Source organism: Rhododendron vialii, chromosome 9a, assembly GCF_030253575.1.
Source record: "Rhododendron vialii isolate Sample 1 chromosome 9a, ASM3025357v1".
Lineage (NCBI taxonomy): Eukaryota > Viridiplantae > Streptophyta > Magnoliopsida > Ericales > Ericaceae > Rhododendron > Rhododendron vialii.
Window position 1 is genome coordinate 24,354,329 of NC_080565.1, and position 144,179 is coordinate 24,498,507.

The 144,179-nt window shown below is 38.3% G+C and overlaps 5 protein-coding genes, 3 long non-coding RNA genes and 1 pseudogene across 16 annotated transcripts; 3 read left to right on the top strand and 6 right to left on the bottom strand.

Moving 5' to 3' along the window:
* Positions 1 to 14,126: 14,126 nt before the first annotated feature.
* LOC131299729 (uncharacterized) lies at positions 14,127 to 14,561 on the bottom strand. Its single transcript, XM_058325309.1, has one exon. The coding sequence runs from the start codon at positions 14,559 to 14,561 to the stop codon at positions 14,127 to 14,129; it is 435 nt and encodes a 144-aa protein (XP_058181292.1).
* A 21-nt stretch (positions 14,562 to 14,582) lies between these two features.
* On the bottom strand, positions 14,583 to 15,434 carry LOC131301687 (uncharacterized). The gene is made up of 2 exons (XR_009191391.1): positions 15,051 to 15,434; positions 14,583 to 14,934 (listed from the first exon to the last, which is right to left on the bottom strand). It is a non-coding gene; the product is annotated as an uncharacterized LOC131301687 (long non-coding RNA).
* A 2,906-nt stretch (positions 15,435 to 18,340) lies between these two features.
* Positions 18,341 to 47,181, top strand: LOC131301688 (alpha,alpha-trehalose-phosphate synthase [UDP-forming] 6-like). 3 transcript variants are annotated; one of them, XM_058328070.1, is made up of 4 exons: positions 18,343 to 18,517; positions 18,904 to 20,978; positions 21,077 to 21,350; positions 22,110 to 22,600. In XM_058328070.1, the coding sequence occupies exons 2-4, from the start codon at positions 18,970 to 18,972 to the stop codon at positions 22,395 to 22,397; spliced, it is 2,571 nt and encodes an 856-aa protein (XP_058184053.1). In that variant the 5' UTR covers positions 18,343 to 18,517; positions 18,904 to 18,969; the 3' UTR covers positions 22,398 to 22,600. The 3 variants fall into 3 exon arrangements, 2 of the variants coding, with proteins under 2 accessions (XP_058184053.1, XP_058184052.1); XR_009191392.1 differs by lacking the exon at positions 22,110 to 22,600 and adding an exon at positions 45,905 to 47,181 and having other exon boundaries at positions 18,341 to 20,978; positions 21,077 to 21,431; XM_058328069.1 differs by having other exon boundaries at positions 18,343 to 20,978.
* Positions 22,790 to 48,561, bottom strand: LOC131301693 (uncharacterized). Its single transcript, XR_009191394.1, has 2 exons — positions 47,859 to 48,561; positions 22,790 to 24,031 (listed from the first exon to the last, which is right to left on the bottom strand). It is a non-coding gene; the product is annotated as an uncharacterized LOC131301693 (long non-coding RNA).
* Positions 33,332 to 39,480, bottom strand: LOC131301692 (uncharacterized). Its single transcript, XR_009191393.1, has 3 exons — positions 39,331 to 39,480; positions 38,524 to 38,627; positions 33,332 to 33,566 (listed from the first exon to the last, which is right to left on the bottom strand). It is a non-coding gene; the product is annotated as an uncharacterized LOC131301692 (long non-coding RNA).
* On the top strand, positions 39,819 to 44,690 carry LOC131301690 (uncharacterized). 2 transcript variants are annotated; one of them, XM_058328072.1, is made up of 4 exons: positions 39,819 to 40,972; positions 41,074 to 41,223; positions 42,695 to 42,880; positions 44,279 to 44,690. In XM_058328072.1, the coding sequence occupies exons 1-4, from the start codon at positions 39,887 to 39,889 to the stop codon at positions 44,357 to 44,359; spliced, it is 1,503 nt and encodes a 500-aa protein (XP_058184055.1). In that variant the 5' UTR covers positions 39,819 to 39,886; the 3' UTR covers positions 44,360 to 44,690. The 2 variants fall into 2 exon arrangements, with proteins under 2 accessions (XP_058184055.1, XP_058184054.1); XM_058328071.1 differs by lacking the exon at positions 44,279 to 44,690 and having other exon boundaries at positions 39,823 to 40,972; positions 42,695 to 44,239.
* LOC131301691 (alpha,alpha-trehalose-phosphate synthase [UDP-forming] 6-like) lies at positions 44,907 to 47,852 on the top strand (annotated as a pseudogene).
* A 1,866-nt stretch (positions 48,562 to 50,427) lies between the features above and the next one.
* On the bottom strand, positions 50,428 to 119,794 carry LOC131301680 (RNA-dependent RNA polymerase 1-like). Of its 4 annotated transcripts, XM_058328059.1 has the most exons (6): positions 65,112 to 65,242; positions 62,682 to 62,835; positions 58,552 to 59,086; positions 53,846 to 55,722; positions 52,708 to 52,858; positions 50,428 to 51,490 (listed from the first exon to the last, which is right to left on the bottom strand). In XM_058328059.1, exons 3-6 carry the CDS (start codon positions 59,065 to 59,067, stop codon positions 50,669 to 50,671), a joined length of 3,366 nt encoding a protein of 1,121 aa, XP_058184042.1. In that variant the 5' UTR covers positions 59,068 to 59,086; positions 62,682 to 62,835; positions 65,112 to 65,242; the 3' UTR covers positions 50,428 to 50,668. The 4 variants fall into 4 exon arrangements, with proteins under 4 accessions (XP_058184042.1, XP_058184044.1, XP_058184041.1 ...); XM_058328061.1 differs by lacking the exons at positions 62,682 to 62,835; positions 65,112 to 65,242 and adding an exon at positions 119,776 to 119,794; XM_058328058.1 differs by lacking the exon at positions 62,682 to 62,835 and having other exon boundaries at positions 65,112 to 65,252.
* On the bottom strand, positions 50,428 to 119,921 carry LOC131301679 (probable RNA-dependent RNA polymerase 1). Of its 3 annotated transcripts, XR_009191389.1 has the most exons (6): positions 119,776 to 119,921; positions 101,682 to 102,222; positions 97,639 to 99,518; positions 96,545 to 96,695; positions 92,299 to 93,209; positions 50,428 to 50,608 (listed from the first exon to the last, which is right to left on the bottom strand). XR_009191389.1 is itself a non-coding variant. In XM_058328057.1 (5 exons), the coding sequence occupies exons 2-5, from the start codon at positions 102,201 to 102,203 to the stop codon at positions 92,388 to 92,390; spliced, it is 3,375 nt and encodes a 1,124-aa protein (XP_058184040.1). In that variant the 5' UTR covers positions 102,204 to 102,222; positions 119,776 to 119,921; the 3' UTR covers positions 92,164 to 92,387. The 3 variants fall into 3 exon arrangements, 1 of the variants encoding a protein (XP_058184040.1); XR_009191390.1 differs by lacking the exons at positions 101,682 to 102,222; positions 119,776 to 119,921 and adding an exon at positions 99,627 to 100,050; XM_058328057.1 differs by lacking the exon at positions 50,428 to 50,608 and having other exon boundaries at positions 92,164 to 93,209.
* Positions 119,922 to 144,179: the final 24,258 nt, after the last annotated feature.

A 144,179-nucleotide genomic window follows, 5' to 3' on the forward strand; every position in this document is an offset into this window, starting at 1 on the left:
TTTTTTTTTATTCAAAAAACTTTGGCCTTCGATAGTTTGCGTCAATTTTTCCTGGATTATTGGTTCCACAATAGAAGAGAGAAATCCAAAAATTGGAAAATTATAATCAAAATTTTAAAAATGTTCATTAAAGATAAAAATAATTCAGAATAGACAGAAAAAATTTAAATTTTTGTACTTTGGTTCATATATATTTTTTCTGACCCACCTGTCGAGATGAAACAATAATCTAAAAAAATAACAAATTCAAGTTAAATTGAATGAAAAGAAACTAACCCAAAAAATTATTACGCCAAAACACCCTCTGTTGCAATTCAAAGACATCGACCAAGAGTACTCCAAACCTTGAATGGCCCGACGATCATGGGCCTGGGGCTGAATTACATCCCTAGAGAGGATTCGGCCTAAAGTAATTATTCTACAACTAATATTTTTTATGGTTAGTACATTTTTTGTCAATTATTATTTAAAATTATTCATTCATCTAGACAAGAGATATCCATAAACCATGAAAATTAAACAAAATTGCAATAAGCCCTGAAAATACGAACAAAAGTACAGCAGTAAAACTTCATTTCAAACTTTTTTCGTCTACAATGAATGTGTGATTAATCAAAAATATAATATGAAAACCAAAAATTTGGGGGGAAAAAAGGACGAACAAAGATTAACAGACAAAATTAACAAGAATCGAAGTATCGAACAAAAGCTTAAAAAAGACGATTAAAGATATACACTTGTGAAAATTAAGAGAAACATAGAATGGGGGTGTTTGAAAGACCCCTTTTTACCATTTACATTTTGCAGTTAACTTAAGGTTGATGCCCTTTTGTAATGGTTGGATTGAGATTACGAAATTCTTTTAATATGTGACAATAAAATTACATTCAATGATAGAGGGAAAAGCTCTAGGCCCTTTAAATTGGTTTCTCTGAGTTTGATATAAACTCGGCCATGCGCATTTGAAGTTTTTCTTCGCATGGAAAATTAGAAAAATAGTTAGGAGCGGATGCTCGAGCTCCAGATGCCTATTATATATAAACTGTCTATCTCTGTTGTATATGTATTTTCTAATAGGAGTATTATTTATATGTCGAGATCCGTGTAAATTAACCCGACGACGTCTTGACATACCTGGAAAAAACACATTGCATACTTCATCGGGCTGTTCGAATCCAATCCCCGTTAAAAGTCTCTCTCGCTCGGAGTCCACAAATACTTTCCTGTCATTCTCAAGATTTTAGGTTAATTTAAATACCACAAAAGATACTACATTAACTTAAGTAAAAGGCAGTTGGGATTTCCACCACCTCCCTCAAGGGTTCGAGCCCCGCGAGAGGCTGTTTGTGGTTCAAAGTTATGGATAGCCTTTGAACCTTTGTGGACTAACATACCAATATCCCGTTAACCTCCGTTGATATATACAAATTGGAAGGAAAAAAAAAACAGCACAAAAAATGGGCTGGCTCATGCGGATGGCACATTAGAGGGGTCCCCACAAGTGGATAACATTTGTGTTTTCTGAATAAACAATTACGGAGTAATTGATTGACTAATCTTGTGAAGCCTGCTCATTGTTATCCAAAAGTTCCTTAAGTAGAATAATAACATCTTTAATCATAAGCCATCACCCTCTCTACCAAATTATTTGAGATGTCATTCTCCATGTCTTATCTACAGTACTTCCCAGGGTAGAGGGGAATTGGAGATGGAGGGGACTTCAAAAAGATAATGTTTATCCTCATTGTTTTTTTTTTTTTTAAGGTATAAATAATAAAGTATAAATAATAAAATTGTCTCACTCTAACAGCTTAAGCTTGCTTTTAAATGAGTTGGTGGTTAACAATCTAATATGGTATCAGAGCAGACAATAGATCTTATGTTCAAATCTCACTGCCTACCTAATGTTAAAATATTTACACGTGTTTAGCCCGCTTATGAAGGAGAGTGTGATTACATGTGAGGAGGCGACCAATAAGGCCCGGTATTGAGGCTAGGACGGTATTGTAGAATTAGAGTACCGTTTTCTCACCAAACCGGTACGGCACAATATTTACAACCTTGGTTACTGCAACTTTTTGGATAGCGGAATAATACAAATAAGTTTGGTGTAAAATTAACAAACAGGAAAAAAAATTTGAATAAAGATAAAATCAAAAAGTTATAATCTACAACTTTTTGGATTATTGGAATAAGACTACGGGTGCCAACCCCATGAGTATCAATAGTGTATTAAAATGCATGTGAGATCCACTTTTGGGATCCCGCACAAATGATTCAAGTCGTTTATTAATTTTAAATATTTTTTTGGGTAGAATTTTAAAAAATCAACTTAATTAAATAACTGTAAATTCTTGATTAAATACTCTAACTTCTTTTTTTTTCAAAATTCAATCATGCATTATGAACAAAAAAAAATTGAAAGATTGAATTACATACTTACAATTATCTTATTGAGACGATTTTTTCAAAACGACTAAAAAATTATTTTCCAATTATATTACCTATGTAGATCTCGAAATGGCCCCGCATAATTGTTGGTAAACTATCATTACCTTAGGTATTTACACTTCATCTTCTTTTTCCACAACACATTTTTGTGGGATCTAGTACTAATTGTAATAACCGCACATTAATGTGTGATGGAGAGGTTTTCAGCACCGGTTGGCGATGTTTCAAGACCACTAAAGCCCTGTTCCAAAACATTTTCTTAAAAAATAGGTATTTATTTTACATTTTTTAACTCAAAAATAATGTAAATAAAAAATAATTTTACATTTTTTTTTGCACCGTATAAAGAGATCTCAATGAGATCTATCAAACAAGATTCATATTTATAGAAAAATTATTTGCATAAGCATGTTATTTTTGAACTTAAAATTGCCTTCTTAAAAAATAAGTATTTATTTTCCTTTCGGAAACAGGGCCTTAAATAACTCCTCTTTGAGATGAGCTAATAAAAGAATCTGGAAGACAAATTGAACATGAACCAAAAGAAAAAAGAAACTGGGTTGCAAACTGTAAAGTGAGCTCTGATATTCCTTGTTTAACCATCGAACTATGAAATCGAAAGACTGGAAAAGCTTTTCAAAAGTAACACTCTAAAATCCCAATTTATTTTATTTTATTTTATTTTCAAAAAAATCCCAATTTTCACCCTCGACGAAACCCAAAAGCAGGGGGGCGGGGGAGGGGGAAGATAAAGTAAAATTCGTTTTTTATCGCGATAAAAAGTTGGGGTTGATAAATCGAATTTTAAATAAAAAGTCAGAACCTTTATAACGCAGATTCATCTAAGAGCATCTCTAATTCATCCAAAATAGAGGATGGATGTAACACATTGAGGGGAGATTTTCTAATTTATTCTCTTTTTTCTTCATTTTTTGTAATTTTTGGGAGAATTTTTGAGGGACCCACCGTCCTTTTTAGAGTTTGGTCCTCTAAAAATAAATTTGGTCCTCTAAAAATTGAGGATCAAAAGTAAATTTGGAGTACAAAATGGGTCCCTCAAAAATTCTCCCAAAAATTACAAAAAGTGAAGAAAAAAGAGAATAAATTATAAAATCTTCCCTCAATGTGTCACATCCATCCTCTATTTTGAAAAAATAGAAGTGGATTAGAGATGCTCTAAGAGTTGACCTTTTGAAGTTAACGCACTACTGCCGGCCCCCATCCGTCATGGCTGGGTCCTACGGAGGATCAAATCAATGCACACCTCTCAAAACAAGGTCACATAACGTGTATGTGCGTGAAAAATCTATTGAAATACGTTTTAAATTATTAATGTCTTGTTTTCTTTATGATTGAAAAAGAATTTTTTTTAAAATTCCTTCTAAATTTTCTCTAGATTTTCTGTATTTTTAACATTTTTCTCTCTATCTCTCTCCGCTTATTATTCTTACTATTTTTCAAAAAAAAATTCAAATACCAATCCAAACATAGCAAAATTTGCAGTATTGTGGATTAAAAGAGCACGAGCATAGTGTAAAGAGAGAGAACGGGACACATGACATTTTGAAATTTGAAGGATTGGTTACATAACTAAGCTAAGAGGGTGTTTTCACCAACCAAAAAGTTGTGGATCCACAACTTTTTGGTTTTATCCTTATTCGAATTTTTTACGTGTTTGATTAATTTTTTAGCCAAGTTTTTTATGTATTATTAATTCGTTTCGACTAAAATAATCATAAAAGTAAAAAATTATGACTTTCATACAAGTATTTTTGGAATATTCAAGAAAAAATTCAAAAGTTGACTTTTTGAGTTTTTTCTTCAATATTTTTCAAAATACTTGTGTAAAAGTCAAATTTTTTTACTTTTTTAATTCTTCTCGACGAACCAAAAATTTGAATAAAGACAAAATTAAAAAATTGTGGTCCACAACTTGTTGAATATTGGTGGAAACACCCAATGGCGGCTCCAAAAATTCTCGGAAGGGTGCTCAAAAGTCCTACTACATCTTGAAATTATACATGTATAGAGTGTTCAAGAAGGCTAAAACTACACCAAAAAAAAAAAAAACCTAAAAAAATTTAAATGTATTCTACATAAAAAATTTTGGATTATTCGAGTGACCACCCTAACCGTAAGGTGAAGCCACCACTGGAAACACCCCCTAAGTTTTCCTTTTTGTCTAAACACACTAAACAGGTTAATGATTGCAAAAATAGAAATATTGAAATAGGGTATTCTCCTTAGATATAGTATAAACTAAATGTTCATTTAGCAGAAATAATTTATCTAAAATCCTGACGGCCGAATTTTTATTTTTTTTTATCCGCTGACGGCTGAAGTTATAAAAAACAAACTTTTTAGGAAAAATCCATGTCTCCACATAGTTTAAATATTACGCGCCATCATCTTCACATGAAGCCGCGCAACAGAGTAACATGCCCACCTTCATTCCTATCTCTTCCCCCCACTTCACACAGTGAAGGTCCGAAGGAGTTTGGAGAAAATCGGTTGTTAGTTTGTCGTTTTGTCTCTTTGTTTTTTTTTTTTTTTCATTTCTCGAACGGGGATGACGTTTCTTCTTTGGATCTGATAAGAAATCTAGCAACACGTGTACCAAAGGCAGCCCTCCACGTCGATCGTGCACTTTCTTTAGGGACTCGGGACCTGCTGTGCCAAGGGGTAACAGCGTACAGCAGCTGTAATTACCTGGATTTAAGAGTTTGAGAGCGTTCAGTTCCACATTAGTTAGGAGCTGAAATCTCATGTGGTATACTAACACCTATCTATAGCCGAAGAAGGAGATGATCATTCGGGTTGGGTCGTTACAGCAGCGCTCTGCCGTTTCAAGCACAAACTTCATTCTCCAATTCCATCCCTTAAGCCTCTGTTTGGCCGTTAGCTATATGTATTGATTTTTTTTTTGTAAAACACATTACGGGTCCTATAAAGATTTATAGTGCATATATCAACTTTTTTTTTTGGATAAACATATATCAACTTTTTTTTCCCGAACTACACGACATTATCTATTTTACTCAATACCAATTACAAAGATATGCATTTTTTGTCTGTTTAATTTTTTTTAGACTGTTTATATATTAAAAAACAAGTTTTTCTATTCTATGTTTTGCTTGTTTATTCATTTTTCATAAATCATTTTCTTTATGAAAAATGAGTTTCAAACAACAAAGAGTAACTTTTGTGCGTAGGACCCATTATTTTTGGTTAGTGAGACAACTCGAGTTTTGTTATTGGTTAAGAGATTGCTAAGTTTGTTTATTTCATCATACACCATTTTTTTTAGGCCAACATTGCTAACTTTGTAAATATGTTGCTATTGGTTAGAGCATCAGCAGTGAAATAAGCAAATGTGAATAATTAAAATATGTCACATCAGATTTTGATTATCCATTTAGAGGTTGCTAAAGTTAACAATGTCAAATCCCATATTAGTTATTTTTTGCCCATAATTAAAATCAATGGGCCCTCCAAACTTTTTTTCTTCATTTCACGCATATTTTTTGAAAAAACGATTTTTGAAGGAAAAAAGCTGTTTATGTTATAAACAGTTTTTCAAAAAACACACACTTTGTTCACTTAAAAACTATAAATACAATTTTGAGAAATTTTAAAAGAATTGTATTTACACAAATAATTTTGAAATTTTAAAAACTATAAATATAGTTTTTTTAAAACAGATTTTGTGTAAAAAAACAGTTTTCTATAAAAAGAGTTTTGAAATTTCCAAAACCGTTTTTTGAAAAACACACTTTATTTACTTATAGTTTTTAAAATTTTTTGAAAAAAAAAGTTTTTTGTAAAAAAAAAAAGTTTTTGAAAAAAAAATCTAAAAGTTACGGTTTTTTAAAATTACTTTTTGAAAACATTGTTGAGAGAGAGAATGTTTTTGTGTAATGTTGGTATACTTAATTGAGAGATAAAATTTAGTTATTGACAAAATATTGCTAGTTTTGATTATTGAAGAGTCAAAATTTGATGTGTTGTTAGATTTGGTTATTCTAATGTGAGCACTTTTTTTATCCAACATTGCTAATTTTAACGATTTTTTGTTTTGCTTATTCCACTGTGGATGCTCTTATACCATATCTAGTCATCTAAGAGCATCTCCACCACTTACTCAAATTTGAATAAAAATTACCCAGAAATCACTCTACTTCTTACTCAAACTCATATCAAATTTGAGTTTTACTCAAATTAATATCATCAAATTTGGTTTAAAAACCAAATCCTTATTCAAATTTTGAAGGTTATTTTTCCCCCCTCAAATTTACAAGTTGATAGGCAATGCAGGAGATGCTCTAGTCTCATGTGAGGAGCTGGATCAAATCATTGGGGTTTGGGGGGTTTGAATTTTCCATTTCTCTATTTGCTGTTCATTGGGGTTTGGATTTTGAGAGAAATGAGTGAAGAGAAATAGTTTGTGATAGCCTGGATAGGAGGGTATGCCACGCTCCCTAGAGAAGGCTCCGGTTCGAGTCTCCCTGTTGACAGGGATGGTGCTTATGCCATCTTGTACTTAGGCAGTATTGTGGTGACGGCCTGTTTTCACAGACAATAGTTAAGACTCGAACCAGACATTCAATTGACGGATAGGGAGCTCCTATAGTCACGCCCAATGGGGGTTGTTACACTGGTCATCTCCTCTTATCCTTTTGGTAATAAAAAATAAAATAAAAATTGAAAAAATAGATAAATGAAAAAAATTTATTGGGATCGTGCGCAAGGATTATTTAACCCATCCGAATCATTTTTCCCCCTCCTAGTTGGGGATTCCACTGGCGTTAATCGACATGCTTAGTGGGGCCCACTGTGATGAGGTGGTGGATAATGCCTCAATGTGACATACAGCTGTTTAACAGGAGGGGCCAACTGTTTTCGAGACGACTTCTCTGCTGTCTGGGGAAAAAAAATAAACTATGCTAAAGTTCGGCTTGTCATTGTCAATACCCTGCTTGCGTTTATTTTAATGATCGAAATCATTCATAACATAAAACCCATTAACTAAAAACAGTTATGTAAAAAATAAAGCATGTGTTTGGTTGGGAGTTTAGTTTAGATTAATTTTGGTAGTGGATGGAGAGAGAAATTGAGTAATGATTGAAGATAGGAGTAATGATTGGAGAGAGATAGAGAGAGATGAGAAAGTAATAATTGAAAAAATAAGGTAATGATTAGAGAAAGAAATAGAATAATGATTGAAAATAAAACTAAAACCAAAATTAAACGGTAAACCGAACAAAGCCAAATTCAATTGGATTTCGAATTAGGATACATTTACATAGAAACAAAATAAGTTAGGCACTAGATTACAACTTGAAAAGCCATTTTTCCAAGAGAAGAGAAGTTATTTGACTTTATATTAACTTAATTTTCTATGTGATTACTTTACTCAACAATATTTACAACGTGAACGAATTCGATTGTCAGAATAAATGCGAAAGGGGTCAGAACAAAACGAATTGCACGAGGTGCGGTCTCTCCCCAAACGTTAGAGAATTCGTTTCGTGTTCTCTACTGCTTGTTTCTCCATGGCATCAATGAGACGGCCGATATTTTTCCCAAAACACACGTTTCCTAACTTTATTTTTTTCCGATCGATATAATAGATCATTTTACATCATATTTGAAGTACATAGTACACACCTGGAACATAACATTAATTGTGAGAATCCACGAAATAACCAAACTCAACAACTCAATCAATATAAGAAATAAACTCATTATAGAGTAAAAACAAAAAAATAAAAGGAAAAACCCTAAGAACATCTCCAATCCATCTCTAAAAGTTCAAAATGGAGAATGGATGTGATATATTTGAGAGCGATTTTGTAATTTATTTCCACTTTTTGCACTTTATAAAAGAATCTAGAAGGGACCCATTATACGTTTTAGAGATTTTGTCTCCAAAATGGGAGTAGAGTCTCTATATTTGGAGATCCAAATATATAAAAAGTAGGATGAGTCTTTCCTAAATTATCTCATAAAGTGCAAAAAATGATAATAAATTACAAAAAAATTCACTGATATGTCACATCCATTCTCCATTTTGGATTTTTAGAAATGGGTTGGAGATGCTCGAAGGGAGATAGAGAGACTCGAACTCCTAGTCTCCTAGTGAGATGCAAGAGTCATGGCCAAGTGAGGTAGCCTCAGTTGGTTCCGATTGGCTCGTTTCATTCGCCAATTTATTTATTCGTTACGTCTATTTTAAAATTACTACTAGTGAGTTAAGATAATTTGATTGGGCAAGTGATGTTAAATTGTTTACTTAACGAATCAATTTGAGTGAATCAGACAAGTTTGTCTACTCTATGTTTTGCTTGTTTATTTATTGTGGACAAAAAAATAAGAATATAAAATGATGCGTTGAGTGCAAAATGCCAAATTACAAGAGCCCAACCGGAAAAAAAATAAAATACATAATACTTGGTAAAATTGTGGGCTCGATCACAAGAGTGTTTCCAAAGAGAGAAAAAAAAACAAAAAAACTTGTCAAAATTTAGCAGTACTGAATCTTCTACAATCTCAAAATTATAAAGTACGAGTTACAGATTGAATCTTTTAGGGAAATGATATTGACACTCTAAAAATTGATGTAGATACTCCAAAAACAAAAGAAAATGACTTTGGAATTACATTGATTTTGGAGTGCCTGCATCAATTTTTGGAGTGCCAATATCATTTCTCATCTTTTACTATCAAAAATTACTATATAGTACGATTTACAAATTGAATCTTCTACTATCAAATTACTATATAGTATGAGTTTACAGATTGTTGAGATCTGGCAGGGGCCAGGGAATATGAGCCAATTTTAGAATGACTATATCATCCAGAATTTTGAAAATCTCAACAACTGCACATGAGCAATTAATGTTGCTATGCATATGTTTTTTGTTATCCTCTTGCTATTATGCATATGTTGTTCACACCACAAATAACAACGTTTTTAAAATTCTCAAAAGGAACAATTTAACATAAAATGAAAGGGTGTTGTGTGAGAGAAGGTTGGTATTTAAAGCTATTTTATGATAGTAGGGCGGAGCACCCTACAAGATTTCCCATTCTAATATTATCCTCCGCGATACTCAAAACATGTGAGCTTGCAAAAGAAATTATAAACAAAAGTAGTAATAGGTACTCGATCTATTTTCTGCAGTTCTTTTTCTATATATATTACCCTCATTTTCTTCTTTACCCAGTATAAATTCAAAATAGTATACAAACATCCGCATATTGAACACAAAAAATTTATTATTAAAAATCCATTTAAAAAATCCTAGCCGGAGCCAAAGGTATCATTTGGAAAATGGTATAGTAATAACTTTTGGACAACTTAGCTACTATCAATTCCTTTTGGATTGATCCATACATAGCTTTGCTTTGCCTTTATTTAGGACCGCAACAAATAGTCAATGGAATTGGTCACCAAAAACTAGTTAAGGTACATGTAAACTGACCCGGACACGTGAGTTATAAAAAAATACTAATACTTTAGTGATCATGTCTACCACATTTTGAATATCATGTGAGTTGTTACTACTGTATTGGTAGAATGTGTCTCATATGTCATGTAGTGGATTACATTCTGCCAATGCAATGAGCTCACATGATATCCAAAATGTGATACTACATGGTCACCATAGGATTGCTAAGAAAATATTATAGTACTCCATCTGTCCCAATTTAATAGTTATTTTTAAGAGTTTTTGTCACTTTTAAATTAATTATATTTTATAATTAATAATATTTTATGTTATTTTAAAATATTATATTATTAAACTAATTGAGATTTATCAAATAAGATTTATATTAGATAGTATAAAATTAATTATTAATTTAAAGATATAATTAATTTTTTATTTGATTAGAATAAAACGATAGATTATTAAAGAGGTCCTCTTCTCGCATCCCACCTGACAACCCCCCGGCCCCACCACCACCACCATCACCTTTCCCCTTTGCCCCTCCTTTTTCGGTTTTTTTTTTTTTGTTTTCACTTTGACTAGTTTTTTTTTTGTTTTGTTTTGCTTTTAAAAGTAAATAATTACTGTTTTATTTTTTTTACTTTTACTAGTTTTTTTATACTCTTACAAGACTTTAATTACTGTTTTAGTTTTTTTTAACTTTTCCTAATTTTTTTTGTTTGCTTATAAAAGACTTTAATTACTGTTTTTTTTAAACCTTTACTAGTTATTTTTGTTTTACTTTTAGTAGTTTTTTGTTTTACTTTTAAAAGACTTCTCACTATAATTTTAATTAATAAATGAATAATTAAAACATAACTTATACTAACATAACTTGTACTAATGTTAATTAATCAAACCAAACATTACTTGTACTAATTTCATCGAAGAGTGAAAATACATGAAAATTCAATTTCTAATCAATGTTTCCATCAAATTCTGCTCCTGTCCCTCTTGGTCTTGTATCCATTATTTCTTTCCACAAACTAATTCGTGTTGCATAACGAGCAGTCCATCTTTTAGCTTGGTTTGATGCATTGTTCCACCATCATATTGGGAAGGGTGGTACAGGGTAATGAGGCTGTAAGAAAAGTTGTACAAAATGATTGTTCCCAACATGGGCAATAGCTATTTCAATGCGCTCTTGAACTGGAACTGGAGGGGATCTCAATAGGAAGTGAGTAAAACAACTTGAAGGAAGCCCACTATCAAATGTATGCATAACAAGGTTGTACGCTAAAGCGATGACAACTCCCATACTCATAGCGTCCATCCAATACTCATCTGGTGCCGAATCTTCAAAGTAATTTAAAGACCGTATTAGGTGGTCTGCCCAACCTATTTCTGGATATAGCGCATCGTATAGATCCTTATTTTGTTCAATCTCATTAATGAGATTTCTTCGAAGTTGAGCCCAACGATCTTCACCATACCCTATATGAGTGGCTATCGCCCTAAATCCACAATGACCGTCACCTCAGACGTCATTAATTTGAGAAATGTAATGCTGATAAGCTCGAGGTAAATTCTGAATGTAGTCGGTAGGGATGAATGGAACTGAAATTCAGCATGGTTCGCTTGAGTTTTGCGAACTCCCTCGCTCCTCCCATGTCTCCTAGATTTGACCCTAGATGATGAAGTCTATGCTTCTGTAAAGGAAGGAATGCGTCATCCACTTTACTCCTCTATACCAGTAGGTCGACCTCTATGAGCCATGTTATAAGCTGGGCCTCGAACTGTGCTCTGAGATGAATCCGTCATATAGATAATCCTATATATCATGTGCGCTCGCATAGATTGATCCATCCCACGTAATCTGTTTATAACTTCATATGTTCTGTCTGGTCGTTCTCCCTCGTCATTCACAATGGGCGCGCGCATGGACAACCTAGTCTGATGATCGTGGATACTCTGAATCGGAATTGGCATGGAGTACCAACGGTAATATGCAAGATCATGTCTACATGGCAATCTATGCGTAATTTTTATTGTAAAGTCACACAACCCGAACTGGAGGTAGGATGCATCTTCAGCGCATTGTAGTTGAACATTGATGAGCTCCATTGCCTCTAATGAAATGCGAGTTCTTACTTGTTGAAAAAGTTCGTCATGTATTTGCCAATGGCAGGAGATGTTGATAGATCTCTGAAATGACCTCCGAATGTCCCCGAACAAAATTTTCAACATCTTGTCTATTATCCCAAAAGCTTTTGTAAGGATGACACGATACCCCCCAAATATAGCTTCAGCCTCACATGTGCGGATTTTGCCCTGTAATATAATAATGAACTATATTTAAATACGAAAGTTACAGAAATATTCTTTAGAGTAGTAGAATAATGTACGTAATTGAAATAGTAAAGGTAACAAATGCATAAAGTGACTATACCTCTAACTTTAATTGCTTCCGAGATGCATACATGTATTAATCCATGCTGCCACAAACCTATCTCTGTACGGCATTAACCATGTATTGACAAGGACACAAGGTATTGTAAGAGTTGCGGGTGTTGTTTATAGTCATCGCACATGGCATTCCACTTCTGATTGAAAGACGCTTCGGTCGTAGAATTAATAAGCGAGTGACATGACTCGTTAAAGTCGTTAAACGACGGAGGACCCCTTGATAAGCACCCGACAATGACATTAAGGGTGCGCTAGTTGGCTAGTTTTAATTGTTTCTGCCGTTAATTTGGTTGTGTTAACTGCTTTTGCTTGCAAGGTTTTCCAGTTTCGTTTTGTAGGAATTTACCAAATAAGCAGGAGCTTTAATGCCTAAGGCATGTCAACAAGACGAAGGCAATCTGACGGCTCGCCAGGGCGAAGCACGGCCAAAGCAGAAGAGCAAAGTCAAGTGCTGGATTTAAGCTCTTCGGTATCGGTACCATTTAATACTTGGTATCGGTACCGACCACCCTTTAAAGCGATAGCCCCTAACGCCTTCGGTATTGATACCACTTATTTTTGCCTATCGGTACTGAGCATCTCAAGTTGTAGTAACTTCAGGCATCGAGCTAATGCCTTCGGTATTGGTACCAAGTGATTATTCCCATCGGTACCGAGGTGGTTTCAATGGAATCAACAAGGATCAAATAACTTGCTCGGCATTGATTGAGGTTAATGAAGTCTATCGGTACCGAGGATCTTAGAGGGTAATTTTGAAGCATCTCCTGAAGAATATGCGTGGCGGTACCGAGTAGAATATTTTTTGCTTACATCATTGTAGATTTAGATCTAGGTTTAGTTTTGTTCTTGAATGTTCTTCAATTTTCAGCTTTGAATCTTTATTTTCTGTCTTCTTTAGTTAGTTTTTGTTATTGTCGTCTTCATTAAAGTTGTAGTAAATCTTTCAATCTATCGTTTAATCCAATTTTCTTCTAGTGTTGTTAATTCAATTATGTCAAGTAGATTTTTGCTTACTCCTATCTCAATAGATATGTGTGAGTAGTTTTTCAAGGTTAGGTCATGAGGTGATTAGCACCTCATGGCTCAAGTAGAATTGCGTTTTTCACCATAAAGTTTAAACCTTTGGTTCGATCATCGATGTGGGGTTCGGGTTTATTTGTCAAATCGCTAAGGTGTTAATTTCCTTGATCATGTGTAGGTAGGAGCATCGCCTACCTACCACATATGATACTTGGAGCTTTGACGCACGAGGCATTTGCTAAATAAATTCTAGAGCTAGCTTGGTAATCGAACCATTCTATTTTTCGATTTGGGAACCTTAACTGTGTATCCTGAATCGTGTAATCGGGTGAGAAATGCAGTTTAATTTGAGTCGTGAGTGTTAGTAATTCCTAGACCTAACATATCTTTTATCTTAGTTTATTTGCTTTTCAATTTAGCCCCTTTTCATTTCCACTACACACGTAAAACCAAATTGGCTGTCTAAAAGCCGAAAGCCCTTACTTGCATCTACAAATCCAGCAAAGCCGTATTAATTATTCCCTTGGGTACGATCCCGGTCTTCCGGTTATCATGCTTCAACTAACGTATTAAGCCCTACGCTTGGGGCATTATTCCATATATCAAAGCAAACGAAGCACCCCTCTGCAGTGCTTTATTATGCACCGGTTGATGTGCCAAATGCAAAGGATGTGACGTGCCGAGGGGAAATATGCTTTAATGGCGCTTCTCCCGATCTGTAACAAACACCGATGGCAACAATGTCCCCCTTCCAAGCATCTATTTCTTTAAGGTACTCAAGGCCCATGTCAAGTTCTCTACCCTCTCATTTGTAAGATGTGCAAATATAAGAGAATAAGTGCACATTGTGGATGTGATACCCACAACTTTCAATAATGGTAATCGGTACTCGTTGGTCTTGTATGTGGCATCAATGACCAATATGGATGGAAAATTCACAGATAAGTCTAGGTTTTGAGGATGAACCCAAACAATATCTGTGATTTCGTTGGTGTATGGATTTGTACGATACTCATGGAGGTATCTTTTCTCTATTAGTTGATTCAAGACAAACTGAGTAGGACTTAGACCGCCTAGTTCTGCTATGTTATCTGTATATTTGAGGTTGTATATGCTCTGGGCACATGTAGTGTTTAACGGGTTTCTTTTCTTTAAAACACTAAGAATTTCACGAGGCGCGGTGTTGTTCACCATGTCGCTCATAACTTCTTTCTCCTCTGGTGTTAGCCTTGACGGGTACTCATGCCCATCAAAACATTTTGTTGTTTCATGGTTATGGAAACCACATTCAACCTTTACACCTCACATGACACCCGCTGAAGGTATTGGTATACCTCGCAGCTCAAATGGGCACTCGCATTGTTTTGTCCCAGTATTCTTTTGCGAGGATTGCCTTTCAACTGCATTCCATGCCGATCTATACTTTCCACTTCTTTCACAACTAAGAATGCACTTTGGCAGCTTTGCCACCAATTAAACTAGCATATTTCTTAATGACAACGACAATACCATTTTCCATACCGACTCTCCGCACCCAAGCTACCATGTCGTCTCTACTTTGAAAAATCTATAAACAAGAAAAAAAAATATGTATAAGTGCAACATGATCCAGTCTAATATGCATAATTTCTGTACTTTTAAATTAAATAACTAATATGCATAAGAACAACGGTAATAACTAACATCGTCAGTTGTGAATTCGGGTGTATAATCACGAAAATTGTGGGAGACGCCCTCACCACTAGGAACATCATTCTCAACGGACCAACTATCTGAAAATGACAAGTTGTAGTTATTCATAATGTTCTTCTACGTTTTATGAAACAGGTGTGAAAAAGGAGGGAGGAGCCGTGACAGAGGAAAAGAGGGAGAGATAGATGATGGAAAGATGATGATGTTGGAGGGATAAGCAAGGAGAGGGAGGTGATGGAAAGAAGATAGTGATTTTGGAAGGATAATGCTGGATATATAAGGATAAAAGGTGATGGATGAATAGTTATAGTTAAAGATAAAAAGATAACAAAAAAATCTGAATGTGTGGTTGTAATTGAAGATAAAAAGAAAATCTAAATGAATGGTTATAGTTGAAGATAAGAAGATAAAAGGAAATCTAAATAAGTGGTTAGAAATAAAATAGATAAAAGATATAAATAAATATAAAATTAATAAATTCAATAATACAAAAGAATTATAAAATTTTAATAAGAGTAAAAAAATAAGAGTAAAATTTCAATAACATAAAGAAATTTACTCACGTATATAGTATTAAATAATTTAAAAATACATATAAAGAGTAAAAAAATAAGTGTTTCGATTTTTAATTCGTTTGAACCGGTGCGAAGACCTTATTTTTCTTATCATTTCATCCTAAATGAACGTAATGAATTTTTGACTCTAAGGCCTTTCAATGAGCACCCTAAGAGAGACCTGAAATTAAATAAAAAGCCTTAGGGTACTTGTTGAAATGTCTTCGAGCCAAAAATTCATTATGAAATGATAAAAAAAATAAGATCTTTGTACCGATTCAACCGGATTGAAAATTGAAACACTTAAATAATATTAAATAAATAAAAGTGTAAAAAGATATAAAAGTTATTGAGTAAATAAATGAGAAATAAGAAAATGAATTGAATTATTGCCGAGGTTGAATTATTGCGGGGGTATTTTGGTCTTGGAGGGTGGGGTCCGGGGGTGGGTGTGAGGGGGTGCGCAAAGATATTTGCGTTATTAAATTAGGACGGATGGATAATAACGTTTGGAGAAAAGACTACCATTCTTATTTGGATAAACAAAGACAACCATTCTTACGTTGGACTCAAACATGAAACGCTGTCCAAGCATTAGTGTGGGAGGCTCCCATCCAGTTTTGTTTGCCCAATTTTGTGTCTAGTTTGAACCTTTCTGGGCTCATTTCGGACACACAAATAATGATCGAAATCATTTATTTTGTAGAGCTCGTCGAATTTGTCAATCACATGAAAAATTAGCTTTGATCAAACACCGGTAAATACATGACCGAAATTATTTGTACAGGAAAGTAGGATGAAAACAAAATAATTCGAAACTTAAATTTTACATTTTTTTTTGTACAAATATGTTTCGATCATGTATCCACTGATGTGATTAAGCTAATTTTTCACGTGATTGACGAAATCGATGAGCTCTCCAAAAAGAACAATTTCGATCATCATTCTTGTGCGCCCATCCCAAACTGGATACACAAAACTGGATGGGAGACTCCTCCCCGAAGCAATGGCGATATTTTCCCTTGTCGGAAACCCGATAAATCGGGTAAAAACCCGAACACGTACCTCCAAACCCCGCCTGATCTATTCCAGCGCCCACAGCTCGCCACGTAGGCTCGAACCAAAATAGCCACGTGCTCGACTCCACGTACCACATACCATATCACAACCCCCCACCCAAGTGGGCCCCACAGAGTACGTTTTTTCGCCAGCGGCTTCTACGAAACCTCTCCCCCTATCTCCCAAGTTCCCAACCGTCCGATTTCATTATCCACTGTTTTAATCCATCCAACGGTCCCTAATTTTTGTATTTTTCTAGAGATTTCTTTAAATGATGGGGAGTATTACTTTTCGAGCAATGATTACAATTTTAAAAGAAAACTCCGAAAGTTCAATGGATATAGATTCACATACATCAAACAGTTCCAAATATTTTTGTGTTCTTAGACATTTTCTTAGCACACTATTGGATCGTTTGCTGACCGAATTAGTTTTGGATGGATATAATATGAGGGAGACATAAAATAAAAGGGTGGATATATAGAGAGAATATGATATAGATGATTTATTTGAATAATTTATAAAGAAAGGATATATATATGCTCGGTTTATTTTGAGGTGGATAAAGTAGGTTATATAGAATTAAAAGAGGACGTTGACATTTTTGTAATTAAGAGTATCTCCAATCATTGACTTCAAATTGGGGATGTCAATTTTTTTTTGAAGGCTGATGTGGCATTTTGGAAACTCCAAGTTGACATCAAAACCTCCTCTCCAACCCTTATGTTAAATTCTATTTATTTGACATCAAATTATCCCTCTCCAACTCTTATGTCAAAACACAAATAGTCATTTTTTGAAATTTGACAGGCAATGTGTAGGTGGTCAAAGTTGGCATGCTTCCTTCCCCTTCATCCATGTCAAAAGCCACGTAGGATTTGGCCTAAAAAAGACATATGGGTTGGTTTGTCAATTAATGTCAAATATTACCGTTACAAGCTCCACATCAGATTTGACATCTCCCGTTGGAGATGCTCTAAGAGGGTGGATATAATAACACCCCCTCTTCCCATCCTTAATATATTCGCCCACAGTTGGATATAATATCTGTGATTTATATTCGGGTGGCAAACATCAGATATAAATATTTCGGGTAAATTATTCAGGTGATAACATATCTGTTTGTTATATCTCGTCGACAAACGAGCCGTATATACTTACCTTGAAGGGACCCGCTTACAATTTGTGACAAAACTGAACGTCTTAATATTGAAATCAAGTTTCCTAATACTCTGTCCCAATTTATTTGTCCACTTTTAGACTTTTGAATGTTCCAAAATATTTGTCCGTCTGACTTTTGCAAGAACCAAATTTCCTTTTTTATTTTTCTTAAATCTTGAAATAACTATTGAAAAAAATGGAAGGATGAATGTTGAAAGTGAGAGCTTTCTATATGTTAATCATTGTGTTCTTTGAAGAAACTGAATTTTTAAAATTGGACAAACAAACTGAACAGATAGAGTGTAAAAATTGGACTCAAATATTAGGCCAGAACTAAAAGAAATATAATAATATAACTCTCTGAAATTACTCCAAACCCGGGGTCGTAGTACATCGTAAGTAGAGTTACATGATCAAATTTTATCTAGAACTGTATTTTAAAATTGGAATATTATTAACAGTGCTCTTGTCCACTGAACCAAATGGTGGATATGTTTACTTTTATATTTTTTTTCATCAGATACAATACAGTGGAGTGTATTAATGTGGAAGCTCTGTAGAGGATAAGCATGAAAAAGAGCAGTACTTTTGCCTTTCCATTTCTTTATGTTTCCTTTTCTCTCCTAGCTACCTAGATTATAGTTCTCGTTTTGTGGGGGATTCAGTTTCAAATGTAAAAATCTGGTAAATTTCCTCCACCCACCGTTCTTGAATTCTTAAAATCTTCTCTCTCTCTCTCTCTCTCTCTCTCTGCTGTAATGATATTGTGATTTTACTGTTCCAGTTTGATTCTTTCTAACAGTATGCTATTTGATCTGAATATATTCTATTCCTTCCCATTTTGATCCGTTTATCTGGAGACTTCTGGCCTTACCCAACCCCATGGTTTGATTCGCTAGTCAAATTTCTTGCTACTTTTTTGTGGGTTTGTTTTGGTTCACAAAATTTGTTCTTAGCTTGTAATCTCGAGATATGAAAACAATGAAGACCTGTCTTTGTGGGTTAATTTGCTTTGTGCTAGTGGGATTTCTGGTTTGACTGGAGTTTTTCTTCCGTATGTTTGCATACAGAAACAAGGCTTTTGCTTTGCTGCTAGGCTTTCGCTTGTTGAGGGTTTGCACTTAATTAGGGGGTCAATGATGTCTAGTTCATATTCAAACCTCTTAGAGCTTGCCTCCGGCGAGGTTCCGTCGCCGTCTTTTAGCCGGATAGGTCGGCGAATTCCCCGGGTTATGACAGTACCCGGAATAATGTCAGATCTCGACGATGACCCGTCGGAGAGTGTGTGCTCCGACCGTTCATCGTCGTCGGTCCAACGGGACCGGATAATCATAGTAGCCAATCAGCTGCCGATTAAGGTTTCGCGAAAACCCGGGAACGGGAGGGGGTGGAATTTTAGTTTGGATGATAACTCACTCCTCCTCCAGTTGAAAGATGGGTTGGGTGATGATGACATGGAAGTTATATATGTGGGTTGTCTTAAGGAAGATATACACCCAAATGAGCAAGATGAGGTCTCTCAGAATCTCCTTGAGAATTTCAAGTGTGTACCCACTTTTATACCCCCTGATATGTTCAGTAGATACTACCATGAGTTTTGCAAACAACAGTTATGGCCATTGTTTCACTACATGTTGCCCCTTTCACCCGATTTAGGCGGTAGGTTCAACCGGTTGTTATGGCAAGCTTACGTGTCTGTCAATAAGATTTTCGCGGATCGGATCATGGAAGTGATTAATCCGGAAGATGATTACGTGTGGGTACATGACTATCACCTTATGGTGTTACCCACCTTCTTGAGGAAGCGATTCAACCGGGTGAAACTAGGGTTTTTCCTCCATAGCCCTTTTCCGTCATCCGAGATTTACAAGACTTTACCCGTCAGGGAAGAGCTTCTGAGAGCTATGTTGAATGCCGACTTGATTGGATTTCATACCTTCGATTATGCCCGGCATTTTCTCTCCTGTTGTAGCCGAATGTTGGGTCTTTCTTACGAATCCAAACGGGGTTATATAGGCCTAGAGTATTATGGTCGGACGGTGAGTATCAAAATTCTTCCGGTGGGTATCCACATGGGCCAACTTCAATCTGTTTTGAGCCTTTCGGAGACAGAAGCAAAGGTTTCCGACCTCTGCAAGCAGTTTGGTGAGAAAGATAGGATATTGTTGCTTGGGGTTGATGATATGGACATATTTAAAGGAATCAGTTTGAAGTTATTGGCCATGGAACAACTTCTCACTCAGCACCCAGAGTTGCAAGGGAAGGTTGTTTTGGTGCAGATAGCAAATCCAGCAAGGGGGATCGGCAAAGACGTGAGAGAAGTTAAACAGGAGACGTATTCCACTGTTGAACGAATTAACGGCAAGTTTGGTAAACCTGGATATGAGCCGGTGGTGCTGATCGATGAGAACCTAAAGTTTTATGAGAGAATTGCTTATTATGTAGTTGCAGAATGTTGTTTGGTCACAGCAGTTAGAGACGGAATGAATCTAATTCCGTATGAATACATAATAAGCCGCCAAGGAAACGAGAAATTAGATAAGGTCTTGGGGTTGGATCCCAATACTCCCAAGAAGAGCATGTTGGTTGTGTCTGAATTCATTGGGTGTTCCCCATCTTTGAGTGGAGCGATTAGAGTGAATCCATGGAATATCGATGCAGTGGCGGATGCAATGGACGGTGCTTTGGTAATGGAGGAACCAGAAAAACAACTCAGGCACGAAAAGCACTATAGGTATGTGAGTACCCACGATGTCGGTTATTGGGCCCGCAGTTTTCTTCAGGATTTGGAAAGGACTTGTAAAGATCACATGCAGAGGAGGTCATGGGGTATTGGGTTTGGATTGAGTTTTAGGGTTGTTGCGCTAGATCCAAATTTTAGGAAGCTGTCGATGGAGCACATAGTTTCTGCTTACAAAAGGACTAAAATTAGGGCAATCCTTTTAGACTACGATGGTACATTGATGCCTCAGGCTTCAATTGATAAGAGTCCGAGCTCTAAAACCATTAAGATTTTAAACAGTTTATGCAGGGATAAGAATAATATGGTTTTCATAGTCAGTGCCAGAAGCCGTGACAAACTTGCCGAATGGTTTGCCCCCTGTGATAATCTGGGAATTGCTGCAGAGCATGGATATTTCATTAGGTATTCACATAATTTTCTTTTTTGTGTGGTCTCGTTCAAGATTTTTTGCAGAATGAGGGTGCTTTTATTGGAAACTGATGCTTGTCTAATTAACACAGGCTGAAGCGAGATGAGGAATGGGAAACATGTGTACCAGTGGTAGAATGTAGCTGGAAGCAGATTGCAGAACCGGTTATGGCGCTTTACACTGAGACAACAGACGGGTCCACAATTGAAGATAGGGAAACTTCATTGGTCTGGTGTTATGAGGATGCGGATCCTGATTTTGGGTCTTGCCAAGCTAAGGAACTTCTTGATCATCTTGAAAGCGTGCTTGCCAATGAACCAGTTACAGTCAAAAGCGGGCAAAATATCGTAGAGGTTAAACCACAGGTATGAGTAACTACTTTCCTATTCATTCGTTTTGTTTCTCTTATTTTGTATATGTGAATTGAGAAAAGCCGAATATCCTCAGTTTGACTTTTCCCAATCATTGATTTGAGCAAACAACGGGTTAGTTGCATTTCTACGATTTCAAGTTGGTGTGGCTTATATTTTCCTGTTCTGTTTCGTGTATCTCTTGTACTTCGTCTTGTCTAGTGTTTTTTCTCACGCCTTTACCATATTGTGTGGAAGCGATACATTATCAGACTCTGAAGCAATTTATGAAAGAAGATTTTGTATGGAATATTATTTATTGCGGAAGATGTTTATCTAATTTCTATGGGTAAAAAGAAAGGTGGATGATGCTATGTTACAGATTATGGCAGGCACAGTAAATGCTTCACTTGAGCCCGACCCTTAAATTGGGTTGGGAATTTGGAACCCAACTGCTTTTTTTGTGCATGATCAAGTTAAGTTTGAGCTTTACTTAGTTGGATTTCGTTTGCTTTAATCAACACTGAGGAGTTTTGGCACTATATTTTGCAACAGTTTTGAACCTATTTTTTGCCACCCCAAAGAGTTGTGAAACTGCATTTAGTAGTGTCATTTCAGTTCATGTTTTTCATCGCTTTTGGGCATGCTTTTAAGCCTATTTTGAACCATGTTATTCGTGTGAGAGCTTTTACTTTTGACTTCCATCATTGAGTCTATAATGGTTAAAGCCAAAAGGCAATAATTGAAGGATTTATTATGATTCTGAATCTGCAGGGTGTAAGCAAAGGGCTAGTGGCAAAACGCCTACTTTCTACCATGCAAGACAGGGGAATGTTAGCCGATTTTGTCCTGTGCATAGGAGACGACCGGTCCGACGAAGACATGTTTGAGGTGATTACCAGTTCCATAGATGGCCCATCTATAGCTCGGAATGCAGAAGTGTTTGCCTGTACTGTTTGTAGAAAACCCAGTAAGGCCAAGTATTATCTTGACGACTCGGTGGAAATTGTGAGGCTAATGCAGGGATTGGCCTGTGTCTCTGACCAAACACCACACATATAGCCTTCACTAAGGTATGAGGTGAAAAAATGTCACTTGATGATATATTTTGGCCGTGGATGGGGGTGTGTGTTCAAATCTTTTGCTTCCATTTCCATTTTCTGTGTTGTTAGTTGTAAATATGTAGTGCTGCTTAGAGAACCTCTCCACATTTTGGACATTTTTCTTGCGTTTGATCTCTATCTAGTGAAGTTGTACATCTATAATTGCTCTGGGTCGCTTGCGGTGCTGTTTCTTTCTGCTGCATATTTTGGGTAATGGAATCTTATTATTGGAGTTGCCCTTTTTTAACTAGAACATTAAACTGCCGTAGGAAGTGTTTGATGAAATGCCGTGTTTGAAAAATGAGCACAAGATGCAGAATGTATAAGGCAGCTAATAATAGACCTTGTTAATGTTTTTATTCTTTGTTTTGGGTTCATTCAATCAGCTCGTATATACAGTTATACACCTTTAGAATTTTGCTACCCTGTAACGTTTCAGTTCAGTGGTAGAAGTGATGGGTTTGTATCAAGTATGTTTGGTGAATGATGACAACGGTAGTGAATGGTTTTCTACTCATTTGGGTAAAACTCGTTTTGCCCCACCTTCTCTGCTCTTGGTTATTCAAAGCCGACCTAGTTCAGCTCATTTGAAATGTCAAGCTTGTCATGACTACGATTTAGCTCATTCTAAATTATGTCGGGTACGTCCGAATAAGGCGCATATAAAGGACAGCCGGTTTTTAAAGGGTGGAAAAATTCATTTCAAACTAGGACTTGCAGTGAATTTGATTAAAAAACCACGAGATGCAATAAAAAGATGAAGGTCTTTTTTTGCAGTGAATTTGATTCTTTACTTAATAGTTAAACGTTGTCACGACAACACAAACAAAAATTCCCAAGAAAAAAGGACTATGCAGCATTACAATCTTCGACTATTCCTTGGAGCAGAATCACGCATCGGCGAATCCAAGCTTACAAGCCAAGAAGAGGAAAATGAAAAAGAGAAGGCTAGTGTAATTAAATAAAAGAAAACATTAGTGTAATTAGAAAACTCACCAATACATTTTTTGAATAGTTTGTACTCATGCATGATTTCAATTAAAAAAAAAATTCAAGTTGAAAGATATACCTGTATGCTCTTCGCATTGCCTTGAGTAACTTTGCAAATTTTTTTTTGTTGATTTCTTGATCTTCCGAGTAATTTTCTCAATTGTTGGTTGTTTCCTATTTACCGGTGGCCTCCCTCTCCAACGACGTTTAGTCAGAGAAGAGGGGGTTAGTTGGGCGTTCCGAAGAGTCGCCGGAGAAGAGAGTAATAGTTTCCCTCCACAAAGAAATGGTTAGAGATTTTTGCAAACACCATGTCCAGCGAGAAATTAGGAGATTGAAAGATTGCATTTGCGGGGTGGGATTCTGGAAATAAGAAACGCAATTGACGACAGCGTGAAGTTTCTCCACTTGCCGGAGAGGACGCTGGGAACGACAGTAGAGAAGAGGCCAGAGACATTATTGGAGAAGATCTCCAGAGGTCGGATAGTAGCCGGAAAAGAGTCGTTGGAACAGAATCTGTTCTTGGAGAAGATCTCCAAGTAGGCATACGTGTAGAATCCGTTCTTGTTTGACGTACTCATAGCATTTCTGTGGAAACAATATCTTGGGTTATCACCCCCAAAATCATTTTTGCAATGCACAATTAGTTTCGCTAGAAGTTTAGAATTTAGAAAAAACTCTTAACCTCGATGCATGATTGCGTGACTGAGAGTGCATTGTCTTTAAGCAGAGACAGAAATTTTGGATGTAGAAAAGCCCGGGTGAACCAATATGTCATACCCCACTCCGGCAGGACTAAGGCCCACCTGTAGGGGCGCGAATATCTGGGCAACTATAGAAACTATCGTCTTGAAATAAATAAATAAAATGAATTACAACTCGCAGCGGAGGCCAAACGAAAAATTTTATTACATCAAACCCAACAATTTTATCCAACTGAGTGCCAACCACTCCTTACACAACACAACTGAACAAGTCTAAAGTACTTATCTTCTTATTCAGCCACACCAGCCTCGCAAACCATAACAAAAGATTTTTGTGATATCTATTGCTAGTCCACTGTCTTCCTCTTCCCCCATCAGTCAGTCTTCTTCTTTGCTAAAGAAGAATGACAGCTTGGCAGTTCGCTTAATCCACCGCAGCTCACCGGAATCTCCATTTTATGATTCTAACGCCATCCGAGAGGACCTAATTAGAGAAGGTCTAAATGTTTCTTTGGCTCGAAGCCACTACTATGGTCAGGGTGTCATATACCAAACAAAGAGTTTATATGCGACAATCCCGATTAGCCATGACTTCCCGATGAAGTACACCATCAGGACGCCGTCATTTGAGACAATGGGAATCTTGGACACCACAAGCATTCTGACTTGGATGCAGTGTCTAATTCCTTGCTTACAATGCCGTTGCAAGCAAATAACTCCCATGTTTGACCCCAGATCATCAACAACGTTCATGAATGTGACTCAATTTTGTGCACTGAGATATCCAGTATTTGTTGCATTGTTGGAACTTTCAAATACCATGTTGAATACGTCAGTGGAAAAATGTCAGACGGAGTAATTGCCATGGATATACTGGGCGTAGAAGCTTTAGTGTTTGGAGTTGTTCCCTTTCCGAACCATGCAATTTTTGGTTGCGGTTTCAACAACCGCGATCAAGCTGGTAATCCACCGGACTTATTGGTATGGGTAATGGTAGCAATTCATGGCAATTACTACAATCTAACATTTTTCCATGGCAATTACACCCAATATATCCATGGCAATTATTCTTTCTGACATTTTTCCTTCGAGGTATTTGACATGGTATTTGGAAGTTCCACAAACGCAATAAGTACTAGAAATATCAATGCACAAAATTGACTTACATGGAACATTCATGAACGTTGTTGATGATTTGGGGTCAAACATGGAGTTATTTGCTTGCGGCGGCATTGTAAGCAATAAATTAGGCACTGCATCCAAATCAGAATGCTTCTGATGTCCAAGATTCCCGCTGTCTCAAATGGCGGCGTCCTGATGGTGTACTTCATCACGAAATCATGGCTAATCAGGGTTGTCGCATATAAACTTTTTGTTTGGTATATGACACCCTGACCATAGTATCGGCTTTGAGCCAAAGAAATGTTTTAGGTCCTCTCGGATGGCGTTAAGAATCAGAAAATGGAGATTTCGGTGAGTTGCCGTGGATTAGGCAAACTGCCATGCTGCCATTCTTCTTTACCAAAGAGAAAACCGACTGATGGGAGAAGTGGAAGACAGTGGACTAGAAAGTGATATCACAGAGAGACACAATATGAGAATGGAGGTGGTTGAAAGGTAGTGAGAGGCAACCATTTTTTGAATTGTTATGCACTCTGTCGTGTGATTGGATGAGTTAGAGGGAGAGATATTTTCACTGGTTATAAATTAGGACGACTGCATATGTTTTTCATGATGGCTTTTCTCTCACTAGTAGTTGGTTGAATCACAATTTATATATGCTCATAAATTTTACATGATTATATAATAATGGAGAGTTGCGATAATAATAGAGAATCTGGGTCATTTTAATACTATAGCATGCCATAAATGACTTCGACAAGTCATTCGTTACCCATTGACATCTTGATTTTGTTGGAGTAATAAATTAAAGCAAATTGGATTGGATTGGATTCTTGAAATTCCATTGCAACTCTCCTTCTAGAATAAGTTGTCCGTGGACTTTAGGCCTTGTTCCAATAAGACTTTGGACATTTTTTGGGTTTTGTCCTTATTTGTATTTTTTAAGTGAGGCGCAAAACTAAAAAACAAGATTTTTTTTTGAATAAAGACAAAACCAAAAAAAGTTGAAAAAGTTGTTAATGGAGCAGGGTCTTAATTTAGTGGGTAACAGCTTTAATTCTGCTACATTAAGCATATCGACTCTATAAGGGTTATTTCAATTCAATTCAATTCACCACATGCCGATTCTGTTGCTAGGTAGGAGACAGATTGAGAATTTTTTTATTATTTATTTTTAAGCTAGATCGTGAGCCAATGGAATTTTGACTACAATTCGAGAAAATACTTTTGCGATAAGATATGCATCTTAATTTTAAATCATAGAAGTGGCAACCAGTCCCCTAACTCTACTTTACGGAGATCTATAATTAACCAAAAAGATTTTTCACAATAATCGGAAAATCACTAAAGTCACTTTTTCAAAACGAAAGCATAGAATAGTTTGGTTCTTTTATGGTAAAAATAGATTGCTCAGTGTGTAATCTTTTATAACTTGTTTTTTTACCCTCTTTTAGATGGTTGGGAAACAGGTCCTCTATTTTCACCTAGTCCTATGTAGCCGCTTGGCGTAGGCTTTCTCTATTCTATTTTTGTTGTTGTTCCTCCTGGGGTATATCCCTTGTAGGCTTTATATTCGGTTAGCCTCTTTTTTATTTTAAACTGATTTACCAAAAATAAAAAACAAAACAAAAGCATAGAATGTGAACTATAACTCTAAGGCCCCGTTCAGTTGCTAGGAAAGTACGGAAAAAGATGGGAAAATCAAATTTCCCATAACTTTTGTAGTGTTCAGTTGGCAGGAAAGTAGTGGGAAACATGTTTTTAAGTTTTCCTACAAGATTTACTTTCTTGCAAAAGTGATCCGGCCAAAAGCATAGGATTTTGTGTCACGGGAAAAGTTTTCTCTATTGTGGAGCCAAAATAATTGGCGGGTAAGAAGCAGGAAAGTAGTGGGAAACATGTTTTTAAGTTTTCCTGCAAGATTTATTTTCTTGCAAAAGTGATCCGGCCAAAAGCATAAGATTTTGCGTCATGGAAAAAGTTTTCTCCATTGTGGGGCTAAAATAATTGGCGGGTAAGAAAAAAAGTGAGTGACGCCAATACCAAAAAAATACGAATTAGGTTCTTAGAAAGACACTTTGAGATTTACGTGAGCAACAACAATTTCGACTACTATGGTGCTAGATAATTGTTGTGGAAAAAGATTGGTAGTTTATTTTTTTGGGAAGTATTTATTTATCTTGTCGTTAGTCTTCAATTTTGTTTTGTACTAACTAATTTTCAGTGAGTTTTTGCATCGGCAACTAATTAAGCACAGATGTTTAATATTTATTTATCATCTACTTATTTTTTAAACTTCATTTGTACGGTTGATTATCAGAGAATGTCAATTTAAATGGGGAATTTGCATGACCATTCAGAATATAGCAAATTGAATAGGGAATTGCAAGTCAATTTTTTCATTTCATGTTAAGGTTTTGCATTAGATAAAATACATTTTCCCTATGTGCTAATTTTTAAAATATGATAGCCTATTATTTAGCTTTCAAAGTTACTTTTATTTAAAATTAGCCATGGGAATAAAAATAAAGAAGTTTCTCATAAGTATCTTTTCCCGGTAAATGAATCACTAAACTTTAGTTTTCCTGCAAAAAAAAAGTCAAATGAATACTCACAGGAAAATAGATTTCTTTTTCCTTTATTTCACTTTACTTAACTTTTCCTAAGAATAACTTTATGGTACAAGATTCTTGGCAATTGAACGGAGCCTAAGGGAGTAATCAAGTGAGAGCATATCAGCAAGTAAAGCTAGCTTACTTAAGCTATTATGTTCGACTCCCACTACTAGTAAAAAAATCTCTAGATTAGCTGAAAGTCTATCTGGTTATTAACTTCAAGATTCTGAGATTAGTCAAAGTGTTCGTGGGCTAGAAAATAAGAGCTTACTTCTTAAGCTAGTATGTTGGACTCTCATTGCTACTCAAAACTCTCTGGGGCAACTAAAAGTGTGTCCGATCGTTAACTTCAAAACTCTTGGATTAGTCATAAGCTAGTTCAGACTCTTGATTATGAAGTAAAGAGCATAGAATGTTACCAAAAAATGCATAACATACGGTATATGAAAGTTCATGAAAAGGAACATGAAAGAGAAATGAACAGGCCTTTGGGCTTAGCCAAATTGGTTGTGTAGCCCCCTTTGGAGTGTAAGAGATCGCAGGTTCGATTCCTATAAAGAGAAGATTAATCCCTTGTGGTATTACGAGTAACTACTAACTCTACTGATGTCTATCGCCTGACATTAGTGTCTTGACATTTTCTCGAAACAAAATAGAATCTGTCTATTGGGACCCATTTCTTCAATAGAATTGAACCCCAATTTGGAATTGGACCCATCTGTCCTCTGTCTTCCTCACACAATTTCTCTCTCTTTCTCTCTCCCTCCCCCTCTCTTAGTCTCCCTCCCTCCCTCTATTGCTGCAATTTGTGCTCTTAACTCTCTCAAAAGATGATGAAGATGATTGTGCTTGCACAAATTGGAGACTCTCGCCTCATTCCAAGCTGACTGATTAACAGATTTAAAAATTTACTCTTCGTCGAGTGTTTCACGAGGAAGACGATGAGTTTTGTGTGTCGTTGGTTCAACGTTCACGGTCTCCCAACAACGCCTTTGAAGCATGTGGTTCTATCCTTCCTTTTTTTTTTTTTTGGGTAATAGTATATTCTTTTTCTTTTTGTCGGCATGAGCCTAAATTGGTAAACCGACGAAATCGACCGGACCGAATTGCTCTGGCTAGGCCAAGGTACTTGTGGGCCCTATATTGAACACAAATAAAGGAAATTCTCACATGTAATCCTTTTTTGAAAAATGAACACAAAAAAAAGAGACTTAAGGGCATGACTTGAACTTGACCATGGAGCGTGCCTTGAGACCTATCTCACAACTGAACCAACAAATTTCGGACAACTAATTGTCATACCTACTCCTAACCGGGTGCTCTTTGTTGGGCCAAAATTTCGGATCCCTAGGCGACAGCCTTTTGGCCTTGCCCTAAGACCGGCCCTGTGAGCACTGAACCAAACGGTTTCCTCCATCAATCAGTCATGTCGGTTTCTACTTATTGAAAACCGATTGATTCGGTTCGATGAACAAAAAAAAAGGAAATAAATCGACTGAACCAAGCCAATTTCATCCCTAGCTGTACAGTTATAGATTTCCACTTACGATTGTTTGGGAAGAGCTAATTTGTTGAATTGTGAGTACTATTTTTTGGAAAGTATTTATATAACTTATTGATTTTTATTTTCTAATTCGGGTGTTAAGGTTTTGGTTAATATGCGCTTCTTTTTTTTCCATAGCGATATACTTAAGCGGGTGGGTAGTCCTATGGTACACACCTCTAAACACCCCTTATTAGGGGGTGCACCATACGCACCATAATTTTAAACTATTGGATTTAAAAGTGAATAATCCGGACCACCTATTTATTAAATCAATTAATAAAATAAAAAAATGGCTTAGCAGGTAATAGGTTATTCTCTCTTTCTTGACTCTCTCTCTCTCCCTCTCCCTCATTTGTAAAATACTGCAAATTATATAACATAACCATAATTGTTATGATAACACAAAAAATTGGCATTTTCTTACTACGATGTGTCATATCAAAAGAACATTTAGAATTGTGCATTCAATATACTTGATATAAAATCAATTTCTCTGTTGTAACTGAATGTACGGTTGACTTGCAACCGCAACACAATAATGACAATCAAAACCATTGATTTTGTTATATTTGTTGATTAAATAATCCATGTAATTTTTTGGCTCGATAGGGTTTAGAAAGCCCTTTCATCGGCATCCGAATTCAATAGTAAAAAGATTTTTTTTGTTTGATTAAGGGTTCTAATGATAAGCGATCAACTTCATTCTTGTATTTGGATACATTAAATTTTTTTCGATTACGCAGTTGTTGATATCTAATTTTGGTGACAATGCTGAATATCGTATGACTTAATATTCTAACAGTTATGATCGATCATTCTAAAATTATACTCGCTAATGACATTTAGTATGGTATTTTGCCGATTATAATTATCGTTAACTGAATATTCTGATTGAATTTTTTTATACGACACGTTGTGGGTATGAAAACGTTAATTTATGGTGTTGTCATAACAAATTTGGTTATATTACTGAATTTATGGTTTGGTATTTTGTTAATTATAACTATCGTTAATTGAATATTCCGATTGAAGTTTTTTCATACGACACGTTGTGAGTATGAAAACGTCAATTTATGGTATTGTTATAACAAATTTGGTTATATTGCTGAATTTTTGGTTTGGTATTTTGCTAATTATAACTATCGTTAATTAAACATTCCGATTGAATTTTTTTATATATGACACATTGTGGGTATGAAAACGTCAATTTATGGTGTTGTCATAACAAATTTGGTTATATTACTGAATTTGTAGTATTTTGGTCTTGTTACGGAATATTTTAATCAATTTCTTTTGCTATGATAGTTGTGGGCATGAAAATGCCAAATTATGGTATTGTCATAACAATTATGGTTTGTTATATAATTTGTAGTATTTAAATATGTTTTCTTTTGATACGACACGTTGTGATAAGAAAATGACAATTTTAGGTGTTGTCATAACAAATTTGGCTATTTTACTGAATTTGTGGTATTTTACACATGTATTTTGTTTTGATATAACAATTGTTGATTCTGGTACGACATATTTTGATTTTGTTACGGAATATCATATGTGTCAAAGAATTTTTGGTACGACTCATTGTGGTAAGATAATGTCAATTTATGGTATTGTCATAACATTTGTGGATAGCATTATTTAATTTGTGATATTGTACACATATATTTGGTTGGGGTACAAGTATTATGATTTCTGGTACGAATAATTATGGTTACATAATAACAATATTTTTTAACTATAGGTAACTTGCTAATGATCTGTTCAACAGGTAAATTTTAAAGTAGAAGTCTTAACTAGCATAAAAAATATGCATTATAAAATCAAAAATCGTTATAATGAAAATCACAAATTGTCATAATTTAGACATACGGTATACCCTGTGTACCATAGCTTTGTCCTAAGCGGGTTAGTGAGTTTTAGTTGTTAGGAGGAAGGGAAAAGGGAGGCCACCACATGAGTGAGACAGACGTGAGAACCGAACCTAGGCCACTAGGACAAAAGGGTGCTCGACCAATTGAGACAGCACCAACATTCAATATGTGCCCTTTCATATAGTAGACTAGTGTCGTGGTTCGTGCTCCGCACGAATCACGTGCTCATTAAAAAATTTCTAAGTGGTACCGTTGTCTTGAGGATTGGAATATAACGACGGTTGGTGCAAAATGAAGGATGATTAGTTTTTATACATGCATTCATTAGATAGAAGTTCATTACCAAGAGTAGATTCGTTCGTAGTTGTTTGGATGAAACACCATGGTATGTAATTCTATATGTACATTAGGATTGATTTCTAAGGTGTGGTACGTTGATAGATCGTGTGCATGAACAAATGATTTCCACCCAACTCCTGTGAAGAATCCGTTAGCATATTCGATGGTCCATCTCCTTGATCCTGAAATTAGTATAAATTCTCTTCGGTTATGTTGATCGTATAATGCTCTGAAGTGTTGAGGTAGGCTTTGAGAATGGCAATGGGTTAAGTCAGGAATTGAAGACTAATGGACATAGAAATGGATGTTATATAATAAAGTGTTTTACCAATCTTTGCAAATCTGTGTATGTTAATAGTATAGCACATCTCCCAGAGTGGCCTGAGGCTCGGAACAAGCATGGTGAATAAGCAGTTAGTATCACAGCTACATTGACAGGTGTAAAATATCGGTAATGATTCAGTGGAGCTATAAATTGAAGAATGAATATTGGCTATAGTCAATTTCATGTAGCAAGTCTTGCAGTCGTTGGAGTTATGCATGGCTATTTCGGCATCCCATCCAATGGGAGCAGTGAGTTGATGAATTGGTAAAGCAGAAGACCATTGATACTTGACCTCACATCCTCTGCATTGAATATGAAAAGATCGAATTGCAAGTGTCCAACATAGCCAAAGAGTAGGATAAAATTGTCTTCAATACTATGTGCATGGACAATTTTATTCCAACCTTCTGTTAATTTGCCATTCTATTTTCACGTACCAGAGTCAATCACTGTTGTTAATTATAGCAATTGTCTCTGGTGGCATAGATAAGTACTTATTTTTTGAAGCCACGTGACATCACCTATAGATGAATGTTTTATGTGAATTGTAAAGTTTGGAGATTTAGTAAAATGGCATGGAAAGCATCTCACCAATTTCATGTTGTTTGGATTGGCTGTGTTTACAATTTTCAAGAACCATGAAGGATGATTTCCTGCATAAAGAAGAAAAGATGAGTTTCATTGGTTTTAGTTAAGTGATAAAGTATTGTAATGGTTATTGAATATATTTGGTAAGACAGTCAATTTACCAATTTGTTGATGAAGATTTCGTGGAATGAACAAATTATTTGTTGAACGGTGGAAGGGGTGAATGAATTTTGGTCTTGCAATGAGAATATTTGTCAGCCAACTCTTGAATTTATTTGTTTGAGAATATTTCTAGTATGGAATCATTTTCCATCCTTGCAAGTTACCGTGCATTAGCTCACAATCTGCAACAATTTTCTTGTGCCTCAATCATTCTTCCATCAATTTCCATTATTTAATTCAGGCAGCCAAATCCAACCTCGCCAATTTTGGCGTATGATCTTTTATGCATGAAACATATTCATATTTTTGTTCAAATTGCTTGCAAACATACACCACCATTTCCAATGCTATTCGTCTATTACAAAGATGCAATGACAATAACCAAGCAAAATACTGGTATGCGGAAATCTGCGGCATTATACTTTAAAAGAGGGGCCAATTACAAAAGTCGTGTTCAGAAGAATACAAAAGTCATGATCGGAAGAATACACCTCCAAAACAAAATTAATCTGTCAAATACACATTACCGACCATGGAATCACATTCCTAAGGCATGACTAAATTTACAACCCTAATCAAAAGAATCCTAGATTCCAATCAATTTAACCCAATAGAATTTTTAAGATCCTCAACAAAATCAATCTGCCAAAATACTGAAATAGATAACGAATTTGTATCGCAGCTTGTTCCGAGTTCCCAAGGCTTCCCTTCCAAGCCTAGCTATGTCTTCAAACATTGGTCAAACGGTAAATAGAGAATACGCCTGGAAACAACGCGCCAATAACTGACCATCGATTGGAAATTCTGTTGACATCAACAGGAAATACACCATACACTTTCTAATTCATTAGCAGTACCTTGTACCCCTAGAAAATAAAAGAAACATTTGCACAATCTCAATAAGCCGCAAGGAACAACTCTAATCAACAAACGGAGGAAAATGATCCCACAACTCTATCAAGATAGGTTTTCTTTCTTCTCTCTATAAGTTGGCTATGGTTGGGTCAGTATACCACATTTGGAGGGTTAGAAATGAGTGTATTTTTTGTAACAAATAGCCATTCTCAGAGGTAGTTTATGATTGGATTATAAACGATGTGAGGGGCAGGGTCTATTCTTGGAAGAAAGCTGGGGTTAGCCATGGCAACAAGGTTTTGTGTAAAGCTTGGAATATCTCGGTGAAAATCTTGTAGATATGTTGTATAGGGCTATTTGTCTTGCTCTTTTGTGTTGAATCTCTGTGTAGTCCCTTTTCGTTTAAGGGGTATGCCCCTTTGTTTCACTTGTATTCGTCTTTTTTGGTAATAAAATCCTTCTTTACCAAAAAAAAAAAAAAAAACTCTATGAAGACAAAAATCACTGTCAGAAAATTGCACACACATCTCTACCAAATGATCTCTTATTTTTTATTAGCCAAGAACTATCTCCATCTGATTGTATCGAAGCCCTTTTTTAGCATTTGCTCTATGAGTGGTCCAACGAGATTCCATCATCTGCAGAATTTCGAGCAATCATTTTGCTTTGGTCCTTGATGTTGAGGGAAGGTGGCATATCCATGAAAACTACAACAGCACACATGATCTGAAAATGATATGCCATTGGTCATGCGAGCAGCTGTAGCTCACCCAAACTAATTCCACTACAAAAAGCACAAACAGGAGTACGAGGTACGATGAGCACATATACACGTACGCCGACAGCTGTTCTTTTCCAAAAGAATGCCTCTCTATTCTTTATCTCTACGCACTTTAAACACGATAGGCTAAGGAACCGCTCTAGCTAGCTCACATGGAAAGGATGATATATATACGAATACAAAGCAAATGATGTAGCTTTCCCTATTCTGTGCTAGGTTGGAGCTTTTCCCACTTCTTAAATATGTTCATGGCTTTCAAGTTGAAAGCGAAATCTCGATCTGAATTATTAACTTTTCTGAAAGAAATAGAAAAATATATGGAATTCATTTCATAGTGAGAAGTAGCCTAAATCACTTTTAGTTCTATTTCCCCATAGTTTACGCAGTCTTGTTTCTCTCATACATGATAAGCCCTTTGTTTGAGCTTTTATAATGCTATACAAGGCATGCTGTCAAAGAGATGAGAGAAAGGCCCTCATGAACAATTTGGGATGGGATCATAACAGGGAAAAAAATTTGTCTGGCAACTGACAAGGGAATTTTAAACCTATGCACTCTTTAGCATCATCTGTTCAGAAAGGATTAACGGAGTTAGTTAACCCATGCTACATGAGATTATCCACTGGCAAAGTTTCATTACCCTTTTCTTTCAGCTCCTTTCGGGTATATTGAGCCACCGATTCCTATATATCATCCTTCCCATGTGAGCGAGCCAAAGGGGCTACCTAACTTATCGTGTTTAAACTGCCTAAAGACAAAGAATAGGAAGACACTCATGATCTGAAGATAATATGCCGTTGGCCATGTGAGTAGCTGTAGCCCACATAAATTAATTCCACTCTAAAAAGCATAGGCAGAAGTACGAGGTACAATTACGACTTGACATGCATACGTCAACAACTATTTTTCTCTAAAAGAAATGCATCTCTATTCTTTATCTCTAAGCAATTTAAACACGATAAGCTAGGCAACCGCTCTAGCTCGCCAATATGGAAAGGATGATATATATATACGAATACCAAGCAAAGGATGTAGCTCTTCCTATTCTGTGCTACGGTGGAGCTTTCCTCGTTTCTTAAATATGTTCATGCCCTTCAAGCTAAAAGCAGAATCTCGATCTGAACTATTAACTTTTCTGAAAGAAATAGAAAAATGGAATTCATTTCATAGTGAAATAGCCTAAGCTACTTTTAGTTCTATTTCCCCACAATTCATGCAATTTTGTTTCTCTCATACATGGCAAGCCCTTTGTTTGAGCTCTTATAACGCTATTCAAGGCATGCTGTAAAAGAGATGAGAAAAAGGCCCTCATCAACAATTTGGGATGCGACCATAACAGGAATAAAATTTGGTTCAGCAGCTCATGAAAAAATGTGTCTGTTCAGAAAGGATTAATGGAGTTAGTTAGTTAAACCATGCTATATGAGATTGTCCATTGGCTAAGTTTCATTACTCTTTTCTGTCAGGTCATTTCAGGTATATTGAGTCACTAATTCCTATATATCATCCTTCCCATGTGAGCGAGCCAAAGGGACTGCCTAACTCATCGTATTTAAACTGCCTAAAGACAAAGAATAGGAAGGTACTCATGATGTGAAAATGATATGCCGTTGCCCATGCGAGAAGCTGTAGCTCACCTAAACTAATTCTATTCGAAAAAGCACAGACAGAAGTACGAGGTACAATTATGATATGATACGCATACGTCGACAACTGGTTTTTTTCCAAAAGAATGGCTTTCTATTCTTTATCTCTAAGCACTTGAAACATGATAGGCTAAGCAGCCGCACTTGAAATACGGTAAGGGCGCCCTTATAAGAAGTTTTGTGTGTGTGTGTATATATATATATATATATATATATATATATATATATATATATATATATACACATACATACAAAGCAAAGGATGCAGCTTTCCCTATTTTATGCTAGATATATTGGAGCTTTCCCCATTTCTTAAATATGTTCATGCCTTTCAAGCTGAAAGTGAAATCTTGATCTGAACTACCAACTTTTCTAAAAGGAATTAAAAAATGGAATTCATTTCATAGTGAAGTATCCTAAACCACTTTTACTTCTATTTCCCCACAATCCAGGTAGTTTTGTATCTCTCATCCATGGCAAGCCCTTTGTTTGAGCTCTTATAATGCTATTCAAGGCATGCTGTAAAAGAGATAAGAAAAAAGCCCTCATAAACAATTTGGGATGAGATCATAACAGGAATAAAATTTGGTTCGGCAACTCATGAAAAAATGTGTCTGTTCAGAAAGGATTAGCGGAGTTAGTTAGTTAAGCCATGCTACATGAGATTGTCCACTAGCAAAGTTTCATTACTCTTTCCTTTCGGGTCATTTCAGGTATATTGAATCACCGATTCCCATAATATCATCCTTCCCATGTGAGCGAGCCCCTCATTGTGTTTAAACCGCCTAAAGACAAAGAATAGGAAAGTACTCGATATTCTGAATTTCTTTCACCCTACAACTTCTGCACACCATCCAACAACAACTTTCCTATAAGTCATGCTAGTTAGATTACAAATCCATTCCCTAGCTTGCCCCACTACACCTACATCCCAAGCTACAAAATTAATGGAAAGCAAAAGCAAAGCTAGTAAAATGTGAACGCATTGAGTTTTCACGTTTTCTGTTATTTGTTATTGGTAATCTCTCCGAAAAATTTGAAAAGAAGGGCCCAGATATTCTTAGCTCCTTTCACTCCAGAGGTTTTATTTTTTAACTTACCCTTTTAATCCTCTAATACAAAGCAAAGGGCGGAACCTATCATGTCTAAACTACCTTTCATCCTACAAGTTTTTCCACATCATCCAACAATAACTTCCCGTAAAGCCATGCCAATCAGGTTACAAATCCATTCTTTGGCTTACCCCGTTATTGAAGGTATGCTCTAAAAGAGATGGAAAAAATCTCATCATCAACAATTCGGGATGGGACCATACATGCCACATAGGAGCTTTTAGTTAATCAAGCCATACCACATAAGAGCTTTTACTTCCTTTGTTCCGAAAAGTAATTCTTTGCCTTGTTCCTTACCATGAAGGAGTTACAAGAATTGAATAAATCTGTGCTTTGCTCCACTTCAGAACCAAAGTTGAAAAATGTGAAAGTATTACGTTTTCGCGCTTTTTTCTTGTTTGTTGTTGGTAACTACACTTGTTTTCAGCCCGTTATTCTGCGGAGCACTACCAAACTTTCATTACTCTTTCCTTTTAGATCATTTTGGGTATATCGAGTCACCAATTCCTATATATGTCATCCTTCCCATGTGAGCGAGTCAAATGGGCTGCCTAACCCATCGTGTCTAAACTACAGGTTTTTCCACATCATCCAACAATGACTTCCCCTAAAGCCATGCTAGTCAGGTTACAAATCCATCCCTTGGCTTACCCCGCTACATTTTCAGCCCAAGTGAAAGAAAAGGTAGTAAAACATGAACATATTAAGTTTTCACGGTTTTTGTTGCTCGCTACTGGTAACTAAATCAAAAAATCTGAACGAAATGTATTCGCATGCTCTCAACCTATGTTTTTGTGGAACACTACAAAAATTTTATTATTGTTTCCTTCCACGTCATTTCAAGCATATCGAGTTACCAATTCCTATATATCATCCTTCTCAAACAAGCGAACTAAACCGGCTACTTGGCCTATCGTGCCTAAAGATGAACAATAACAAGGGCCTTTTTAAAGATGGATATCATCCTTCTCAAGCGAGCGAACTAAACCAGCTACTTGGCCTATCGTGCTTAGAGTGCCTAAAGATGAACATAACAAGGGCTTTTTTAAAGATGGAGAACAATAACAGCGTTTTTTTTATCCTTGAATAGTTTTTCCCTATTTTGTGCCAGAGACTACGCCACCATGACACCATTTTCTTGTACTTATCTTTTTAATTCTTGACCAAACACGAAAGGGCAGAGCTTTCCCTATTTTGCGCCAAAGACACTGCCTGAATTTACAGGAATCATTACAAATTATTGATATCACAGAGCACAGAAATCACGAAATTGGCCTTTACACATCCCTCACGTTTTTTGGGAATCAAATTTCAGCGCTAGAAATACGGTCTTTTTGGGGTTTCTCCCAAAACATGAAAATGTTTGACAGAGAGCAAAAAATCTACCATCAATTAGTAATTGACGCATGATTTTCTCCATCAACCATACCTCAGGATTTGGCACAGTTCCGAAACAGCCGACCATGGACCATATTTGTGCCGTCCTCGTATATGATTTTGGAGCCGAAGACAACCCAACCGATGAGCTCCTCCCTCTAACTTGTTGGAAATTTTACGAAATTTCAGATGAATGAAATCGGGGCTACCGGAGGGTCTTTCGAGGCAACCGAGCATGTACTGGGTTCGTTGTATCTGGACGCCCCATAATCAATAGACGTATTGATGTGTGAGATTTTGTAACTCCCGTAACCCCTGCCCATGAATATGAATTCAAATCCCGTAACCTCCCTATTCATTGGCAGATTTGATTAGGCAGAATTCATTGGAGAATTGATTCTGTAACCTCCCTATTCATTGGCAGAATTCATTGGCATGTTAATGGCAGCATTACACCTCCTTTGCCTATAAAAGGAGGCTCACGTTTTTGGAGAAGTCACCAGCAAACTCACAACATTCTAGCACACTCTGAAATTCATTCTTGAGAGAGAGAGGCAGTCGGTAGTCAGTTCGCTAAGGCGGTCGACGGCGGTGTTTCGACGGCTTGTGGTTTAGCCGAGCCAACCCTGGGAGGAAGACGCCGAACAAGAACCTACAACACCGATGGTAGGCGGCGAATCTTTCTTAAGGAGACTGTGGTATCACACAGGATTCGGTTTGATTTTTTCTGGAAATTCAGTTTGTATCTCGACTGTTTTATTTTGCTCTGCATTTGTATTTTTGTTTCGATTATGTAATTGTTACAATATTAATGAAATTGTTCTTTGGAATTATATGATATGCTGAAATTTTTCCCAACATAACTTTCCTCTCCAAATCTTCTCCTCCCATAACTAATCGGCCATCATCTGCTCTAGGAAGCTCGAATCGCCGTCTGCCGCGGAAACTGTGGTAGACAGTTGAATGGAAATGGGAAATGGGAAGAACATGTATAGAGAAACGAATTGGCGAAAAAGGGAAAAAGGAAAAGTCTTGATTCCAGGCAGGATCCACGTGAACACAGTAACCACAAGGTGCAATTTTACCAGAAAGCCCCCAGGCCCAATACCACTTCGTGACAAAACAGTGTAGAAAATTCTGGATGCAAACGGAAAACATCGAAAGTCCGAAAACCCGTTAAAATAATTCGAAAATAAACCAAATAGGGTTTATGACCCACCACTTTTGAGCGTGAGATGACGGAAACGCCCAAAACCCAAAAGAAGTAAATTCAATTAGCTAGTTTCCGAAGCGAGGGGCATAATCGTCCGGAGATGACCAAAAAGTGTAAGCCACTTCCAGGAACTCCATTCCTTTATAGGCGCCTGTGGAATTGAAACAGGTGAAGCGATTCGGATTCCAGAAACCTAGTTTCCATGAGACGAAGCTTGGGAAAATTGTCAAGTCCAGTAATTGGCAATGCCACAAAGAACACTCTTATTATTGCATCCTCCTCAGCTTTTTCCACTTCCTCTGGCGGTGGAGGTGGCGGTGGCGGTGGCAGCGGCAGGGGTCGTGGACGAGGGTCGTCTGTAATTGGCCCTTCCGACTCTCAGATTCCCCCTCTCCCGGGAAACCCAGAGGCTGCTGGGGATGACGATGACCCCAAAGGCGGCTTTATCTCCTCTCCTTTACCATCTGGGCTGGGCCATGGCCGAGGTAAACCCCTCCCTTCTTCTACTCCAACCCTTCCTTCATATTCTTCCTTCATTTCCGCTGTTAGTAGTACCGGTATCGACGGTGACGGCGCCGGACGCGGCAGAGCTACCGCTCCTCCTCCTCCCCATCCGCGAGCGGAGCCCGAGCAATTCGGACCCAAGAGACCCATTTTCTTCACCAAAGAGGAGCCGTCGTCTGATTCAGCGACGACAAAACCTGTTGTCCGTAGAGATCCCCTGCTCCAGGACAACGATCTCCCCTCTGGTATTCTCTCTGTGCTTTCTGGTGCCGGCCGTGGAAAGCCCGCAAAACAATCTGTACCCGATGCGAAGGCTAAGGAAGAAAACCGACACCGAAGGCCCTCGAAACCAGGTGGAGGGATAGGTGTTGGCTCAACGTCCAGTGACGGCAGTTTAACCAAACCAAAGTTGAGCCGCGAGGAGGCTGTAAAGAAGGCCGTTGGGATATTGTCCAAGGGTGGCTTTGTTGAAGACACAATGGAGGACGGTGGGAGGGGGAGAGGTGGTTTTAGAGGAAGAGGCACTCGTGGGAGAGGGAGCCAGGGGTGGAGAGGGAGAGGAAGAGGCAGAGGTCGAGGTAGAGACAGCCGGGTTCAAGATGGAGACAATGACTTTGGTGATGACTTTTACCTTGGTGACGATGCCGACGGTGAGAAATTGGCAAAGACCCTTGGGCCGGATAAAATGAATCAACTGGTTGAAGCATTTGAAGAGATGAGTGGCAGAGTCTTGCCTTCTCCCATGGAGGATGCCTATTTGGACGCTCTCCACACGAATTACATGGTAAAATGCATGTTGGATTCCTTATTAATTAAACCAGGAATGAGCAGTTCCCGAAAATGATTGTTTGAAATCTGACGTCTTTCTTCTGCATGTATTTGTAGATAGAGTGTGAGCCAGAGTACTTGATGGAAGACTTTGGCACAAACCCTGACATTGATGAGAAGCCCCCAATTTCTCTTGCAGATGCACTTGAGAAGATGAAGCCTTTCCTGATGGCTTATGAGGAAATTCAAAGCCAATCAGAGTGGGAGGTATGTCAACTTGCTCTTTTGTATAGGTTGGTGCTGCAAAGATTTTGTTTTCCTTTTATGGCGTCGTATATTTGTCGGAAGTTAACATACGTGAGTTTGATAATTGCAGTATGGTGATCGTTTACTGTTGTCTGTTTTCATCTATTTTAGTTACTGTGATTGAAACTGTGATAGGTAATCTAATTTTTGTATATCTAATTATCTACACATTCTTCTGGAACTGTATTTTGGTTTTGCATTTGTTATGTACTTATAATCTTTGTAATTCTGTCTAGATCTCGATCTATTAGTTTTGGTTTGGCTGTCTTGCTTTACCAGTTTAGTCTTGTCAGCTGTAGAATTATTGGTTTCATTTTGCTTGACAGTATCATCGGTCATAATTCACTTTTCTATTGCTATTTGAAAGCCTTGTTAGGGATGTCTCTGTTATGATCAACTCCTTTACTGTGGATTGTAATATTCGGTTTACTGAACTAGTAAGTTATGTTTGTGAAGGAGAGACGGTTAGCAAATGGAAAATGAAACCAATGGCACGTTTGCGCCCCAAACTGAGCCAAATACAGAGGATTTTCAAAAAGTTAATGGCTCCTCCTCGGCAGTGAGAAAACATCCCACTATACTTTGAAAAGTTTTGCAGCCCTCTCTCTCTCTCTCTCTCTCTCTCTCCCTCCTCAATAGATTAGTTGCGTATTCAGACCTCTTTCTTCCTCCCCTCTCCTTCAAATCTGCAAAAAATTTCATAACTGTTGCCATTTGTTCGAAAGCAGAAACACTTGGCAACTAGAATTATGTTAACCACATAAATCTCTGTCTTTTGTCTCTTTTCTGTTCTTGCTTTCTCTCGAGAAGTGTATGGTGAGAAAGGACATAATGACTTTAGACGAGAGATGGGTGATTGAGATATGGTTTGATACTTTGATTATTTTGATGACCTTCAGAAATAGAGTACTTGTCGTATCAGATTGAGGGGTTGATCAGAGTTGCAAACATTTTTCTCTTTATTTTAGCGTGGATTTGAGTCAAATACCAAAGCAGAGGCTCCTTAAATATGAGCAGTATTACGTGCTATGAGTTCTATGCTTTAAAGGACTGCAATAATCTATTAGGATGTAGATTTCTAAAATGTGTATAGGATTTGCAATAATTTTTTCGGGCTTCAATCTTCTTCTATCTAAGGGGATCCGCTGTTTAGTTCTAGAGGTTGGAGTCATTTGAAAAGTTTTTTTTTCTCATTCCTTTTTGGAGGACTTATTGTCCTGATCTTTTTGTTTCTTTTTATTTCCCTCTTTTTATAGAACAATAAAAAAACCCGTGAAGGTTGATTTCGTCAGATGCATCACATTCTGGTTTGTAATAATTTCATTTTCCTTTGTTAATTAGTAGAGTCTGGCATATTTCTTATCTATAATGCTTCTGTTTTCAATTGTCATTCAGGGTTGCCTGTAACTCTTTACCTATTTGACTTCACCAGGAAGTTGTGAAAGAAGCAATGGAGAGAGTCCCTAACATCAAAGAGCTCGTGGATTACTACAGTGGGCCCGACAGAGTTACTGCTAAGAAGCAGCATGAAGAGCTGGAAAGAGTTGCAAAAACTCTTCCGAAAAGCGCACCTGCTTCGTTGAAGCGGTTTACTGAGCGTGCTGTTCTTTCACTTCAGGTTGGGGTTGTTTCTGCTTGTATTCTGTTGATTCAGTGGCTTTCTTTAGTCTTAGCTCGATTCCAGTGGTTTTCTGGTACTATTGCTATATTTTGTACCTGTTATGTCAACCCACAATATGGTTGGTCCTACGAGAGGTGGCGGTTTTTGATATTGTTGTTAGCTTTTTATTGGAAACCTTTTGGGATTATGTGTGTATACAGAATAATTTAGGTTTACGGAATAATTTTATCTAACTGACGAAAATTATGGTTCACTTGTGAAAAGAGTTTATTGTTCTTGGTATTTGAAGAATTTTTTATATATGTTCTCTGGTTAATTGAGCAGTGTTTTTTAATTGTTTGGACTGGTATAGGGTGTTGGAAGACTAAGTGGTTGTTTAGGGAAGTAAATGAGAGCTAAAAGAAACTTGGTGGAAAAGGGCAGCACATTTGCGTATTGCAATCAGAATTTGTGAAATTAAATTCTACTCCATATATTATCGAGTTAGTTGCTGATTTAACCGCTACCCATTATAGGTCATTTTCCATGGCTCTCCTAGATTTTCCTTAAGGAACCTCGGCTCCAACAACGGTTGAGTTTATGCAAAGGTGTACTGTTTGTGTGAGTGCTTTACTGACAGGGAATTTGAAACCAGATTGGAAATGTGATGGAGAGTAGGCATTGCTTTGTTAACTTAACTATTTTGCTAATTTGAGGTTTTTCTTCTTCTCTTTATTTTCGATTCCTTTTTACAAGTAATATTGTGAGAGCATTATACATTTGATACGTAATATGAAAAGATATATTTGGTGATTGTTCGGTGTTGCCTGTGTATGTCATGTTGGGATTTCCTTTTTGTTAGGTGATTGTTTTCCTTTGTGTCGTTCTATTCTATGTGTGGATCATAGGTATATGGAGGAATTCATAGAGGAAAAAGGGAAGGTGAAAGAAATATGTGAGGTAGCTAGATCTATTTCTTTGTTTCCCTGTCATTTTCCTTATCTTTCTGAACCTCCCTCAATAGTTCCATGATCCTAGTACTCTGTGTGTTTTAGATTAGAGGTTAGGGTACTTTCATTTGTTGCAGTTTTTTTAGTAAATAGTGTGTAGTGCGTACCCTTATGCTCTGTTTGGATTCTGAATCTGTTAAGGTTGCTGGAAAAATGATGCTAGTTACACCATTTCGAGGTTTTATGGATTACTATTGAGAGTGGATTTTATTGACAAATATCCAATCAATTTTGTTTTCATTTTCCTAGCGAACCACAGAAAGAGGAAAAATTGTAACTTCATTCTGTTTCCCTTAATTGTTTCTCTGCAATCAAAACTTCAGCATCAATGTTTGTGGAATGTGTGATTTGGAATATTATGCTGGTAGCATTGTCATTTCTTACAAAGAAAATTTATGTTATGCAGAGCAACCCAGGGTGGGGATTTGATAAGAAATGCGAGTTTATGGATAGACTGGTGGGCGAGGTATCGCAGCAGTACAAGTAAGCATGGTATGGCTGGGTTTGTTGGTTGTTCTACGCTGGAAGGGTTCACCATTTTGATCAATGAAGACAACAATCATGAAGGATTTCAATTGCTGGTGGCAGATGGACGGTGACCATCCTTATTGTTTCCTTTGTTGCCTACAAATGATACGGATTTATTTTGTATTCATCTCATAAATTGAGGAGTATGTTCTCAGAATAACTTGAGTTAAAATGGTTGATTTGGTGGTCCAGTTGTATTTGCAATGTCACACAAGCAGCATGGCTGATTAACTGAACTTTGTAACGGCACAATGTTTTATTACTTGGTGTAGTTTTTATCTTTTGTAGAATTGTAGTTGTTTTATGGTACTTGTTTGCCGACTGATTGTAGTTTCCTGTCTTTGGTTCCTCTGGTTGGGAGGCAGAACTGTAACTTTTAAGAGTTTGTAGTTTCCTGTCTTTGCTTCCTCTGGTTGGGAGGCAGAACTGTAACTTTTAAGAGTTTTTTGGGAAGCTTGGGGTGGGGTGGGGGGGGGGGGGGGGGGGGGGGGGGGGGGGGGGGGGGGGGGGTGGTGTTGTTGTCGTCCCATTCTGCTTGTGGCTTCATCTGATGCACACTACTTAGATTTTGACTATTATTGTGTATTTTGTTTGTTACGTGTACAAAGCCATTACTAGTAGGTCTCCTTAGTTTTGGAATACAAATATTTAGCCTGTTTGGTGGTTAAAATCAACAAGCAACTTTTGTAGTGCATTATCAATGTTTGGTTTTAGGACTTGTAGAGATCAATGCAGAGGAGGTTATGGGATATCGGGTTTGGAGTGAGTTTTAGGGTTGTTGCGCTAGATCCAAATTTTAGGAAGCTGTCGATGGAGCACATAGTTTCTGCTTACAAAAGGACTAAAACTTGGGCAATCCTTTTAGACTCCGATGGTACATTGATGCCTCAGGCTTCAATCCATAAGAGTCCGAGCTCTAAAACCATCAAGATTTTAAACAGTTTATGCAGGGATAAGAATAATATGGTTTTCATAGTCAGTGCCAGAAGCTGCGACATACTTGCTGAATGGTTTGCCCAGTGTGATAATCTGGGAATTGCTGCACGGCATGGATACTTCATTAGGTATTCACATAATTTTCTTCTTTGTGTGGTCATGTTCAAGATTTTTTGCGGAATGAGGGTGCTTTTATTCGAAACTGATGCTTGTCTAATTAACACAGGCTGAAGCGAGATGAGGAATGGGAAACATGTGTACTAGTGGTAGAATGTAGGTGGAAGCAGATTGCAGAACCAGTTATGAAGCTTTACACCGAGACAACAGACAGTTCCATGATTGAAAATAGGGAACTTCATTGGTCTGGTGTTATGAGGATGCGGATCTTGATTTTGGGTCTTGCCAAGCTAAGGAACTTCTTGATCATCTTGAAAGTGTGCTTGCCAATGAACCAATTACAGTCAAAAGCGGGCAAAATATCGTAGAGGTTAAACCTCAGGTATGAGTAACTTCATTTTGTCTCTCTTATTTTGTATATGTGAATTGAGGAAAGACGAACTATCCTCAGTTTTGACTTTTCTCAATCGTTGATTTGAGCAAACAAGGGGTTAGTTGCGTTTCCATGATTTCAAGTTGGTGTAGCTTATATGTTCATATTGTGTTTCGTGTATCTCTCATGTACTTCGTCTTGTCTAGTGTTTTTTTCACGACTTTACCGTATTGTGTGGAAGCGATACATTACCAGATTCTGAAGCAATTTATGAAAGAAGATTTTGTATGGAATATTATTTGAGTGTGGAGGATGTTTATCTAATTTCTATGGGTAAACGTGTGTCTGAACTTTTCTTGTTGAAGAAAGGTGGATGATGCTATGTTACCAATGATGGCAGCCATGGTAAATGCTTCACTTGAGCCTGACCCTTAAATTGGGTTGGGAATTTGGAACCCAACCTCCTTTTATGTGCAAGATCAAGTTAAGTTTGAGCATTACTTAGTTGGACTACGTGTACTTTAATCAACAGTGAAGAGTTTTGGCACTATACTATTTTGCAACAGTTTTGAACCTATTTTTTGCCACCCCGAAGAGTTGTGGAACTGCATTTAGCAGTGTCATTTCAGTTCATGTTTTTCACCGCTCTTGGGCATGCTTTTAAGCCTATTGTGAACATGTTCTTCGTGTGAGAGCTTTTGCTTGTTACATCCTTCATTGAGTCTATAATGGTTAAGCCAAAAGGAAATAATGAAAGGATTTATTATGGTTCTGAATGTAAGCAAAGGGCTAGTGGCAAAACGCCTACTTTCTACCATGCAAGAGAGGGGAATGTTAGCCGATTTAGTCCTGTGCATAGGAGACGACCAGTCTGATGAAGACATTGCGGTCATATATTTCAAACTGGGAGAGAAAGGGGTAGACAGGATGGAAAGGCAAACCCCCTATGGGATCTTCATCAAGACATGTTTGAGGTGATTACCAGTTCCGTAGATGGCCCATCTATAGTTCCGAATGCAGAAGTGTTTGCCTGTATTGTTTGTAAAAAACCCAGTAAGGCCAAGTATTATCTCGATGACTCGGTGAAAATTGTGAGGCTAATGCAGGGATTGGCCTCTGTCTCTGACCAAACACCACACATGTATAGCCTTCACTAAGGTAAGAGGTGAAAAAATGTCACTTGATGATATATTTCGGCGGTGGATGGTGTTGTTCAAATCTATTGCTTCCGTTTCCATTTTCTTTGTTGTTAGTTGTAAATATGTTGTGCTACTTAGAGAACCTCTCCACATTTTGGGACTTTTTTCTTGCGTTTGATCTCTATCTGGTGAAGTTGTACATCTATAATTGCTCTGAGTCGTTTGTAGTGCTGTTTCTTTCTGCTGCATATTTTAGGAATTTCTGGTTCAGAGGCTTCGTCAACAATAGGGTGTTCAACATGTTCTGGTGGTGGATTGTCAGAATTCATCATATAGACATGGAAAATCCATGGAGTCAGTGGACTTGGTATTAAGTTTCTCCTGCTCTTTGGTGACATCTCGTTTTGGCAAAGAAAGCTAAGAGAAATTCCTCACAATTCAATAGTAGATCCCATATTTGTTTTCTGGACCTCAAGAATAATCAATGTTTTTGATCCCTTTTGTGGTTCCATCAGGGAGAATGGTGGTAGAATTTGGTATTTTATGACGGTGAGTGATTTTTTTCAACAAGCATATCTAACAGACAAACCACATGACTACCACTTACATTGATTCCCTTACAAATATATATTCCTTACAGGCAACAGACAAACTACTTAAACTAGAACTTCAACATCATCGAGAGTGGCCCCTTTTTTTCCTTTTTCTTTTTTTGTCTTTCTGTTTAAGATGGTACAGATGCAGAACTGGAGCTTCTGCTCAATTAGCTTTGCTTCTAGGGGGAAAATTGATACTCTTTTTTTACTAAGATTACTCTCGTTGTGTATTGATCGCACTCCCTACAGTACTGGCTGCATGTGGGCTATTATGAAAACAATATCTGGGGTTATCACCCCGAAAATCATTTTTGCAATGCACTATTAGTTTCGCTAGAAGTTTAGAATTTAGAAAAACTCTAACCTTGATGCATGATTTTGTGACCGAGAGTGCACTGTCTTTAAGTAGAGAGAGAAATTTTGGATGTAGAAAAGCCTGGGTGAGCCAATACGTCGTGACTCGACAGTATCTGATGATGACGGTTTATAGGACTTGCTGGTTACTTAAATGGCACAATGGACTCCCCCAAGGCACAAAAATTGTTCTACGTAGATGATGTTCTTTTGAACATGGAGTCTTATCTGGTTCCTCCGATGAAACTAGTCAGTTGTACCCTCTCTTTTGGGTTCACTTGTTTGGTTTTCTTCTTCTGCTATGCAGGCTGGTGCTAGTACATGGTATAATAATGAATGCTGAACCATGGTGTTCAAAAGGAGAATGGATTATAGTATGAGCGGTGACATCGAGTTGGCGTCACCCTCTCACAATGCTGTAGAACCCAGCTGCATGTTATCATGCAGTATGCGGCGGACTGCACCCTTACCACTTGGTAGACTTCACTTGGGGAGACCATGACTCGTGTGCCTCCAATTTTAATGTACCCCTTAGTTTGCTCACTCGTGCCGTTTAGCGGCACCCTTCCTTTTCCCTGTGAAAGTAGTCAGTGAGTTGAGGTAATTATGCAGGCCGATCGAGTTTGACAGAATGGAATTAACGGAAAACCGGATAAATGTGTACACATGCTCCATGCCACACAGCATGTTTACTCATAGCTGTTTAAGCTTGTCAAAGTCGAAATTTTGTACAAAATTTATGATAAAGTGGTGCTTTACTTGCAATTTTTTTTAATCTTAGCTGTTTAAAGTGTTTTTAATGGTCCCGATTATAGAAAGACTCTTGTAGAAAATAGTCTTTTTAAAATCGGAACCATTAAATGCAAAGATGAACGACTGAAATGTAATGGCGGAGACCTCTTTACAATTGGACTGTAGAAAAGCTGGGTCCTTTTAATACTATAGCATGTCATTAATGGAATTTTGACTAGAATTCGAGAAAATACTTTTATGATAAGATGTGCATCTTAATTTTAAATCGTAGAAGTGGCAACTAGTCCCTTAGCTCTAGTTTAAGGAGATCTATAACGAAAAAGATTTTTCAAAACAGTGATTTCAAGGGATTGTTGGGGTTGATTGATCCATCAGCTGGCTTGATTTTAGTTTCGAATCAGAGGGAGCTGATGTGGAGGTAGTAATAGAAGGAGAAGAGACCACGGATGGAAGCATAATGATGCCACATGGTTACATAGACATACTAGCGTCGTGTCCCGTTCGATGTATGAGACAGAAAAATATTGGGATGAAATTTATTTGTTATTTAGTATATCGAACGGTACACAACGCTAGTTGCTAAAGTAATTTATTGTAGGTATGCAAGATTAAAAATTTCATGCCAAAAGAAAATAAGAAGAAAAATCCATAAAACACAAAGAAAACAAAGAAAAACAGTAAAATTTGTGATTACCCACAATTTAACCCTCCTCTTAAGCGTCACATTAGTCTTCCCCTCGCATAATTATTACATGCCCTAAGGGCACCAAGTGGCAATGCCGCAAACTCTCATTTACCACACATATTTGTATAGGTTTCACCCATTTTGCGGTGATCACGCGAATGTGTGGTAAAGAAAGAGTTTGGGGCACCCCGTAACGGCACCCCAAGAGCATTGAATAATTTTCCCTTCCCCTCAGTCAAGACTCGGCCAAACCCATGTTTCCATACCCTCTCTCCTCCGGATTTGGACCCATGTTTCCCTCCCACCCCTTTTAACAAATAAAAAAAGTAAAAATTTGTGGGTTTAGAAGCTTTCAAGAGCTCAACACATTTGCATAGGATATTAATAGATAGATAGATAAATTCCCTATCCCTTGTTTACAATCATATCTTACATTATTGCAACGGACAAATAACTTTACCATTTCTTACAGAAAAGAAATGACTGAAAATAAAGTAACAATTATTCTTGCGAATTTACTTTATCTTTATTTCACTTTACACTTATTGCACACAACACTCCAAAGTCCAAACAGTAGAGCAATGAGAACTATAACTCTAAGGGATTAATCATGTGAGAGAGCATATCAGCAAGTAAGAGCTAGCTAGCTTAAGCTATTTATGTTCAACTCCCAATGCTAGGGAAAAAAACTCTAGGTCAGCTGAAAGTTTGTTTGGTTGTTATCTTTAAGACTCCGAAATTAGTGAGCATGAGCTAGCAAATAAAAACTTACTTGTTAAGCTAGTATGTTCGACTCGCACTGCTAGTCAAAACTCTCTGGGACAATTGAAAATCTGTCCGGTCATCAATTTCAAAATTCCTTGATTAGTCAAGGTGCGCGTGAGCTAGTTCAGATTCCCGATTATGAAAAAAAGAGCATCGAATGTCATCAAAAAACGCATAACATAACCGGCATTAACGTTGTTAGATAATACCATTTCGCATGCGTCCCAACCATATGGTCCCAAATCTGAAAATTGACTCATGAACCGAATCAAAATTTAACCACTTCGAGCAATCAGAATTCCAAGAAAATAGCAAAACACAAGAAGCCAAATAACTTTCCAGTAACATACTTCTAGTTACAGGATTTCATCAGTAAATTCCAGCATTCTCGAATACCAAGTTCCAATCACACCACCAAACTGTATGTACATCAAACAGTTCAGGCATATACGTACACAGAAATAAGCAGCAAAGTTCACAATAGACACGCCTGTACAATACACACTGAAATGAATCAAACTGGGAAAAAAAAAACACACAAACACAATTTTTACCTGAAGTTCAACCCATAACTGAACTGCCGTTCAAGCGATGACAGATGGAGAGCCCTTCTAATGCTGGCTTTATCCTTCTTGATGTGGATCAGCTTATCGTAAACACACCACGGGAAACTAATGAAGTGTTCCCGGTTCATTTCCATGTTGTATCGACCCCAATAGCTATGATGGTAGGTAACATAGTACCAAGCCGACGCTTTTGCATAAACGTCGTCACCTTCCGCATCCGTGTTGAACCACGTCCTCGCTTCCTTCCTCAACGCCCTCACGGCCAATCCAACTTCTTCCGCGTCCTTTCTACGGTCGAAAGATTTTGACATTTTCATTATACTACCGCTTAGTAGTTCCGCCTCTGTTTTTATCCCATAGTAATCCATTAGGTTTCCCAACTTGTAATCATACTCGGTTTTATAATCAAAAGCGTCCTCCAGATAATCCCTGAAACCGTCCACTTTCAAATCGTGATCATATGACCTCAGCGCCACTTCCTTCGTGAACGACTTGGTGGAGCTCGTTTCTGGCGCGATGTCTTTCACGGCTCGGAAAAGCTTTCCGATCACGCGTTCTGATTTGTAAGTAGGTTTATCAGGCTTTTCCATGAAATCTGGATATGTTTGGACGCGTAATTCACGAGGTATCTCTGCTGGCACACCGGTCTTAGGGAAGTCAACTGCAATCGAGAATAGCTCTGCCAGCCTTACACAAGGAGCACTCAGGGCTTTTTCAGGTTCCGCGTCTGCGAAAACAGTGTGGGCGTTGGCTATAATGCCCAGACTGTCATTGACTATATAGTTCGTGAAATACTCCTCGATTTCCTGCAGTGAAAGATAGAAAATTTTAAACATATTAAATTTGGAAAACAAAATAAAGAATTTTTTTATGTTTAGCTAAAATAATATACAAATATATAAGTGCAAATAAGGAAGAGACATTTCCTTTGACGCCACAAGCATGCCCTTCTAACTAAGAAATTCAAGAAAACTAGAAAAATGTCTTGAGGACTTCAATAACCCACTTCCTCAATGCAAAGAGTTATTTTCTCAAGGATATTTCCTTACTTTTACATAGTTTCGTTCAGTTGTAATGTGTTGCTTAATTGGAAATAGTTACAAAAGGAATGCTTATGCCACAAGGTTGAAGCATAAATGAAACAAAGAAACCTGTTCTTGGGAATGGGATGACACAATTGTTCAGGAATTTGAACATTTAAAGCAGGAGTACTTGGGATGGAACAATTGCTCGTAAACTCCATTTTGCCTAAATATTAGGAAAATTGGCCATCTTCTTGAGCCTTGGATTCAATGAATCCAACGCACGTCGTCCATGCTGAAGAGCCGAGTCCATCTAATGTATATCAAAATACTATTCCAAACATATTTTACTGCACAATGTTGACATTACATTTGTAGAGCTCAATTTGATCGCAAAGAACTTGGCTTCCTAATTTTACGAAAAATACCAAGAAATTAGGCTTTCACAATATAGAAACTCTTCGGCCAAGAAAACCAATATATGGAGCTTCAAAAAGCATAAATATGTAGCAAAAGTTAAAACTGAAAATACATTGATAACTAAAACAAGTAAAGACCACCATGTCAGCAACATTAGAGTAAATCTTCTTCCCCGTATAAGAAAAGCAAGATAATGGAGGACAGGACAGAGACACGCTTCTTCACAAATAAAACTCTGGTGAATTACGTTAAGGCATGAAATAACAAATCAACTTACGAGTAATGGACTATTACAATAGTGCCAAGTGAATTTTGAAGTGAACATAATGATTCTTGGTAGTGTTCTGCTGTGAAAGCAAGAAAGGAAAAGAGAGAGCACACCCATGAGATGAGACTTGAGAGTAGTTGGGGAACACTAAACCCGTGTGGCAGAACTTCCACGTCCAATGAAATAAGTTCAAAAAGTGCGCTAACATTTAATAATGTGCATGTGTCCTCTTTCTGCTCAATGTTCTTTCATGTATTGTTTTTACAAATGAAGAGAACCACTAATTCAATCTAAAATGTGTGGAAAGTAGTACCTCAATTGTGACATCATGATCCAACTCCACAGTTGGTGCAGGGGTATAATCCATAGCAGGGATTTGCTGCGGTGGAACAAGATCAGGGTCCCAACAAACAAAATATATGTCGCCATCCAAATCACTTCCCGAGCATTCATTCGGATGAGGTCTGAAACCAGAGACCTAAAGTTAGAAACTAACGAATCTGTTTATACACTACACCCATTACGTGTGACCAAGTTACGTATACAGTACTTACTGATTACAGTAAACAATTGAAGAAATACGTACTGTATCAATGTATCATCCAATAGAGAAGTAAAATCGTAAGGAGGCAAATGGTAGAGCAGGTGAAACAATGCGAAGGCATCCATCACATGCTATAGTGCAAGCCACATGCTTGGCTAGAGAAAATTCTTGGGCTTATATGCATAACACCTTGGGATCCCAGATCCCTGACTAAATAAAGTTCAAAGGTGCATCCCTTTCTAGCACCACATTTTAAAGGCATGAGCTTAATCGAACTAGAAACCATCACTATTAATTGGAACGGGGCACTATAAATAGGCATATAGACGTGTTATAGCATCAGACATTGCAAAGCTCGAGAAAGTTGGAAGGCTAAATTTGTAACATCGCATGCCTTCTTAGGTAACAATCTGCTATAAAGCCACAAACCTTGGCAAAGAGGGGATTATGGTTACCGTCTGGGAAGTGGTATAGCATCACATGACAATGAACTCATGTACATACAAATGCTAATCTTTGTGTCTATATGTACACTAAGGCGGGACGTATTAAGTTGGTTTCATAAGTGATCTAATTGTAAGAACAATAACATGGAAAGAAACAGAAGATGAGGAAAACTATAACAGATAATTTGGACAGGAAAAAATTCTCTATTTTCTTTATCGAATTTATACATAGAAAGAGAAAAGTTCCATATAACTTGGAATCAATCAAAACTAATGAGGGGAAAAGAACCTGTGTAACAAAATTTGTTGGAGTTTGAAAAATTCACAATTCAAATATTGGCCAGAACACTAAGTCGTATGAGTGATATTTCACCCCACCGGCAATGTAAAGCAAGACACTAGTACTCTAGAACCTGAGTCAATAAAAAGATTCCAAAAAAGGAGATTATGATATAACTCACCTCATTCCTTTCTGAGGGAAAACAACACAATCCACCATGTGGTGCAACGCCGGAACATCAACTGCCTTTAAGACACGAACGTCACCAGGGTGCAAGCATGGGTTTTTGGCAACAAATACCTCACCCTTAACAATACGATTGCCTTGGTCCGAGTTGCTTTTACTAATCACGAGAAGGGAGTTATCATGAAATGACCTATTTCCAGCCTCAGAAATTTGAACAAATACCTCCCCATATTCTAATGTTCTGGTTTCATCGAGACATCCCATCATTGACCTTCCTCTTGGAACAAATACCCTTGTTTTAGTCCGTATTTCGAACAACTTTGCTGCCCTAAAGGTTTGCAGCATCATTGAGAGGAATGGTTCAGCATCAGGCTTGTAGCCACACATAAGCATTTCCTTAAGAATGTTTGTGTTCTCTCCAGGAGACATCAATTCCAATGCATCCTGAGCCCTTAAAGGATCCGTTAATATGGTATCCAGTTGTTCTACCGCTTCCCTTTGCTTCTTTTCAAAGATAAAATCATTAACCCCAAGGGTAGACAAAAGGGTGATCAATTGGCGATTCAAGAAACAAGGCTGATATTTGCTCCAGGCCAAAACATCCAATTTCGTGTTGTCGCATTCGTACTTGCACATACTCGGTCTTAAGGACATCTTTGTCCATGATGTGGGATCCACAGCCACAACTCCTTTGTAACCACCGTATCGGATTTGGAAGGCAGACGGAGTTGAACTTTTAAGCCCACATTTCTTGGCCACTCTACGAGCAAAGTCGTCAGACATTTTCCCGATTCCGTCAGAGAAAACGTATTTGGTTCCACGTTGGAAAATCTCTACATCAGGAATAACTTCAATATCATCCCTAGCAACACTCAAAGTTTCCGTGGAGGAACTGAATGATTGACCAAGTCTTGCGGCATATTTTGCCACGTTTCTAATCTGACGAAAGTTGCCCATATCATTTCTTATGTCGGCAGCAGTACGGCCATTTCTGGAAGCAAACATCCAGGCAGAATTATCGCGCAACTGACTTGACGAAAAGGCAAGAAAATCAAATTTCTTATTTCCAATAACAATGCCGTCCCTAAGAACCGATAATATCCGGCTATAAATTTGAGTTCTTCTTTCTTCACTTGAAAAGGGTGTCCGCGGGGATAAATCGGTTGAAAACATCTTTCCCAATTCCTCATCCACGAAAGAAACCCGAAGGAAATTCTCAATATCTTGACGATATTCCCGTAATACCCGATTAGACATGTTAACCTCTGGACCACAGAAAAACACTTTGCAAGGAGTTATTTGAACCCTGTGTACGTACACCAAACCGTCATCTAATTTAATGGTAGGTGTTCTGGGAAGTTTTCTTAAGCGGCGGTATTTTATGTATTCCTCATTGAGCCACTTCCCAGGTTCATAGCAGCATTCCTTTAGATGATATAGTTTCTCTAGGGCATGTTCAATACATCCGATATGAATGAACTGGGGATCAACCAACCTAAAGAAGTTGATATCCAGTGTGGGTCCTGCGAGATACCCTTCTTGAACCAATATGCAGATCTTAAATAGTATTTTGTATGGCAATTCAATTCCATCAGGTGGACCAACTATGGGTACTAGATCCAAAATGCAAGAGAAGGGGAAACCAGTCTCCAAAATGAATGGTGCTTGATTTTCTTTGTAAGACGGAAAATATTCAACCAAGTCCAAAAGTGGAACACCATATGGAAGCTCCATACACAAAGCAGAAGATTGGCCAATTCGGTTCAATGAAGTGAAATCAGTGGCCCTGACCCATTGATCCTCAGGGGTTTCCTTAAAATAGTTGTAAACAGATTGTTCACATTTCTTGTAGATTCGAGGAGCACCAAGCAACTGCATAAAACCAGGGCAACAAATAAGCCTGCCTTGCAATTTATGAGAAGTTGAAGTGATTGTGAACTATTATAGATCAGATAATCAGAACAACTCTAAGAAGGATACGGAATAACCTGATACCAATGGCACCCATCAAACAGGCACAAATTTTCAAGGCAAAGAAGCCAACTGTATTACATTTTATTTTGTGCACATAGGTGGATTTTAAAAACTAGGTTAGAAACAGGTTAACTTAATCAAAGAGCGGACAGACCCCCAAACTCTGAAAATATGCAAATGACTATTTCATCATAATGTGGCAGGGAGTACAGGGATTGACTCCCCAAATCTACAAGCTGTCTAACTAATTCCGAAACTAGTTACAAGACAAAGGGATTGTTCATTAATCAATGATGCTACCAACAAGTACTTAAATTAATTACAAAAGGCTCCAAGAATTTGTATGTGTTGTATTAGATGGACAGTGGACTCCTCCATTTTCCCCAATGCAACATGTCAACCAGTTATGAGGACAAGGGTACAATGGAATATGTCCGATGCCTGAACTCAAGTCACGCTTGGATCATCTAGTTGTGAATGATGCTTGGTTCTTGGTTAAAGAGTAAATTTGTAATAACCTGTCCCAATGAGATAAAAAAATCCTTTTATTCTTTTGAATTGCCTTTAGTTTCAGGTGCATTTCCAAATAGTTAAACATCTCATTTCATAATTCATAAAATGTACGATAAGATAATAGTTTGTTCCATGTCCTCACGTCCATCTTTTGGACACAGGTCCTTGCTATGATGCACCATGCACGAACACCTAAAATCAAAAGTGCCGATACTCTCCAGGAATATGTTCATCACTCAAATAAAAAGTGCCCTATTTGTTTTGAGATTTTGAATTCTGGCGCTCTGGGGACACCAAAATCACACTCTAGACACACAAGGAGTTTTGGACACTAGCTGGACACGTTGGGGGGAACAACCCAAATAGTAAGAAATAGTCAAAATTTAGGTAAGTCTTTCTTGAATGGTAGATGCTGATTGATTGGATTTAAAGACCTGTGTGAATGGTGAAATGCTTTTTTGTTGGACACTCTTCTGAAGGATGTAATAGTTAATCTAAATAAAGGCATAAATTGTAATTTATTCATAACGAGAGCTTTATGTTTTGATTTTTCTTTATATGGCAAAGTACATGCATATGTATTTTAAAGGTGTCCCCACCATGTCATGTCCTCCAATTCCAGAAAATCTGTAGGGTGGAGTGGAGTGTTGTGTTTAGGGTCCGTGTCAGCAAGAACTAAGCACCCATTTACCCTAACCAAATTTAAGGATTTTGGAAGGTCTAAGCTTTGGAGAACCATAGGCAAACGAGACTCATACCTGGGGCAATGTGACATACTAGGAAAATCCTGACATGTCAAAAGAAGTTCTAAACAAAACTAAATATACCCTCTCGCAAATGGCAATGGCAGAGGTCAATGCCACTACCAAGGTGATGTACTGATGTCAGACTCTGGGGCACACAGCCACCACGAGCGGCTCCCAAGGAAATGCAATGCATCTCTTATGACATCTTGAGTATCAAGCCAGATGCACCTTTAAGGAGATTCATGCTAAAACATGATGGGCACTTGCGATAAATTGAAGCTAGAGTCCTGTAGACAAGCCCGAGCATTATAGCTACCACCGCATGACTCATTGCAAACCTGCAGTCGATCCTATAATGGCTTGACAAGTAAAATGAGATTACTGAGACAAAGATGAACCCTCTTTAAACAACGTGGGATGACAACTTGATCTAGCAGACAAGGAGGAAAGTTGTACAATTGTTTGGACAATTATTTCTGAATCAAATCCTAGTCTCCAATGACCTGCTAGTGTTGCAAAAATAAGGCACATAGGTTGAAGGCTACTATGTCCAAAATCCTTGCAGGTGACAATTTCCACCCGCACTGTCATCGATTTAGGGTGTAGCCAACCTTCCTAATGCGGGTCTAAGATAAATGAAACGCTCAAACAAAGCCTACGGCCCTCACCCTAAAGGGCACGTCTAGTACGCCACAAGTTTGGAATTGCACTAATATTCTCTTCTTCCTTTCAAGATGCTCTAAATATCCTCAGGCAACACCAACATTTTATCATATTTGGTTAAGCATGCTTACCCAGAGTCCAGGATGTTGGACTACCTGTGACCAGTCAATCCAAAAAGTGCCCACAAAAAGTTGTTCACTCAGCCAAGCCTATTGCCAAATATGACATATTGAAACCTCTTACATCAGCAATTTATAATTATCAAAAGACTTTTTGGGAGTCTAATCCACTTGAGGTTTTCCTATGTGCGCGCAAGGCCAATCCGTTGGGGAGTATCCACGGAGTCCACACCACATCACGTGGACCCATATACATTGAATGACCCATATCCACTTGGCTAAGCCTTGTAAGTGGTGAGCCACCCAATTGTATATTAAGGTCCAAGCCTTTTCCTGTTTATCCGATGTGGGACTCAATCTTTCACACATGTTCCTAACAAGACTAACATCAAAAGGACAATAATCTTTAGTTTTTCGACTCTTTCCAAATAGTGGAGACATATGAAGTTATGAAGCTCTCTTTTTCGTTTTTAAAGATTTTTGACAAGCTGTCATGCATAGTAATTAGATGGTTACAAATTATTTTGCTTAATCAGAAGCCAAATCACCACACAACCTGGGCACGTAGATTATTTAACCTATGCAATAGACATAACACTGCTAGATAAAAATGCATCTAATTCAGGAGGAGTACAAATGAAAGTAAATAACTTAATGAAAAAGGAAAACATTTTACGGGACTAAACCTGAATGAGCAGAAACTTTGCTGTTTGCCCACGTGGACGATGTAGCTCAATCTTCAAGATGTTCTCATAAAATAGCTCAAGCTTGTACTCAAGAGCAAGGTAGGACATGAAGAAATACACTTTTCTTAGTCCAAAACCGAATTTTACAGTGATATCTTCCCTTTCCCAGAGCACTGAAAACTTCTCCTTCGATATCTGACATCCACAATATATAGTTACACCTTCCATAACATGTTCATATTTCTTTGGATTTGGTACTAAATCGAAGTTCTTTGTGGAAGCCTTCAAATAAGATCTTCCATAATACAACTTTTGATTAGCCAAGGTGATAATCTTATCAGCACTTCTGGTATTGGTGAATTGAACTATGGCACATGCTCTTGACCCCTTCTTTTTGGGCTCCCTAACCTCTAAAGCAACTACTGTTCCTCCGCCTGTGTATCGCTCTATGAATTCCTTAACTATTTCCCCAGACAAGACGTAGGGAAACCCAAACAACGAAATTGTCTTACCCATCCTGTCCCAGAGGCTTTAACTGCAGTGTCACCAACGTAAATACCTTGTCAGCAATTGCAAATAAGGAAATAGAAAATAAAAAATGAACATACAGGATAATAAATTACAAGAAAATCATATCTAGGATTACAAGAGTTCAAAAGACGATTGGAAATTCAAGCGAGGAAACAAACAATTAGCTTATTCTGAGACACACCATTTGATGTTTGGGTAATAAAATCCTAAATATTGAAAAAATAGTCCCACAATGACAGAAAAACAATATCAAATGTAGGGAAATGTTCAAAGTTTTCGGTCATATTATTCTTTAGATGCTTCAGTTAGATCAGTCCCCCTCGTAGGCTCATTTAAGCTCAAAGGCCTCCTGGACCCTAAGTTCCAAGCGCAATGAGTAAAGTAACCACACTATTTTTTTCACTATACAGGAAAATGGAAAGTGATTCAGGGTATATAGTAGAAAGTTAAATGTATATAGTAGTATATTTTTAGCCATTTTATTTGACTTTTACCCAATCCACAAAATCACGAAACTAAGGCATTATTGATCTTTGTTAAAGTATCCAACTCAAAACCAATTAGCAACCAGAGGCTGATATACTAGTTTAAGAGGTGATAATAACTAATGTAGAGCAAATTCGAACACTAGCCCTCACGTGAGCCCCTGACTCGCACATGAAGATAACTAATTTGGTTATCTGTGTTTAAAAATCAAATTTACCTTTTGTTGTGGTTCCTTTGTTCGTCCATACGTTATAATGGTCGAACAAAATATGACAAGCTCTCCAACACCCTCCATCCCATGCAAGATTTCAAATAATGGTGGCAGCTCGTGTAACAGTCACAGTGGTGATGAAGCGATTGCGGAGTAAAATAAGCGTAAGTTCTCCGTATTAAGCCCATTTTTAGGGAACTCAATCAAGAAAGCAGAAAATGGAAAAAGGAAAAATATCTCTGCGAATTCCCAAAGGTTTCAAATCCTTGGTGAAATAATCCATAAATCCGTAGATCAAATATCATTCAAATTCATTCTATAGTAGTAACAGAACTATACTCTGTGTTAAACATCAATGTTCACGTTTTGTTGTTTTTCCTTTTATTCGTCCATACGTTATAATGGGTCACTGGAGATGGTGGACCATAACTTATGTCTCTTGCACATGTAACAAGACAGTTCACCCAATTAAGCTTGTTAGAAAAAGTTGACCAAAAACATTAAGCGGATAGAAAAAATGGCTTCAACAATATATGAAAAGCTCTCTTACACCCTCCCTCCAGTGCAAGATTCCAAAAAATGGTGGCAGCTCATGTAGTAGTCACAGCGGCGATGAAGCAATAGCGCAGTAAAATAACCGTAACTTATCTTTCTTAGACTCAAAGTTCAAAGAAAGAATGAGCCACTCAATTTCCTTGATAAAATAACCCCTATTTCTGTAGATCAGATATCATGCAAACCATTTATATAGTAATGCACTTCAATCTATTTATTCATATCTCATCAAATTTGAACACGAACAGATAAAGCAGCTAAACTAAGTAAGCCTCTCCAACCATACAAGCGTGCATTGAGCCCGCGAACAAATTGATTAAGATATGCTAGATCCCACCAAGTATACATATGAAACCTAACCATACGTGTCCTCTGATTATATGTTCCAACGAAATAGAAGTGATCTATTAATCGATAAAAACTCATTTCATGGCAATTCCCTCCATTACTTTACGGCGTTAGACCAGATTGGCCCCTTTTGCCGCAATTACCTCTATATAGTGTTGAGTAGGATTGGCCAAACCCGTAATGGTTGAAGCAATTACAGGCCTGAAAGTTTTTTCCTCCTTTACACAATATAAAAAGAAAACTTTTATAACATGTTTTATTGTTTTCAATTCACAATCACATTTGCCTTGCTTAATTTTCAAACTAGGTTTTAGTGGATTTTGTTTAGTTTCTAGTCATTATCAAGTATCAACATTTATACAAACTTTACGTAGTTTCAAGTTGGTACTACATTTTATGTTTTGTTTAACGATTTTATCTTATCTTTTCTTTTTCAATTTTGTATTTTGAGTGCACATATCAGTGTTTTCATAGGCGCACGAGGCACATCCGAATACCTACAGGTGAGGTGTAGTTCTCGAAGTGCATTTGAGGTGCCCCTCACTTTCTTCCAGATCTGTTTAAGATCTCATCTCATCCATTGATTCATAAGGTATTATAAGGTGAGAAACACTACTTAAAATCCTTCATTTGAAAGGGCTTCGATCAACAATCCTAGCTGCAACAAATGAGCACGCATTGTGAAAGGATCTCGTGAACCGTAGATGCTGCTGCTTCTTCTCTGTTTTACGTATACGTATATAATTTAGAAAATGAAGTAATTGGTACAGATGACGACTAATAGTAATAGGTGTACATAATTCGAGAGCTGTCAGCAGGTGCTAGGAGCCAGAGCTCAGCATGGCATTTTATTATGTCTCCAAAGTTGAATTTAATATGTTAGATTTTATGGATGTTATGTTTTGGTTTATGGTATTTTGAATTAGAATTTCTTATGTTGGAAATTTTTCCTATATTGGAATTCTATCCTTTTTTGTAACTTGTGCCTTTCTTTGATGAGATGCATCCAGGCGTTATGCCTAGGCTTTAGGGGACCATGGCACCTCAGTGCGCTTAGAGCCTTTTAAAGCACTGGTACATATAGATACTTCGTCCATTATTCTGAGGAGTCAAAAAAATTGAAGCATGTTTGATGTCGATAGCCATTGGGTCAAAAAACAACTCTCGTACAATGTGCCAAAAGTACAAATATAAAAGTAAACACATAATACCCAAGCTTATTCAAAAGATTGATATCCTCAAACCAGACAGATACAAGTTAAGAATCAAAGGATCGAGTGAAAACAAAAAAAAAAAAAAAATTCCGAGTGGGAAATATTGCAACACTAAACCAAGCTCATCTAACCATCATAGCAACTTAAATATAATTTGAAGTTTGGACATAGTACGTAGATCTATATGTTTGTACGTGATTTCAAAGTAATTTTAGCAATTGATAAACATGAGAATATATATATATATATATATATATATATATATATATATATACACACAAATTATCAAGTGAGGGATCCCTCACTTTGTTAAAATGCGGGACTTTCATTTCCCGATCAAATTTTGAAAATCCGAACAGTTCAATGTGTGCAGAACGTGATTTTAAGGGTCCCCGCGAGAAATCAGCAAAAAAAATGATCGGGAAGGGCTTCATCCGAGCAGTTTTTTTTGAACCGTTCAATGAAAACTGCTCGGATGAAGCCCTTCCCGGTCATTTTTTTTGCTGATTTCTCGCGGAGACCCTTAAAATCACGTTCTGATCACTTTGAGCGGCTCGGATCATCGAAATTCAATCGGGAAGGAAAGTCCCGCATTTTAAAAAAATAAGGGATCCCTCACCGGAACCTGACTGTATATATATATATATATATATATATATATATATATATATGTATGTATATATACGTATGTATATATGTATAAAGATTAGTGTCATAAGCAGAATTTGCTGAAAATAGAGTTGCAATTTCCATAACAAAGTTGTAATGGTCTTTACGGACGTTACCTAACCAGAAAATCTGTTACAGCTATGATTTTCAATCACAGCACTATAGTGGTCGCAGCGGTTCGTGGTAACCACCCAAATAGGTACATAACACTTGCGGTCCTGCAGCCTATTTTCAAACCATCCATGCATAAAGAGAAGCAAAATGCAGTTGCTGACAATGTAAACAAAGTGACTTTAAACCAAGACCTCCCTAAACCTGAGCTCCAATACATGTAGACCACCAACTATTCCACAAGCTTAAGCTTTTAGAAAGCCAGTCCCAAAATGTATATCGGGCTCTCCAAACTTTTAAAAGAAACTGACATTCATTTTTTTTTCATTTTAAATCCACCTCCCAATGATATCTATTTGAGAATTTTTTTCCTAGCTCCAGTTGTTCCATGACGTTATGAGTGATACTTACAACCAAAGTACTACAATATAATATTGGAATCATCTTATCTTCTATCAATGCTACCCTTAATACAATGATAAATTTAAAAAATGATGAATTTAGGAGTGATATGGTTACCGTAGATGATAGCACTAAGGGGAAGGGTAGACCAAAATTGACTTTAGAGGCGGTCGTTCGAAAAGACCTATATTTCTTGGATATCACAGAACACAATACCCTCGACAGAACTCAATGGAGACAATGGATTCTAGTAGCCGACCCCCATTGATTGAGACTTAAGGCTCAATTTGTTTTAGTTATTATCGTAGCCACCGGCAGCGTAATTTATCCTTTAAATCAATCTTTATGACAGGTCAAAACAAACGAGCCTAATAACATTAACAAAATATTAAATGGAAACGTAGGACAAGGTTCACTGTCATTCCGAAGAGACAAGGGGAAAAAAGTAAAACCATCCGGTTAAATGCTCTGCAAATACTTGCGAACTAAATAGTTAAAAGGCTTCCTAAGGTGTTCTTATATTAATGTCTGCGAACTGCATGGGCAATACCTGAAATAGAGTCAGTCATGGCTAATGTGCTATATAATCAGCCATGTTAAGAGTTTTCTAGTGGACATTTCACACAACCACCGTTTCAATACATGAGGTTTTTAAATCTCTTTGCTTGCACATATTCTTTTGTTACGTAGAAAGTAAACTAACAATTCTCATTTCTCAGAATGTGACCAAAACCACATCACTAAAACTTAAACACTGTCAAGGTTGGTCAAAACTCATGAGAATAACTGCCATTGGTGCTTTCAAGTATGTGTGATAAATTTCACAAAAAGAGAAAGAACCAATTTGGCAAAGGCTTGCTCTAATAACAACAGAAAGGGACTAAACCTTGAACAGAATGGTTTTGAACTATAAAATCAATTGTTCACTCAATATTGGAACCGTGTATAGATCAACTTTTCGAAAAAAATGTAAAACCAACTTGGAAAAAGAAAGTAGAAAATAAACTGAAACGAACAAATATAAACACATCCAAAGGTCATCAATTTTCTGCAGGCACAGTTAGTAGGAAAATGTTTTGGACACAGCTGTGTCCATAGCGGCCGATGGGTTTGCAATCACGTGCATACTTCTCCAGTTAATTGTGCAAGGATATTAATTTTAAGTTTGCGGGGAATACGTTAGAGCATCTCCACCCCTTACTCAAATTTTCACTCAGATTTGAGTAAAAGCTTCATTTGGTATTGTGTGCTCCAATGATGGGCAAACTCAAACCCAAGCGCAAATATGAGCAAAAACTTCATTAATGGCAGAGTCGTAAATACAAGAGTGTGAAATTTGCCTTAAAAAATTTGAGTAAAACTCAAATTTGATATAGGTTTGTGGAGGAGCCTTTTAAGAATTTTTACTCAAATTTTGAGTTTTAGTAGTAAGGAGTGGAGATGCTCGTAGTACACAATAACAAGTACAACTAATGTCACATTGAAGAGTGAATTTCTAGCATTCTACCAATTGAAATTTTATACTCCCTCTATCGCAAAGTAATATTTTATTATAAAAAAGACGTGCAATTTCTGGATAAAAAATAAAGAACCTCCGTGTATACTTTTTTGAATTTCTTCAGTCTTCACACCAAATGAAAGAACTAATGAGATCTTGAATTTGGTTAAAAAAAAATTATAGAATTATGCACGAAATTATCTTTTTTTTATCCGAAAATCACAATTATTTATATGAACTTTTGGTACTGATGATACTTTTTTATGTTTCTTTCTCTTAGGTTTACAGGAAACGAAACCAAGAATTAATCAAAATCACTAAATCAGGACATAAACATTGCATTTGGTGAAAACCCACAAATAGTAAAGCTTAAAGAAGCAAATTCAGCACCCAAAGAAGAGTTCACATTGCGAGGATCGTGCCTGCCAAATATAGAGACAGAATTCCCGAGATAGAAAGATAAACTGATCAAGGTTAATGCAAGTGAAGAGAGAGAGAGAGAGAGAGAGAGAGAGAGAGAGAGAGAGAGACTCACAAGAAGATGCAGAGACCTCAGCCGCTACTACTTTCTACTCCATCACACAAGCAGAACCTGAGAAAATTCACAGGAGAAAAAGACCATATATGTAGTCGATTACAGAGACAGAGAAAGATACATTCTTTTCAACGTAGTGAGAGAAAGTTGACTGGGGATTGACGATCAAACTCAGCCCTCCCTCCCTCTCTCTCTCTCTCTCTCTCTCTCTCTCTCTCTCCTTATTATTAGCTTATTAGCTCCTCCCTCTCTCCATATGATATAGGCAAAACAGTTGGGAAATATAATCCCCTGTTACGTAGGACCTTTCTCATTTTTGTAAACTTAAGTATTTTTCTTCTTCGTTTTGTGTGTTTTGTTGGTCTTTTCTGAATTTTCATTAGATTCGTGTCATGTTTTTTAGATTAATTATCCGTTTCGACGATAGTAGGAATCTAAAATGTACAAAATTATGAGGGAAAGCAAAAACAATTCACTAAAGGCGAAAAAACTATCAAATAACTGTCTTATTTGCTTAAAATGCTGTCTTATTTGAATTTATTCAACATCGGCCAATATTTTTATATCTTTCAATTTGTCTAGTCGAGGCGAACGATTAACCACAAAAATTACAACAAAAAGCTAAAAAAAAATTTACAAAAAAAAATATCGAAATAAGTTTCAGACTTAAAAGCTTACACCCTGTTTGAAAACTGTATAGAAAAAAGAGAAAAACGGGAAAGATAATTAGAGGTAACAAAATCAGCAAAAGATACTTTCAACAAGGTAATTCACTCGCTACACCATTTTAGTTAGCTCTCTCACTCTTCAGATTTGAAGAGTAACAATTGACTTTTTAAATTTTGACTTCATAGATAACAATATTTATGATTTCCGTCTAGTTATAGTTTATTTGATAAAATGGATCTCTTAAAGTGAAAGTGTAATGAAAATTGAGAAATTCGGTATTTCAAAAGACTCTTGAATTGCACTTGTAGTAAGTGGCTCTTCAACTTATCCCAGGTGTCACCAAAACAAAATTTGGCGTACCAATTTGCTACCTTCTTTGGAGGGTGGTGGCTGGCTCCAAAATTTCGATCGGCTGGCTGAATAAAGAGAATAACTTTCATTTGAAATATATTCTCCTGATATTAGTATATCTTTGTATTCTGGTATTAATATAAACAAGTGAATTTATTTTGTTTTTCTTGGAGTAACTAATACGCATATGTGCTTATTACTTATTTATGAAAGTATTTCAAAAACTTTTATAGGCTAATGTAAATTGTTTGAATTCAGCCTAGATCTAAACCATAAACCAAAAGATATTACTATATTAAGGCTGTGTTCCACAACCCAAATAAGAACTTATTTTTTGTTGAATAAGAAGGCTTGTTCCCCAAAAAATAAGGAGGTGCTTATTTTTCAGAATTTATATAGGAACCAATGGGTGCCAGAGAGAGAAATCGTATCAGCGGCTGCGCCGGGTCATCTCCGGCCACTGGACGGCCGATCTGAGCCGTCCAAAAATTCTAAAAAAAAAAACCAAGGGGGCCATCGCGGAAATCAACGGCATCCGAGGTGTGTAGGGTGCATGATCCGAGCACCCATTTTTCCGTGTATATATGATCATCACATATACACGGAAAATGGGTGCTCGGATCAAGCACCCTACACACCTCGGATGCAGTTGATTCCCGCGATGGCCCCCTCGGTTTTTGTTTTTTGAATTTTTGGACGGCTCGGATCGGCCGTCCGGTGGCCGGAGACGGCCCGGCGCGGCCGCCGGTACGATTTCCCTCCGCCGGCGCCCATTATCATAGCAACAGTCTTGTTTTTTTGTATAAGACAACTTCAAGCTAAAAAATCATGTGTTTACGCAAATAATTTTCCTATCACTATGGATCTTGTTTGATAGATCTCATTGAGATCTTTAATACGGTGCAAAAAAAAATTGAATTTTTTTTTTATTTACATGATTTTTGAGTTTGAAAATGTGAAAGGAACTTTTTATTTGGGTTTTGTGGAATGACCCTTCTTATTTTTTAAGGAGAAGTGGCAAAATAAGTACTTATTTTTTAAGAAGGTTTCCGGAACGGGGCCTAATAACACTTAAAATAATCAAAACAATGCTTTACCAATTTCTAAGAAAGCGGGTGGGACAGATCCTTGTCGGCCACAACAGTTTCGTCCAGCTTTTGGAGATGCTCTTTGAAAGGGAAGTATGAAAAAGTTGACCATAATTTTTTTAATTAATTTATTTTCTCCTCTTTTTTCTTCAACGGCAAAACACATAATGCCGAAAAATATGGAGTATTTTAAAAAAAAATAATCTTTCAACTCCCTTTTTATACCATTAACTCCTTTTCTTGTTTTTATCCAAGCAAAATTACCAAAGTAATCATACTAATGGCGTAATCAAAAATGGATAACCAAAAGTTGACACATCAGCTTTTGATTATCCATTTAAAAAGTTGCTAAGCTTAACAATGTTGAGGTCCACAATGGTCACTTTTAGTCCATAACTAAAATACGGGATACACTACAATTACACTCTCTCTCCCCTTGTATTTTCCACCATTGATCACTTCCCTTCATTACACTTTTTTTTTAGCAAAAATATATCGGTTTTCTCCTTTAATTTTGGAAAAAAAATTGGTGACTTCCTTCCCTAATATTATGAATTTGGAAAAAAAATCATGTACTCAAAAAAAAAAAAAAAAGATGTGTTTTTGAATTTGTAAAAAAATGTAAGGTTCTTTATGTACTCAACCACAGGGAGAGGAACGAAAAAAGAATAAAATAAAAACGGAAAAAAAAATGAAATACCTTAATGCGGCGACAAATGTTTTTCACCATTGATCACTTTCCTCCATTACGGTTTTTTTTGGGCAAAAATATATCGATTTTCTCTCATAATTTTGGAGAAAAAATTGGTGACTTCCTTCCCTCATATTATGAATTTGGAAAAAAAATTATGTACTCAAAAAAAAAAAAAAAAACAGATGTGTTCTTAAATTTGTAAAAGAATGCAAGGTTCTTCATGTACTCAACCACAAGGAGAGGAACGAAAAAAAACGGAAAAAAAAGTGAAATACCTTAATCCGGTGACAATGAGTTGAATTGTAAATGATTGAAAGATATGAGCTTCACTTTTGAAGGGAAAGAAAAAGAAAGAGTTTGTGGCCGAAGAAAATGAGATATAGAGCACGCGAAGAAAATACCATTTGAAACACGCGTGTACATAAATTTTAGAACCAGTTAACTTATGTGGTGTGATATTCACAAATTTTGATTATTGAAAAAGGTTGCTAGTTTTGGTTATCCAAAGCCCAAAATTTGATTATTTCTAAGAACGTTGTTAAGTTTGATTATACTATTATGAGCCATCTTTTACCCCAACATTGTTAACTTTAAAAATAATTTGCTTTTGATTATGCCACTGTGGATGGCCTAACTCACTTCGGACATGCAAAGGGCATTTTTGTCATTTAGAAGAAGAAAAACAAATAAAATGATGCAAATGAAATGAGTATAAAAATTATTTTCCTTTAAAATACTTTTCATTTCTTTCTGTAGGTTTCAAAAGTAAATCTGTTGATGTTGTGAAGATTACGTTGCTTTCATAGCATCATCCAATCAAAGACAAAATATAACGCACTTGTACTAGGTTTGACACATGTTGATTTTTACAATTGCTTGCAATATTTGTTAAGTCGTTAGTGGGTGAGTGATTATTTGGCGCTCCTGGAGTACCGCTATGTGCTGTTCTGGAGAAAAAAGCTACATACTTTGTGACAAAACTCACACTAATGAGTGGAGAAAAATGACATTATAGCATCACAGGACGGTGATACAGGAACATTCATTCTACGTAGTAGAGTGGTATTTAGGGGGAAGCGAGGACTACTAAGGTTGATTTTGACATAATTTAATTTGAACAAGTTTATAAACACAACAACACGAATAATAATTTACACATGCATGTTAACGTGGTACTGTATTAGTATGATTGGCAATTGGATAACAACTACTTTGCAACCACTATTCATAAAGTGTCACGTCAACATATTGTGTAAATTATATTGTATAATAAATTAGTACACTTTCTCTTTAATTTTCTAAGATAACATTGGTTGTTATTGAGTTTTAGCACATGAGTATGACATAGGTATTTTATGATAAGATTGACCTCAGTTTATTGAAAAATTACTAGATAGTGGTGGGGCGTTGTTACGTGACGTCATAATTCTCTTTACAACTATACATTCACGCATAGTTCATAATCAAGAGTAAGAACTTTAGATAATGATATTGGCATGGAGGGCGTTGGTGCACGTGACGGTATCTTAAAGACCACTGGATAATAATTAGGGTCTTGCTAACCTCTGCTCGCTATTGATAATTAATATGCAAATAATGCGAAACAAGTTTGGATTTTAATATCTATCTCACAGATATTAATACACTTTTACAGATATTTCAATAAACTATTTTTTGAATATTGATGTACCTCATACATATTATCCAGCGCCCTTAGAACTGAGGTTAGCATCTTTCTAATAATTAACCCAGTCCTCTTAGTTGTATTTATCCAAGGCAATGTGTCATAAGCAACATGTAGATTCATAGAAGGTGGGGGTGGTTATTATCCGACTCAAATTGTGGATAAGCTCTAGAAGAATGATGCTTTTTACATTATTGATTTGCTTTTAAAATTTTGTAAAAATAAATAATAAATTCAGGAGTGCCCCTGGCCCTGGAACAAGTAAGTTTTACGTTGTTGGTTTACGTAGTGGCCCCGGAACGAGTGGTTAGTTTCTTTTCTTCTGTTTTCTCCATCCCTTCTCTCTTGTTTTTTTTTTTAATTTATAAAATCTGACAAATCTTATATTATAAAATAGAGCGATTTTCTTTAAAAATGTCTAAACATACAAACAAAGTAGCATCTATAGTCATTCGATGGTACTCTCTTAGAAGGTTGTAGTCGTCGGATTGAATGAATATTTTCTATTATATACTTACACTAATGTAAAAAAAGAAGTTACACGTTTCCCTGGTAGAGAAATATACACCCCTTTCTTTTTCAATTGATTTCCTTACCTTCAATTCAATATTTGCTTTTAAGTTGATTCCTTTTAGGTTGATTTTTCTATAGTAAAAAAAGAAACAATCATTTTTGGATTCATACGCGAAAAGGAAACAACTTTTTTTTATTTATAAGAATACACACAGTTCTTCTACGTGTTTCTTCGGGAAAAAAAACCCTGAACTATTTTGAGTTTTTTTGAACAATATTAATGAGTAAAGAATGATGCTATGTTGAGGGGTTTTTTTTTTTTTTTGCCTTTGCGTTAAAGAGGTTAGAGGGATATTCAAGAATAAATTTTTTGACCATTGATTCGGAACCATGCCTTCAGGCACGGATATGCGCAAGTCTTTTATAATCTTCATACTCTCGGAATAAGATATTTTGGGTACCAAACATTATTGTTCTTTGCCTCCTTTGAAACTAGTTCCTACAATTTGAAGAAATGGAACTAATGGGGTCAAGGATGGGATCAAGGGGGTCTAGTGGCGGTGATCGCCACGACAAGAATTTTAAAAAATACAATTATTATATGTAAAAATTTTTTTTTGCCCAACTTATATAGTCTTGCCACCACTAAATTTTTTTAGTATACATTTTGCCATTGCTAGGGTAAAATCCTGATTCCGTCCTTGAATGAGGTACTGTATAAACCATATTTTTACCATATGTCGGAAAGGTTGTCATCATGGAAATGTTACCTATATTACTAGTATTCTTAGTATTAGATTTTTATTACATGTGTAGGACACTTGGCTTAGCTAGTCCAGTTGAAAAGACACATGGCATCATCCATTCATCTTACACATTTAAAACTTGAGAGAAGTTATTTGGACAAGTGGAAGCAAATGATTGAAAAAGATCAAAAATAGTTAATGGAAGTTATTTCCTACACTTTTTTTGTTTCCTATAAATAGCCCATTTAGGCTTTATTGTAAAGTCTTTCCAACAAATCAAAGTTGTAAAGTCTTTCCAACAAATCAAAGAACTTAGAGCAAATCCAATGAGGGGATGGATAGTCATTTTCCATCATCAGATGCAAAAAACAGGGCTCCAATGGGGATTAAAAATGCATTTGATGGATATGGAGATGGATATATCCAACCCCAACTAACTATAGCTATCATTGCCACCTCACCCAAATCCAACTACCATCTACCATAAAATTTGCTAGAGTTACTTGATATTCGTCGGAAAGTGGCCAAGGTAACCAAAACACGCTAGAATCGGCTTTCTTTTTTTTTTTAAAGATAATGTTTTGAAAAATTTGGACGGGAGTTAAATGTAACGACCTAAAATTTGACCAATTTTTTGTGAATAAAATTAAATATTTTATTATAATTCTTTTACTTAAATATCATTTTATCACTTTTTCATAAATTAAAGTGATTGTATTATTTTAATCTAACTCTAGGAACTAGCCATTAAAACCCAATTTCTTGGATATGGAGATGGATATATCCATCCCCAAATGACTATAGCTATCATTGCCACCTCACCCAAATCCAACTACCATCTACCATAAAGTTTGCTAGAGTTACTTGATAGTCGCCGGAGTAACCAAAACATGCCGGAATCGGCTTTCTTTTTTTTAAAGATAATGTTTTAAAAAATTTGGATGGAAGTTAAATGTAACGACCTAAAATTTTGGCCAATTTTTTGTAAATAAAATTAAATATTTTATTATAATTCTTTTACTTAAATATCATTTTATCACTTTTTCATAAATTAAAGTGATTGTATTATTTTAATCTAACTCTAGGAACTAGCCAACAAAACCCTTTGATATCATAAGATTTTTCCTTAGATTTTTAGTAGGAGTACTACACAATCCTTGATTTGAAAAATTTTAGATGTGAGTGTGTGTGTGTCGTGCATGTGTGTGTGGGTGAGTCGAGAGTGAGGGTTAGATCTTTGGAGATTTGCAAATCCACCAACCTAGGATTGTAATCCATTGAATCACGAGGAGATATTGGGAGATTGAATCCCATGGATTCATTTGTACAACCTCAATCTATAGCTATCAATGCATGCATGTAAGAAAATCATACTGAGAGTGTGTGTGAGTGTATGCCGAGAGTGCGAAGGAGAGTGATAAGCCCTCAATAGTGTAAATAATAGGACTTATCTTCCTTCTTTTTGTCACACTTGCATACATATTCTCTCGCTTTTATTTGATATTGCGTGCAATATGTATTTTTGTTGATCGATAGGTAATTAGAGCAAATAGGGCATTTCCAAGGCTCTCAATAATCCCCGGGGGAATCTGGACGAATATGAATACGCGAGAAGCCTCGAGAAGTCATTCTGAGTGGGAAAATGAAGTATCCAAAGCATTGGAGGAGGACGCGGAGCATCCCGAAGGCCGAGAAAAGCAGAAGACCTGGTGCAGAATCCAGCCAGCACAGGGATCAATCCCCATACATAGGGGTATCGATCCCTCAGCCACCCTAGGAGATCTAGCAAGCACGAGGATCAATCTCCCAGTGCAGGGGTATCGATCCCCAAGGCGCTTCGCAAACTTTTCTATGGCATTTTTGTTATTAACTGCGGAATGGGGTATATATACCACCTTTAGTCCGATTTAGGGATATCTTTACTCTTGCACTTGCTCTTTCTACCTCCATTAAAGGAGCTCTCACCTCTCTCCTCATTCATGTCTTGAGGAGGGATTTTAGGTATGATCTAATTACTTTTGAAGCTTTCCGTCTTCATTAAAGTTCTAAGGAATTCTCTCCTCTTCAAGGATCTTGTGTTTATTTCGAGTTTAATCAATGTTTAGTATTTACCTTATCTTTACCCTTGCTCATTTCATGTCTTCCTTTGATATGTGTGAGTAGTGTAGTAAGGCTAGGTTATGGGATGGTTAGCATACCGTAGCCATGGGTATTTCTTGTTTTTCTCTCACAAATCTTCATTTCCTAGTTTAAGCTTGTGCTTGGGGTATTTTTATGTATCAAAACTCAGAGGTGTTAACTTCTTTGATCATATGTAGGCAAGGATTAGACTACTTGTCACCTATGATGTTTTGAGCTATGTCATTCCAAGTGTTTATCAAAATGTCTCAAAAACCCTAGCCACGTTTGACACTTTAGTTAAGGGAAGAAGAACAAGTTTACCTTTGTATTATGGGTGTTGATTATCCCTAAGCCTAGCCTTTAGTTTTAATCTCCAGTTAAAAAGCCGTAGTTAGGTTAAGTAGCCATTTAACTAAATCTCTCTCAAGTTGGCCATCTCAACACCAAACTTTGGTTAGCGGTCCTAATGCTAAAACCCTACGCAGAGCAAATTTCCAATCAAGTTATGGATGTGCTCCCTGTGGATTTGACCCCGAACTTCCGAATATTATGCTTTCAACCGACTTAGCCTTACGCTTGGGGCATTCTTATTTCGGCACACATTAAGGTCGCAAGCAGAGAGAGATGTGAGGGGTGTGAAATCTTGATCTTGTACTTCAAGATCATGCCATCAAAACTCTAGATTTTATTCTCCTAAATCATGGAAAGGTTTAAATGTGAAAGTGATGGAGAGAGGGAGGGTGCCAAGAGAGAGATGGATTTTGCTCACAAAATCTTGTACCACTTGATACACTTGTACATCCAACTATAAACTCTAGTTGTTAGTCCTTAAACTCTAGGATTCTCCCTTAGATTTCTTGTAGATTTTCCATTAAGGTGTTGTACTTTGAATCCCTTAAATCAAGGAAAGAGTTGATCATAAGGAGAGATTGCATGAGAGAGAGAGAGAGAGAGAGAGAGAGAGAGAGAGAGAGAGGAGTAAATTTTGTTCTTGATACTATTGTACAAATCCTTAAAAACCCTAAGGATTTGGCCATGAACTCCAGTTTCTCCCATTTACTAAGGATTTGCCTAAGATTTGTTGTACAAATAAATCCCATGATTTAGAGAAATTAATTTTGAGAGATTTGGAGAGAGAGAGAGAGAGAGAGAGAGAGAGAGAGAGAGAGAGAGAGAATTGGGTAAGAGGAGGAGAGAGATGAGCTCTTTGGCCTATAAATACCAATGGTGGCTCCTTCATTTCTCACACCACCAATCATTCACTTCACATACTTCATTAGTTTTTTTTGATCCGCACATACTTCATTAGTTTGAGTTTGGAGAGAAAAAGAGAGAGGTTTCGGCTAGAAACAGAGAAAGGATGAGGAAATTAGTTCAAGCCACCACCACCAAGCCACCTTTCCTCCACCACTCAAGACCACCTTCCAATCTTTAATTTTCTAAGAATCTAGAAATTTCATAGTTTTTCTTAAAAAAGAAAGAAAGAAAGTTTATTTTCTTTTTATTTCAATTAAGCTGAAGCAACATTACTGTGCCCACTTTCCGACCCGACGGTACAGTAGCCGTTACTACCGCCAAGAAGAACTGTAGAAACCTCCTATCTACTCACGTAAGAATAATGTTGATGTGCTATATGTTAGATATTGAAATAAAAAATTTTATGATATTGCATAATTAAATTGTTTAAGGTGAAAAGTTGATATTATCGTTGCAATGTTTAATTAATTGCATGGTTAGAAATATTATGTTTGTTCGATAAAATATGGTGATATAATTTTCAATATTGTCAAAAATAAAAATGCATGAGATTAGAGATTTAGTATTATCGTATCATTTTAGCAAGCTTTGAAAGACAAATATGAACACAAGTAAATGATGCATGTTTACGAGACACGAAAAACAAGAAGTGATTACAAAAACGAGAAAATGGAATGTGAAAAGGACTAATAAAAGTGTGAGCATGAGAGCCTAGTAGGTCCTGAAAGAATGGTTAGTAAAATCATGGTTCGGGTGTGCGTGTGTGAGCATGAGAACTTGGTAGATCTTGAAAGATAGTCAACGGATCATGGCTAGGTGTGCATTGTGAAATGTGAAATAATTAAAAATTGAGAGCCCTGTAGGTCCTGAAAGATGGTCAGTGGAATTAGTTTTTTTGGGTGGCAAAATCTAAATTTAGCCTGAGAGGGAGCTCGGTAGGTCCTGAAAGATGGTCAGCGGAACAAGTGTTCGAGGAAATAAAATGGAAAGTGGAATCTGTAACGCCTCGAATTTTGGGTACGTTAAATAAACAATTTTATTGGAACTTCAAAATAGAGTCTGGCCCATTATTACATCACAACCTCTATAAGAGTACTTTCATTACAAAAGGGAGGGAAACTAGGGTGTAGAGTACTTTCATCCTAACTACAAAAGGGAGGGAAACTAGAGTACTTTCATCCTAACTACAGCTCCGCCTGCTCCTCCATTCTAGCCAGCTCTTCAGCTCCAAAAGCTTCTAAGGTGTAGAGTTCACCCCGTTCATCTATAAAGTCTAACACATTATACCAGCATCGTTACCAATATAATATGTCAGGGTCACCAAAGGTAACACCGTGAGCTACAAAAGCTCAATAGAATAATCCATACCCACTAACCCTTAACTTACAAGCAGAAGATCATAGTTTGACAATTTCTACGTAGTACTTGCATATCTAATGAATAGTTAACAATGACACATCCACATTCAATATCCAAACTAACGTTAGTGTTCATGATTTTTCTGAGTTTCTCCTACGCGACTTCTCGTAGACCGTGTTACCATTTTTATACCAAATCAACATTTTCAAAATCGTTTTTAACACACCCAACCTCGATTCCGCTGTTCCGGTCTCTCGAGTATCCTCACAATAGTTCTGCCGCACCAAGTTCCCATTGGCACACCAAAATATTAAATTTGGCATTGGCTCCTCTCCACGGATAACCAATCCACAATTCAAAACCCTCGGTTCCGCCGCTCCGGATTCCCGAGTATCCCACAATGGTTCTGCCGGTCCGGGTTCCCATGTGGGTTTTCAAAAATCATTAAACCAATTGCGTTGGCTCCTTTCCGCGGATAACCAAACCACAATTCATCCCTCGGTTCCGCCGCTCCGGGTTCTCGAGTATATCACAATGGTTCTGCCGCTCCGGGTTCCCATTGGGTTTTTCAAAAATAGTTTACACATGCACTCCTCACAATGGGCTACCAAGTCCGGCCACATTGCGGTTTCCAAACATTTTTCTTTTGCAAATCATATTATTTCATTAACCACACCTTAAGTGTCATGTTTCTACTTTCTCGATTTCTGTGTCTCGTTTTCATGCAACGATTCCGCGGTATGACTTTTCACATACGTAATCATAAATCATTCATTGTAATTTTGAAACTAAACTAGCAAGATTATCCAACTCTATATTACTAATCATGCTCAAATCATCACTTAAAGCATAACGCCACATGTATGGACGCATTTGGAGTGAAAATCACTTATGCTTTATCACAACAACAAGTAATACAAACAATTCATGTATACATGCTCATAATCATCCTAAAAATCAAAATACGAATACTTCTATCAAATGATAAAGTTTTATCTTTCAAAATCCGTTCTTTTCTCCTTTGTGGGAAGTTCAAAACAACATATGTTTATTGGAGTAAAAACTGGTTATTCCACATGTTCATATCTCCCTTAGCAAAAATAAGATTATTAACTAACATGCATTTCAAACGTACAAATAATATATTACTTCTAGTTATACTTAGAGAAGTAAGTAAGGATAATCTACATATACTTTAGAGATAATGAGGACGGAAAAATCTACCGTTCTTCTTGGCAGTAGGGCCGGCTACGGAAAAGTAAGTACGTCGGCTAACGAACGAAGTGACTTCCCACGGTAAGCTTACGGTAGTTTCGAAAAAGAAAGGTTTCTCTCGAAACTAGTTCTTGACTAAAACTACTAATTTTTTGGATCTAAAGGGTGGTCGAATGGTGGTTTGGTGACAGCCTAGGTTGAGTTTTTTGAAGAACTTCAAGAAAAACTCAAGAACACTAAAAACAAAAAGAACAAAGAACAAATGCAAAGATTCTAGAGAGAGAAGTTAAAGGATGGAAGGTGTGAGTTGAATGGCATGAGGGGAGTCATATTTATAGCAAAAATTTGGCTCTCCCTCTCCCCTCCTTGGCCGGCCATATATATATATATATATATATATATATATATATATATATATGTATATATATATCCCATGGATTTGCTTCATTGACTTGTCAAATCAAGTCTTTCAAGCTCACCATGACTTGTCAAATCTAATCTTTAGGCATAAGGCTATAAAATCAAGTAGGATCTTAGGCTTTTTAGGTAAATCCTAGGTAATTATACCTTAGGTTGGCAAGCCTTACAAGCAAGAAGGAAATGATGGCTAGGCTAATGTGTAGTCTTCCCATGTTTAGTCAATCCTAGGCTAGGTTGTAGTCAAATTCTAGGGTGATCAAAGGCTAGTTCGGAAGCAAAATCTAGGATGACTAAGGCTAGGATTCTATGCTTGAAATTGACTAGAAATGGGTTGTCAAGTCATAAATAGTCTTAAGGCTAAAGGGTTGCTTATAGTGCACAACACACAAGCACACACCTCACTCTCTCCCTCACTCTCGGCCTCTCCCTCTCTCTCTCTCTCTCTCTCTCTCTCTCTCTCTCTCTCTCTCTCTCTCTTGTAACAAGTATATATATAAGTCTATATAAGTACACCAAAGACTAAGAGGTCTAGCTTACTAGGTCTAAGAAAAGAGTAAGGATTATGAGCTTTCAAGTGACAACTCAATGAAAAGAAACTGGTTAAGACTAGGTTTACTTCTTTTGGAAGCAAAAGAATGACTTCCTATGGTCCAAAGATTCTTATATGACTTGTCTTATCAATTCTAGGCTTTCATTTGCAAGACTAACTTCTATTACCCAAGGAATACAATTTTCCCTAGTAGTTATTGTCCAATGGATAAAGGGAAAATGATGATAGGTATGATTTTGATGTGACTAATCATGAAGTATAATGATTACTTCTCTAGGTCTAAAAGGTTTAAGTAGGGTTGGAAAGGTTCATAAGGTTCACCTAAGGTTAGAGGAAAGTAACTAAGTGAAATGGTAGTTAGGTTAACTAATTGGTTAGAGACTAATCCTACTTGCCAAGTAGGATTTCTAGCCAAGAAATATAATTTAAAGATTTTATTTAACTCTTTAGGAAAATATACAAGTGCTTCTATGAGCATACTTGCCTTTAGAAAAGGACTAGATCGTCCGGTGCGAAGAGATATAATTTTTATAAGTCTCGAATCTAATTATGACGGATTATTAGAATTTAAAATGGAATTTTAAAAGCAAATCCAAGTAATTTAAATAAAATTCAAATATTTAACGAAATTTTTATTTACCGAAAATCAGGATCGTTACAGAATCGATACTTGAAAAATGATGACATAGTTTATGATACGCTGCAATAAACCTGAAAAGACACTGACACATCTGTTTATCATTGTGATGTTAAATTTTTGTAAAAATGATATACTGTTATATGCTTAGATATTGGGCTTAATTGCTCATGATGCTACTTTTGTGGTTATGACATTTTATGCTAGAACTTGGAGACAAACAGGGACAGTTTTACGAGCTGAAGGAGTACATAGCTGACCCAGACCTTGTTGAAGAAGATGGATGCCAAGAGGAGTAGATTATCATAGTGCCCCTTCCCTTTTAAGTTAAATAAATGTAATTTGATTCAAGACTTGTTTGCTTGTAAAATTAAATTATGATTTTTTTTAAATATATAATAAATTTTGTATTATTTTATTTAAATTAACGTTCCCAAAAATTGGGACGTTACATTAAAAATAAGATATATATTTTTTAAATTTTTTTAAAGTCCTCATTTGGTGGACATGACAGTTATTTTTGAAAAGAAGTAGTAATTGAATTAAGTTGAGGGGAAAAGTTAATTAATATTTTACAATTAACTAACTTTTAACCATTTTTTGATGTTAAAATGACTATTCATCCCTAGTTATTTTCCATCCCCATTGTAGATGTTCTTATCTTTATTTGTTTCGAATTTGTTGTCTTACTAACCCAACTTTTGGGTTAGATTTACTTATCATGTCATTTACATTTATTGCCCTTTACATTTCTGTCTTTGAATTACCAATTTTAGGAGTAGATTAAGTTAGAAACCCATGTACTGATTTCATCTTTGAGGATTGGTGTTTGCCTTACATTACCGATTTTCTTTTATGTGTCGATACACTATGAAAGGTGAAGAATCTCTTTCGTTAGTCTTTAGTTTTGTTCTTGCTATCAACTTCGCATTTGATTCGATTGCCACTTCACGTCCGACGAAGTCCTTAAATATGGCGAGAAACCATAGATTCGTACCTTTGGAGACAAGCCGCATTGCCTTTGTTTGTATTGTTGACTTTGTTTTTCAAAATCTCTGCGGAATTTCAATTGAGAGAAAAAATAGGTAAACAGGTACAAAAGCTCAAATCTTTTTCTAGCTATTTCTGCATGTGTTCCTTCCTTTATTTTCCCTTCTTTTGTTTTCTTCTTCGTGTTTTTTTTTTTTTGCTTTCTTTCTTAAGACCATGTTTGTATGCAATGGCTGCATTCCAGCATTGGGGAACCTACCAAAAGTTATAAATTTTATTCTTTTCTGTGAATCATAATTGATTGAGGCTTAAGGCTCGATTTGGTTTGATATTCCTTCTTCTGAATATCAATTTGTCTAATTTTCATGGAACATTACTCCACACCATTCAAAACAAAAATTGTTAAACCCAAATGTTGTTTTAAAATCTACTAAAATAAAAAATTGGATAAAAAAGCAGAATTGTTGAGCTTATTTTTATCTTTAGCAAATTTTTTATGGCCCATTGTTTTTATTTTTAATTCATCTCTTCGTGACGAATCAAAAAGTACGAAACATTTTGATCAAAAAACTGTAAAATTCTTAAAGAAGATAGATTCTGAAGGGAAAAAACAAGGTCAACCGAATTTATGCGAAAAAAATAGAATTTTTTTTAAGGGAATTAAAAAAACCGTAACAGATTCTTAGAGAAGAAAGGTTCGGGTGGCAATTCCATCCAAGCTGATGGTTAATCGTACTGACCGGAATAATTTTCAATCGATTTTTCATCCGTGGTTTTCGTTTTGGTTTTGAATTTAAAAAAGCTGCATAGCCAGCTCGGTTTTGGTTTAGATTTCATATGTTAAAATGCACCATAATCGAACCGTATTGACCAAAATCAAAACCGGACCACGATATAATTATGGAAATACCTATATCTATATATATATATATTACAACTTTCATATAGGGTTAAGGGTTTGTGTCTCACTTCTGCGCCTCACCTATGTTGATCACCTTCCCTATCCTTTTCTACACCTTCCAACTCCTTTTGATCACCTGCCAACAAACTACTGCACATCATAGAGTTTAAAACAAAATAAACTCTATGGTGTGCAATATTTTGTTGGGTTTTTTGAACAAGTCTCAAGGGCAATTTATCTCTTCATCAATAATAGTTGTTTGTGGGGTGCTGGTAAATCCCACTATATTGCTGGGGTTTTTTTTTTTTTTTTCTACCAATTTCGTTTGGTTGATTAAGGTATTCTTGATCGTTCGTTTTCAGTATGACTATTTTGGTTGACTTTTAATTGGAAAATTAGCTACTAATATAGTTGGTTAGAAATTTTATGTTGATTTTGTTTGTGTGGGTTCAAGTCGGTTTCTAAACCCGTTAACCACCAATTTCGATAAGAAATTGAACCAAACTGATAACCGACAGTTTTCGTTATGGTTTAAATCAAAGAAATCCAATGAGGTTTTAATTTTAGCTATAAATTTCGATTTTAATTATGATTTCACAAATATCAAAAAACTCATTGCCATCCATACTTAAATCCTGATTCTTGCATGGATAATTTGAGTGACTTTATGCTTTATTTTAAGATGGTGAATGGCCCTGTTCCACTAACATTTTTTTTTTACTTGTCCTTATCAATTTTTTTTTTCTGTTTGTTAGTTTTGCTCAAAATTTTTACGGATTATTGATTTGTCTAAACGATATGAATAAAAAAGTAGATTTTTTTTACTTTTATCCAAATATTTTGAAAAATAACAACTTTTAAGCAAAAAAGAAGAAGTTAAAGTGGTTATTACAAAATTGAATAAGAACAAAATGTCATTTTTTTTAAAAGTAAAAAAGTGTTAACGTTAGTAAAAAGAAGATGGGGAATTACCGTTAACATGTGGGGCTCTATTATCTTTAAAACATCACATCACATCCCATGCTATTTACTTTATCATTTAAAACTATACCTCACTTTGTCCTTGGTAGAATTTCTTACTTTTCTTATCCACGCCGCTTTAATCGTATCTTTATCGGTATAAACTTTATCTTCTCTAATATTCTTGCAATTCCAATATAATAATTTTCCTTGTTCTTGGTGGCGGAGCCAAAATTTTAGCAGGTCGACATAAAAGAAGTATTTTCATGCAAAAATGTACTCAATATATGATGTAGCTTTGTGGTATATTAATATATCGAATATAATATTTTTTGCATTATTATCGACAATTGCAATGCACATGTGTGATTATTTTCGATTAGGAAAGAATTTAAGAAAATTTTACCAGACAGTGTAAAATAACTTTAGTTTTTGGCTAGATCTAATCAAAATTATTCATAATAATAGAGATCGTTATGCTTATATATATATATATATATATATATATATATATATATGAGGAATTTTCAAGTGAGGGATCCCTCATTTTGTTAAGATGAATGAGGGACTTTCATTTTTCGATCAAATTTTGAAAATTCGAACCGTTCAATGTGTGCAGAACGTAATTTTAAGGGTCCCCTAGAGAAATCAGCAAAAAAAATGACCGGGAATGGCGTCATCCGAGCAGTTTTTTTTGAACCGTTCAATGAAAACTGCTCGGATGAAGCCCTTCCCGTTTTTGCTGATTTCTCACGGGAACCTTTAAAATCACGTTCTGATCACTTTGAGCGGCTCGGATCATCGAAATTCAATCGAGAAGGGGAGTCCCGCATTTTAATAAAATGAGGGATCCCTCACCGGAACCTAACTCATAACCATATTACCTATAACATTAGTTAAATATTTTAAATTAGTATTTGTCCGTACCTACGGCACTATGCACATCGGTTGGAATTATCCGTGCCTATGGCACTTGTTAGTTAGTGGCTCAAACACTAAATCAATTCATTAGTGTATAATATATGATCATCTTCTTAGTGGCGGCACTCTTCCAATTAAACTTTTAAGCTAGCTATAAAGAACTATCAATTTGCTTATGAAATCCTAGTAAATACCAAGTAAAAAAGTTAAAATAACACTACTATGGATCCTTCACCACATACATTAAACCCATTTGTAGAAATGAAAGAAATATATTAGAATCCAGAAATCATAAATCTTAATGTAATTTCAATCACTAATAGTTATCAAACGCCATAAACTAACCATATAAAGAGTAAAAAAAAAAAATTAGTTCAGACCGTGGGAAAAAAACAGGTTATCGAAAAAAGTTACAAAGAACTCAGGCTTTGATTGAAATACCTCAGTGTAAGCAATCATCGGACGCATAATGCTTGCCCGTGCCTACGACACTACCCACCCCAATTGGAATTGGTTCAATTTGCTGAAAATTATGTACCCATGGAGTTACTATTCTGAAGTTCAATTTATGCCCAAACTTGCATTAATTTCTACTCATGTAGGTACGGGCAACCCTATGATAACAGAAAAAAGAAAGGGAAAAAAGAAAAAGAAGGGTCTGAAAACACATGGACCTAGATGCGAACTACACTACTAAACTATAATTCAAAACGGAACGTCATGAAAAGTCAAAATAACAAAACTCGATTATGTGTAACATTTAATAACACACCCACCCACCCACCCGTCCATACCAAAAAAATCATCCAAATTTCTTGAACACTCGGAACATGCACAAATTCCACCTGGAACAACAGCTAGATTGAAATTTAAATACTACTTGTACCCTAGAAAGAAACAAACACCAAAAACTCCCAAAAAAATCCCAAAGGAATGTTTTACACGGCTTTCAAAAAATGGTTTCTTTGTTAGATCTATTACCTTTGCTTTCACGGAGCTTTCTTAGCTTAGATTTCACGCAGCTTTCAACTAGCTTCGCTGGAATAAATCAAAAATCTCAAAAGAATGTTTATTAGCCTAGCTTCCGATGCGATTTATAGACCTCGGGGAGGATTTGAAAGATGATAGGAGGGAGAGAGAGAGAGAGGGAAAGAGGCGGGGGGACAAAACGACTGAGTTGGAAATATTTTTTTTATTATGCCAATGACAGAAGTTGGGTAAAAAGAAGAGATGACATTTTTGTGAAATACTCCTTCCGTCCCAATTTACTTGTCTCAGTTCATTCTAACTGGATTAAAAAACTAGTTATATTTTTAAAGTGGTAATGAATTTTATATCCAATATGAATCTTGTTTGATAGATCTCGATTTCTTTTATAATTCAATATTTTCGAAATCACCTAAAACATTATACATTATAAGATATAATTAATTGAAAAGTGGCACAAACTTCCAAAAATAACAATTGAATTGGGACGTAGAGAGTATTTGAAAGATTATGGGTACTTTCTTAAGAGAGTTGAAGAGCACACATAAACTCTTAGATCAAATAAATATGAGCCGTTGTAACAATTTGTCCACACACATTTCTGTTTTATATAATTTTTTATAATAAAGAATGTTAGGAGGGACCAGAGTGCCGGAGCCACCCCTGGCCCTATATACCTCCGCCGGTGTCTGTTTCCTTTTCCTTTCTTTCCCAGAACATTTCATTTTCCCTTTACGTGTGAGAAAATATATTGATAATATCACGAACAAAATGCTGTTGATTTCTCGTTTCAGTATCTCGCATGGACATATTTTATCTTATATATTTCTTACGATTTGTTTCACTGCAGGACCAATTAGCTTTTCCAGCTTACCAATTTTATATGCAACTCTTTTCCAACATTAGTGAAATTGAATGATGTCTCCACCTATTGTTAGTAAGAAAATCTGAGAAATTAAAAACTCGGCTATAAATTCTTTTTATTTTCACTCCAAACGCCTTTGCTGGCATCTCTTAGAAACTCGGCTTTCGAAAATGCGAAGGCCAATGACTGCTAGAGCAGTGATCGAGAATCGACAGGCACGCGGGGCCTACTCCAGGCCCCGCAAAGATGATCTGAATCGTTCAATAATTTTTTTTGAAAAAACGAGCAGACTTCTGTGAAAAATCTGCTCAATCTAATATAAAGAGTGGACCAAATATGCCCTTCGAATCCCGATAGGTGGTGGCCGGTCGGTGGATGTATCAGCATTGCTCGGCTTTTTATCATAATCTTTCCGAGTTTTTTGCTCACTTTTTTTTCTCTTTCTCGATTTGTCTAGCTAGGGAAAACAAAAATCACTTAACATTCTTCACCAAAATATAAAAAGGAAAATGACTTTCACACTCAATTTTTTCTTCTTTTAGCAAAAAAAAAAAAAACGCACGTTGTGTTTGTTTCCTATTTTAGTTTAGTTTAGTTTAGTTTAATTTTGTTAGTGGATAGAGAGAGAAATATGGTAATGATTGGAGAGAAGTAATGAGTAGAGAAAGATAAAAATGGATGAGAAATTAATAATTAGAGAAATAGACTAATGATTGGAGAAAGATGAAAAAGTAATAATTGAAAAAATAAACTAATAATTGGAAAAAAAAAAGAATAATGATTACAAAATAGAATTAAAACAAAATTAAAATAGGAAACAAATACAGCCGCGCACTTTCCAACACTAAAAAATTATGCACTCCCCAGTACAAATCTTTCGGAAAATACTACCTTAGCCTAGAAGAAAGAGAACGACAGCAGAAAAAAGAATTGACACAGTTACTTTGAAACCAACAAAAGTGAAAAGGACGGATCAAAAAATAAAAATAAAAAATGAAAAGGACTGTATGATTGGATGGTGGGCCATGTTGTTCCACAGCCATGGGCAATTATTACCTTACCTTTTTCCTTGCCCTTTAATTAACCACCACAAGAAAATAGGAGTAACAGACAGAAAACAAGGTTAGGTGAAACTTGAGTCTTGGTCAATGCACATGTTTTCTCCGATTTTTATTTGGGTCCGACTAGTGAACTGTGAGATCAATTTTCATGAAAGTAATTAAGGCGTATATAAATTGACTCGAGCACTATGGAAATGTCAAATAAATGTTTGGAACAAAGTGTAGAAATCTCCAATCAATGTGCAGTAGAAAAGGCGTGTTGAATAATATCAAATAACTACTGTACTATATAATTTCTTTTATGTAGCCATTTTCCTCACAATAATTATAAAGGACGAACTTGGTTGCCAAGCAAAGATTGGGTATTGGATAGTACGTACGCACCATCATCATCACAAATGGACAATATGCAAGAGTCCAATACAGTAGTACTAGCTGTTAAGAGACTTTTCTTTTGGAAAAAATGGCCAGTAGTTCTATGGTGGTGGACCACTGGAGCACTTACTATGATTTGAAGAGACATATAGTAATTGATTTTACAAGAGCTAGGCGCAGGACATGGAAGGCCCATGGCTATGTTTGGCTAGGATCCAGAAAGGCTGTTGTGTACTGTTTGTGTAGTGTGGCATCGTAACCATTTAAAATATTTTCAACAGTTCAAATTAAAAACAAATTTTTTCAGGGAAGAGTTACTCCGTAACAAACATTATCAGGGAAATTTTTTTTATTTTTTATCTAATTAATGTTGATGAGATCGACGGCTATCCCTACAACACACTATACACAGGGGTGCACTACAACACCCTCGGAATTGAGAGTAAAAACAAGTAGAGCAAATTTTAGTTTCACCCTTTGTACTTTGAGCGAGTCTTAGATGGACCCCTTGAGCTTAATTTTTGACTATTTACACCCCCTTAAATGCGGGACACTGATTACATTTCTTTTAAAATTGACCATAAAGTGGTACTTTCTCCTTTGGCAGCAATTTCCCCTTTAACAAGCTTTTAATAACTCCAATGTAAGGCAAAAGAGATTAAATTATTTACACCGCTGGTGTCATTTATTTCTTCCAAATCAATTATATTGTGCTACATAGCCATGTTTTATTGATTGCGACCACTGTTTTGTAATGTGACGTAATGTAATTGATTTGAAGGAAACAAATATTTACACCGATGGTGGTGCAAAGAATTTATCCTCGTGACAAAAACATCAGCAAGTGCGCAGTGCCCCCCTTCTCTCATTCTCTCTCCCTCCCCTGCACTCTACCATTTAAAACGCACTTGCCCAAAAAACTAAAGGAATGTCACCAATGAGTTTCAATTAGAGTAATTTAATATAGTAATTTAATAGTATATACTACTCAAGCAAACTATAACTACACAAGTGTGTGTGAGTTTCGCAACGATTTCAATCTTCTCAAATGTAGTCAATGTCGTAACAGAAAATGAAACTGACTCCGATGTCACATTATGCATACTAGAGATTAGGGCACGCGTAATGCATGTGCAAGTTGGATTTTCACAATATTTTTATAAAAATGCTTCTCACTTATTATTTGATTACTTATTGTTTGATTAAATTTTTACAAATGTTGTGAAAATTCAATTTGCATCGCGTGTGCTCCGGCCTCTAGTAGGGCTTTAAAGGAGACCAATTTGTTCCGTCAAATTTGGTTCCCCACTCACAGTCAAGGTATGAGAAGAGAGTGATTGGTGAGTCAAATTGTGTATATATAAAGCATATATAGATGTGGATATAAAAGAGTACGAATTTTTTATTTTTATTTTTGTAATCCCGTGCATTGAACAGGCATGACGGTAGATATATTCGTGCATGTATCCGTCCGGCCAATTATCAAATCGCAACAAAACTACATCTTAAAAAATTGGCCCACAAAACTACATCTTGATCAGGTTACATGATTATGCCAAAAAAATGAATGAAGAAAAATAGAAAACAATAAATCCAAAATTAGGTAAATAAATGAGTACAGTAAAGAGCTATGGGTTGTAGACTTGTAGATGAAGGTACAAACCTATTCAAAGTTCTTGACATTTGGCAAACTTCTTCACAAAAATGGTCCCTCAGCTCTCTCTTTCTCATGTGAGGCGCTATTTGACAATTTTTTTCTATGAAATTACCCGGTAAAGTTGAACTGTTAAATGGACAGAGCAGTTGAAGGAAAAATGTGTGTTTTGAGGACATCTGAACATATAGTGGGGTGGTAACTGTTTTTTTGGGGGTGTTAACTATTTTTGGGAGTTTTTTTGTGTGTGTTAAAATGTCCAATATATCCCCACAATTAATTATTTTGTTTTGTGTTTTTTCTCTTTAGAGGGTATTTTGGAAAAGGAAAACACATGACAGAGGAGACACCAAATTGATGCTCCCCATTTATATATTAGAATATATATTTAAGGGAACTCTGCTACGGAAACCGACGATAGCCACCCACCAGTTGTACTGAAGGCCATAAGAGGCCCACTCCGGATCCCGTACAGATGATCTGAGTTGTTGAATAATTTTTTTTTAAAAAAGTGGGCCTGTGAAAAATCAGCTTAATCCAATATGTGTAGGTCCTCGATCCATTCAATCTAAATGAAAAAAGTAGAAGAATAGATCGAGCACTTATACATATCAGATTGAGCTAATTTTTCATGGGCCCACTTAGTTTTTTTTTTTATTTAAATTATTGAACGGCTCGAATCATCCATGCGTGCCCGAAGTGGGTCCCGCGTAGGCATCGGTGATACGTTTGGTCGTTGGCTGCTGTCGGTTTCTTTAAGACTTTTGCATTTTAGGATAGCTGTCATTTTATTTTTAGTAGAATATTCTAAATCTACTGACTTGATTATAATGAAATAATGTAGTGTACCATTCTTTTTCGATTTTTTTTTTCCAGCAATGAACAGGATGTAAAGAAGATCAATATGTCTCCATATAGTGTGAGTGCAATTTTGTTCACCTTCTTTTAAGGAGGGTGAACATTACCCTCCATTTTATTGATTGAAATGACGTGGATTCCAAGTGATATCATGTTTACCCTTGCAATACACTTTTTGATAAGTATGACATCACACTTTGTGATGAGATTCACACAATTCCAATCAATAGGAAGAAGGATAATGTTCACCCTCTTTTAAGGAGGGTGAACAAAACTCAACTCAGTGTGTTTGTGAGAAGCACCAGGGAGTGCCACCATACAGTGATGCACGTGTAAGCATGTGACTGTGTGTACTTGATCGAGCCTTTTTTTTTTTTTGGGTAAATAACTTGATCGAGCCTAGTCAAGTGGGAAGTGTCTTAAGTTTTTAGTTACGTACATCGTTATATTGTGTACAAGGGGTCATTAATTTTTACTACATATTTTATTTATTTCCTCAACTCAACACTTAATTTGGTTAGTCCATTTGTTTTGTAAACATCTACTAATTGAATCGTTCTGCTAAAACCGTGCAACATCCCGTATTTTTTTTTTATTATAGGATAAAAAAATGGGATTGATATTTTTATCACACTTTGACAAGTTGCTTGGTCACAAATCCCATTATAGTGCATTTCTTGCTTATAATATATAGTAGTAACAAACGAGAGAAGGAGTACCTATGTATGTATTGATAACCAATTAATTCGACAAAATTAAAGATATTTTGTACTAGAAAATAGAGTAATTTGTTCTACAGTCCGCAATAGGCCAATGTTTAGACCAACAAGGTAGGATGTGATTATTGCAGATGGAAGAGGCTGGGATAAAGTGAAGTTGATGCAGATTGTTTCCAAGGAGGAGGCAGATGCCATTTTAAAAATTCCTATTTCGAAGTTTCAGAGAGAGGATTTGCTGGTTTGGCATTACACCTCAAATGGAGAATATTCTGTAAAATCGGGCTACCATGTGGCAAATCAAGAGAGGACTAAAGATAAAGGGGAGAAGCCTTCAACCTCGTTGGTGATCAATACAAATTTATGGGCTATCATTTGGAAGTTAAAGGTGCCCCACAAAATTAGGCATTTCTGGTGGAGAGCTTGTAGTAATAGTTTAGCCACTAAAGAAAATCTGTTCAAGAGAAAATGTGGACAATATCAGACGTGCCCCATCCGTAACCAATTTGACGAGACTGTTGAACATATGCTCCTTGATTGCCATTGGGCTCGTGCGGTTTGGTTTGGTTTGGGAGTAACGTTCAGTTGAATGTGGGGCAGGGGCACCCGACGTCGGTGATCAGATGGACTTTCCAAGTAGTTGATCAGTTTAAGAAGGAGGATGCGATGAATTTTTTGGAACGGATAGTTTATATCGCATGGTACATTTGGAAGGCGCAAAATGAGGTAGTTTTCAACTCGGGTCTGCCTAATCCAAAGTGGACAATGAGGAGAGCGCTTGAGGCTTTCCGTGAATTTTCAGATGTAGTGGTGCCTTCCCGTTTCCATATGAATAACCCAAATGTTGAGGACTTTATTTCCCAATGGAGGGCTCCGGAAAATGGGTGTTTTAAGCTAAATTGTGATGCAGCAGTGGGAAAGAATGGAGAGGAGGTGAGTGCAGCAGTTGTAATCAGGGACAGCAAGGGCATCCTTGTGAATGGTTCAACTGGTTTGAGTAAGGTTTCGTTGCCCCTTCAAGGGAACTGGTGGCTATTCGCCAAGCGTGCGGCATGATTTATCAAAATGCGCTAGTCGAGTCGGACTCTCAAGTAGCCATCAAGCTGAGTGTATCCGAATTGGTCCCTCCTTGGGAAGTCTCTGCAGTGGTTTGGGATATCAGGAGGATGAGAGAAAGCTTGAATATCATATTTGGATGGGTAAAGAGGACGGCAAACAAGCTCGCTCATGTGGTGGCTAAGAAAGCTTTGAAGGGTCTGCTTCCTAGAGATTGGGTGGTGATTCCCCCAAATTTTGTTTCTTCTGTTCTAGCTAGAGAATCTCTCCTTTTTGTGTAAACTCCGTGGGCGTTTTTGATTATAAAAAAAAAAGGTACAACATGTAAACATTTAGAGTAAGGGTTAAGGTCCATTAGTTATAGTACTAGTTTCTAAGGTGTGACGGCCGGCCACTCCCTTCTCTTTACCGAACAAAGATATATACAATTCAAAAAAGTTCCAGGTTAAAGTTGTTCTCTCTTTCTTTGTCCCCCTCCCTCCCTCCCTCATCTAGCTCTCTTGTCCCGTTTTCATGGCAATTTTTTCGGCAACACCTCTACCGCTAGCTAGTCGTTGAGTTTTTTTTTTTGGGTAAGTTAAGATTTTATTACCAAACAGAGGAGCTACCCCTGAAACAAAGCATACAAACAAGGAAAGGGAAAGGGTAAGGAACATGCTCCCATCCTAACAACTAAAGAACAGAAGCAACTCTAGCCTAGAAAACACCCTTTGGACAAATAGGAAAAGAAACTAGAAGTAGAAACAAGTCAGGCCCAGTCAAAGACCCTGTGAGGAATATTCCAAGCAGCACATAAAGCCAAATTCACGTCAGTCTTCTTAATGCCTCTCCATGAACTATAGCACAAGCTCTGATGTCGGTAGAAATTTGGGCTTCCAACTACAATAAACTACTACTATGGCGTTGAAAGATCCTCCTATTCCTCTCTCCTCACACATAGTATATACTATATAGTAAAGCAGCAAAAGAGAGTTTAGACAATAAACCACCAAACAAGGATCCATAAGCATGTTTTTCCAACCAATCAATTCCATCTCTAGAATGCTATCTCTTCTCTCTCCTCCTGCTTCTATCAGGCAGCCCTCCCTCTCTGTCAACACTTCTATTGCTACCCGTTTTTCGGGTCAACCCGCGATCTCCTGATCATCTCTGGAGTCCACCCAAAGTTTTCTGGCCACACTTTGGATCAAGTTCACACAGTACTCTAGGTCACATGCATGTCATATATGTTGACAAAATGTATGTTTTGAGTATTATGGGTCTTAGAAAACACTATAATGATGTTAGTGTACGAGCCGATTGGGCCTCGGATTGACGAAACCAGAGAAAAATAGGATTTGGCATGCATTCCTTGAGTTGTCAGCTCTATCCGTCCGAATGTGAATATGAGCCATTCGAACGGTCGTGACTAATTTTTCCCAGACCCAATTGCTCCGTCTTGATGATGAATTCGATTTTCCGGACAAGAACTGCTGCAACGGTGATTGAATGTTGTTTTCTTGCCTGGTTTGGCCGATTTAACGCCCGAGACTATACGCTTTCCCACAAGGTTTGTTGCAAAAGTACCTCATCTTGATCATGCTTTCATCTTATTATTCCTGCATCAACTTCTACCTTTTTTGGCTTAGGCGCTCAAGGAGGCTTTTGAATTCTTCTGTAATAAAGGTGTTGGTGTTGGTGGAAGCTCAGGTGCAGAACTTCTGACTACATTTTGTGATAACATTCTGAAGAAAGGTGGTAGTGAGAAATTGAGCGATGAAGCCATTGAAGAAACGCTAGAGAATATATGCTGCTTTCTCATAGCATGCGTTTGACTTATTCGCGAGTACAAAAAGTTTGAACTTGGATTTCTTGTTATTTTATTTGTACCAAAGCTGCTTGCTTATATTAGCGATAAAGATCTGTTTGTTGAATTCTACAGATAAAATTGTGTCAAACGTAATATTTGGTTGGCATGTTAAAGTCATTACCAAGTAAAATGGTTGAGAATAAAAGTACCTAATGCTTGCTTATATCTACTTTTGATTTGCTTGTTTTGGCTTCCCTATCCTGAAACTTTAAAAGCAAATCTTTGGGTTTACATGATTTACTTTTAGGCTCTTACATTCTCTCCTTTATGTAACTAAATCAACTATGACTTCTAAGTACGTGTAAATATATGCAGACTACTTCCAAACCATATTCTACTATTAACATCTTAAATTTAGAAAGCCAGGCACGAAATTTCTCGTGCTAGCACAAGCCGATCACACCTAGTAACCAAGAAACAGACACAAGAGTTTAGAAGGACCAAATGTCGATATCTGGTCAAATATTTATTCTTTGGACAGTTTTCTCGGAAATTGGTTCAGCAAAAGAAACCATTTTGAGCTTCAGAATTCCCAGAAAATAGCCACACAAAAAATAGCCAAAACAAGTGTCTTTCCAGTAACATACTTCTAATTACAGGATTCATCACCAAATTCCAGCATTCTCGAATACCAAGTTCCAATCACACTACCAGACTGTATGTACATCAAACAGTTCACAATAGACACACTTAAACAATACAATATCGAACACTTTGGCAACCACACTGGAATTCTTCTATCTTAGATAAATAAATAAAAAATAAGAAAAGAAAATTTTCTACCCCAAGTTCAACTCCTGACTGAATTGCCGTTCAAGCGATGACAGACGGGGAGCCCTTGTAATGCTAGCTCTATCTTTCTTGATGTGGATCAGCTTATCGTAGACACACCACGGGAAGCTAATGAAGTGGTCACGGTCCAATCCCACGTTATATTGACCCCAGTAGCTATGGTGATAGGTAACATGGTACCAAGCTGACGCTTTTGCATAAACATCTTCACCTTCAGCATCCGCGTCGAACCACGTCCTCGCTTCCATCCTCAACGCCTTCACGGCCAATCCGACGTCTTCCGCGTCCTTGTTCCGCTCGGAAGATGATGTCATTCTCATTATACTGCTGCTTAGAAGTTCCGCTTCCGTATTGATCTCATAGTAATCCATCAGGTTTCCCAGCTTGTAATCATACTCGGTCTTGTAATCAAAAGCGTCGTCGAGATAATCCCTGAAACCTTCCACTTCCAAATCGGGATCATACGAACTCTCAGCCACTTCCTTTGTGAAGGACTTGGTGGAGCTCGTTTCTGGGGCAATGTTTTTCACGGCTCGGAAAAGCTTTCCGAGCACGCGTTTTGATTTGTAAGTAGGTTTGTCAGGCTTTTCCATGAAATCTGGATATGTTTGGACTCGTAATTCACGAGGTATCTCTGCTGGCACGCCGGTCTTAGGGAAGTCAACCGCGATTGAGTGTAGCTCTGCGAGCTTCAAACAAGGAGCGCTCATGGCTTTTTTAGGTTCATTGTCTGCAAAAACCGTGTGAGCACTGTCTATAATACCCAGGCTATCGTTGACTATATAGTTCGTGAAATACTCCTCAACTTCCTGCAAGGCAAACAGAAAATTTTAACACCAAATCCGGAAAAAATAAAATTATCAAATCTAAGAGTTTAGATTAGAATTTTAATTTACAAATAAGTGCATATATGGAACGAACAAACGTTTCCTTGACGCCACAAGCGCCCTTTGAACCATCAAATTCAAGAAAATTAGAAAAGTGTCCACATGACTTCAATAGATTAATGCTTGTCCTTAACACCTTATACGCATATGCAAAGAGGTTATTTATTTCCTTCATTTCATATAGTATCGAATCTTGTAACGCGTCGCTTACTAAGAGACAGTTACAAAAGGAATGCACAAGGTTATAAATGAAACAACAAAACCTGCTATTTGGCAATGCTACTCACACAACTGTGTCCAGAACCATTTGATGCACATGGATCCACATGCATTGAATGGCTTCAGAGTTGTGTTTTAATTAGGGTGTGCATACCTTCTGTATTGGGAATGGCCAAATGGGTCATGGAACGATTGTGTAGGCATTGAACATGAAAAGCATGTGTCGTTCAAAAAAAAAAAAAAGAACATGAAAAGCATGAGTACATGAGTTCCTAAAGAATTATGTGTAAACCGAAACCCTATGAATGGAAAGCTATGTTAGTTTGTAAACTCCATTTTGCCGTAACAATGAAACCATAGGAAAACCATCTGCGTACGATGTTCTTGAGCATTGGAATTGGATGAATCCAACGCATGTCGTCCATACCTGAAAACCGAGTCCATCTAAAATATATATCACAATACAAGTTCAATCATATATATTTTACTGCACAATGTTGACATTATGCTTGCAGAGTTCAATTTGATCACAAAGAAACTTGGCTTCCAAATTTTCACGCACAAAAATACCAACAAATCAGGCTTTTCACAAAATATGGAAACTCTTCGGCAAAAAAAGAAAGAAAACAATATATATATATATATATATATATATATATAGAGCTTCAAAAAGCACGCACGCACACAGACATATATATACATAGGAAAAGTTAAAACTGAAATCACATTTACAACTAAAACAAGTGAAGGCCACCATATATGTCAACAATAGTTGAGTAAATCTTCTTCCGCGAATAAGAAAAGCAAGATAATGAAGGACAGGACAGAGAAACATTTCTTCACAAATAAAACTATGGTGATAAGAAGGTGCCGTTCTACTTTTTTTTAAAAAATAAGATAATTTTAAGCTCAAATATAATGAAAATAAAAAAAAAAATTTTGATTTTTTTTTTTTACCGTTTAAAAGATCTCAATGAAAAAAAAAACTCTCCCTCTCTCAAAGAACTTCTCGCCCCCTCCTTATCGAGTGCTGCTATTGGTACATATAATATGTACATACAATGTACATATAGATTTTGTGGGGCCCAATTCGGGTCCCACAAAGATGATCCGAACCGCTCATTATTTTTAAAACATCTTTTTATGAAGTTCTGTACAAAATCAACTCAACCCGATATCGGTAAGAATTTTTTCTGAATTTGTAGGGGCGAAACTAAGCAGTTAGAAGTTTCGCCTCCACAAAATAAGTAAAAATCCTTACCGATATCGGGTTGTATTGATTTTTTACAGGGCTCCATAAAAAAATGTTTGAAAAATAATGGGCGGTTTGAATCATCTTTGTGGGACCCGATGTGAGCCCCACAAAATTGATATGTACATAATATGTACATTTTATATGTACCCCTAGCATTTTGCTCCTTATCTCTAACCTTTTTCTCTCCTGCCCTGCCGCTGCTTGGGGGGGAGGTTTCCTCCTTTCCTCCTCCTCCCGGGCCTCCCTTAATTTTATTTTCACCCTCTCCTAACTTCTCTCTCCCTCCCAATCCCCGTTTTTCTGCCATTTCAACCTTTTTCCGACGCCGATCGCACCCGTTTCTCCGTTTCCCCGTCGGTTCCTTCCTTGGCTGGTTCCGATCTCGTTGCCTAACGGCCAGGTGCTTCGGGATTCAGGTGGCGTTCTCCGATTGGGCGCTTTGGGTTCTCCGGCTGGTTCTATCTCTTGGGGAACCCGTTTTTGCTTAACGGCGAGGAGTCCCTTGCAACCTCTGTTTCGATTACCTCCTCCTCCGGTTGGGCCGATCTCGACTCCTTTCAATGGCCTCATTGTTTGTTTGGTGGAGGGTGCGAGCGTGCATCGCCGTATTTTGGCTTTGGTGGCTGCGTGTGGTTGGGGATGGGGCTGATGGGGCTTTTTGGATGGTGGTGTGGGGTTTGGTAGTGGCCGGAGTTTTGGTTGGGTTTCGTTTTCTGAGGTTTAAGAGGCGGAGATGGCGGTGGTGGATCTGGGTTTGGATTGTTGTTGTTTAAGTTTGGGTCTTGCTTTTGCAGGTGTTGCAGTGAGGATGGGGTTTGTTCCGGCTTGGAACCAGTGGTGGCTGTTGGTGGTGCTTGCAGGGGATTGGGTTTTAGGAGTTCGGCTGTTGTGATTGGGGTTGGGTGGTGACCGTCGCAGTTTCTGCTCTATGGCCGTCTGGTGCTTTGTTTGTTCGGTGGAGGGCGCGAGCGTGCATTGCTGCTTTCTCGGCTTTGGTGGCTGCTGATGGAGGTGGATTGGGTTGTGGGCTACTGGACGGCGATGGGTTGCGGAGGTAACGGTAGTGGTCTGGTGCCGTTTGGGTGAACCGTTAGGTTTAGGTCTGAGATTTAGCTATTTTTTTGGGGCTGGGGTTGGTTTCTTACTGACGGTCGGTATTCTTTTTTTGTTTTTGGGTTTCCCTTATGGTTTGGGCTCAGTCTGTTGGGCCTAAATCAGTTTCCTCCGTGTGATTTGGAGAAGAGGGTCTTAGGTGGTCAGACCGGTGTACCAAAGCTCCTATTATCTCTGTATTTCATGTTATGAGTTTAATGAAACTTTTTTTTGATGAGCAAAAAAAAAAAAAGATCTCAATGAAATCTATCAAACAAGATTCATATTAGTAGAAAAATTATTTGCGTAAACACATGATTTTTGAACTTCAAATTACCTTTCTTTTCAAAAAGTACTTTTTGAAAGAAACTGAAACAGGGCCGAAATCAACTTGCGAGTAATGGTATATTACAAAAGTGCCAAGTGAATTTTGAAGCGAACAGGAAAATAATTGGTAATGTCATGCTGTGAAAGCAAGGAAAAAGAAAGAACACAACCCATGAGACAAGAGAATAGTTGGGGAATTAACCCCATGTAGCAAAACTTCCACGAACGATGAAATAAGTTCAAAAAGTGTGCCAACATAGCATAACTGATCAGCATGTGTCCTTTTTCTGCTCGGTGTTCATTGACGTGTTAATTTTACAAATGAAGAGAATAGCTTCAACCTAAAATGCGTGGAAAGTAGTACCTCAATCGTGACATCGTGATCCACCTCCTTAGTTGGTGCAGGGCTATAATCCATGGCATCGATTTGCCGCGGTGGAATAAGATCAGGGTCCCAACAAACAGTATACATGTCTCCATCCAAATCACTTCCTGAGCATTCATTCGGATGAGGTCTGAAGACATAAAGTTAGAAACTAACAAAATTTTACATATAGGAGTACTATACGTACCCATCGCTTATATTATGAGTGGCTAAAAGTTACTAATACTATTACATTCGGCATCATGTATGAAGTACTCACTAATTACACTTAACAATTGAAGGACTGAGTTCAGTATCAATGCATCATCCAGTAAAGAAGTAGAATGGTAATGAGGCAACCGGTAGTGCAGGTGAAACAATGAGAAGGCATCCATGACAAGCTATAGTGCAAACCACATGCTTGGCTAGATAAAGTTCTTGGGATCCCAGATCCCTGACTAAATAAAGTTCCAAGGGGCTTACATCCTTTTATAGCGACGTATTTTAATGGCACGAGCCTAGGTGAACTAGAAAATATCACTACTAATTGGAACAGGCACAATGAATTGGCGTATAGATGGTGAACATGATATCATGGATCCCACGTTGCAAAGCTAGAGAAAGTTGAAAGGCTATTCTGTAACATCGCATGCCTTCTTAATTAGTTAATATGCTATAAAGCCACAACCCTTGGCAAAGAGGGGAATATGGTTATTCTTTTGGGAAGTGTTATAGCATCACATGGCAATGAACTTATGCACATACACATTGGTTACAAGAAGATGAAAAGAGAAGAAGATCAGGAAAGCTATAACAATGATAATTCGGAGAGCAAATTAATAATTCTCTATTTACTTATCGAATTTCTACATAGAAAGAGCAAAGTTCCATATACCTTTGAAGCAATTAACAAAATTTGTTAAAAACAATTCTGGTTTTGAACATTTACAACTCAAATAATGTCAGGGAACACCAAGTTGTGTGAGTGATATATTTCACCACACCGACAATGAAAAGTAAGACAGTATATATTCTAGAACCTGAGTGAATTAAATAGAATTATAAGAAAAGGAGATTATGATGATGTCACTTACCTCATTCCTTTTTGTGGGAAAACCACACAATCCACCATGTGGTGCAACGCTGGAACATCTACAGCTGTTAGGACCCGAACGTCACCAGGGTGCAAGCAAGGGTTTTTGGCAACAAATACCGTACCCTTAACAATATGATGACCCTGATTCGAGTCACTTCTCCTATGCATAAGAAGGGAATTAGTATCACGAAATAACTTGTTTCCAGCCTCAGAAATTTGTACAAATACCTCTCCATATTCCAATGTTCTGGTTTCATCGAGACATCCCATCATATACCTTCCTCTTGGAACAAATATCCTTGTTCTAGTTCGCATTTCGAACAACTTTGCTGCCCTAAAGGTTTGCAGCATCATCGAGAGGAAAGGTTCAGCATCAGGCTTGTAGCCACACAGAAGCATTTCCTTAAGAATGTTTGCATTCTCACCTGGAGACATCAGTTCCAAGGCATCCTGAGCCCTTAACGGATCTGTTAATATGGTACCTAGTTGTTCTACCGCTTCGCTTTGCTTCTTTTCAAAGATATCATCATTAACCTCAAGGGTAGATAAAAGAGTGATCATTTGGCGATTCAAGAAACAAGGGTGATATTTGCTCCAATCCAAAACATCCAATTTCGTGTTGTTGGATTCGTATTTGCACATACTTGGTCTTAAGGACATCTTTGTTCGTGATGTGGGATCCACAGCCACAACTCCTTTGTAACCGCCATATCGGATTTGGAAGGCAGAAGGAGTTGACCTTTTAAGCCCACATTTCTTGGCCACACTGCGAGCAAATTCGGCAGACATTTTTCCGATTCCGTCAGAGAAAACATATTTGATTCCATCTCGTAAAATCTCTACATCAGGAATAACTTTAATTTCATGCCTACCAACACTCAAAGTTTCCGTGGAGCAACTGAAAGATTGACCAAGTCTTGCGGCATATTTTGCTACGTTTCTGATCCGATGAAAGTCGCCCATCCAATTTCTTATGTCAGCAGCAGAACGCCCATTTCTTGAAGCAAACATCCATGCAGAATTATCGCGCAATTGACTTGCTGAGAAGGCAAGAAAATCAAATTTCTTATTTCCAATAACAATGCCGTCCCTGAGAACCAATAATATCCGCCCATAAATTTGAGTTCTTTTTTCCTCACCTGAAAAGGGTGTCCGTGTGGATAACTCGGTTGAAAACATCTTCCCCAATTCCTCATCCACGAAAGAAACCCTAAGGAAATTCTCAATATCTTCATGATAATGGCGTAATACCCGATTAGACATATTAACCTCTGGACCACAAAAATACACTTTGGAAGGGGTTATTTGAACCCTGTGTACATACACCAATCCATCACCTAATTTAATGGTAGGTGTTCTGGGAAGTTTTCTTAAGTTGTGGTATTTACTGTATTCCTCCCTGAGCCACGTCAAAGGTTCATAGCAGCACTCCTTTAAATGATATAGTGTGTCTAGGGCATGTTCAACACATTTGACGTCAATATCCCGGGACTCAACCAACTTAAAGAAGTCGATATCAAGTGTGGGTCCTGAGAGATATCCTTCTTGAACCAGCATGCAGATCTTAAATAGTACTTTATATGGCAAGTCAATATCATCAGGTGGACCAACAATGGGTACCAGATCCAAATTGCACGAGTAAGGAAACCCCTCCCCCAAAATGAACGGCCCTTCATTTTCTCTGTAAGAAGGGAAGTATTGACTCAAGTTCAAAAGTCGAATACCATCTGAAAGCTCCAAACAGAAAGCTGTAGATTGGCCAATGCAGCTCAATAAAGTGAAATCCGTGGCCCTGACCCATTGGTCTTTAGGAGCTTCCTTATGATAGATGTAAACAGATTGTTTACATGTCTTGTAGATGCGGGGAGCACCAAGCAACTAGCATACAAATAGGGGGAAAAAAATAAGCCTGCAGCTTTGCAATCATGAGAAGTTGAAGTGATTGTGAATTGATAAATATGGAGTAAATAATAAGAACAACTATACACGGAAGTCAGAACAAGATGCGTTAAACATATCACCGGCACCCGTCAGTCAGGCACATGTTTTCAAGGCAAAGAAGCTAACTGTGGTGCATGTTTTTTCCGGACACAAGTAGATTAAAAAGAAATAGGTTAGAAACAGGTTCATTTATCAAGGAGCGGATTGGCTCTACAACAACTCTGAAAATAAGCATATGACTACGGGACTCCCCAAACCTACAAGGCATGTATATCAGTGGTTCCAGGTAATTTGGCAGAATGTTACAACACAAAGGGATTGTTCATTAACCAATGATGTTAAAAAGAGAACTACACGGTGGCAGAATGTTACTAGTTACAAAACAAAAGGGATTGTTCATTAACCAATGATGTTACAAAGAATACTACAATTAATTACGAAAGTGCCGATACTCTCCAAATTATGCCCGACACTCAAATCAAAAGTGTCCGATTTTGTTTGAGTTTTTGTATACAAAGGCTCCGGGGACACCCTACCTAAATCACACTCTAGACTTGTGGGACATATTAGGGGGCTATCAAACCAAATAGCAAGATCTAGTTATAGTGTAGGCAAGTCTTTCTTGAATGATAGATGCAGATAGATTGGATTTAAAGACCGATCTAAATGGTGAAATGTTTTTAGTTAAGACACTCTTCTGAATGATTTAATGATTAATCATCTAGACCAAGGCAAAAATTCTATTTTATCAACTAACGAGAGCTTTATGTTTTTTTTTTCCTCTTTATATGACCAAGTACATGAATATGATTTTTAAAGGTTCCCCAACATGTAATGTACTCCAATTTTTGAAAATCTACATGTCAGAGTGCCGCGCCGTGCCATGTTGGGGCCTGTGGGTCCGGCGAGAACCATGTCCCAATGTACCCCAAAATTGAGGATTTTGGGAGGTCTAATCTTTGGAGAACCGCTGGCACATGAGACTTGTACATGAGGCAATTTTGGCTTACTTGACATGTCAAAAAAAGTTAAATAGAACTAAATCTACCCAGTTTCAAATGCCTATGGCAGAGTTCAATGCTACTACCAAGGTGATGTACAGATGTCAGACTCCGGACACATGGCCATGTCAAGCGGCTCCCAGGGAAATGCAATGCATCTCTTACGACGTCTTGAGTATCAAGCCAGATACACTTGTAAGGAGATTCATACTAAAACATGATGGGCACCGAGGATAAAAAGAAGCTTGAGTCCTGTAGACAAGCCCTAGCATTATAGCTACCATCGCATGACTCATTGCAGACTTTGCAGTCCTGTAATCAATCCAATAATGGCTTGACAAGTAAAACGAGATAACTAAGGCAAAGATGCAACCCTCATTAAACAACGTGACTACGTGAGATGACAACTTGATCTGGCAGACATGGAGGACAGTAGTCCAATTGTACCCAACCATTGTAATGCAGGTTCTAAGCTACTACCAACACAATCAAACAAGACCTATGGCCCTCACCCTAAGGGGCATATCTAGTAAGCCATAAGTTTGAAGTTCTGCTAATTTTCTTCTTCCTTACAAGATGATCTAAATATCCTCAGGCACCACCAACATTTTTTTATCATATTTGGTTCAGTATGCTTCCCCAGAGTCTAGCATGACCGGTCAATACCGTAAAGTGTGCCCACAGAAAGTTGTTCCCTCAGCCAAGCCTATTGCCTAATATGATACATTCAATCAATATATTCACTCACCTATTTCATCAGCAATTTATCAATATCAATTGACTTGCATCAAAAAGAATGTAAGAGCCTTTCGACTCTTACCAAATAGTTGGCACATTTGAAGTTATGATGCTTTCTTTTTCTTTTTCTTTTTTGACCAGCTGTGAACCATTTATAATTTTGCTGGTTAGAGTTAGATAGGCACATTACAAATAATTTTGATTTATCATAAGCCAAATCCCCCAACCTGGACAGACAGATTATTTAACCTATGCAACGGATTTAACACAGCTAGAAAAAATATCCAACTAATTCAAAAGGAATAGTACAGACAAAAGTAAATAACTTAATGCATATGGTAAACATTCTGCAGGACTAAACCTGAATGAGCAGAAACTTTGCTGTTTGACCAGGTGGTTGATATAGCTCAATCTGCAAGATGTTCTCATAAAATAGCTCAAGCTTGTACTCAAGATCAAAGTAGGACATGAAGAAATACAGTTTTCTTAGTCCAAAATCAAATTTTACGGAGATATCTTCCCTTTCCCAGAGCACTGAAAACTTCTCCTTTGAGATCTGACATCCACAATATATAGTTACACCTTCCATGACATGTTCATATTTCTTTGGCTTCGGTACTAAATAAAAGTTCTTTGCGACAGCCTTCAAATAGGATCTTCTATAACACAAGTTTTGCTTAGCCAAGTTGATAATCTTATCAGCACTTTTGGTAGTGGCGAATTGAACTATGGCATATGCTCCTGACCAGTTATTTTCAGGCTCCTTAACCTCTAAAGAATCTACTGTTCCTCTGCCTGTGTATTGCTCTACGAATTCCTTAACTATTTCCCCAGGCAAGACGTAGGGAAACCCAGACAATTCAATTGTCTTACTCTTTCCCATCTAATTGCAGAGGCTTTAACTGCAATGTCATCGTGCAATACCTTGTCAGCAATTGCAAATAAGGAAAGTGGAAGGAAAAAAATCATACAGGAAAAGAAATTATAAAAAAAGTAATTATCTCCAAGAAGTTACAAGAGATAAAAAGATGATTGGAAATTCACGCGATAAAACAAACAATTAGCTAATTCTGAGACACACCACTTAATGTATTCAGTGATGAAAGGCTATATATTAAAAAACAATCATCCCAAAATGATAGGAAAAAAACAATGCCAAATGTATGCTCATTCAAGTGCAAAGGCCTCCTGGAGCCTAAGCGCCATGCACGATGAGAGAAGTAACAGCACAAATTTTTCACTAAATGGGAAAATGACAAATTGTTCATAGTACATAGCAGCCAAAAATAGTTTTTCCTAACCATACACGTCCTCCGATAACATCTTCAAAGAAATCAACGTAATCTATTATTAAATAATAAGTCGTTTCATGGGAGCCACGACGATCACCTTATTCGTAGAGACCAGATTGGCTCCTTTTGCCATAAGAACCTCCATAATCTGATGAGTAAGATTCGACAAACCGTAACAGTGGCAGTAATCAGAGCCGAGAATATTTTTTCCTTCTTTTTAACCTATATAAAGAAAACTTACCCATAACACGGTTGATTGTTTTCAATTCCCAATCACATTTTGAATCACTTAAATTTTCATACTAGGGTTTGCTGAATTTTGTTTAGTGTCTAGACACAATCGATGTATATAGTAACTTCACATAGTTTCAAGTTGCTACTGCAATTTATGTTTTTTTTGACGATTTTAACTTCTTTTCAGGTATTTTAATTGAACATATTAGCGTTTTCATAGGCGCACTAGGTGAGGCATAGTCGTGGTACCTCGAGTACCTTGAGGCAAGGCGTAGTTTTTGAAGTGCATTTGAGCGTGAGGCGCGCACCTCAGTGACTTTTCCGGACATATATGTTCTAAATCTCATCTCATCCATTGATGGTATTATAGGTTGAGAAACACTACATTACATCCTCCTTATAATAAGGGCTTCGATCATTAACCCTAGCTGCAACAAATGAGCACAGATTGTTCAGTGAAGAACTGATCTTGTGAACCGTTGCTGCCACTGCTGCTGCTCTGTCTTATGTATACTGATGAAGTGGTATTGAAGACAATTAATAGGTGTGCATGACTTTTTATTACATTTCCCAAGCTAAACGATAGTACGTTAGCTTTGTTATGGATGCTATGCATTGGTTAGAATTTGGTAATTTAAACATTAGAAATGTTATGGTTTACTCCCTCCGTCCCCATTCTTTAGTCCCTTTTGGGAGTCTTTGCCACTTTTCAATTGATTATATCTTGCAATCTATAATTTTTTAGGTGATTTTAAAAATATCATTTAAAAGAGCTCATTAAGATCTATCAAACAAAATTCATATTGCATATAAATAGTATTACCAGTTAAAAATTATAATTAATTTTTTATCAGGTTGGGATAGGACAAGGGACAAAAGAATAAGGACGGAGGGTGTATGATATTTTGAAGGTTAGAAGTATTTCTTGTGTTGAATCCTATAGTAGAATTGATCTGCTTTTTTTTATCTAAAACTTGTGCCTCACTTTGATGAGGCGCATGGTCGCCTTACTCCTAGGCTCTAGGGGATCATGTAGCCTTGTTGCCCCTAGAGACTTTTCAAATCCTGGTACATATAGTGAATTTCTCCATTATTATGAAATAAAACTTGAAGCATGTTTGACATTAATAGTCATCTGGTCAAAAAAAACCCTCGTACAATACAATGTGCCAAAGTACAAAAAATAAGAGGACGGACACAATGCTCAAGCATATTCAAAAAATGGATATCCTCAAACCAAATAGATCAGAGTTAAGATCAAAGACCGAGTGAAAACAAAACTGTAACACTTTTGATAGGGAAATGTTGTTACACTTCACTAAGCTTGTCTAACAACGCATATCAACTTAACATGAAAATGGGAAACGGGAAAGTTTCTCCCCAACAAATTCTGCCCGTGATGGCACCAAGTTTGCCAACAACTTGTGTTATGCCCCAAGGATCAAAACCAAACACACACAAACACAGAATATACATGGTTCTCCAAAATAGAGTACACCCACAGAGGTAAACCGGAGCAATTATTCAGACGACGGAAGCTTAACAAGTGAGGTCTCTCATCTCACCACACTCTCTCATCTCTGACCTACATTGCTACTACAAACAAACCTCACAAATTTCCCTCTCTGGTCTCTCACTCAAGAGAGATGCAAATGCAAAAGCCAAAGGCTCCAATTTGTAGGCCAAGCTAAACCAAACTGTTCACAAGCCATGCCCATAGCTAATTAACTCCATGGCTGCTGAGATGACTTTGAAGGAGGCTGAGAAGATAGAATTCGGCTGAGGAGAGATCCAAAACAGATTTGGGCTGCTTGTTGATATAAGCCAAATCCTCATTCAAGAGGCTGGGAGCCACCATAGCCCCAAAAGTCAACAATCTCCACCTTGACGACAATTCTCGAATCAACAAAGCCTTAGATCCGTACAATGGACAACCAGATGCAATCCATGCAACAAAAAACCAAAACCAAACACAACTCTCCAGAAGCTCGAACCAATGAGAGTTTAAGAGAGCCAAAACCGAGGAAGCAAAACTGACAAACTCTCTTTAAACAGACAAAACGGAACAGAACTGCAGATATCCATGCTCTTAAATGGAATACAAGAAACGCAGGTTACCGGAACGATTCAAACAGAAGAGCCAAATTTCTAAAGTCTCAAGCAAACTTCAGAACTAAATTCAGACAAGTCGCGACAACTCCAAAGTACCAACACAATGGTATTGCAACAAATGACACCTGAGACGTGTCACCATCTCCAAGGCCGTCACCAATCGAGCGCAGGCACCCAACGATGCTTCAACGAGTTCCAACAGATCTGCAGCACCAAGTATCAGCCCCAAAGGACTAACCACCAGGTTAGTCATCCAATGATCTATCTCCACCAGCGCCAATGCCAAAATGCAACTGACTGCATCTAAATTCAGAGAAATAGACCCAAGTGCAACGGAACACACATCAACTAACAAACCAAATTGATACATACCACCAAGAGAAGCAAAATAATATTGCCAATACAAACTTGGCTCCAAGTTGCCTCCCTCAAGCATCATGCCAAAGCTGCTTCCCAAAATACTCCAAATGCATGTGCTCCAAAATTGGTAGTATCCAGAAACCAAACGGAGAATACAAAACAAAGCTCTTCACAAATTATAGAAATACGGGTCGCCGGATGTAGACGAACAAAAGAGCCTGTAGGGGGATGAAAACAATTGGTAATTCGGATCAACTGGATCGCAACGGCTTATTCGTGCCTCTTCACCGGAACCCTAACTCGTCGTCTGAACCCTAATCTGCAAAATAGATAGGGGGTGAGTGCACCTTTGCCTCTCGTGGCAAAGGCCCTCTGATGCTTTTGTTAGTATCACGTACTAGAAATCGAACCCTAATTATCAGTAGGAAAGCAATAAGAATACAGTGTATTGTGTACCGTTTACCTCTAGGTTTACCTCTTATTTATAGATTTGCATATGCTTGCTAGCCAAGCATCCGTGTTGCCCTAGGATTCCTAACTTGTATAGGAATCCCAAGATATCAAGGATTCTCGTTTCCTTTATCAGTTCATTACTTTAATCCTTGTAGGACTCTTTTCCATAACAAGCCGAACATCCCATACTCGTTGGGTATCTTTATCAGATCCTATATTCTCGGGATCTTATTCCTTAATGGAATACTATTGTTTTTGGACTCTTCCCAAATGTTCCTTATGCTCCAATACTTGACTGAAGTTCTTTCTTTTGTTCGGCCATCTCGTCGCCGAACAGATGGCTTGGACCATTGACTTCTCATGTCACTGGTCCATCTTGCCGAACATTTGTTTAGCATGATGACTGTCCTCCCTATATTCAAACTATGGTCCCACATACCATTTGCATTGCTTTTTAACCTGTGATCCCTCGTATCACGTGCTTGGTTCTTTGCTTCATCTGTTCGGCTGTTTATAACCGAACTGTCTGTTTTGGACCATCTACTTCACATGTAACTTGGCCCTTAGTTTGCCGAACAAACAGCATGGATGAATGACTTCTCATATCATTGGTCCATATTGCTGTTCACTATATTGCCCGGCGGTAAGTCCTGTCATACTTACTACGTGCTCCCGATTATCACGTGTTCGGCAACTAAAAGTATGTGTTCGGGAATACCTCCCTACAATTGCTCCCCAGCTTCATCTATTTACCACTGTTCGGGGGCAATATATGATGCTTAGAAACAGAATTTTATTTAGACCAGACTCTTCTGATCCCGTGCAGTCATATTTTCAATATTTCATTGATGCCTTTTGGCACCTCTGTCATTATACCATTTCGGGGTAAATGACTCCACGTGGCACGTTTCATATGCCTAGCATTAATTTCGAACTGACGTTCTATGAAACGGCGTCAGAACGGTTTCTGCTTTCCGTTACTTTAACCTGCAACGGCGTGAGAGGAGACGTTTCGTCTCCGTCTCTTACCCTTAAACCCCTAAAAGGGCTCTTTTTGGTTTTTTACCCAAAACTCAAACTCGCTCCTTCTCTCTCTAGAAACCAGGCGAAAACATCCCGCTATCCGCCATCGCTGCCATCTGCAAATCCGATTACTTTCCAGGAAATCGTCACAACATCTTTGTAAGATCCTCGTTCTTACTCCATTTCTTCTGTTTAGGTTTCTATCTGAGATCTCCATTCTCAGTTTCGTGGGTCGTTTTCTAGGGTTTCAGTCGCCCCCATTTCCATCTTTAAGTTTTTCTTCGAATATATCCATGGCAGATGACAACGAAAACCCTCCTAGACCCAGTAAGTTTAGGAGACTCTGCGAAACCCCAACTGCCATGATGGCATTTAGGTCTGAGTATAGCATTCCTGATAATGTTGGGCTCGAACTCGCCCCCTTAGGAGCAGATAGGGACGGTGGCTCTTGGGATAGAATGTGTATCCCAATTGTGGCCATTGTCGAAGGTGGAGTCCGATTTCCTCTTCACCCATTACTCTGCCAGATCCTAAACTGGTATAGTCTGACTCCCATGCAAGTATCGACAAACGTCTTTAGGCTGATAATGGGTGTAATAGCTTTAAATAGGATTCTGGGGACCCAGTTAGGAATTTGTGATATTCAGTGGTGGCACAGTATTGTACTAAACCCTGAATACAATACCTACTATTTCAAAGTTAGAAGGGCGGAAAAGCGTCTCGTGCTCAACCTGCCAGACTCCGCTCGGGATCATGAGATTGATTTTCTCTATGTCACTGGAGCCTTTGAGCCACTAGGAGAGGATGGCCAAGTGCTAGGGCTCCATTGCCCCCACATATGGGGTTATCCACATATGCTCTTGCTTTTTATCTTTTGCAATTTCTTCATTTACTGCTTTCTCGTAGCTTTCCATGTGCCTAATTTTGGTTTTATAACTCCAATCTTGCAGCTGAGAACGTTAACAAACGTCCTAGACGTGAGCCGAGCTACGTCCGAACAGAGGATATAAACAGGATCCTAAAATACACAGGAGAACCAGGTACCCGAACAGCTGGTTGGGGTCGAGACGCTGATATACTGCTGGGATACGATCCTTCGTACAGAGGGGTCATCGACAGAAGACTTGCCCACCCTAGCACTAGTGCTGCGTCTACATCCACGGCTCCCCAACCACACAATTCAAGGCTTTAAGCTGGTGTCACTCTTGCCGGTCAGTTAGGCGAAATTGCTATTCCTGACGGTATACCTCAAACACGGGTGGTCCTAAGAAGATCTGGTCGTAGGCAAGTCATTGCCGAACAACAACCCGTTCCTCTCCAAATTACCAGTCAGTCGTCCTCATCCGGATATTCTCGATCACCTCCAACCTCAGGTACGATGACGCACCAACCCATTAACCTCAGTTCTTTACTCACTGTCTCCTCACGGGGACGTGGTGCTACCAATAGGGTAGCATCAACTGGCGCCCCTCCCCCACTTTCACGTCGCAATAGGGGGGGATCTGCAAGATCGTCATCTTCTCCTCGGGAAGAAGATAGTCCCGTGGAGGCTACTGATGCTCATCGGGACAAACGTCCCAGAAGCGAAGAAACTGGGGACGCCCTTACCCAAACCACTACTTTAGTCCAACAACCCCCTTCTTCGAGTACTCCAGTGCTTCCCGAAAGCTGGACCCCCAATCTCATTAGGGGCGATCGGCCTGTTCACATTGGGGACAGTGCCAGCTCTTCGGAAACAGCACTCGCCCTCGCCCAAGGTCTACTGCTTCCTGTAGACACGTAGAAGGAATCTGAGGCTGCTCCTGATCGGCTTGTCTCCACTGGACTCGTCAGTGGTATCAAGGTAATGTGACTTAATCTTTTCATATAAGTCTTTATGTATATTTCGTATACCACGTATAATATATTGCTACACCTGTCACTTACCACTTGGTGTTTTTGCCAGTTTATGCAAAAAATGGTCACACTGGGCCAGAAGTTTCAGGATGCAGATAACGAAAGGATCTCACTACTGAACAACAACACAAGACTGCTCCGTACCATTACCAGATTAGAGAGAGAGAGATAAAGCTAAAGCTGACTTTGAAGGAGCGAAAGGCCAGCTGGAGATTGCTGAGGAGGGCCTCAATCAGGCATTGTTGGAGATCGATAACACCAAAAAAGCCTCCTATGAAGAAGGGTACCATAAGGGTTTTGACGCCACAACAACAAGCTACGTCGAACAGATGCCAGCTATACAGGACCAGATCTGGACCGCATGCTGGGAGGCATGTCTGACCAAGGTAAGGGTTGCTGAGGATTCACCCCTCTGGGTTGACAATGATCTGCCGAGCACCCTTTCTCAGAATATTCAGGAACCAGCAGGACATCCGGAGGACGACATCGAACAGCAAATTGAGGAATTTGCTAATGCTGAAGAAGACACACCCACAGGCGTGCACCCTGCTCAATCTCTCGCTCGGGCTTCGACCCTTGAGCCCATAAACTTGGAAGAGAATGTAGTTGAAGATGGTGCTGATACTGAGATCAATACTAACACTCCAGAGGTCCAGAATGTGGACTAAGCTGGTAAGTATATAAACTGTTGCCGGTCCTGCGTGACCATAAGCATATTTTGGCCCTGTGAGGCATCAGTACAATCAAATACTTTGTTTAACACAGGTATTCGGCCCTTCGTGGCATAACCTTATGTTTTGCTCGGCTTCCCTCGTTTTTTGCATTTTTAGGTGCAAATCAGTTTTATCTAAGTATTTCGTACTTTTGATCCAGTTTAATCATATGTGTTTTGTTTGCATAAGTATCTCGTACTCGCGCAGATCCTACAAACATGATTTCTTTGTACTGAATCTAAGTTTTACGTACTTAAAAACATTTGTTTCCCAGTGTCTCGTACTATTTTCAATTTTAGTACATACAAGTGTATTCATACTTGTATTCGTTTTCAAATCTTTCAAGTATTTTGGTACAAACACTTGTAAGGTTCATATAATCATATAGGTGTTCTTTTTAAGTTTCACATACTTAAGAACAGATATTTATAAGTTTCACGTACTTAACGTTTTTAAGTTTCTCGTACTTGAATAAATGTGGCTAACATATACTCGTTATGTTTTCAAGCCATGCCAATAAACGTTTACAAGAGTCTCGTACTTGCATTCGTTAAGTTTCACGTACTCACACAAAAACTTCTAAGTATCACGTACTTAGAACTACTCGTGTGTTGGATAACGTTTAAGTTTTCTCGTACTTTAAAAATCCATACAAGTGTTTCATACTTGTTAAGTATCACGTACTCACACAAAAACGCCTAAGTATCACATACTTAGAACTACTTGTGTTTAAGTTTCACGTACTTAACTGTATACCCTGCTCCCCAATACGAATGAGGGAAACTAATTTCGTAGTTCGTATTTAAAACAAATACCAATATTCTAGATTAGAACATAACAATTATACTAAAAAAGTGATTTTATTCATAATCGGTAAAGCTCAAGAGGGCGTTATTCGTACCCCTTGCAACTAAAATATAGAACAAGGGAATTATATTCGTAATTCCCACACAATCACGTAGTGCAAATCTAAAACAGAACTGAATGCTTCTTTTAAACAAAGAATTTTCGTAGATTATGGACATTCCAAGGCCTCGGAATTGGATTACCATCCAAATCTACCAATCTATAGGCCCCCATGCCTACAATCTCAGTCACTCGATACGGACCTTCCCAATTTGCCCCCAACTTGCCTTCATTGGCCGCCTTGGTGTTGCCGAGCACTTTTCGTAGTACGAGGTCCCCAACACCAAACTCTTGAGGGTGAACATGCTTGTTGTAGCTTTTCATCAGCTGTTCTTGGTAAGAAGCAAGATGTACCAAGGCCTTTTCTCGCCTCTCCTCGGCAAGGTCAAGCTCGATTTGAAGGGCCCTGTCATTGCCTCCACTTTCAACCAAAACGGTCCTGTTGGTTGGCAGACCCACCTCCAGAGGTATGACAGCCTCTGTTCCATAGGCCAGTGAATAGGGGGTCTCTCCCGTAGACCTCCTAGGCGTTGTTCGGTGAGCCCACAGAACTAATGGTAACTCGTCAGGCCACTTTCCCTTAGCTTTGTCCAATCTTTTCTTGATTCCATCAAGGATAGTTTTATTAGACGCCTCCGCTTGCCCATTACTCTGAGGGTAGGCTGGGGTGGAATAATAATTTCGTATTCCAAATTGAGCACAGAAAGCCTTAAATTTCTTCTGAAATTGGGATCCATTGTCTGTGATCAATGAGTAAGGGACCCCAAAGCGAGTGATGATGCTTTTCCACACGAACCTTTCTATCATAGGTTCAGTGATTTTGGTCAGTGGTTCTGCCTCAATCCACTTTGTAAAATAGTCAGTTGCTACAAGCAGGAATTTTCGATTCCCAGTTGCTTTGTGCAATGGTCCCACAATATCCATCCCCCATTGAGCAAAAGGCCAGGGACTTGTCAAAGGCACGAGATCCTCGGCGGGTGTTCGAATCATTGGTGAGAATTTTTGACACTTCTCACAAATCTTCACATACACCTTTGCATCTTCTTGCATGTGTGGCCACCAGTAGCCTTGAGTAATTGCTCAGTGGGCAATGGATCTGCCTCCAGCATGGCTCCCACATGTTCCCTCGTGGATTTCATGAAGGAACTTTTGTACCATCTCAGGATGTACACATAGTAAATATGGGCCTGTAAAAGATTTCCTGTACAACTTACCCTCTGGGGACAGCCAAAACCTAGCAGATTTGACCCTTATTTTGTGGGCCTCTTTTTTGTCAGATGGTAGTATCTCATCTCGTAAGAACTCCATGATTGGGTCCATCCAACTTGGTCCTTGGTTCACGTCCAAGACCAAGTCTACATTCCTCCCAATGCTCGGCTCATTCAGATATTCGACTGCTACCTTCCTTTTGAACTCAGTAGGAACAGCCGCAGCCAACCAAGCTAATGAATCTGCATGAGCATTCTGTTCAGAACTTATTTGTTCAATATATACCCTCTCGAAGGTATCAAGCAAGTCCTTGGCTGCCTGCACATAGGCCACCATCTTTTCATTTCGAGTTTCATACTCGCCGGACAGCTGATTCACCACAAGCTGAGAATCACAATATACCCTAACCCGTTCTGCTTTAAGGGTTTTTGCACTCCTCAATCCAGCCAGGAGTGCCTCATATTCAGCTACATTATTTGTTGCACTGAATCCAAGCCGAACAGATAGTTCAATCAGAACTCCTTGAGGAGGAAACAGGACTACCCCAATTCCTGAACCAGTATTACATGCTGATCCGTCAACAAATAGCTTCCACTCCGTGGGATCCTATTCGGCTGAAGGTTGATCCTTCATGGATGATGTCTCAGTCACCTGTTCCTTTCTCGTAGGAGGTAGGGGAGCCACAGTGGGTGAAAATTCTGCCACAAAATCAGCCAACACTTGGCCTTTGATTGCTGTGCGTGGCTGATATTCGAGATCGTACTGGCTTAACTCCACGGACCATGTCGAGATCCTTCCCGAAAAGTCTGCCTTTCGTAGCAACGATTTTAATGGAAACTCAGTATAAACCACAACCTTATGGCTTTGGAAATAGTGTGGCAATTTCCTTGTGGCTGTCCTAAGTGCCAGGACAAGTTTTTCTAAAGGCAGATATCTCGTTTCTGCATCCAACAATGTCTTGCTAACATAATAAATTGGGATTTGTTCGATCCTCAAATCCCTCAACAGGACTGCACTTACTGCATGCTCGGAAACAGCTAAGTACAGAATTAAAGACTCACCTGGCTGTGGAGTTGACAATAATGGGGGTTCGGCCAGGTACTTCTTCATGTCCTGGAAAGCTTGCTCACATTCTGCTCCCCATTCAAATCCCTCCCTCTTTTTCAGCAATTGAAAAAAGGGTCTGCACTTAGCACTTGACTTGCTGATGAATCTGTTAAGTGCTGCTGCCATTCCAGTCAGCCTCTGGACTTCCTTGGTAGTTTTGGAACTCTGTAGTCTCTGCAAGGCATCAATCTGATCGGGATTTGCCTCTATCCCTCTCATGGTTACCAAATGGCCCAGGAACTTTTCTGAACCAACTCCAAACGCACACTTCGAGGCGTTGAGTTTTAGTTTATACTTCCTCAGGATTTCGAACACTTCTTTTAAATCAGTAATATGCCCTCCTTTTTCTCGACTCTTTACCACCATATCATCTATGTAAACTTCCAAAGTTTTCCCAATGAGCTTCTTGAACATAATGGTTGCAAGTCTTTGGTATGTAGCCCCAGCATTCTTCAGCCCAAACGGCATGACACTGTAGCAGTATAACCCTCATGGTGTGATGAACGAAGTCTTCTCTTGATCAGGTTCAAACATAGCAATCTGATGATATCCTCGATATGCATCGAGAAAACTCATTCGTTCGTAACCAGAGGTTGCATCAACCAATTGGTCAATCCTGGGCAAAGGAAAACTGTCCTTAGGGCACGCTTTGTTTAGGTCTGTGAAGTCCACACAGACACGCCATTTCCCATTCTTCTTCTTTATCACAATAGTGTTGGATAACCACTCTGGGTAATAGACTTCACGTATTGCCTTGGCCTCCAGTAAACGATCGACCTCCTCAATCACTGCATCTACATGCTGCACGGCTGCCCTTCGTTTTTTCTGAATGATTGGCTTGTGCTGAGGGTCAATGTTTAAATGGTGACAAATCACATTTGCATCCACCCCGGGCATTTCTTCTGGCACCCATGCAAAAATATCAATATACTCCTTTAGAAATCTTATCGACTCAGCCTTTTCGTTTGCTGGTAGTGATTCCCCAATTAAAAAATATCTTTCAGGATCAGTTTCGTTGATCTGAATCTTCTCCAATCCTTCAACCACTTTTTCAGCCGGGCTTCTTCCAACATCCTCGATGGTTGGTTGATCTGGTACTTCTAATGTATGAACATGGAGGGTCTTTGGGGCTGTTTTGATGATGGAAATCAAACATTGTTGTGCCACCCTCTGGTTGCCTTTAAGGACTTCAATCCCATTTGAACTTGGGAATTTCATCATCTGGTGATAAGTCGAGGAGACTGCTCTCATCTTGTGCAACCACGTCCTCCCTATAATCGCGTTATAGGAAGAAGGGACATCGACCACCAAAAAATCTGTTCTTAACACTACTGTCCCAGCCCGAACAGGTAACGTTACCTTCCCAAGGGGCCAGACTACTCCTGCACCAAACCCAATGAGAGGCGTTGTAGACTGCTCTAAGTCTGTTTGGGCCAACCCTAGCTTCTTGAACGCATCGTAGTACAACACCTCTGTACAACTTCCTGAGTCCACTAGAATTCTCTCGATGTCATACTCTTCAACTTGTAGGGTTACGACCAATGCATCGTTGTGGGGTATTTGGACCTCCCCCAAGTTATCGTCAGTGAATGCTATGCTCTCGTTGCACACATCATTCTCTCGTCCTCTCTTATTTCCCAAACGCATCACATGCTGATCGTGTCTGACTTGCCATTGCAACAGCTTCACCTCATTCCTCGTATAAGGTGTAGCCAACCCATGTATCATATGGATCACACCTTTAGGGTTTTGTTCGTAACCCAGCTCCATAGCTTTCCCTTTTTCCTTTGGATCCTCTTGGATAAATTCCTTGAGATAGCCCCGAGAGACTAAATCATCAAGGTGCCTCTTGTACATCTCACAATTCTCGGTCATGTGGCCCCAATCTTTGTGGTAACTGCAGTGCTGATTCGTAGCACGTTTTGCATCCTTGTCTCCGCCTAGACTCGGGGGCCACTTGAAATATGGCTGATTCTTTATTCGATAAAGAATCCTGTATATTGGTTCCTTCCAAACCGTAGTGATAGAAAAGAAAGCTTTTGGGTCAGGAGCTTGCTTATCTTTGTACGGCTCTTTCTTAGCCTGCCCATATTCCCTTCTCTCTTTATAAGTCTTGGGCTCTGGCTTATCCACTTTTTTGGCAGGTGCCTTTGGCTGTTCGGCAACCGTCCTGCCATCTTCACGGAGTATGTCATCCTCCATTCTGGCGTGTTGCTCTATCCATTCCATCAATTTAGCCAGTGTGGCTACCGGATGTTTATTCAATGAACGACGCAACTCTCTTCGAACAGGCAGACCAGTCTTGAAAGTAGCAATTGCGTACTCCTCACTGCAACTTTCAATCTCGTTGAAAGTCTCCCAGTACTTCTTTGCATAATCCCTGATCTGTTCGTTCTCCTCCTGTTTGATGGTGGAAAGACTCTCAAAAGTCTTTGGGGCTTTTCTGCTTGTCAAGAACCGAGCAGTGAACTCCTCGGCCAACTGCCTCCATCCTCGTATGGATCGTGGGGCCAGTTTATGAAACCAGGATAAAGCCACCTTGCCAAGACTGGAGGGAAACATCTTGCACAAGATGGAATCATCCCCTTCATGCATAAACATAGCCTGTTGATAATGCTGAATGTGAGCCACGGGATCCGTATTTGTCTCGTAAAGTACGAACGCACCGTGCTTCACTCTGCTCGGCAACCTAGCCTCTTGTAGCCTCTTTGTAAAGGGGGAGGCTGCAATATTACTCAGGGCCTTGCGTGCTGCTTCTCGTGCAGTCACTGTCCCATCCTCTTGCTCTTTTGACTTGTGGGCCGAAGCCTTGATCCAATCAGCATTAGGTCTCTCGTACCTATCTCGATGATGTTTTCTTGTTTCCTCTTCCTCGGGAGTAGAACTTCGGTCTCTGCTCCTCCTTTTCCGTGAAGAAGCCCTTCTCTCAGGCGTTTGGCTTCTACTTCTTCTTCCCCTTTTTCGTGGAGAAGCCTCGTGACACCCTATAACAGGACTTCTGCTCCTTCCTCTCCGTGAATGAGTCTGCTTATGAACCATCAGAGCCCGTCCGTCTCTCTGGGAATTCCTTCGAGAGAGTCCAGAATCTTCTGGGTGCTCTCGTACCTGCTGCAGCTCTCGTATCTCGTACTCTCGTTTTCTAATTAAACGAGCATACTCCTCGATTTCTCTTCTCTTTTTATCAAGGACATCATCATCATTGTGTATACTCTTCGAACGAGTAATTGACTCTTCTCTTCGATGAGACCTACTCCTTCTCGTGGAGCCAGTAGCTGTTTTGTCTCCTTTTTCTTTGGAGTTATCTTTATCATGTCTTCCAGTGGGCTTTCTCGGAGCGCCTGGTGGGGATTTATCCCTTCCCCCACCCAACTGGTCCTTTGGACTAAATGGAGTGACTGGATTTTCTTCCGTCATGATTACTTTTTCAAAAAAGTTTGTTTTTTCCCACAGACGGCGCCAATTGTAGGGGGATGAAAACAATTGGTAATTCGGATCAACTGGATCGCAACAGCTTATTCGTGCCTCTTCATCGGAACCCTAACTCGTCGTCTGAACCCTAATCTGCAAAATAGACAGGGGGTGAGTGCACCTTTGCCTCTCGTGGCAAAGGCCCTCCGATGCTTTTGTTAGTATCACGTACTAGAAATCGAACCCTAATTATCAGTAGGAAAGCAATAAGAATACAGTGTATTGCGTACCGTTTACCTCTAGGTTTACCTCTTATATATAGATTTGCATATGCTTGCTAGCCAAGCATCCGTGTTGCCTTAGGATTCCTAACTCGTATAGGAATCCCAAGATATCAAGGATTCTCGTTTCCTTTATCAGTTCATTACTTTAATCCTTGTAGGACTCTTTTCCATAACAAGCCGAACATCCCATACTCGTTGGGTATCTTTATCAGATCCTATATTCTCGGGATCTTATTCCTTAACGGAATACTATTGTTTTTGGACTCTTCCAGAATGTTCCTTATGCTCCAATACTTGACTGAAGTTCTTTCTTTTGTTCGGCCATCTCGTCGCCGAACAGATGGCTTGGACCATTGACTTCTCATGTCACTGGTCCATCTTGCCGAACATTTGTTTAGCATGATGACTGTCCTCCCTATATTCAAACTATGGTCCCACATACCATTTGCATTGCTTTTTAACCCGTGATCCCTCGTATCACGTGCTTGGTTCTTTGCTTCATCTGTTCGGCTGTTTATAACCGAACAGTCTGTTTTGGACCATCTACTTCACATGTAACTTGGTCCTTAGTTTGCCGAACAAACAGCATGGATCAATGACTTCTCATATCATTGGTCCATATTGCTGTTCACTATATTGCCCGGCGGTAAGTCCTGTCATACTTACTACGTGCTCCCGATTATCACGTGTTCGGCAACTAAAAGTATGTGTTCGGGAATACCTCCCTACAGAGCCATGTTTATGAAGTTTCAAGCTAATTTCCAGAAACGAATTCCAACTGAGTAACTCTTGCTATCAACCATTGGAAATTTTCCAAGACAGAATGGTGGGGACACAGCCTCCTTAAAAACCATTCTCCTTCAACCCTTGGGTTATTTTGACAGAATTTCCAATGTTGCAAGATTACCACATTCCAAATAGGTTTCGATAGCAAACAGAAGAACGGATGCCACCTAAGACCACCATCGTCTCGAATGGCAATGACGAGATAGTGCAACAAGTCCGGCCCATATTGAACATAGACAGCTCCACCATGAATTACGAATGGACTCCACCTATCGCCAAGTCCCATAGATGTGATCAGCATCTAAAAGCACCAATTGTGCTTGAACAGAATGCCAGATTTGATAGGAAAATCCCAGAATACCACTCCTTAGAATGGCCAACAGATGATGAACACTGACAAAAAGAATTAGAATCTTCGTCTTCAGAAAACAGTAAACAAACGGTTTAACCAGATTTGCTATCGAACAAACAATCCATGATTGAACAACCATGCACAGAACCGGCGACAACAAACAGACCGCCAAACACTCCAGGAGGTCAAATTGATACCTTGCTCACACCAAGACTTCCAAAATATCTCTCCACCGAGCTTCACAACGGCGTCAAATAGGTTCCTCTTCTGAAACCGCAACTAACAGAGGATGCACCATCCTTAACACCAAGAGAATCGACCAATCAAGCATCCCGAATAATTTCTCGGTGCCCGAAAACGCCATAAACGGCCATTTTAAGGCTTCAAAAGAGCATTTCTATCATGTTCCCCAAAAAAAAAAAAAAGAGCCGGGGGGTGGGGGTGGGGGGGGGTGTGTTCAGAAGAACAATAGAGGAACAATGGGTCGGGATCTTGCAGAACAAACATCACAGTTGCATCCTGAACATCTGATTTAGTCAATAACAAGTCCACACTTGTTGAAATCAGCTTGACCGGTACAAAAAAATGTCGGAAAACACATTTTTCACACAAAAACGGGCAGGACAGCAACCTTCGGAGTCGAATCTCAGAAAACAAAGCACACGGTAGGATCCAAAACGTTGAGATAGTCAAAATCGACTACTTAGGCAAAAAACGGAGTCAGAACGGCTTTGGAATTACGAAACCAAATTTCTGGAATATTCCTTCCACCAAATATTTTGCTGATTGTGCATGCTGAGTCGGTCCATCAGCTGACATGGCTGCCACACTGACTGGATGATGACATCATGATGATGTCATCATCTTCTTCAGGAAAACCAGATCACGCACAGTGGGGGAAAAAATTGGGTTTTGACCCAAAAACTCAAATTTTGACCAACAGATTTGGATCACCCCAACGTCAAACAGAGGTATATTAAACCTTTCTGGAATCATTTCGACGTGACGAACAGGATGGACAGATCAGATCGTCTTTTCGAGCTGTTTCAAAAAAATGCAGATTTTGACAGAGGCGAAAAAACAAAGTGTTGCTTTGTGTTTTGGCCACCTGGACTCTGATACCATTTGTTGTGTCCCAAGGATCAAAACCAAACACACACAAGCACAGAATATACGTGGTTCTTTAAAATTGAGTACATCTACGGTGGTAAACCGGAGCAATTATTCAGACGACCGAAGCTTTACAAGTGAGAGGTCTCTCATCTAATCACACTCTCTCATCTCTGAGCTACATTGCTACTACAAACAAACCTCACAAATTTCCCTCTCTGGTCTCTCACTCAAGAGAGATGCAAATACAAAAAGGCTCCGTGTGCGTGAGATAAATTTCGGAAACAAAAAACAAAAAAACTGCCGATTTGCCAAGGCATACTCAAATAACAGAAAGGGACTAAACTTTGAAGAATGGTTTTGGTAAGAGAAGAGAAAAACTATAGCGAAACAAAAACTAACTGGAGATTGATAAGAAGAGAGGTACATAATTCACCGAACGGAAAAAAAGGAAAAAAAAATAGAGGTACATTTATAGATCATCGGAGATCAGTCCACAAGATAAAAAGACGAAGAAAATTAATGGTTGACAATATTCCAATAATAGAACCCTGTATGGATTAGCTTCTTGAAAATTATCAAAAACCAACTTGTAAAAGCAAAGTAGGAAAAAAAAAAAAAAAAAAGAAGCTCTAAATTCCTTAATTTTCTGTAGGCAGTAGGCACAGTTCGGAGCCGTTCTTCGGGTGTAATAGGTGTGCATCGTGTCATTCCGGACCTATTTGTCCAGACATCTATGTTAAAAGCACTGCTCCGGTTAATTATGCAGAGATATAGTAAATTTTTCACCTTCCCATGAGGTTAATGAACGATAACAAGTTCAATATTAATAATGTCACATAGAAGAGAGGATTTCGAGCAATCTACCAACTGTAATTTTTATACTCAATAAATATATGTTTCCTCCTCTCAAGTTTCCAGATGACGAAACAAAAGATTAATCAAAATCACTAAGCAGGACAAATACACTGCATTCGGCAAAAACACACAAATAGTAAAGCTTAAAGAAGCAAAATCAGCAACTAGAGATTCCCTTAATGCCTTTTCAATAAATTTACTACCAAAAATATATGATCAGCAACTAAATAAGAGTTCATATTGCGTACGTGAACCATACGTGGTATAGAGGCAGAATTCTCGAGATATAAATATAAAAATTGATCAAAGTTCATGCAAGTGGAGAGAGAGAGCGAGAGAGAGAGAGACTCACAAGAAGATGCAGAGACCTCAACCGCTACTAGCCAGTATAGTTCAATCACATAAGCAAAACTGACCTCTCTCCCCCTTCCTCCTCCTCCTCCTCCTCCTCTCTCTCTCTCTCTTGTGGTTTATATTAGCGCTCTCTCTCTCCCCCCCGGCCCTCTCCCTTTCCCCCCATAATATAGGCGAAAATATTGGGAAATATGATCCACTGTTAGGTAGGACCTTCATCCTAAGTGGCCGTTTGGCCCTCAACTCCATTTTTGTAAATTTATTTTACTTCTTTGTTTTGTGTATTTTATTTGTTTTTTCTAAATTTTTATTAGATTCGAGTGATTTTTTTTTTTTGATTAATCATCCATCCCGATTATAGGAGTCCAAATAGTACAAAATTATGATGAAAAGCAAAAAAAAGTTCACTAAAGACGAAAAAAGTATCAAACAACTATTTTATTTGTCTAAAGTATTGTCTTATTTGAATTTTCAACACGGATTTTTATTTTTATACTTTTTCAATTCGTCTCGTTGAGACGACCGATTAATCCCAAAAATTACGATGAAAAGCTAAACAAAAAATTTAAAAAAAATAAAAAATATCCAAATAAGTCACTTGTAAGTTTACAAGAATGCGTGTTTTTTTTATACTCCGTATTTTACTACTATCAATCATGGCTGACGCTCTGTTTGGAAACTATATAGCAAAAAGAGAAAAAAAATCGATTATAGCCAATATAAGGGGAAGTATAGAAAAGTAAGGGCTTGGATACTCAAAGTTTTGGATTAGAAGAAACAATCCAAATTTGCATCATATCGACATTGGTTGAGATTTTTTTAGAAACTCTTATCGGTTAGTACTACCGGTAAGAGTCTCTGAGCAAATACCGATACGCGTTAAATCTGAACCATTAACTTTAGCAATTGACAATTCAGATTTAGACTGTCTTATCCCGTCTAAATTAAAGGCAAGAGAGAATCTTATCTTATGTTAACTTGTTTTGTTGTCCTCTTTAATTTTAATGTCCAAAAAGCATATTGATATTCATGAAAATTGTATAAAATAATATTTTTAAATGTATTGAAAAATAGTACTATATAGAATACTTTTTTTTTTGTTTTGAAATGATATAGAATACATTGATGTGTGTTTTTGTCATTTTTTATTTTATTGACAGGCCAAATGCGGAAAAGATGACTCCGACTGGTACTTAGGGCATCTGCACCTCCCTCGTTAAACCCCACTTCTTGTTAAAGTAACGAGTAAATGTTCGAAATTGATGCAGCATCAGACTCGCTTGAGGCTTGCTACTAATTACAATTGCTACAGTCACTCTTTGCTTGAAACGAGCTCCTGTTCACTTGCTACCTATTTCTTTAATGTTTTACTTTTTCATTTGAAACTTCTCTGCCTATCATGAGCTGTCACAATACCAATGCCTAGAGCTTACAAAATCAGGTGGGATGGTTTTCAGATAAAAATAAAATATTTTATTGAGGTAGTTTTTGGATAAAGAGTCTGGTGTAGTAGACATTATAAAAATGGTTAGTTAAAGTAATAAAGTGAATTTTTAAGGTATAATTTGATCCAAAATTTGAAAAGACCAGTGCGGATGCTCTTATGGAGTACTACGGAGTATTTGATTTCTTATTGGTTCCAAAAGTAAATCTGCTGATGTCATGTAGGTTACGTTGCTTTTGTAGTATCGTCCAATCAAAGACAAGATCTAACGTAAGGCTTGTACTTGGTTTTACACGTGTTGTTTTATAATGGGTAAACTATAGTTAACCCCCTCTAACTAAGCCTTGCGTGCACTTTGCCCCCTCTAACTTCTTTTTTTGGCACTCAACCCCCTCTAACTAACTGAAATTCAAACGGTTATAACTTCTTCGTCCGAAATCAAAAACATGCAAATTATATATCAATTTCGAGGTTTTGAAGTCAGCATTCTAATGACACCAAAATCACATCACGGTTCAAAGCACACAGAAAGTTATGATTAAAAGAGTAAGAGCTGGTAGACAAAAAAATCGTTTTGATCATAACTTTCTGTGTGCTTTGAATCGTGATATGATTTTGGTGTCATTAGAAAGCTGAATTCAAGACCTCAAAATCGATATACAATTTGCATGTTTTCGATTTCAGACGAAAAAGTTATGACCGTTTAAAGTTATAACCGTTTGAATTTCAGTTAGTTAGAGGGGGTTGAGTGTCAAAACAAAAAGTTAAAGGGGTCAAAGTGCACGTGAAGCTTAGTTAGAGGGGGTTAACTGTAGTTTACCCTTTTATAATTGCTTGCCGTAGTCATTAAAGCATTTTTTTTGTTTTTTTTTGTTTTTTTGGTAAATCAGCTTGAAATAGGAAAAAAAAGACTAACCGAATATACAGCTTACAAGGGGCATACCCCACGAAGAAAAGAAAACAAAAATAAAAATGACAAAAATAAAAAATGACAACACCTATACATCATACAAGGGGCATATTTTTGTTGTTTAGACAAAAGAAATCGATATTCACACTTTTTTTTTTTTGTCTTGAAGAATATATAATTTATTTGTTTTGGAAGACAAAAAAAAAAAAGTGAATATCAATTCCCTTAAACAAAAATGCTAACCTTACCGCATGCTAACTCTCCATCAACCAAATGAATAACGGCTTGTGTCTTTCTCAATGTAATTAGGTAGTTCTCGTGTAAATAAGTGATTCAAATTGCAAGTTATTCTTAAAATATTTTTTTATAGGTTCTTGTAAAAAATTAGTTCAATCAAATATCTGTAACGACTTTTTCAGCATTCGTAGAAGTCCTACGAATTCTAAAAAAGACTTTAACGATTTATTGGTGATTTTGTAGAGCCCATTTTGGATCCCAAAAAATTATTCAAACAGCGATTCGTTTTTAAAATATTCTTTTATAAATTCTTATAAAAAATTAGTCCAACCGGATATATGTAAATATTGAAAAAATATACCTTTTAGCCTAGAAGGAAAAAAACGACGGGAGAAAAAGAATCTTGGGGGAATTACATTTCAGAAGCCGGTGGGGGCAATTATTTCCCAAACTCATGGACATGTTTTTGGGTAATTACTCTAGGAATGAAAAGGAGAACAAATAATTTCTAAGACATGAAAACAGAAAGCTAAATGACTAAGATACCCCCTCCCAAATCAGACGCAAAGCTCTGCTGCCATGGAGGGCACAGCAGCCACACCCAGCACGTGGTTTTATTATTCTTACTTTGTGTTTTTTTCCCTGACGCCCCACCCCGACTCCACAACCCCATTTCCACATTTAACCCCCCCTCCTTTTCAGTTTGATTGTTTTTTTTCTCTTTATTTCCTTTTCTTTTTTTTTCTGTTTGAAATTTTTTTCTTTTCTTTTTTTTTTTCTCTTTATTTTCTTATCTTTCTTTCCAGTTTGAATCTTCTTCTTTTTTTTCTCTTTATTTCCTTTTTTCTCTTTCTATCTGACTGTTTTTTTTCTTTTTTGTCCTTTACAGATTAAAAAATATAATTACAAAAATAAGTATTTCAATTTTCAATCTGTTTGAACCGGTGTAAAGATATTATTTTTTTATCATTTCATCCTAAATGGTCGTAATAAATTTTTCACTCTAAGGCCTTTCAATGTGCACCCTAAGAGAACTCTAAAATTAAATAAGGAATCTTAGGGTGTTCGTTGAAAGGTCTTAAAGCCAAAAAATTACTACGACTATTTAGGATGAAATGGTCAGAAAAATAATATCTTTGTATCGGTTCAAACGGATTGAAATTTGAAATATTTTTTTTATACCATTTATATATTAAAAATATATTTAAAAATTATGTATTTCAATTTTTTAGTTAAAAAATATAGTTGAAACACAAAGTCCTCCTTTTATAGCCTCCAGAAATAACATTTTTGGCACACGAATCAACACTCTAAGCATGAGATGTAAGTATTGTCTCTAATGAATCTGACTGTTTTTTTTTCTCCTTTTTTCCCTATATACATATTAAAAATATAGTTAAAAAATAAATGTTTCAATTTTCAATCCGTTTGAGCCGGTGCAAAGATGTTATGAAAATAAGATGCACCTTGTATCAAGGTATCAAGATGTGTTAATTTAAGTTGTCCCATGTATGAATCTAAGTTGTCCCGTATATGAACCTAAGTTGTCCTCTAAGTTGCCCTGCGTATGAATCTAAATTGCCCCATATATGAATCTAAGTTGCCCCATGTATGAACCTTAGTTGCCCTCTAAATTGTCCCATGTATGAACCTAAGTTGTCTTCTAAGTTGCCTCGTGTATGAATCTAAATTGCCCCATGTATGAATCTAAGTTGTCCCGTGTATAAGCTTAAGTTGCCCTCTAAGTTGCCCCATGTATGAATTTAAATTGCCCTATGTATGAACCTAAGTTGCCCTCTAAGTTGCCCTATGTATGAATCTAAATTGTCTTCTAAGTTGTTCTGTGTATGAATCTAAATTGCCCCATGTATGAATCTAAGTTGCCTTCTAAGTTGCCCCGCGTATGAATCTAAATTACCCAATGTATGAACCTAAGTTGCCCTCTAAGTTACCACGTGTATGAACCTAAGTTGCCCTGTGTATGAATTTAAATTGCCCCGTGTATGAACCTAAGTTGCCCCTGACTCATGACAGAAGGGAGGGGTATTTTTGTCTTCAATTCCATGTCTTGGGAATTATTATTTTCCTTCCCATGATTGAGCAATTCCAAAAACATGGTCCATGAGTTAGGCATTTTTTGCCCCACTCTCCACTGAAATGCAATTCCCCCAAGAATCTTCCTTCGCTGACACAGTACTTTGAAACTAACAAAAAAAAAAAGAAAAAAGGACTGTAAATATAGGATGGTGGGCCATGTTGTTCCCCAACTATCATGGGCAATTATCATCTTACCCTTTTCTTTTCTTTTCTTTTCTTTTCTTTTTTGCCTTTAATTAACCACCACAAAAGAATAACAGAAAGCAAAAGTCCAATGAGACTTGAGGTCAATTTCTCCTTGGTCAATGCACGTTCTTATGTGGTGGGGGACAGAATACTAGCTCGGTGCTTTTCCAAATCCCAATCATTCATTCTTCCGCAGGGCATGAGAAGTTCCTACCAATTTTATTTGCGTCAATGCTCTCTAGTTTTCGATGTTTAATTTGGAGTCCATTTTGGATTCAAAAAATGATCGAACTCGTTCATCTACATGGACAACGAAGTTTGATGAGATTTATTGTTCTTGATGAAATATTCCGATCATTTTTTCGGTTTCGGAATGAACCCCACAAAAACTGAAAAATATGAAAAGACATTAGACACAAATAAAACTATTTTTTGAATTAAGGCTCCGTTTGTTTCAACGTAAAATATTTTACAATATTTTTTTAGAAAATAAACTTTAAACCTTTATTTTTCGGTGTTTGACTTGAAAAATATTTCCTCTAAAATAAATGTCAATTCCCACAGTACTGTGAATCTGGACAATTCATTTTCTTTAATGTATTCATGGACCGAGTTTCATATGTTGTACCAATCATCTTCCTTTTAAATCTCCAACTGGACATTAAAACTAATGTGTCATGACCTAAGTCACATAAATTAAGCACGGCGAGCGTAAAAACATCTCTCCAAAATCTCTAAAACAACTAAAATTTGTGAGTGCATTTATCGAGAGCACAAGCGCAGAGCAAAAATTGATATCGCGAGGGTGTCATTGAACAATTATATATGATTAAGGTCACGACAGAGATAGATGAATAATAAAAACAAGACAAAATAGTGAGATTTATGTTATAGAACTTGGGTTCGTGTGTGTGTGTGTGTGAGAGAGAGAGAGATTTATGTTGTAGAACTTGGGTTCGTGTGTGTGTGTGTGTGTGTGTGTGTGTGAGAGAGAGAGAGAGAGAGAGAGATTTATGTTATAGAACTTGGGTTCGTGTGTGTGTGTGTGTGTGTGTGAGAGAGAGAGAGAGAGAGAGAGAGAGAGAGAGAGAGAGAGGGGGTTGTGGGCCTGTGGCAAGGACATGGGGTGAGAATCCTAGGACATCAAACCGCAGTGAAGGAAAACGACTTACCAAAGGTTTACCAAAAAGTCATACGTAAAACATTTTACATGAAAATATTTTACTCCTAAATAAACGGAGCCTAAAGGTGATATGCAAGTGAAGTGGAGCGCAGTTGGTGTCTCACTTATACTCTTATGCACTTGGGCAGGGTTCGATTCCCGTAAGCACCCATTCCTCTCTCTCAGTCCCCTAGGATAGAGTAGATTAGGTTTAACAAATGACAAAAAAAAAAGAGAATTAAATGTGACATATTGTGAGATAATGATTTGTCTCGTAAAATAGAAAATAACACTACAAGAAAAAATATGTTTAGTGACGAAAAAGTGGCGACAAAATTTAATTTTGTCGCTAAATGAGTATATTTGGCGACAAAAAAATAAATTCGTCACTGTTTTGATAACTTTCTTGACGAAATTATTTTGTCACCAATTATAACTATTTAGTGACGAAAAAGATATTTTTGTCACCAAAGGCTCCTATTTGGCGACGAAATAAAATTTTCGTCACCAAAAGAGTAAAAAAGGAGACGAAATTATTTTTTGTCACCAAAGATAACTATTCGGTGACGGAAAAAATATTTTGTCGCCAAATGAACCAATTTGGTGACGAAAAATATTTTCGTCTTCTTTTTACGTTTTCAGTGACGAAAAATTTATCCTTTGGTGACGAAATTTATGAATTACGCTTTGTCACCAAGTATATTTCGGGCATAACTCTTTGCTCAGAACTCCGATTGAGATAATCTAAATTGTGTTTGAACAATAACATAAAGAGCTACGACTTTCATGTTTATTAAAATTGCTAATTTTAATGTTTAATAGTTCAAAATGGCGTTCAAAATATATTTTAATATTCAATGTATGTGTTATATATTAGATATTTCAAACATATGCTGAAAAGTTTGTGTGGTGTAGTTGGTTAAAGCATGCGTGCAAAACGTAGGAGAGTCGGGTTCGAAACCCCGCAGGAGCAAGAAAGTGAGATTTTTTCACATATAAGAATGTCTTTCGTGACAAAAAATTTCGTCACCAATGGGTCACCTTTGACGAGCCGAAGGGAATAATTTGTGACAAAATTTTTTGTCATCAAAAAAGCACAATAGGTGACGAAGAAAATTTCGTCACCAAGTCATTTTTCCGTGACGAAATTTTTCGTCACCAAAAGGCACTATAGGTGACGAAAAATAGATTTCGTCACCAAGTAGGAATCCTCGACAACCTTTAGTCGACAAATTTTTTTTCGTCACCTATATTATTTATGACGAAAAACATACAATTTGCGACGATTTTCATTCGTCACCCAATGCAATTTTTCTTGTAGTGTAAGTATGGGAGGCTTAATTATCTATCCTCAAATCTCATCGAACTTAAGTATTCATCCTCCATTTTTTGAACAATTATGATTTCATCCCTGTTTTTTTTTAATACCACCCCTAATATATATTCCAGAAAATGAGACCAAAACATAATCTTTCCCATCCCGTCCTACGATTTCCGTTCAATCCCTAAAATTGTGGATCCCAAAAATTCGGGTGGAATTATATATAAGTAAGCATCTCTCTCTCTCTCTCTCTCTCTCTCTCTCTCTCTCTCTCCATAAACAACCGCTGCCATTCACACGTCCTCCGGTGGGCGGCGATCCACTCGTCGTCCGACGTCTTCCGCTCTATCGCCGCCGTTTCCCTCCTCCCTCTCGCCGATCAATCATCCTCCGTCGTCATCAATGAAGCCGACAAAAATCTCCCTTCGGTACCGTTGCTGTCGATCGATTCCCTCCTCCCTTTCGCCACTCAATCATCTTCTATCGTCAATGAAGTTTAACGGAGAAGTGGGCGTTATCGTTGTCGCCAGAGCAAATTTTCAAGATGTAGTGATTTGAAGTTTTTTTTTTTGTTTATATGGTTTGGGTATTCATAGTTTATTAACTATGAATCGGCGATTAAAAATTCAAGTTTTTTTTCTCGTCTTGTTTGTTGATTTTTTTTTATTTATGGCTTGTTTGGGTATTCTTACCACGATTATTAATGAAAGTTTCCATGACGATACACAAATTGAATGGTTTTTTGTTTATTTGAACCATTTACCATGAAATATTTGTTCGAATCATGGGATATTAATCGTGTCCACGTAGTAATCGTCATGGTAATTTAACCATGTAATGTCATGGTAATTTAACCATGTAACGGTTTGAATGTTATGTTATATATATTTTTACGGTAATTTAGCCATGTTCCATGTAATAAGATCAATGAAAAATATGACTTTCTGTTATCTGGTTGGCCAACTCGAAGAATGAAGGAAAAATGCAAATATGTGGTCAACTTATCATGTTATATTCCTAAAAATAAGTAATCAATCATATTGAAATTTACCAAATCCCATTGAATTAGGAAAATAATTCAATCCAATCCCACTAAATTGGGAAAACAATCAAATCCAATCCCACTAAATTAGGAAAGCAATATAACATTGAATTAGAAAAATAATCGAATCCAATCCCACTAAATTAGGAAAACAATCAAATCAAATCTCACTAAATTAGGAAAGCAATATAACATAATATATGTATATCATAGTGAAAAAGGTAAGAAAGGTAATTTACACACTAAAAGGATGAAAACATAAGTATGAAAAAAAGGCGGAATAAATTCTTACATGACATGGATAAAGAGAATGAATATTTAAATATTCCAAATAAGTACTTAAAAAAATAATAACTTAACGAAACGGGGCTTGAGAAAATTATTTGGTCTTTTTTCTTGAGCATTTTCCCAAAATTATGACTCACAAGATCTTATGTACATACTGCGTGAAACCTACTTGGTCTTAATTTAAAATATTTTTTACGATTCTTCTAAAAAATATAGCTCAGCAGGACATAGATAAGAACTTGATCATTTTATTGGTTCTTACAAATTCAGGGACCAAAAACTGAATGATTGATGAATCTCTTACAGGCATACGACTGGCTGATTTTTCACGAAGTATCTTAAGATAATACTATTTTAGATAAATTAAATGGTTCTGATCATTTGCGTGTACAAAAAATAGTAGTATACCCATAATTATTTTGCAGACTAAAGAGAGGAATTTCAAACTCTAATCGTGAAGTGCCTCAAAATATTGTTGACTGTTCCAAGAACACTAGGGTTAGTTTCAGAACATCTTTTTAAAAAATAAATACTTATTTCATATTTTCAAACTCAAAAATAATGTAAATAAAAAATAATTTTTTGATTTTTTTGCACCGTAAATAAAAAATAAAAAAATAATGTAAAAATAATATTGCATATTTTTATATTTCAGTAAGCCCATTATTTTTGAGCTTGAAATTGTCTTCTTAAAAATAAGGACTTATTTTCCGTTCTGGAACGGGGCCTAATAACTTTTGAGAAACAGATAAGAAAATTAGTGGCTTTATTTGGTTTTCATCTTTGGGTATTTTAGTTTTGATAATAGGTGGATAGAGAAATAGGGTAATTATTGGAGAGAGGGTAATGAGTAGAGAAAGATAGAGAGAGAAATTAAAGTAATAATTGAAGAAATAGCGTAATAATTGTGTGGGCTCCCCGCCCGGCACGCGCTCGAAGAGTCGCCATCCGGATTTTTGAGATGGATGATCTGAGAAACCGAGAACTCATTTGGAAAAGGCTTTTGGTCTAGCGAAAACGTCAAGACTTTGGGTCCGGGAGCCACGTTACGAATGAAGAAGGTTTTGTTAAAAAAACACCCCATTTGCCTGATAAACCGGTCTCTACTAAGCATTTTCAAAAATAGGAAATTTTAAATATCTTTTAGAAAATCAAGTTCTTTGATAAAACAAGTTAGAAGGGAAGGGACATGGGGCATATATAACATTGGCGTGTACGTGGTGTTTACTGTACAGGAATGATAAGAATGATGCCAGGAAGAAAGAAAAAAAAAGAACTACTCAACAAACTGTCTAGACTACGGCCACCCATCATACGGCATACCATAATACCGCACACGGCATCATGGTACGCTGTGCGGGGTACCCGTCTTGTTACCAGACTATCATTAGCATCTAGAACATTGCCCGACATATTTTAAACCACGTGCGCCGTTTTTCAGAAACATCAAAAAGTGTACAAATACTGGATTGTCTCGAACAGTACTATTTCTTCAAGCCTTGAACATAAAACAACTTTTGACTTTTTATTTAATCGCTTGAGATGATTAAGAAAACCTTGTTTATAAGATAAAAACATGGCTTGTAGATATGGTCTTGTTCTGAGAGTGCTAATGACAGACATATTAACAACAAAAACAAGTTTAACGGAGGATAGTCATGATCCAGACAGTTTGAGCAAGAAAGTAACAGCTAAAAAAAGGCCATGCGCTTGAACATACTATGTCGTGTGACGCATCATAGCACCTCACGGCTTGGTATTTTCAGCACAATAGCTGTTTTATTTTCTAGAAACGATTTTTAAGTCAAAATTTAACCAAAATGGGTTAAGCTTGATGGCAGGAAAGCCCCCCTCAGGGCCAAGACAGAGCCTAGCCCAAGGAAACTTGGTTTTTACCTCTAATCTTGTGCTTGAATGAGGATGAACGATGAGAAATAATAGTGGATGATGAATGATGTGGGTGGACGAGGTCAAATGAGAAAAGATAAGTGTGGGTGTGAGTGATGGTTGGGTGTTTTGGTGGATTAGGTCTCAAAGTTAGTAAGAGACTAACTTTGATAGTGTGGAGAAAAATGGAGTAAAGTGCTTAATGAATGTCTTTTGGGAATAACATTCTCAATGCTTGGAAGTAGAAAGTAGGTATAAAGTCAAAAAGAGAGAGAAATGTTATGAAGGAAGGCCTGGGACCTTTCTTTTGAGTGAAGGGGTGTAATTATAGGCAAGAGCCGAAGATTTTGAATTCAAACGGGGGAGGTATTTTTCTAGGCGGGCTAGAAGTGTCTTTTTCAGCTAAGCCATCTTGTAGCTGTGGCTTAAGTGAGCATGGCCGACAGCTTTCTGAGTCAGCCGGAACTTTTCCACAAAATGCCGTGCGGTTAAACTCATGACCGCGTGCGGCGTAATAAGTTTTATTACGCCGTGCGGTGTAGAAGTGTTTCGTGCGGTATTCTAGGTTCAGTCCAGGGCTTTTTGGTTTTATCTGGGTTTTAGGACTAAGGAAGTCCCTTATTCAAGCTCTCAAAGGTATTATCTCATTTATTTCATCATTGGACAGTTCAAAGAACCTCCGAGGTCTGGATTGGGGTGTCTACAATAGTCCCTCTTTAACGAAACTCGAAAACCATTGGTGGGTGCGAGTGACGTTTAAATAATAGGCATCCCAATCCGTTGCTCTAAAGTCTTTAAACAAAGACAAAAATAAAACGTATGAAAATCGAAATGCCAGCAAATGATGGTGGTGGTCGCGCTCGTGGAGCTGCCTACATACCCTGTGTGCAGGAATCAGACCAACGTAGTTCAATCAGGACAATGCAAATGTAATGAGTCCTGGAGGACAAATTGCGAAATTATGTAATAAACTTGAGAAGATTGAATGCCTGTAGTGCTGTATGTCATAAAAACTCATGAAACGAGTCCTCAAGGGACTAAAATGCGAAATGAGTCCTCAGGGGACCAAAATTTGAGACGAGCGAGCCCTTAAGGGGCGAAATGTGAGATGAGTCGGGCCCTCGAAGGGCGAAAATTCGAGACGAACCCTCAAGGGGCGAAATTTGAGACGAGCCGGGCCCTCGAAGAGCGAAAATTCGAAACGAGCTCTCAAAGGGTGAAATTTGAGACGAGTCAGGAACACTGCAAGTCCCGAGGGACAAAAAATCACGGTAAACCCAGAGGACGAATATAGCGAAAAACACTAATATGGTGAGTCCCGGGGGGACAAAAGTTAATCCTTTGACCGAGGCATAACATTCTAAGAGATTCTTCTTCAAGACGACTGGAATATTTGATTCCCAAGGGGGATATTAGTGGTTGGATTAAATAAATTCTGAGAGAAAAAAAAGATATTTAATCCTGTGAGACCATAATGTCGTGCGACTTAGCATGGTAACGCTCGGCGTTTCAACTTCCCATGCAACTCTTCGATTTTCAAAAATAGTCGGCTGGTTTAAGGGTGTCCATTAATACAGGCGTGCTCTTTCGACGGCTAACGTCCCTTTATAAGGATGGTTGTAGGGAGGTATTCCCGAACAGGTACAAAACGAGCCCGAGCACGGTCGAAGAAAAGGTCAACGCATTATGGACCAGTGATATGAGAAGTCAATGGTCCAGAAAGGTTGTACGATTCTCGGTGCAGTAACACGAGGCGTTATTGGACCGAATACAAGGAAAATTACAAGAGATGCCATTGTTCAAGAAAATTGTTCGGCAAGAGAAAGCCGAACAGGAGGAGAGCTCCTTAGGAAGGATATGGTCCAAATTGTTTCCTTAGGACCTATTACACGTGAAGTAACTGGTCCAGACCGTCTGTTCGGCCATGAGATTGCCGAACAAAGAGAGAAGTCCTATTGGAGGGAACATTCTAGAAGGGTCCAGAATCACTGGTATTCCATTAAAGGATAAGATCCCGAGAATATAGGATCTGAGAAAGATACCCAACGAGTATGGGATGTTCAGCTTGTTATGGAAAAGAGTCCTACAAGGATTAAGGTAATGAACTGATAAAGGAAACGAGAATCCTTGATATCCTGGGATTCCTATACGAGTTAGGAATCCTAGGGCAACACGGATGCTTGGCCAGCAAGCATACGCAAATCTATAAATAAGAGGTAAACCTAAAGGTAAAAGGTACGCAAAACGCTGCATTCTATTTGCTTTCCTACTGATAATTAGGGTTTGATTGCTAGTACGTGATACTAACAAAGGCATCGGAGGGCCTTTGCCACGAGAGGCAAAGGTGCACTCACTCCTTGTCTATTTTGCAGGACAGGGGTTTCATTGACAAATTAGGGTTACGTTCAAGTTACACGTGAAGCCGTTGCATTCCAATGCTGTTCAGAGCACTACTTGAATTTGTCCACCTACAATTGGCGCCGTCTGTGGGAATCGAAAGAGTTCCCTTTGAAATACGACCATGGTGGAAGTAGATCCAGCAACGCCACACGACCCAAAAGATGTGTTAATTGGAGGAGGGGATAAGTCTCCACCCGGGGCTCCGAGAAAGCCCGAAGGAGGACACAAGAGGACCACGAGTAAGGGCCACCCCCTTACTATCCACGGCAACTCCAGAAATAGAGATGGAGAGACGGCATCGAAGTCCACGAGAAGGACTAAATCCCATCGAGGGGATGAATCGATTGCACACTCCAGAAGTGTGTACCGTAGCGAAGACGTTCTTGATAAGAAGAGACAAGAAATTGAGGAGTATGCTCGTTTGATCAAAAAACGAGAACATGAAATCAGAGAACTAGAGAGAATCAGGGAACATCCGGAGGACTCTGGACTATCTCGAAGAAATTCTAGAGGCAGTGAATACGCTTTGGTACAGTACCAAAAGGCTCCTTCACGAGGAAGGAGAAGCAGAAGCAGAAGTCTGACCCCAAGGCGACATAAAGCTTCTCCACGAAAAGGAAGGAGCAAAATCCGAACACCCGAGCGAATGAGGGTATCTCCGAGAAAAAGGAGAAGCAGAGGTCGAAGCTCTACCCCCGAGGAGGAAGGGAGTAGGAAACATCATAGGGACAGGTACGAGAGACCTGATTCCGATTGAGAAAGAATTAGATCCAAAAAAGGACCAGAGGATGAAGCCATGACTGCACGGGAAGCAGCACGGAAAGCACTTCAGAATATAGCATCCTCCCCTTTTGCCAAAAAGTTACAGGAGGCAAGATTGCCGACCAGGGTAAAACACGGAACATTCATCCTCTACGAGACAGATGCTGATCCCGTGGCCCATATACAGCATTACCAGCAAGCGATGTTTATGCATGAAGGGGATGATGCAATCATGTGCAAAATGTTCTCGTCGAGTTTAGGGAAGGTTGCTTTATCCTGGTTCCACAGATTGGGCTCACGCTCCATCCGAACATGGGTGCAATTGGCCGAGGAATTCACTGCACGGTTTTTGACGAGCAGGAAAGCTCCCAAAACCTTTGAGAGTCTTTCTTTTATGAAACAAGGAGAGGACGAGCCGATCAGGACTTATGCAAAGAAGTACTGGGAAACCTTCAACGAGATTGAAGGATGTAGTGAGAAATACGCAATAGCCACGTTCAAAACAGGCTTACCTGTTCGGGGGGAACTGCGTAAGTCTCTAAACATGAGTCTCGTGCAGACATTGGCAAAATTGATGGAGAGAATTGAGCAGCACGCCAGGAACGAGGATGACATCCTTCGAGAGGATGGTAAGTTGGCCGCCGAGCAAGTAAAGGGACCTATAAAGAAAGCTGACAAGCCAGAGCCCAAAACTTATCGTGAAAGAAAAGATTATGGGCAGGCAAAGAAAGAGCAGTACAAAGATAAACAAGCCCCGGATCCCAAGTCATTCTTTTCCATAAACACGGTTTGGAAAGAGCCCATTTACAGGATTCTCTATCGAATAAAGAATCAACCTTATTTCAAATGGCCCCCAACTCTTGGTGGGAATAAAGATGCAAAACGTGCTACGAACCAGCACTGCAATTACCATAAGGATTGGGGTCACATGACTGAGGATTGTGAGATGTTTAAACGGCATCTTGATGATTTGGTCTCACGAGGTTACCTCAAAGAATTTATCCAAGAAGATTCCAATGATAAAGACAAGGCAATGGAATTGGATTACGAACAGAATCCAAAAGGGGTAATCCATATGATACATGGATTAGCCGAACCTTATACGAGAAATGAGGTGAGATTGCTTCAGAGACAAGTGAAACATGACCAACACGTAATGCAGTTGGGGAAGAAAAGAGGGCGCAACGAAGGGGCAAGCAACGAGGGCATAGTTTTTACGGATGAAGATCTGGGAGGAGTCCAGGTACCTCACAATGATGCTTTGGTCATAACCCTACGAGTTGGGGAATATGATATGGAAAGAATCCTGGTGGATTCAGGGAGTTGCACCGAAGTGCTATACTATGATGCGTTCAAGAAACTGGGGCTCACACAAGAAGATTTGGTACAATCAGTAACTCCATTGGTCGGATTTGGAGCAGGAGCAGTTTGACCGTTAGGCAAGGTAACTCTGCCTGTTCGGGCTGGGACAGTGGTGCTACGAACCGACTTCTTAGTGGTGGATGTACCGTCTTCCTATAACATGATTATAGGGAGAACATGGTTGCACAAGATGAGGGCAGTCTCTTCAACTTTCCATCAGATGGTAAAGTTCCCAGGGTCTAATGGGATTGAGCACATCAAAGGTAACCAAAAGATAGCTCAACAATGTTTGGTATCCATCATAAAAAGAGTCCATAATGCCCACCATGTTAATACTCTGGAAATTCCGGATCTGCCGACCATTGAGGATATTGGAAAAGACCCAACCGAGAGGGTAGTTGAGGATTTGAAGAAAACACTGATCAACGAGACTGATCCAGATAGGTATTTTCTAATTGGGGAATCACTGCCAGAAGAGGAAGAGAATGAACTGATTAGTTTTTTGAAAACTTATGTCGATGTATTTGCTTGGACACCAGAGGAGATGCCTGGGGTGAATGCAGATGTTATCTGCCATCATTTGAATATAGATCCACAGCATAAACCGGTCATTCAAAAGAAACGAAGGGCAGCCGTACAGCACGTTGACGCTGTAATTGAAGAAGTGGATCATTTGTTGGAAGCCAAGGCAATAAGGGAAGTTTATTATCCAGAATGGCTATCCAATACTGTTGTCGTCAAGAAAAAGAACGGAAAATGGCGCGTATGTGTTGACTTCACAGATTTAAACAAGGCGTGCCCTAAGGATAGTTTTCCTCTTCCAAGGATTGACCAGTTGGTTGATGCAACAGCGGGATATGGACGGATGAGTTTTCTCGATGCCTATCGAGGATACCATCAAATTGCAATGTTTGGGCCAGATCAGGAGAAGACGTCTTTTATTACACCACGAGGGTTGTACTGTTATAATGTCATGCCTTTTGGATTGAAGAATGCAGGGGCAACGTATCAGAGACTGGCAACCATCATGTTCAGAAAATTGCTCGGCAAAACTATGGAGGTTTACATAGATGACATGGTGGTAAAAAGTAAATCTGGGCAAAGCCATATTGCAGATTTGAGAGAAGCTTTTGAGATTTTGAGGAAATACAAGTTGAAACTCAACGCCTCGAAGTGTGCGTTTGGAGTCAGCTCTGGAAAGTTTTTGGGCCATCTTGTAACTCTAAGGGGAATAGAGGCGAATCCCGACCAAATAAAGGCCTTACAAAATCTGGAAAGTCCTCGGACAACGAAAGAAGTCCAACGATTAACTGGGATGGCAGCAGCTCTTAATCGATTTATTAGCCGATCAAGTGACAAGTGCAGACCTTTCTTTCAGCTGTTGAAGAAAAGGGAAGGGTTCGAATGGGGAGCAGAATGTGAACAAGCCTTCCAGGATCTAAAGGGATATTTGGCCTTTCCTCCCCTTCTTTCGACTCCAGAAACAGGTGAGCCTCTAGTTTTATACTTAGCTGTTTCTGAGCATGCTGTGAGTGCAGTACTTTTAAGAAATAAGGGATCCGAGCAAATCCCAGTTTATTATGTGAGCAAAACATTATTAGATGCCGAAACAAGGTATTTACCCCTCGAGAAATTGGTCCTAGCATTAAAGACAGCAACTAGAAAATTGCCACATTATTTCCAGAGTCATAAAGTTGTGGTTTACACTGAGTTCCCATTAAAATCACTGCTCCGAAAGGCAGATTTCTCGGGAAGGATCTCGACTTGGTCCGTTGAGTTGAGCCAATATGACATCGACTATCAGCCGCGCACAGCAATCAAAGGCCAGGTGTTGGCAGATTTTGTGGCAGAATTCTCACCTACGGTTGCACCTTTGCCTCCTACGAGAAAGGAGTGTGAAGCAAAGCCTCCTGTAACGAAGGAACAGGCATTAGCCGAACAAGATCCTTTAGAATGGAAGCTGTTTGTTGATGGGTCAGCTTGCAACACCGGTTCAGGAATTGGAGTTGTGCTTTTACCCCCTGAAGGGTCAATGTTGGAATTATCTGTTCGGCTAGGGTTCAATGCATCAAATAATGTGGCAAAGTATGAGGCACTCTTAGCTGGTTTGAGAAGTGCAAAAACCCTAAAAGCTGAACGAGTTAGGGTGTATTCTGATTCACAGCTCGTAGTCCATCAACTGTCCGGGCAATATGAAACCCGGAGCGAGAAGATGGCGGCATATGTACAGGTGACCAGAGATCTGCTCGATACCTTCGAAAGGGTGAATATTGAGCAGATTAGTTCTGGAAAGAATGCTCATGCAGATTCATTGGCATGGTTAGCCGCAGCTGTACCATCTGAGTTTAAAAGAAAAATAGCCGTGGAGTATCTGACTGAGCCGAGCATTGGGAGAAGTGTGGAGATGGTCTTGGACGTGAACCGAGGACGAAGTTGGATGGACCCAATAGTGGAGTTTTTACGAGATGAAATACTCCCTTTGGGCAAAAAGGAGGCGCATAAAATCAGGACCAAATCTGCTCGATCTGGTTATCCCCAGAGGGAAAACTATATAGGAAGTCTTTTACAGGACCCTACTTGCTTTGTGTGCATCCTGAGATGGTGCAAAAGTTCCTCCACGAAATTCACCAGGGAACATGTGGAAGCCATGCTGGTGGTCGGTCCATAGCCCACCGAGCAATTACCCAAGGGTATTGGTGGCCGTATATGCAAGAAGATGCTAAGGTGTAAGTAAAAATTTGTGAGAAGTGTCAGAAATTTTCACCAATGATTCGAACACCAGCCGAGGACCTGGTGCCGTTGACAAGTCCCTGGCCGTTTGCTCAATGGGGAATGGACATAGTGGGTCCACTACACAAGGCAACTGGGAATCGAAAATTCCTACTAGTTGCAACAGATTACTTCACTAAGTGGATTGAGGCTGAGCCATTGGCCAAGATCACTGAACCTATGATAGAAAGGTTCGTGTGGAAAAGCATCATAACTCGCTTTGGGGTACCTTATTCGTTGATTATAGACAATGGGTCGCAGTTTCAGAAGAAATTCAAAACTTTCTGTGCCCAGTATGGGATAAGAAATTATTACTCGACTCCAGCCTACCCTCAAAGCAACGGACAAGCAGAGGCTTCAAACAAAACAATCCTTGATGGGATTAAGAAACGTTTGGATAAAGCAAAGGGGAAATGGCCCGACGAATTGCCATTGGTTCTATGGGCATACCGAACAACGCCTAGGAGGTCTACGGGAGAGATCCCCTATTCATTAGCATATGGAATAGAGGTTGTTATTCCATTGGAAATAGGTCTGCCGACCAACAGGACCACTTTGGTTGAAAGTGGAGGAAATGACAGAGCCTTGGAGATTGAGTTAGACTTTGCTGAGGAACGACGAGAGCGGGCCCTGGTGCACTTGGCCTCATACCAAGAGCAGCTCATCAAAAGTTATAACAAGAATGTACACCCACGAGAGTTCGGTGTTGGAGACCTTGTGCTACGAAAAGTGCTCGGCAATACTAAAGTGGCTAATGAGGGAAAGCTAGGGGCGAATTGGGAAGGCCCATATCCAGTTACAGAAATCGCGAGCGTTGGGGCTTATCGATTGGCAGACTTGGATGGGAACCCAGTGCCAAGACCTTGGAATGTCCATAATGTGAGAAAGTTTTTTATATGAATAATTTTTGTGCACATCGTGATTGTGTGAAGAGTTACGAATAAAACTCTCTTGTGTTCTAGTTTTGTTATTTTAGCTACAAGGGGTACGATTAACGCCCTCTTGGGTTTTACAGTTTATGAATGAAGTTACTTTTTTAGTCTAAACTGCTGTTTTCTTGGTATTTGTTTTAAAATACGAATTACGACATTGGTTTCCCTCATTCGTATTGGGGAGCAGGGTATAAGATATCCTTTTAAGTACGTGACACTTGAACATTTAAGTACGTGAAACTTAAAACAAAAGTTTAAGTACGTGAAACTTAAACTCACGTTTAAAGTACGAAACTTTACTTTTAAGTCCGTGAAACTTAAAACGCAAGTACGAAACGCTTGTGAGAACGCAAGTACGAAACACTTGTGTGATGTTCTAAGTACGTGAAACTTAAAGTATGAAACCACTTGTATGGAATTTAAACCACGAAATATTCAAGTACGAGAAACTTAAACCCCTGCGATGCATACGAATACATGCATAGAGCATACGAGAATATGCACAAACAGTCCATAGCATATGAGAATATGCACAAACTTGGAAGCATACGAATATATGCATAAGTACGTGAAACTTCAAACGATTAAGTACGAAAGACTTACATAAGAACGAAATAACTTAAACATTTCAAATACCCATGATAGAAACATTTGGAACAGGTATCTTGAAGGGAACAAATCAAAACAGATGTAAAGAAAGACAAACGAAGACAGAACTCATTCATCTTCAGTGAGATCTTGCACAGGCACAGTTGTAGGAGCTACTAGTGCAATCACGTCTTCTGTGGTATTTTCATCTCCAAGTTGACCACCACTGACTTCCTTCTGGCCAGGATTGGTCATGACTTCACCCGGTTCAACATCAGGAACATGTTGCTCAGACGAATGTTGCTCAGACACATTCACCACCTGCTCTTCATCTCTTTCCTCTGCAATATCTTCCTCTTGACTAGCAGCACTGGGCAGTTCAATGTTGTTCCAGAGAGGAGATGATTCAGGAATCTCAGCTTTGGCAAGGCAAGCTGTCCAAGAGGCCACCCAGACTTGGTCTTGTATCCCAGGCATCTGGTTTGTATAGCTTTCCGTAGCTACTTTGATCCCTTCGTTGTATCCCTTCTCAAATGCAGCTTTGGTTTCATTCTGGCTCGCCTCGAGTTCCTTCAGCGTTTGATTTAGACTGTCCTCAGTCCCCTTCAGTTGTCCCTTTAAACCATCTGCCACTCCCAAGGCTTGGTTCCTTTCTTTCTCGAGCCTGATGATGGTACGTTGGAGCTTGGTGTTCTCACTTACAAGCTTGACACGTTGAGGCTCAGACTGGCTAAGCTTTTGAGCCATGGCCACCATTTTTTGCATCACCTGGAACGTTCAAAACAGTTAAACATGGATACCAAACGCTCTGGAATGCTATGGTTTACAAAGCGAGATTTTACCTTGGCATTGTGAGACATGAATGAGCTTAGAAGGTTGTCAGACGAGCTTGCCACCTCCTTCTGCATATCTCCTGGCAGCAGAAAGGCTTGAGACAGGGCAAGGGCAGTGCCTTCTGACTCAACACTGTCCCGAGCAGTGATAGCTCGGCTCCCGTGCGAGAATGGAGGAGCCCAGATAGGAGCAGGAGATGAAGAGGATGGTGGGGGTCTTTCTTGGGATTCTTCCACCCGTTGACGTTTTTCTCTGTGAAGGGCTTCAATTTCTTCTAGAGAAAATCCAAGAGGAGCATCGGTTTGAGTCTGGGGGCGACGACCACGACCTTGAACATTTTGGCCCCGACCACGACCTCGACCAGGAATGGTGAGGAGGCTGCCCAAGTCAATCGGCCGGTTCATCTCTGAAGTTGAGAGGGTACGGCCGCTGGAAGACGAGTTGGATGTGGAACTGGAAGCTTCCTCAGCAAGAGGGATAGGTTCGTCAGAGATTGGAGGAGTCCGGGAACGCCTCTCTTCTTGTTCGGGGATTGGTCTTGAAGGACCAGCTATTGCAGGGATGTCAGCTGCTCGGGTTCTCCGATCAATAAACCCACCGTACGAAGCTTTGCAGCTGAGAAGTACTTAAGCTGCTCTTGCTCGGCCTGCAAGGTATGTCCCTTCGCCGTTGAATGCAAGTGCTCGTTTGATATCAGCTACGTGAACTTGTGGGGTTATGATGTTATAACCACGGTTAATATTTGATGCTGAAACAAAGCAAAGCACAAGCAATTAGAAGCACGAAAAAGCTTTTCCTATGAAAGAGGACAAAACAAATGAAATTAAGGGAGAGCACTAACGTGGACTCCCGAATATGTGAGGGGCATGAAAACCAATCACTTGGTCGTCCTCGTCTCTGGGTTCGAAGTTGCCCGTAACGATCAGAAAGTCGTCATCATCCCCTCGAGCAGAGTCAGGGAGTTCGAGAACGAGCTTCTTTCTAGAATCCCTACTCTTTAAATAATACGTAAGGGCGTCCCCAGTTCTGGAAATGCTATATAGATGATGGATATCATACAAGCCTAGAGAAGTCCCTAACATTTGGTTTAGGGTATTTATACCCATAACTACTCGGAAGAAATTAGCAGAAACCTGCATTGGTGAAAGCCTGTAATACGCTAAGACTTGGCGGAGCAGAGGGGCTAAGGGAAACCTAACTCCGCCTTCAACGACGGCTACTACTGGAATGTGAAGGGTGTCGAAATTGAAACTCTCACGGATGGCATCCTCAGGAGCCAAAACAGTAACTACGTTGTCAGGAATCCCATATCGAGATCTAAAACTAGCCATGGTTTGAGGAGTATTACAGTGTCTTCGAAATCTTTCCATTACTAGAGAGGTATTTTAGGTTCTTTGAAGTAAAAAGAAAAGGGGATGATAAAACCCTAAAAACGAGATTGTAAACAATCCACTAGAGAAATGGAGTTGTAAGGAAAAGAAGTGATGACTTACGAGAATAGTCGATGGAATCCCTAAAGAGCAGAAAAGAAGAGTCCTTGAGACGATGAACAGAGCTTCAATGGCGGGGAAGAGCTTGAACCGTTTTTTTTCTGTAGAAGGAGTCTAAGAGAGAGATTGGGGTTTTTTAAAAAATGGGACGAAAACCCAAAAATACCCTAAAAGTAGGTGGCGTACGTGAAACGTCACCCCAGACGCCGTTTTGAGCGTTCCGTTTTCCAATAAACACGTCCGTTCGTATTCAATGTAAAAGCAATACGATGATCGACACGTGTAAAGGTTAGGGCTAAAAGCCTGTGACGGCCACAAGAAAAGATGATTTTTTCTTAGCAACGTGATGAAACATTGCACCAATATATGAAATAGGGTGCAGAAACAAAATGAATTTGTTCGATAAAAGAGCTTTACTCGTTATCTGAGTAAAATATAAACAAGCAAAGCTGGGGAGCAATTGTAGGGAGGTATTCCCGAACAGGTACAAAACGAGCCCGAGCACGGTCAAAGAAAAGGTCAACGCATTATGGACCAGTGATATGAGAAGTCAATGGTCCAGAAAGGTTGTACGATTCTCGGTGCAGTAACACGAGGCGTTATTGGACCGAATACAAGGAAAATTACAAGAGATGCCATTGTTCAAGAAAATTGTTCGGCAAGAGAAAGCCGAACAGGAGGAGAGCTCCTTAGGAAGGATATGGTCCAAATTGTTTCCTTAGGACCTGTTACACGTGAAGTAACTCGTCCAGACCGTCTGTTCGGCCATGAGATTGCCGAACAAAGAGAGAAGTCCTATTGGAGGGAACATTCTAGAAGGGTCCAGAATCACTGGTATTCCATTAAAGGATAAGATCCCGAGAATATAGGATCTGAGAAAGATACCCAACGAGTATGGGATGTTCGGCTTGTTATGGAAAAGAGTCCTACAAGGATTAAGGTAATGAACTAATAAAGGAAACGAGAATCCTTGATATCCTGGGATTCCTATACGAGTTAGGAATCCTAGGGCAACACGGATGCTTGGCCAGCAAGCATACACAAATCTATAAATAAGAGGTAAACCTAGAGGTAAAAGGTACGCAAAACGCTGCATTCTATTTGCTTTCCTACTGATAATTAGGGTTTGATTGCTAGTACGTGATACTAACAAAGGCATCGGAGGGCCTTTGCCACGAGAGGCAAAGGTGCACTCACTCCTTGTCTGTTTTGCAGGACAGGGGTTTCATTGACAAATTAGGGTTACGTTCAATTTACACGTGAAGCCGTTGCATTCTAGTGCTATTCAGAGCACTACTTGAATTTGTCCACCTACAATGGTGATGCCTCATTTTATGCACCACCATCAAAACTCTACAATTCTCTCCACATTCTTCTTTCACCACTTTTTTTTTTAAAAAGAAAAACAAGTTACATGGTGGACAGCAGTCTCATGGTGCACGTGACCTCTTTTGAGGCCGAAATGGCCTTCTACCGCGAAGAGATTGACTTCACCTTCGACCAACTGGATGACAAGCACGATCCAGAGTATGCACTGGAGCGCGGGTCTGATGATACCGCGGAGGATTCCGTGCGGCGGTATGGATTTTAAACCCGGTTCAAATTTAATTCCAGATGAGCCGGTTCAAGGAGTATATACGGGTGAGGCGTACATAGTACGCCCCACCATTTCAAAATCTCACGCATCTCTCTCTTTTCTCAACCCTCTCTGCTTTCTCTCTCTCTTTCTCACAACATTCTCTCTCTCTCGATCATCTCCCTCTCTCGTCTCTCTCTCTGTTTCGGATCATCTCCCTCTCTTGTCTCTCTATCTGCTCCTAATTATCACTTTCATTGCGATCATGGAGCCTAGCGAGGTGCCCGGTGGTGATCAACCACCAAGGGTTGAGGTTACATTGCCCTTGGTTCCTCCAGAGGGTGATACGGCAGTCGAGGATGTTCCGGAGACCACAGGGGTCTCGGTTTCGGCAGTCCTGGCCGAGGGGGTCACGGCCTTGGCCATCGTGGTGGGCGGCGACGGTGATGGTAGCAGAGAGGTAGCTGATGGTAGTTAAAGCGTGGAGGGCTCGGGTGCAATGGAGCCAAGGAGTGAGGATGAGGCCGCAGGCGGAATGGAGGGTACGGGTGGTTTAGAGGAGAGGGCTATGGAGGCCCGCGGCGGCGGTAGTTCGGAGGGGGTAGCGGAGGAGATAGAGGCCTCTCCCGTGAGACAGCCTCGGGCTGACTTGGGGAAAGACCCCATTGTCGAGGAGGAGCCGATGGAAAAGCATGAGACACCGGCGATATTTGTAGGCAATGGTGTAGGTGCGGGGTCGTCGCGGCACATTAGTGTGGGCGATTACTTGGACACAGCGTCCTTAAAGGACTTAGTAGAGACTCTACGGGGGTGCTTGGATTGGCAGAGGCCTTGCTTGGGGCTCGGGAGAGGGAGCTCCGGGCCGAGCTCAAGGCTGGGGCTACTAGGGAGCCGCAGGTTGAGGAGGAGGCACGGGCGGATGAGGAAGGGGTGTTGGTTCCACGGAGGACCGTGGTGGACGAGGCAACAACGGCTCTCGAAAGCCGAAAGGCTCATGCTGAGGAGGTGATGGCTCTTGGGAGCCTGAGTGCTTATGATGATTCGACCTACGTGTCTTTCCGACACGTAGAGGTGCCTTCGTTTTTGGATGCCTAGCAGCCCGAAAGGACTGCTTA

Coding starts and splice junctions, on each gene's coding strand:
- LOC131299729 (XM_058325309.1), bottom strand. CDS start 14,561: ATGGTGAACAACACCGCGCCTCGTGAAATTCTTAGTGTTTTAAAGAAA.
- LOC131301688 (XM_058328069.1), top strand. CDS start 18,970: ATGATGTCTAGTTCATATTCAAACCTCTTAGAGCTTGCCTCCGGCGAG. Junction 20,979..21,076: donor GAGCATGGATATTTCATTAG/GTATTCACATAA, acceptor TAATTAACACAG/GCTGAAGCGAGATGAGGAAT. Junction 21,351..22,109: donor TCGTAGAGGTTAAACCACAG/GTATGAGTAACT, acceptor CTGAATCTGCAG/GGTGTAAGCAAAGGGCTAGT.
- LOC131301690 (XM_058328071.1), top strand. CDS start 39,887: ATGAGACGAAGCTTGGGAAAATTGTCAAGTCCAGTAATTGGCAATGCC. Junction 40,973..41,073: donor CTCTCCACACGAATTACATG/GTAAAATGCATG, acceptor ATGTATTTGTAG/ATAGAGTGTGAGCCAGAGTA. Junction 41,224..42,694: donor AAAGCCAATCAGAGTGGGAG/GTATGTCAACTT, acceptor TGACTTCACCAG/GAAGTTGTGAAAGAAGCAAT.
- LOC131301680 (XM_058328061.1), bottom strand. CDS start 59,067: ATGGGTAAGACAATTTCGTTGTTTGGGTTTCCCTACGTCTTGTCTGGG. Junction 52,859..53,845: donor TTCCCTCAGAAAGGAATGAG/GTGAGTTATATC, acceptor CTCTGGTTTCAG/ACCTCATCCGAATGAATGCT. Junction 51,491..52,707: donor ATCATGATGTCACAATTGAG/GTACTACTTTCC, acceptor CTTTCACTGCAG/GAAATCGAGGAGTATTTCAC.
- LOC131301679 (XM_058328057.1), bottom strand. CDS start 102,203: ATGGGAAAGAGTAAGACAATTGAATTGTCTGGGTTTCCCTACGTCTTG. Junction 99,519..101,681: donor CAAAGTTTCTGCTCATTCAG/GTTTAGTCCTGC, acceptor TTTGTATGCTAG/TTGCTTGGTGCTCCCCGCAT. Junction 96,696..97,638: donor TTCCCACAAAAAGGAATGAG/GTAAGTGACATC, acceptor TTATGTCTTCAG/ACCTCATCCGAATGAATGCT.